The 144179-nt window shown below is 44.9% G+C and overlaps 1 pseudogene; it reads left to right on the forward strand.

The window, feature by feature from the left end:
• Positions 1-13479: 13479 nt before the first annotated feature.
• On the forward strand, positions 13480-72021 carry LOC144485935 (small ribosomal subunit protein uS17-like; annotated as a pseudogene).
• The last annotated feature ends 72158 nt before the right edge of the window (positions 72022-144179 follow it).

Consider the following 144179-nt stretch of genomic DNA (forward strand, 5'->3'; position numbering starts at 1 on the left):
CCCCATGGCGTTTTTTGCGGTGATGGCCAACCATTGGCTGGTGGTGAGGATCTCCCAGTCCCGTTACTGTCAATGGGGTTTCTGGTTGTTCGCACCCTCTGGCGCGGAGAACCCGTGGCAGGTGTGGGGGGAGGGGTGGGCAGTCACCATTGGCAGGATAGAAACATAGAAAAACTACAGCACAAACAGGCCCTTCGGCCCACAAGTTGTGCCGAACATGTCCCTACCTTCTAGACCTACCTGTAACCCTCCATCCTATTAAGCTCCATGTACTCATCTAGGAGTCTCTTAAAAGACCCTATTGAGTTCGCCTCCACCACCACTGACGGCAGCCGATTCCACTCGCCCACCACCCTCTGTGTGAAAAACTTACCCCTAACATCTCCCCTGTACCTACCCCCCAGCACCTTAAACCTGTGTCCTCTCGTAGCAGACATTTCCACCTTGGGAAAAAGCCTCTGAGAGTCCACCCAATCTATGCCTCTCAACATCTTATATACCTCTATTAGGTCTCCTCTCATCCTTCGTCTCTCCAAGGAGAAAAGACCGAGCTCCCTCAGCCTATCCTCATAAGGCATGCCACTCAATCCTTCCTATAGTGAGGCGACCAGAACTGAGCACAGTACTCCAAGTGGGGTCTGACGAGGGTCTTATATAGCTGCATCATTATCCCCGGACTCCTAAACTCAATCCCTCAATTGATAAAGGCCAGCACACCATACGCCTTCTTAACCACCTCCTCCACCTGCGGGGCCGATTTTAGAGTCCTATGGACCCGGACCCCAAGGTCCTTCTGATCCTCTACAGTACTGAGTCTCAGAACAAAGAACAAAGAACAAAGAACAGTACAGCACAGGAAACAGGCCCTTCGGCCCTCCAAGCCTGTGCCGCTCCTTGGTCCAACTAGACCAATCGTTTGTATCCCTCCATTCCCAGGCTGCTCATGTGACTATCCAGGTAAGTCTTAAACGATGTCAGCGTGCCTGCCTCCACCACCCTACTTGGCAGCGCATTCCAGGCCCCCACCACCCTCTGTGTAAAAAACGTCCCTCTGATGTCTGAGTTATACTTCGCCCCTCTCAGCTTGAGCCCGTGACCCCTCGTGATCGTCACCTCCGACCTGGGAAAAAGCTTCCCACTGTTCACCCTATCTATACCCTTCATAATCTTGTATACCTCTATTAGATCTCCCCTCATTCTCCGTCTTTCCAAGGAGAACAACCCCAGTCTACCCAATCTCTCCTCATAGCTAAGACCCTCCATACCAGGCAACATCCTGGTAAACCTTCTCTGCACTCTCTCCAATGCCTCCACGTCCTTCTGGTAGTGCGGCGACCAGAACTGGACGCAGTACTCCAAATGCGGCCTAACCAGCGTTCTATACAGCTGCATCATCAGACTCCAGCTTTTATACTCTATACCCCGTCCTATAAAGGCAAGCATACCATATGCCTTCTTCACCACTTTCTCCACCTGTGTTGCCACCTTCAAGGATTTGTGGACTTGCACACCTAGGTCCCTCTGTGTTTCTATACTCCTGATGACTCTGCCATTTATTGTATAACTCCTCCCCACATTATTTCTTCCAAAATGCATCACTTCGCATTTATCCGGATTAAATTCCATCTGCCACCTCTCCGCCCAATTTTCCAGCCTATCTATATCCTGCTGTATTGCCCGACAATGCTCTTCGCTATCCGCAATTCCAGCCATCTTTGTGTCATCCGCAAACTTGCTGATTACACCAGTTACACCTTCTTCCAAATCATTTATATATATCACAAATATCAGAGGTCCCAGTACAGAGCCCTGCGGAACACCACTGGTCACAGACCTCCAGCCGGAAAAAGACCCTTCGACCACTACCCTCTGTCTCCTATGGCCAAGCCAGTTCTCCACCCATCGAGCCACTTCTCCTTGTATCCCATGAGCCTTAACCTTCTTAACCAACCTGCCATGTGGGACTTTGTCAAATGCCTTACTGAAATCCATATAGACGACATCCACGGCCCTTCCTTCATCAACCGTTTTTGTCACTTCCTCAAAAAACTCCACCAAATTTGTAAGGCACGACCTCCCTCTTACAAAACCATGCTGTCTGTCACTAATGAGATTGTTCCGTTCTAAATGCACATACATCCTGTCTCTAAGAATCCTCTCCAACAACTTCCCTACCACGGACGTCAAGCTCACCGGCCTATAATTTCCTGGGTTATCCCTGCTACCCTTCTTAAACAACGGGACCACATCCCAGCTGTTGCCTTTAACCACATCGCTAATCTGCTCTGACACTTTGACCTTTCTTTTTGGGTTTCTAAGTCTCCCTTCACCCCAATCTTCCAACCAACCAATACCCCTAACCCCCATGTTAGTTTAAAGTCCTTTCCACTGCTGTTGAATCGACTGTAAGTCCGCTGACTGTTGACGTTTTTACACAAAATTACCTGTAAGCAGCTCCACACCCTCATATTTCTGTTGCTTTTTTGTCCTTGCCTCAAAGGTGATTCAGCTGAGATTGTCAATTTGCATAAATTGAAACATCCGTGGAATTTTTTTAAAGTTTGTGTTTCACTCAAGGCAAAGGATTTTGCTTTATAGCGTTAGTTGAGATGTCTGATCCAACTGGCCTTTATAATCCAGGGTTTGGATCATTGCCAGATATGCCTAAAGAGTAACGCCATCAATTTTTAAGATTATATTTAAATTTTCCAAAAGGAATGTGGCTTTGAAAGTGAATAAGAGTAACCTTTGGCACCCTCGCTTACAACTTAGAGTGCTGCCTTTTGCAATCTGTACCTTAATGCATCACAATAAATGACCAGTAATCCTGAAATTTAAAGATTCATTGGAATTCCTTTGTATGCCACATGGTCTTACCACAGAAATGTATAAGTGTGCAGTCCGAGTCCACAGCAGTGGTTTTCAGACTTTCCCCAATTGGACCCATTGTCCCCACTACTAAAGTTTTTTTTCCCCTTCTTAGGACATAGCAAGAAAAGTAGCTTGATAGTTGAAGCAAGTTCGGGGAGGCGGTGGCACAGTGGTATTCACAGAATCATACAGTGCAGAAGAGACCCTTCAGCCCATTGAGTCTGCACTGACAGGTGAGAAACACCTGACCTCTCACCTAACCCCACTTACCAGCACTTGGCCCATAGCCTTGAATATTATGTCATGCCAAGTGCTCATCCAGGTACCGTTTCAAGGTTGTGAGGCAACCCAGCTCTACCACCCTTCCAGGCAGTGCACTGTCACTGGACTAGTAATCCAGAGACTCAGTGTAATACCCAGCCTGGGTATGAATTCCACCACAGCAGGTGGTGAAATTTGGATTCAATAAAATCTGGAATAAAACGTCTGATGATGTCCATGAAACAACTGTCGAATGTTGTAAAACTCATCTGTTTCACGAATGTCCTTTGAGGAAAGGAATCCGCCGTCTTTATCTGGTCTGGCCTACTGTGACTCCAGATCCACAGCAATGTGGTTGGCTCTTAAACACCCTCTAGAAATGTCTCATTTTAAGGGCAATTAGGGAAGGGAGTGAACGCTGGCCCAGTCAGCGACACCCACATCCCATGAATAAGAAACAAAATGTGGCACAGTTGGTAGCACTCTCATCTTTGACCCAGAAGGTTCTGGGTTCACACAATTCTGAGACTTAAGCACTGACCCTCAGTGCTGCTCTGTTAGAGGGGGTGTCCTTTGGTTGAGATCTTAAACCAAGACCCTGCCTCCTCTCTATTGGCCGTTAAAGATCCTCTGGCAATTAGACTCAGAGACTTATCTCCAATACCCTGTTCAATTTTTATCCTTCCATTATTCTAAAAGATATTGGGGCTGATTCTCCCATCAGGCCGGGAGAGTCGAGTGGAGGCCATTTTGTGGGCTTCCTGCTGGGCACCAATGTCTCTGCGAGTCTCCGAGCACCGGATTTCCGGCACCGTCAGCCCCGCGCCACAAATTGGTGTGGAGCTGAATAATTTATGCTAGTGTTAATTTGAATACTATTTAAATCCCATTAGCGGGCCCAGGACTGAAGTCTCTGAGCCCGCTAGCCTCTCTGCCCCCTGCCAGGAGTGGTTCACTCCAGCGGGATTTAGTATAACTCCCTACTTGCGGGGAGCTGGTGGCCCGACCCTGCTGGAATGAAGGGGAGGCCATCAAGGCCCCTCAGAGGGTTGTGGGCTGGGGGGGGGGGGGGGGGGGGATCAGCCTGCTGGGGGGTTGGGACCGCAGGAGGGGGTGTTGGGACTGCGGGGGAGTGGGGGGGCAGTCGAGGCTGCTGGTGGAGGTGTGGGGACGGGGTGGGGGGGAGATATGTGCTGTGGGGGGGGGGAACATCGAGGCGGGCTAGAGGCGGAAGAGGGGCTTGAGGCTGGCCCAGACACGTCCAGGGGGCCAGTGATCGGGCTGTGGGGTTGTCGGAGGGGCAGCGATGAGGGTCATGGGACTGGTCAGTGATCGGGAGGGCAGCAGTGCGGGGCAACTGCACATGCGGTCGATCTCAGTGCTGACAGATCGGCGCATGTGCAGTGGCCCGCCCAGCGCTATGCTGCCGGCCTCTCCAGCAGGAATAGGCCCTGCCCACTGATTTTCAGCGTGATTCACGCTGAGGCACTCTGGAGTGCACAGAGTGTGGGAGATTCATTTTGAAACTCCAGCTGAAAAAAACTGCCGGATTTACCCCAGTGTTTACACACATTCAACACTTGGAATCTTTTTTGGGAGAATCGCCCGTATTATCTGGTCATTATCAAATTGCTGCTGGGAGCTCACTCTGCACAAATTGGTTGCCATGTATCATCTATTCCAACAGCGTCTACATTTCAAAAGTACTGTCTGGCCCTCTGGTCACTAAAGGAACTATATAAATGCAATCTTTATATTTTTACTTTTTGCAAGTTAAGAAGTACAGAAAAAAAATTTATGGAGCTTAAAATTCTTGTGATCACTTGTTCCCACAACCTGGTCCAAATCATTGAGAAACCTAATTCCTTTCCACACTTCCTTAGATCTCCTCGCAGACCCCCTGAGGGTGGAGATACCAGCTGATGAATCTCCAGCCTGGACTTACACACGCCCCTGTGTGAGAGTAAAAATCAAAAGATAAATATTTTAGCCCTGATCATTCATGGTCAGTAAGAGCTTCACAAATTACACAGTCCAGCGTGTTCAGAACATTAAATTGGTGTTCCATGGTCAGTTATCCACTGAATACCTTATACTTAGATAGACACACAGCTTCTATTGAAACATTTAATCCAAAAAATCAATTCCCAAAGTGCAATGGTTTACATTTCTTTCTGGAGCGTACTTGCCCAGAAAGGAGGTGTAGGGAAAGTAGATTTAGCAAAGCAGCACAAAGGCATTGGATTAAATTGCAAATCACATGGAATTAATAAGTGTGAAAGATCCATTTTTGGAAATGGGAGAGGCATTAATGCAAACCGAGCTTTCTTCCTCATTTACAAGGGAAGAAAAATAAATACAAATTGTAGTTATCATTAGTTGCGTCTGTTTTCTTTTACTTTAAAATGCAGTGTAAACAACTATTTTCAGTAAAAGTGTCATGTTCCAGCAATCAGTCAGGGTGTTCTTATACAGTAATTTTAGCTTCATCTCAGCATGTGGTAACAGAACATACAGTAGTTTTTCAGCCTTTGACAGGGCAGTCATTCCACGTACCGCTTATATCCGTCCCCCATTTATTTTTCATATATATGCAAAAGAACTGACATGGTACTCTTTACAGTTCTGCATTTTCTCCGTACATCTGCAAAGCATGTTGTGGGGGAACAGCGTGCACAAATGATGGACTTTATCTAGCAGGCTACGTCTTGTCAAATTTTCCACCCTTTGAAAATGTGGTTTCTTTACTGGTTGAAGGGACTAATGTACCATGCACCAGAGTAGAATTATTTTATGCAACATTGGAAGAGTCAATTAATTTGCATAATTCTATGTGTAATACCATGACTTTAAGGTAGGACAGTCTGCGACATTCTCGCTATCCCAATATGTTATGTCACTTTGATAAGTTAATCGTGCTCATGTGTAATTAATTACACTTTAATGGCAAAATGAACTTTGTACCTATGCATTACAGCTTGCTTTTTTAAGAATCTGATATACGTGCTTTTGGAAGTGGTCCTTCACTGAGCATTTTAACAGTTTAAATACACTGAGATAGAACAGCATTAATGTTGTGTTTCATTTGGAGTCCTTGATGGAATGAAACGGGGGAAGGAATGGGCAGCACACATTAACACAGATGGTGTTTACGGCTGCTATATGCCATGGGGCAGCACTGTGGCACAGTGGTTAGCACTGCCACCTCACAGTGCCAGGAACCCGGGTTCAATTCCCGGGTTGCGTCACTGTCTAAGCGGAGTCTGCACGTTCTCGCCGTGTCTGCGTGGGTTTCCTCCGGGTGCTCTGGTTTCTTCCCACAGTCCGAAAGACGTGCTGGTTAGGTGCATTGGCCATGCTAAATTCTCCCTCAGTGTACCCAAACAGGCACTGGAGTGTGGCGACTAGGGGATTTTCACAGAAATTTTATTGCAGTGTTAATGTCAGCCTACTTTTGACACTAATAAATGAACTCTATGATTTGGGCTGTTAATGTATATCAGGAAGAGTTCCAACACTTGACCACTGGAAAACTTCACCACAGACTTTCCTCCAACATGAAAAACATCCATTAACCACCCGCTCTGTCTCCTGTCATTCAGCCAATTTCATCTCTGTGTTGCTACTTTCCCTTGGCCAGAATTTCATGCCCCCCTCCAAGAGGGTTTTTAGGCAAGATTGGGGGAGGAGTGTGAAATTGCACGGACAGGGTTCGCTCCGGGCTCCCACTTGCCCCAATCTCACAGCAATTTTACACTGGGGTAGGCAAGGTTTCAGATAGGTCTTGCCCCAATTGAAGCCTTAAATGGCTAATTAATGGCCACTCAAGAGTATTTCCCACCCAGCCTCAATTTTTAAGCTGACAGGATGATTCAAGATCCATGGGGGAAGGCTGGAAATAATCCAAGTTAAATCCGGGACAGGAAGTGGGAGAAGCGCCTTTATCAGAAGACCTCTTCTGACTGGGCGTACCACCCCCTGAAGGCCTGGTTACCCCTGGAAATCCCTCCCCACCGAGTCTCCCCCCTGCCTCCCCTGGAACACCGTTCACACCCCCTTTACATCCCCCCAGGCCTTCCCACCCTCCCCGCCCTGGGAGGCCTGACACCTTTGCCTCAGATTCCTGAGTTGGTCTCAGGTCTCCAGTTCTACAGTTCTTCATCCAGTCACTGCAGCGCTGTTGCTGCGGGGATTAGAGAACTTCTGACCAATCTGATTGGCGGGCAGCTCTTCAAATTATGCCTTCCTCCCAAGAATGGTGCATCAGTGGACAGGGTGGTGAAGGAGGTTTTTGACACACTTGCCTTCATCAGTCAGAGCATTGAATACAGGATTTGAGACTAAATTCTCCCTCAGTGTACCGAACAGGTCCCAGAGTATGGTGACAAGGAGATTTTCACAGTAACTTCATTGCAGTATTAATGTAAGCCTACTTGAGACACTAATAAGTAAACTTTAAACTTTACCATTGACTAATATGTACCCTTCCAATCTCAACCACCTCTCACTTACCCACCTTCCTGGTTTATCCCTTTTATAAACTTAATAAAGAGCAGCAGTTAGTGTCCTCCTCCTCTCAGGTGAGCTGTCTGAGGGTGTGTGTTAGATATCTGCTGTTCATGAGATTAATGATAATGAGTCTTGCAAAAGTGCTGGAATTCCAAAGACTGGCAACCAAGGGAATAAACAATACTTTATTCACTCGCTATACACTGCTTGTACACTGGGCACACTCTGAGGAGAACACCCATGCTCCCATAACGAGACTTCTTGCGTCATCATGTTATCATGTGACCAATCGGTCTTCCCTGTGTAAGTTGGGGCAATCGGTGGTACTGAGATGTAACAATGTATGTGTGAACATTAATTGTTTTCTGATCACATCCTAACATATGGGTTGAACAGGCTAACAATATGTAACTATTTACCGGTGAGCCAGTAAGATCGCGCCCCAAAAGTTTGAACAAAATACTGTTCAGGAGAATTCAATGGAAAAGCAGACAAAGTGCACTGAGTTAAGGAGGCAGCGATGGTAAACAGATTTAAAGTGGGAGAGCAGACTTCCAATATAAATCAAAAGTTCGGTGCCATCCTACTGCTGCCTGGGAATCAATAGTGAAAGCAATTGTGAAGAGTTTGTGTTACAGTCAAGGGAAAAAGGGAGAGGTGTAAAGCCTGGAAGTGGATCTTTGATGGAAGCAGCTGAGGAAAAGCATTTTTTAAAAGAAGATTTCAAAGTGTGTCTTTTTGAAAGCGGAATTTGAAATCAAGCTAGAGTTGAAGTGAGATAAGGAGGCTCACCGTAAAAGAATCGCCTGGGAGGGATGTTGAGAAAACCACAGATATTCACTTAGATTCAGAGTGGAGTGTGTCTGACCACAGCAAGTCTGTGTGTTTAGAGAGACTCTGTGTTACTGAGAGCATTATAGCCTAAGATATACTTTGTAACCCATGTTAACCTTAAAATCTGTATATATTTTTGAAGATAATTGGAAGTAAAGGAATATTGTATTATCAACAAACTTTTCATGTTTAATCCTTTTTTTGTTAAAAACTAGTTTGCGGTCCTGTGCCTCTGTTCCTTTATGTTTTCTTAAAAAAATTTAAACATTGCGGTCTTTTGAGCCAGGGTTCCATTCTGGGATCTTCCCATCCAGTTACAACACCACCTGGGATCATCTGTTCGACTGTCTTCAGAGGGTGAAGGGGTCTGAACAGTCCTTTTGTTTAAGTACACTGGGCCAATGAACATCCTGACCCTCCCACTTACTTTACTGCAGCCACCATGCTGAAACCTCATTCTGTGGCCTTGCCTATAGGAGTTATGACACTCAGTGCTGTCATCCAATGCAGCTCATTGACTACTTTCTGCTTCACGGTTATTAGCACTCTTCTTGAAGTACAAACTCTTGGTGATACCGAGTCTTCCAGTTCATAAGTTCATAAGACTCAGGTGGTATGATATTAGTAGCTTATCAATGACGCCATAGTTGAAGAGGTATTTGTACTCTCTCATTTCTGGTCCGTGTGTCGCTGGAGCAAGTTGGATGACCCGCAGTTTGATGCTGACCAGAAGAACTAGCAGTGAGTGGCCTTATGTTCTGGTCGACTATATGAAACTTGAAACTTCCCTGTGTACATTAGAGTGTGGTCACACCTTCAGTGTGGATGGTTTGTCCGCTATTGGCCACAAGGTCCACCTGGGTATTGGGGTCTGGCGCTGTATATGGGTACAGTTCTTGTAGCTTTTGACTGGGTCGTATGTTACACTTTGTTTATCTTCCCCTTCAGTTCTGCACTGTTCATGTTCAGGGTGGTGAAAATCTCACCCTATTCTGTGACGGTGTGGACATTTCACAGTAGAGTGTTGCTGGAGTCTCAGTGGTTTGATTGCTCTGGCTAAGCTCAGGTACATTCACTTTTCTGCTGCTCCTAACCTTGGAGGACTGACTGGTGGCAATGTAACTCTTGTCAAAAGAAAGCTGCTGCGATTTCAATCTGCAGCATTTTGCAAAATAATTCCACTTTCCACATTTGTTGCAGCAGTTAGAATGTGTCAAAAATGCTGTTCTTTTCTGAAGGTGATGATCGCCGTACTTGGAGCAGGGCATGTCCTGTACTTCGAAAACTTTGTTTTCCGCCTAAACTCCTTGCTGCATCCTTCAGACGGTAAGAAGTCTCACAACACCAGGTTAAAGTCCAACAGGTTTATTTGGAATCACGAGCTTCCAGGGCACTGAGAAGGAGCAGTGCTCTGAAAGCTCGTGATTCCAAATAAACCTGTTGGACTTTAACCTGGTGTTTGGAGACTTCTTGCTGTGCCCACCCCAGTAGAACGCCGGCATCTCTGCATCATGTTTATCAGACTGTTTAGCATGCAGATGCTAATGGCTGTTTGTGGTGTTAAATCTTTCTCTCACAGCAGCTGCCGGCAGATGCGGTCACTGTGGACTCCACAAGCTATTCGATCCTTGATTAACCCAACAGTAAGAGTGCCAAATGTACATTTCTTTACCAAGAGTTTCAAAGCTGCCACGTATAGTTGTATCGATTCATCAGAATTTTGCTTTGCAGAGTTGAACACGTGCTTGTCGAGTATTATGCTCTTCATTGGCAGGCAAATGTTCTCAAGCATTTCTTGAATCATTTCGGGGGTTCTCTTTCTCCTGTTCCATTTGAAACACAAGTGACTCATACTTCTCAACAGCCTTGGGGCCCACTAAGTTTCATAGGATCATAGGCCGGAGTTTTACCGACACGCCCATCCCCGGAATTGGGGCGGGCGAGGTGCGCAGAACGGAATTCTCCATTGGCGTCGGGCAGGGTTTTATAAGCCTCGCCCAAGCGAGGTCGTAAAATGCCAGCAATAGAATCTGCAGTGCAGAAGGAGGCCATTTGGCCCATTGAGTCTGCACCGACAACAATCCCACCCAGGCCCTATCCCCCTAATGCCACATATTTACCCTCCTAATCCCCCTGACACTAAGGGGCAATTTATCATGGCCAATCAACCTAACCCACACATCTTTGGACTGTGGGAGGAAACCGGAGCACCCGGAGGAAACCCACGCAGACACGGGGAGAATGTGTAAACTCCGCACTGACAGTGATTCAAACCGGGAATTGAACCTGAGTTCCTGGCGCAATGAGGCAGCAGTGTTAACCACTGTGCCACGGTGCCGCCCTTTGTTGTAAGAATACTATAAACAGTGTACTTAAGAGAAGGGCTCCGCACTTATGCCTGATGCCATGTATGTTGTAGCTGTCACTCCACGTTGACATGCAGTGCTCAATGGCAATGGCAGCCCTACTGGCTCTCTCCATGTTATTCAGACCCTTATGCCACTACACTATGTGAGAGACCTGGCTGTGGGTCCACAGTGTGGACACACCCACAGAGATGAGTGGCAATAGGACAGGCAGATGGGTAATGATCACAGTGATGTTGTTCATTCATCCACTGTGTCTAGCCAGCTTCCTAAATTACTGCATCTTACCTGCATCAAGTAGTGATGGAAAGGCAATGCCACCTCCTTGGCTGTGCCTTGAGAATCCACTCAATGGCTTAATTCAACACACTTTTGATGAGGAAACTTTATTGACAATTCGCCTACTAGAACAGTCCACATCCATTCAAGGATAATCTAACAGCTGGATTACCTTTACAGCTTTGACACTCTCCTGACAACTCAATAATGTTTCCTCCAAGGCTTCAGATGTGTTGCATTCAGATATCAGCAGTCAGAGGAGCGACAACTCGGAGGAGCGTTCTTGTCTGTGCCCGAGAGGCTTGACCTTCACTGGGCCCAACTCAGACCCCTCACCATTTTCAGGGTTGCCTGCTCTGATTCTGATTCCTGCCACCACTCGTTCTCCTCCCCCACCCAACCCACCTCCCGCCCTCCCCACCCCCACCCTGATTAGGTGGCCATTTTTTATAGGTTGGATTTGCATTGGCTGGAATTCTAGAGATGGTGTTGCTGAGCAATGAAGTGCTTCTGGTCTCTGATTGGCTGCTGGGTTTCGGTGGGCAACACTTCCAACCCCGAGGTCCTTGGTCCTGGGGAAGGCCTGCGGCTGCCCAGTTATATACCTGATTTCCAGTTAACTTTGGCAGGCTTTCCCAAAAAGAAGTGATGTAAGGCTCAGGCAGCGTATCGCAGATCCTAATAACTAACTATAAGAAATGTTTTTCCTCATATCACAATTGCTTCTTTTGCCAGACACCTTAAAATGATGCCCTCGGATAGTCGATCCTTCCATGAATGGGAACAATTTCTCCCTATTTAGCCTGGCCAAACCCCTCATGATTTTGAGTACCTCCATCAAATCTCCTCTCAATCTCCTCTTCTCCAAGGGGAACAGCCCCAGTTTCTCTAATCTATCCACGTGGTGGAAGTTTCTCATTCCTCGATTCAGTCCTGTCAATCTTTTCTACAGCAAGTAAGAGCCCAGAGCACCATGATCCAAATGACCTATCTCAAGTGAGTCTATCATTCCCCCGAACCTTTGACATCTCCATCAGCTGACCCCATGTCCTTTGACCTACAGGATCTCCAGCGGATGAGGCCCTGCCATCTGGGGCCGCATCCTGCTGTGCTACCCCTTCGAACACCCTGGGCCATAGCCCCAGGGAGGACACAGACACACTGTCACGGTATTCACCAGTACCAAAGACCAGCGCAGAGACACTCACCTCAGGGGGAAATGTTAGTGGACAAGCTTCTGGGGCACTGTCTGGTGAGTGCCACACTGCTGCTATTGCACATCGGGTGGAGGCTGGAACATCCAAGGAAGCAGCCAGTCAGAGGCCTGATGGCTCCCCGAGAACTGCTGTCCCCAAGGCAGATGTCGGGCCTCTGGAAACATTCATCCCAGCAACGGTCACCATGCAAAAGCAGAACCCAGCTTTACAGGAGGGGGTATCAGCAACCTTCCAGCAAATGCAGGCACAACTAGAAGAATCAGGGAGCCCCCTCTCACATGAGATGGTGCCAGCATTGAGTGGTATCTAGGCCAGCACTGCCACAGTGGCATCCAATGTGCTCGGAAAGCCTGCACCAAGATGTCCGTACCACGACAAATGACTTCCAAGTCGTGGTCCACTCAGTGATGTCCATGGCTACAGCCCTAAGCACCAGGGCCCAGTCATACACGGACATGTCGCTGACGTTGAGAGAGATTGCCGATGCTCATCAGAGCTTGGCTCTGTCACAGCATTGCCCAATCGCTAAAGGCCATGGCTAAAGGCATTGGAATCATGGTGCAGACGATGGTGGGCCTCCGGTACTGGCAGTGCCAGATAACAGTGAGGCTTCTGGAGCTCACTTTAGCTGTCCCTCTGTCCCAAGAGGTGACCCGACGGCCAACGAGCATCCGAAGGGAGGAGGAAATATTGGAGCCCAGCCCAGGGCCTTCAACTGTGGAGACTCAAGCTGTTACCAGCCCTTCTGAATCCCCCCTTCTTGACACTGGCATTTTTCTTGGGCAGCCGGCAGAACAGGGTGACACAGTGTCACCTGTGACACCTGAAAGTTGGCCTGGCCTCTCTAGGTCCTGGCCCTTCAGAGGACGCCCACTTAGGGCATCATAGACCAGAGGGTGCGGTCATCAGCAGTCTGCCTCCAGCTCTGATTTGCAATCTGGGGACACATGTAGAAGGAGTGGGAGTGAATGAAAGGACAGGACCACTAAGTCGGCATGGGTGAAGTTTCAAACTTGTAGTTTGGGGGAAGGGAATAGGTGACATCCACCATGACCTCAGTAGATAGCCCTTGCCCCCCACTAGCTGGCTCCTTGGCTGAGGGTGACCCACAAACATACCTCTGACTGTCCCAGAATATAGGGATGGTGCACGCTCCCAGGATAGTGTGCACAGATGTGCATAATGTTCAGGAGGTGGTCGTACACCAGCTGGATGTTCATGGAGTGGTATCCCTTTCGGTTCATGAAAGGCACCCCATGTGGAGACGGAGCTTGACGGGCGACATGGGTGCCATCTATTGTCCCCTGGGCTTAGAGCAGCCCAGCAACAGTAGAGAATCCTTCAGCCCGGGCACACTGGTGGGCATGGTCTGGGTGAAAGTTAATGTAATCAGATGCCCAGGCATACATGGCATCCATCACTTCACGGATACGCCTGTGCTCAGAGGTTTGAGAAATTCCGCACAGGTCCCCGTTTGAGTCCTGGACCGATCCAGACGCAAAAGAATTCAAGGCAGCCGTGACCCTCATGGCCATTGGGAGCTGGTGTTCTCCTCCTCCTCTGGGTGCCAGCCATGCTGAAAACTGATCAGGGGTGGCAGCGTGGCCTGGGAGGTTCAGAACGGGTTCAGCGATCGACACGGAATCCGTTTTTCAGCCGGTGCCCGATTCTCTGGGCCATGGTGATACCGGCCTGGAGATGGTGGGCAAGGAGAATCCCCCCCACTGCAGCTCCACACGCTACAAGATGAACCTTATCTTATAAATAGGGCCCGTGCCATTTGCTCACCATGCAAGCTTGACACTGAAATAGGTCACAGCAAAAACTCTCCTGTGGCATGAAGGCTAACCTAATTGTGCATTCCATTGAGCCTTCTGAAGAATGGGCCTGAAGCTGTTGTTTTCAGATTGGAGAAGCACCCTGTCTACCTCAAATTACCCTGGAATGGAAAAGTATCAACAGGTCAAGCTAGCCATTTGACACTGCGACTGTACGATATCCACACGAGTGATATTTTCCACTAACAGGATGCTCCCCTCAAGCCAAAAACACCTTCTGGCTACCTACAGAAATGAATACTGTGTTGCATGAATTTCAGTGCTGATGCAATGCCAGGTACATAGGCTGTGCATCCCAGTGACTGGCAGATCGTAACAAACAGCATGTCCCTTTGGCTGTTTGCCACAGATAGGATACTGACCATACACAAACTGTCCGTGCTTACAAAACCCGAAACATAATGTTCGATGCTAAATGTGATTGCACGATTACAGGGCGTCGCAGTGGCACAAGGGCGGCACAGTGGTTAGCACTGCTGCCTCACAGCCCCAGGGACCTGGGTTCAATTCCCGGCTTGGGTCACTGTCTGTGTGGAGTTTGCACATTCTCCCCGTGTCTGCATAGGTTTTCTCGGGGTGCTCCGGTTTCCTCCCACACTCCAAAGATGTGTGGGTTAGGTGGATTGGCCATGCTAAATTGTCCCTTAGTGTCAGGGGGACTAGCTAGGGTAAATGCATGGGGTTATGGGGATAGGGTCTAGGTGCGATTGTGGTCAGTGCAGACTTGATGGGCCAAATGGCCTCCTTCTGTACTGTAGGATTCTATGATTCTATAATTCTATGATTGGGAACACTTGCTGAACAAACACAAGTGTGCTAGGAATTACACTAACAACCAGTTTAAGATTATCGGTTTAGCTGGCAATGTAGCTTGTTTACGTTTGCTGAAAGCTACATATATTCATATGCAGGTATATTCATATACCTGTCCACCGCAGACTAAAGGAATGTACCCAAACATCACACATGGTTTGAATAAACAAAAGCAAGGGGGACAGTGGCACCCTGGCCCATTTGCCATGGCAATATTTTGACCAATCTGAACCAACTTGCCAAACAATCAGCACTCATTTTCTCATGCAATATAAATTGCTGTTCCCTTTTGAAATTTGTCACTCTCGTATCTGACTTGATGAGTTCAAGATGAAAAACTTCGCCAGGCTGTCTCTTTTTTCAGAAACAGAAAGATTTAGGGAAACAATTTCAGAGTTTACCACAAGTATAAGGTGTACGATATTTTAATCATTGTTTAAAGTTTAGGTTTAGTAGGCTTACATTAACACTGCAATGAAGTTACTGTGAAAATCCCCTAGTCACCACACTCCACCGCCTGTTCAGGTACACTGAGGGAGAATTTAGCATGGCCAATGCACCTAACCAGCACATCTTTTGGACTGTGGGAAGAAACCGGAGCAACCAGAGGAAACCCATACAGATACGGGAAGAATGTGCAGACTCCGCACAGACAGTGACATAAGCTAGGAATCAAACCTAGACTTGATGAGTTTGAAATGAAAAACTTCGACAGCATGTCTCTTTTTTCAGAAACAGAAAGGCTTAGAGAAGGAAGTTAGCAGTAAGGTAGCAGTGCTAACCACCGTGCAACTGCTAGGTTATTTAAAAAATAGTCATACATTGCTGCCAAATCCAAAATTATTTCAGTGATTTTATCACAATCATTGTTCATTAATTTACAGTACTTCTTAGAAATCTCCTCGTTTTCACATGCAGCAGAAAATGCAAAGTAAGTTAGCATTTCAATATTTTATCTGAAGAAGGGAGGTGTTAAACTTTCCTTTAGATGTGTTTAGACGGGTGGTACGGTGGCACAGTGGTTAGCACTGCCGCCTCACAGTGCCAGGGACCCGGCTTCGATTCCTGACTTGGGTCACTGTCTGTGCGGAGTCTGCACGTTCGACCGTGTCTGGGTGAGTTTCCTCCGGGTGCTCCGGTTTTCTCCCACAGTCTGAAAGACGTACTGGTAAGGTGAAATGGCCTGTGCTAAATTCTCCCTCAGTGTACCCGAACAGGCGCTGGAGTGTGGCGACTGGGGGATTTTCACAGTAACTTCATTGCAGTGTTAATGTCAGCCTCCTTGTGACTCTAATAAATAAACTTTAAAAAACATTGGGCTTATAGTCACCATTGAAAGCAGTCTAATTCAAGCAAAAATCATTTCTGGGTATAATTTTGTCTATTCTACTCCTTAATTATTGCCTTAATTGCTGATTTTCTACTTGAACAGGAATGTTTCATGTCTGCAATTAACTCACATTGTAATGTACAACTGAGTAACAATAATGCCCAAAATTTGACCTCTTGCAAAAAAAAACTCCTGGGGTACTAACAATAGAAGAAGGGAGTGGTAGAAAAAAGGGTGATTCCATTACTCCTCATTTTGCATTATGTGGCATGGTATCATAGAAATTAATTGATTCCTTATACCAATGAAAGAAATAGAAACACTCTGTCGATTGAAACCTTCAGCTAAGTGCTCCATGACATGCTACACTTTGCTATTGTGATCCGTAGGAATTAACTCCCGGTTTGACCGGCATTTCCCCACAGGTGTATATTTATTAAGCTATTTTTATTCCCTCAATTCATACTTTTATTCTGACATTTTAAATGAAGTAATGATCAAATATAAGAAAGGGCTTGAAGTCCCAGGTAATAATTTTGGCACACCTATTGACATGTTCATGTACTTTTTATGCGCATAATTTTAACCAAAATCATATTCGTTCAATTCATTTGACAGTCTTCTTGCCACTAAATCAGGACATTCTGGGTTAATCCTCCATAAGTACTTTAAACTGTCACTTCCTACAGTACTGAGGGATTATTACTTGTTTGGAGTTGCTGCCCATCGGATAATATGTTACACCTGAAGCCTCAATTGATTTTAAAGATCCCATGAAAAGCTATACCTTCTCTCAGTGTTCTACTCAACACTGGCTATTCATCTCATGATATTTGTGGCTCGTCCATGTTTGCAAATGTATAAACGGTGAATCAATATTGAAATCACTTCTTTCATTATATCAAATTTATTTAAAATGAAATTATAGAAAGATGTACACATTTTGTTGACTAAGTAACACTTCTTTGTTTGTACATGAGCATTAATGTTGCCAGCTCTTCACTGAGGCCTCAACTTGAAACCCAATGCTGGCTGTCCAAACTCAATAAAGTTTCCTTTAGCACAATGGAAGTAGGTGATGACAGTTCAGTTTGACATACTGAACTAGAATCATAGAATCCTACAATGCGGAAAGAGGCCATTCAGCCCGTCGAACCTGCACTGGCCACCTTCCCACCCAGGCGTTATCCCCATAACCACATGCATTTACCCTAGCTGGTCCCCCTGACACTAAGGGGCAATTTAGCATGGCCACTCCACCTAGCCTTCACATCTTTAGACTGTGGGAGGAAACCAGAGCACCTGGAGGAAATCCATGCAGACATGGGGAGAATGTGCAAACTCCAGACAGACAATGATCCAAGCCGGGAATCGAACCCGGGGTCGCTGGCGCTATGAGGCAGTAGTGCTAACCACTGTGCCGCCCCTAAACTAGTTGTTAATTCATTTGGTGAACATTGCTACAATCACCGACATAACAACAGTAACTGAACCTAAAAAGTAATCAATCAAGGACATTATAAGGAGCCATATCAATATTGGTGTTGGTTCAAGGAGGAATGGTGGCCAAGACATAAGAAGAAACAACAGTTCTTCGTTGAATCATGCCATGAATTGCTTTATGTCCACTTGAGCAGGCAGTTAGGGCCTCAACTTAGCATCATCTGAAAGACGGCACTTCTGAGAATGCAGCACTCCCACGGTAATGCACTGAAGCATCCAGGTTCAGGCTCCATATTCAGGCTGAACCAGAGGAGACATTGCCTTCCCTACTATAACTGTACTTCAAAGCAATTACTTGCATGTGGACTGTTAGGAGGCATATTATGGAGTTATATAAATATTGTGGTCTATTTATGCTTGTAAATGCCATAATTGATTAAATTTGAAGTGCCAATTTAATGGCTTTTTGTGTTTATTTGTTCAAATTCAATTTATATTCCAAAAATAAAGCTTGTCACATTAAGTAATTCATCACATTTTGTTAAAACATTTATCATAGCAACAACATTCATACAGATTATCTCAAAATATTAACAATTACTTAATTGTTACACAATTTAATAAATATGTTAACACATCAGCAGCAATTAAGAGTATAGAGTCATTCGACAACTCACTTCATTGTATTTTAAAATCTGATTTGGGCAAAGGGATTTGAACAGTATGAAAGCTGTCATTTGTTTTTCTATTTATTCGTGGGACATGGGCATCGCTGGCTGGCCAGTATTTATTGTAAGAAGTCTCACAACACCAGGTTAAGGTCCCACAGGTTTATTTGGTAGCAAAAGCCACTAGCTTTCGGAGTGCTTGCTGCCCCTTCATCAGGTGGGTGGGAGTTCTGTTCACAAACAGGACACATAAAGACACAGACTCAATTTGCAAAATAATGATTGGAATGCGAGTCTTTACAGGTAATCAAGTCTTAAAGGTACAGAGAATGTGAGTGGAGAGAGTGTTAAGCACGGGTTAAAGAGATGTGTATTGTCTCCAGACAGGACAGTTAGTGGGATTTTGCAAGTCCAGGCAAGTCGTGGGGGTTACAGATACAGATAAACGAATTGTCTGGAGACAATACACATCTCTTTAACCTGTGCTTAACACTCTCTCCACTCACATTCTCTGTACCTTTAAGACTTGATTACCTGTAAAGACTCGCATTCCAATCATTATTTTGCAAATTGAGTTTGTGTCTTTATGTGTCCTGTCTGTGAATAGAACTCCCACTCACCTGACGAAGGGGCAGCGCTCTGAAAGCGAGTGGCTTTTGCTACCAAATAATCCTGTTGGACTTTAACCTGGTGTTGTGAGACTTCTTGCTGTGTTTACCCCAGTCCAACGCCGGCATCTCCACATCAGTATTTATTGCCCATCCCTAGTTGCCCTTGGAGGGCAGTTGAGGGTCCACATTGCTGTGGTTCTGTAGTCACATGTAAGCCAGATCAGGTAAGGATGGTAGATTTTCTTTGCTAAAGGACATAAGTGAACCAGATGGGTTTTTCTGACAATCAGCAATGGTTTCATGATCATCAGTAGATTCTTAATTCCAGATATATTTTAATGAATTCAAATTCCACGACCTGCCGTGGCTGGATTCGAATGCAGGTCCCCAGGACATTTGCTGAGTTTCTGGATTAATAGTCTCATGATTATACCACAAGACCATTACCTTCTCTCTTATTGCTCTCCTGATAATAATAGGCTATTAATATAAGTTTCTCAGATCAGGGTCTGCACAGTATCAAATGATCCAAACCAAGTCAGCAATGCACACTGTGAAGTGACCTACTATAATAATACACTGGAAGTTGCTGTTGTGTATGGGTCTTTTTGTATCAATGTCTAAGTGAGTGGGCGAGGGTCTGGCAGATGGAATATAATGTTGATAAACGTGAGGTCATCCATTTTGGTAGAAATAACAGCAAAATGGACTATTATTTAAATGGTAAAAAATTGCAGCATGCTGCTGTGCAGAGGGACCTGGGTGTCCTTGTGCATGAATCACAAAAAGTTGGTTTGCAGGTGCAGCAGGTAATTAAGAAGGCAACTGGGAATTTTGTCCTTCATTGCAAGAGGGATGGAGTTTAAAAACTGCGAGGTTATGTTGCAGCTGTATAAGATGCTGGTGAGGCCACACCTGGAGTACTGGGCACAGTTTTAGTCTCCTTACTTGAGAAAGGATATACTGGCACTGGAGGGGGTGCAGAGGAGATTCACTTGGTTGATTCCGGAGTTGAGAGGGTTGGCTTATGAGGAGAGACTGAGTAGACTTGGGCTATACTCATTGGAATTCAGAAGAATGAGGGGAAATCTTATAGAAACATATAAGATTATGAAGGGAATAGATTAGATAGAAGCAGGGAAGTTGTTTCCACTGGCGGGTGAAACTAGAACTAGGGGACATGGCCTCAGAGTAAGGGGAAGCAGATTTAGGACTGAGTTGAGGAGGAACTTCTTCACACAAAGGGTTGTGAATCTATGGAATTCCTTGCCCAGTGAAGCAGTTGAGGCTACCTCATTGAATGTTTTCAAGTCAAGGATAGATGAATTTTTGACCAGTAAAGGAATTAAGGGCCATGGTGAGCAGGCGGGTCAGTGGCGCTGAGTCCACGGAAAGATCAGCCATGATTGAATGGCAGAGCAGGCTCGAGGGGCCAGATGGCCTACTCCTGCTCCTGGTTCTTATGTTCCACCCTAACGTTTGCCGTGCAACAGTAGTTTATTTATTAATGTCTCAAGCTGGCTTACATTAACACTGCAATGAAGTTACTGTGAAAATCCCCTAGTCGCCACCCTCTGGCACCTGCTCGGGTACACTAAGGAAGAATTTAGCATGGTCAGTGCACCTAACCAGCACGTCTTTCAGACTTTGGGAGGAAACCGGAGAACCTGGAGGAAACCCAGGCAAGACACAGGGAGAGCGTTCAGACTCTGCACAGACAGTGACCAAAGCTGGGAATTGAACCCAGATCCCTGAGGCTGTGAGGCAGCAGTGCTGACCACTGTGCTACCGTGCCGCCCGCTAGGAGTTGGAGGTGGCACATTTTCCAGTCTTACAAAATGACTAGGCTAAATTTTCCGACAAACAATATTCGTCAGATTTCCATTGCAGAGTTAAAACTTCTTTCTGGCTACATTCTCCCATGCGGGTCTTCACATTGTTCACCAGAGTAGGATGAAAGATGACTAGTTTCTTCTACTAACCTTCAGTATATAAAAAGTGTGATCCAAGTATTTTTGCACATGTACTGACGGGTGCCACTAACCAGTAAACTTATAAGATATCATTATTATTTTACCCCCTTATCATTGTTCTTGCTGCATGTAATGCACAAAGGTCATACATTCAAAGGGGATGCCCATTAAATTGAAGAAAACTGAAATGAAAACCAGGTAAATTGTGTTTCCTGCAGCCTGTGAACTGACGGGAGTATCGAGATAAACAAGAGTCAAACTCCCAGAGGAACACTTACGTTTCAAGCTATGAGCACTACTGTTTAATGTACACTCATGCTCCAGCTACCTCCCATTTCCTTTATTTGAATCTCCTGACCTGTTTCACACACACACTTTTCAGCTCCATGCTGAGTTTCCTATTTATTGAATACATTTCTCCCTCTAACATTTTTCCACCTGAGCTGGCACTTGTGACTTTTATGGTCACATTGCATGCAGGTCTCTCAAGATTACAAACTAGGTATTTTCTCCTTTTTTTTTTTGTCGCCTGCTTGCATGGTTAGGTTCTTGGCTAAGCCAGAACTCGATGCACAAATTGAGAGTGTCATTTCTGACAAGCACCCGTTAACATTCTAGGCCACTGGCTTCTTATCAATTTGATTTAAAAAGTCTTAGTTGCTGGAAAATGTATTTTCCTGTCGATCATAAAAAAAAATGTGGAAAAAGACACCAAGCTGTGCTAAGGCATAAGCATATTCTCATACACGGCCGTACAATGTCAGGACTTGACTCCTGGCTAATAAATATTGGGGGTCATTTTTATTTTGCAAGATATCCAGCAATTCACTTTTCATTATCTACCTCCATTTTACTCATTTGGATTATTTTTCTCCATTCACCTTGCCGCTGAGTTCTTTTGCGTTTGGCTATCTGCTTGCTAATTAATGTTGTGTGCCAGAGAATAGCGCAACAGAAAATGCGGAGTAAAACCAAGCAATGTTGCCTAACCCTATCGAGCTCAGATCAATGTCATCTTACAAAGCATCAGAAACGCACTCTGCTGGAGACCATGCAGCCCTCGCAAACACACAAGGCACAGGATTGAGGCTGAATTACGTCAGTTTTGTGTAAATAATCAAGCGTTGACCTGTAAGGTTAAAACCTATAATTGCAGAGATACTTCAAAGCGATGACTACCTTTTGGAGCAGTTTGTGCTGTGACAGATAGCAACATCGCCCATTAAGTATTTCATTAGATGTAATACGGCAAAAGTAATATTTTCAACAGCTGCGGTTATGCCCAACCCAGCTAAATTAGGGGCTAAAGTGAAGCAGCAGAAAAACATCAAAGCACTCAAGTAATGCAGGAAATGATTGTTACAACCGTGTCTATTATTCCATGATAAATTATTCATTCCAATTCTCATGTTTGCATTTTCCTTCAACAAAGTCGCCATATTATCATATGGTTGTAAAACAACAATTATGTTTCTGTGCCCTTATAAAATATATACAATTACATACCTTCTGAAGAAACAGAGAGCTACAGTTTGCATATTAAAAGGGCTCGATGCCTGACTCATGCAAGAGCTCCAGCCGGCAGTGATGAAGACAGCATTCGCCACAGCGCTCACTCCCGCTCAGAGTATGGGATGGAAATCTCCCTCCCTCACCCTTCCCTGTTCCTCGTTTCTCACTTCCCGGGACGATACCAGTTAGAAGAAAGACGAAAATAAATTAAATAGATTTTCTTTGTATGAGAAAGTATTTTGAGTGTCCAAAACCAGGGTTCACAGTCTGAGGAGACGGGATAGGCCATTTAGGACGGTGATGAGGAGACATTTCTTCACCCAAAGAGTGGTGAGCCTGTGGAATTCATTACCACAGGAAGTAGTTGATGCCAAAACATTGAACATCAAGAGGCGGCTACGGGTAGCACTTGGGGCGAGTGGGATCAAAGGTTCTGGGGAGAAAGCAGGATTAGGCTATTGAGTTGGATGATCAGCCATGATCGTGATGAATGGTGGAGCAGGCTCGAAGGGTTGAATAGCCTCCTCCTGCTCCTATCTTCTATGTTTCTATGAGTGGGTGAATATGGAAAGACGATTCACTCTGTCTGGTGGGTGGGTGGGGGTTGTCAGTCACAAGGGATTATCAATTTAGAATTGACACAGAGTGAGGTGAGTGTTTTTTTAAATTTGACTCCTTTCTTAAGGTTACAAAACCATTGCACGGAGTGGATGGGGCAAACCATTAATCCATCTCCTTGCTTGCTCCAAAAACCAATTCAAATTCAACTGAACCCAAATCATGTTCCCCACAAGAGACACATACTAGATCCAAGCTGAAAGAAAAGACATTGCACCTGATCTCGGGCTTGATCTGACGCTTGACCTTAGCCAAAAGGCTGAGAGGCCAATTGTCACGGAGTGAGGTAAGTGGTGAGGAGACCTCTCTTTGTGCAGAAAGCTGTTTGATCATTGAATGCTTTGCTGCCTGGACTAGCTGAGTTAGACATCCATTACGTTTTAAGGTAAAAGTAGCACTTGGGGTAAATATTTAGAGTAATGATGCAAGTTCATTGAGAAAGAGCAGGCAGCAGAATTAGCGTTGTCTTCTTCATGTGGAGACCTGGCATGTAAATGGTGGACTGAATGATCTCACCTGTTCTGTAGACAAGATTCTTTGACTTGTAAGGGAATATCACTGACAGTAATGACCAATCTTGTATTCCTTAAATCACATTGTTATTAATATGGATATTTTTTCACCAAATCATGGAATCCCTACAATGCATAATGAGGCCATTCAGCCCATCGAGACTGCACTGACCACAATCCCACCCAGGCCCTATTCCTGTCACCCCACATATTTACCCTGCTAATCCCCTGACACTAGAGTCAATTTAGCATAGCCAATCAACCTCACCTGCACATCTTTGGACTGTGGGAGGAAACTGGAGCATCTGGAAGAAACCCACGCAGACATGGGAAAAACGTGCAGACTCCATGAATACAAACAATGAGTTAGTGGCATGAATTGGGCTCAAATTGTAATCTTCTCAAGCCGACTTTTATTCTTGTATTTACAGTACAATGTAGGTGAAAGAAAATTGGAAATAATGTTAGTGAATCATAGCTCTTTCAATTTAAACATAGTTACTGATGGTGGCACTCAAGTAATTTTAACTTAACCCACCTGAGGGGAGGTTGTGGAAGCTGACGATTGGGTCACTTGTCCATTTTACACCCAGCCTGGTTTTACTCTCAGATTGAGTTCAGAGGATAAAACCAAGTTGACTGGAAAGCAGTCAACCCACCTCAACCTGACAGATCCCCCACCATCCCACCTTCAAAATTACCACCCCCTCCCACCCCTTCAAACCATTTCTCATTCATGCTCCAATCTTTGAAGGCCAGAAATCCCGACTGAATATCAATCTGTTGTGTTATTAAATAAATCATTAGTGTGCAACGTAAGGGGTGAAACTGGCAGGGAGATGAGAAGGCAGTTGATGGAGTTAGGGCAGCCCGGTGGCACAGTGGTTAGCACTGCTGCCTCACAGCGCCAGAGACCAAGGTTCGATTCCCGGTTTGGGTCACTGTCTGTGCGGAGTTTGTACGTTGTCTGCGTGGGTTTCCTCCGGGTGCTCCGGTTTCCTCCACCAGCCCGAAAGACGTGCTGGTTAGATGCATTGGCCATGCTAAATTCTCCCTCCGAATTTAGCCTCCAAATAAATAAAGCCTCCGAACAGGAGCCGGAGTGTGGCGACTAGGGGATTTACATAGTAATTTCATTGCAGTGTCAATGTAAGCCTACTTGTGAGACCAATTAAAAAAACCCTCTAATTCTGACAGCATCTGTATTTTATTTTATTTTATTTTCTGTTTATTTGACCAAAACTATCCCTAGTTAAAGAATGCACTTCAGGTACAACGTCCATGGGAAGCGTATTATTGACACAGGGGGAGTGCAACGCAGTTTCACCAGACTTGTTCCTGGGATGGCAGGACTGTCCCATGAAGAGAGATTGGGAAAACTGGGCCCTGTATTCTTCAGTGAACCATAGAATCCCTACAGTACAGAAGCAGGCCATTCGGCCCATCGAGTCAGCATCGATTCACCGAAAGACCATCTTGCCCAGACCCTAACACTGTAACCACACCCGGGGCAACACAGTGGTTAGCACTGCTGCCTCACAGCACCAGGGACCTGGGTTTGATTCCCGGCTTGGGTCGTTGTCTGTGTGGAGTTTGCACATTCTCCCCGTGTCTGTGTGGGTTTCCTCCGGGTGCTCTGGTTTCCTCCCACAGTCCAAAGAAGTGTGGGTTAGATGGATTGGCCATGCTAAATTGCCCCTAAGTGTCAGGGGGACCAGGTAGGGTAAATGCATGGGGTTATAGGAATAGGGCCTGGGTAGGATCATGGTCAGTGCAGATGGGACGAATGACCTCCTTCTGCACTATAGGTTTCCATGATTCTGTGGTTTACCCCAATAATCCCACTAACCTACACACCTTGGGACACTAGGGGGCAATTTAGCATGGCCAATCAACCTAACCTACACATCTTTGGACAGTGGTAGGAAACCGGAGCACCCGGAGGAAACTCACGCAGGCACAGGGAAACGTGCAAACTCCACACAGTCACCCAAGGCTGGAACTGAATCCGGGTCCCTGATGCTGTGAGGCCGCAGTGCTAACCACTGTGCTGCGTTGTATTTGACAAATAAGAGGAGATCTCATTGAAACCTACAAAACACTTAAAGGGATGAACAGAGTATGATGCCGGTAAGATGTTGCCCCTGATTGGGGAAGTCTGGAACAATTTCAATCTAAGAGGGAAGCCCCTTTGGATCAAGATCAGGGAGAAATTGTTCCTGCTCATAAAAGGATTAAGAATGAGAAGCCACAGATTTAAAGTGATTTGCAAAATGTGATGTGCAAAATAACTTTTTCACATGAGTGGTTCGGGTCTGGAATGCACTGCTTGGAAGTGTGGTGGAGGCAGGTTTAATCGTGGCATAGAGAGAGCAACTAAAGAGAGCACTAGAAGGGTGCTTTGAATAGAAACAATGTTGCGGGGAATGGAGAAAAGGCATGGGAGTGGCACTAAGTCATGATGCTCGTTTGGAGAGCCAGTGCAGACATGATGGACCAAATGGCCTCCTCCAGCGACATAACAATTCTGTGATTCTGTGAAATGCATTTAGTCAGAGGGTTTTGAATCTTTGGAATTCTTTACCCCGGAGGATTGTGGAAGCTCAGTCATTGAGTGTGTTTAAAGCAGAGATTGACAGATTTCTAAACACCAATCGTGTAAAGGGATATGAGGAAAGTGTGGGAAAAAGGCATTGAAGTAGATGGTCAGCCATGATCATACTGAATAGCAGCACAAACTCGATGGACTAATGGCCTACTCCAGCTCCTGTGTTCCCATGTTCCCTGCAATCAAAGGATACTGAGCCACACAGACCAGAAATATCCTCAGGTGGGTAAAATAATACCCGTCAGGTCTGGCAGTATTTTGTGGAGAGCAGAAAAGGGTTAATGGGCTGGATTACAAACTAAAGTCAGGAATGCAATGCTTGGATAATTTCTGAGACCTGGCTTAATGTCACATCTGAGCAATGCCATATTCAAATGTAAATGCACGAATTGGGCTGGAGGAGAGCCCTGTGCCCAAGTAATAGCAGGAGCTGTCTGCAGAGCATAGTTGTCAGAGGTAGACGGCAGCCATTTTGGGAGCTGCCATCGTGTTGCAGAAGAGAGGAGGCAGACAGGGGGCCATCAGCAGCCTCACTGAGGAATGGCCAAATAGTGAACTGAAAGATCTCACACAAAAGCCCCAATTGGTTCAAATTTTTCATCATCAAAAATAATAACGTAAATGCTCCCCTGCATTGAACTTGTCAGCTTTGGACGAATGTACACCAGACAAGCCGGATTTGGTGAGATGATGTGCAATTTGAAAATTGCCCTCTATCCCTCCCTGGCTTATTGACAAGCTCCTTGGGCCCCATACCTAAGGAAGGATGTGCTGGCCTTGGAGAGGGTCCAGAGGAGGTTCACAAGAATGATCCCAGGAATTAAAGTTTTGTCATATGAGGAGCGGCTGAGGAGTCTGGATCTACACTCGATGGAGTTTAGAAGGATGAGGGGGGGATCTAATTGATTTAATTTGATTTGATTTGATTTATTATTGTTACATGTATTAACATACAGTGAAAAGTATTGCTTCTTGAGCAGGATACAAAGCATACCGTTCAGAGAGAAGGAAATGAGAGAGTGCAGAAAGTAGTGTTATCGTCATAGCTAGGGTGTAGAGAAAGATCAACTTAATGCAAGGTAGGTCCATTCAAAAGTCTGACAGCAGCAGGGAAGAAGCTGTTCTTGAGTCGGTTGGTACATGACCTCAGTCGTTTGTATCTTTTTCCCGACGGAAGAAGGTGGAAAAGAGAATGTCCGTGGTGTGTGGGGTCCTTAATTACGCTGGCTGCTTTGCTGAGGCAGTGAGAAGTGTGGACAGAGTCAATGGAATACTGAGAGGCCTCGATAGAATGGATGTGAAGAGGATGTTTCCACGAGTGGGAGACTCCGGAACTCGAGGGCACAACCTCAGAGGGAAGGGATGCTCCTTTAAAACCGAGATGAGGAGGAAGTTCTTCAGCCAGAGGGTGGTGAATCTGTGCAACTCATTGCCGCAGAGGTCATTGCGTGTCTTTAAGACAGAGATAGATAGGTTCTTGATCAATAAGGGGATCAAGGGTTACGGGGAATCATAGAAACCCTACAGTGCAGAAAGAGGCCATTTGGCCCATCGAGTCTGCAGCGACCACAATCTCACCCAGGCCCTACCCCCATACATTTACCCACTATCCCCTCTAAACTACGTATCTCAGTACACTAAGGGGAATTTTAGCATGGCCAATCAACCTAACCCGCACATCTTTGGACTGTGGGAGGAAACCGGAGCACCCGGAGGAAACCCATGCAGACACGAGGAGAATGTGCAAACTCCACACGGACAGTGACCCAAGCCGGGAATCGAACCCTGGTCCCTGGAGCTGTGAAGCAGCGATGCTAACCACTGTGCTACTGTGTGGGAGAAGGCAGGAGAATGGGGATAAGAATCATATCAGCCATGTGGCAGAGCAGACGTGATGGGCCGAATGGCCAAATTCTGCTCCTATATCTTATGGTCTTATGGTCTTACCAGGCAGTTAACTGGAAGTGGGCAGGTTTCCCACACCCTATCCTGCCCTGGCTTTGAAAATTCCAGCACATCCCGGAGTCACTGGAGCAATGACACATCATCTGGGCAATGCTGTATTCAAATGTAAATGCCCCAATTGGGGCATGGACAAAATGGAGCAGCTGTTTCCCTCAGCTGAAGGGTCAGTCACAAGACGACATAGGTTCAAGGTGAGGGGCAGGAGGTTTTGGGGGATGTAAGGAAAAAGGTGACAGTCTGGAATGCACTGCCTGGGAGGGTGGTAAAGGTGGGTTGCCTCACATCCTTTAGAAAGTAACCAGGATGGGCCCCTGGCACATCATAACATTCTCGGCTATGGGCCAAGTGCTGGTACATGGGATTAGGTGGGAATTCAGGTGTTTCTCTCATGTCAGTGCAAATTCGATGGGCTGAAAGGTCTCTTCTGCACTCTATGATTCTATATTCTATTCTATGATCATCAGGGAGCACTATTCTCAAAGCATTCCTGCCCCCACAGGGGATGGAAAATTCATGCCATGGTTTCAGGTCACCTTTCAGTAGAATGAGCTTCTTCCAGCTAAAGGTGCAGTCTGTGCATTACAAATAACCTCAGTGCCCTAGGATTATACGAAGGGAAAAAAATCAGCCCAGGTTCCTATCAAAATATAAGTAAGGAAAGCAAAAAAAAAAGTCGGTTTTGCGCAACAGTCTATTTCTCCAAAATACCATTTACAACATGCAATATTTATTAGGTGCAAGTGTATGTAATATTTATTGAAGAACTAAAGTTAGCAAGTTGGAGTTTGTATGTGTCTCCTTCTGTACTGTAGGGATTCATAGAATCATAGAATCCCTCCAGTTCAGAAAGAAGCCATTCGGCCCATCGAGCCTGCACCGACAACAATCCCACCCAGGTCCTACCCCCGTAATTCCACCTATTTACCCTGCTAATCTTCCTGACGCTAAGGGGCAATTTAGCATGGCCAATCCACCTAACCCGCACATCTTTGGACTGTGGGAGGAAACCGAATCACCAGGAGGAAACCCATGCAGACATGGGAAGAATGTGCAAACGCCGCACAGACAGTGACCCAAGCTGGAATTGAACCTGGGTCGCTGGCGCTGTGAGGCAGCAGTGATTCTGCGATTCTATGATTTGTAAGTGATAGCTAGGAACATGATCCAACTGTACATCATTTGCATAAGATTTTTAAGTAATTGTGAATTTGAATATGGCTACATTTATTGCATTTGTGCCACTCAATAGGTTCAAGTCGCATTTTCACACAATGGGGGTGAGTTTTCCTGTCCCGTCTGCCACGGGAATCGTGGCGGGCGAAGGGCGGAGCATGGAAAGGTCCGTTGACCTTGGGCGGGATTTTCCAGTTTCCGGGCAAGTGGAGCTGGAGAATTCCTGAAGTTTCAAACCTATGCCAGAAACTGAACACCTTTAGCCATGGTTCTAATGCTGTACTTGCCCAGTACTGTGTCCAGATGTTAGAATATTATGGAGGCATTACCAGCATCCACGTCTCTGAAGTTATCAACAGCATGAGGTGTTAACTCCCATGTGCATTATCCGTGCACAGCTCTCAGCTGTCAGTTTACTGTACAAACTCACAAGGGCTAAAAACTTGACACTTTACACACAATATGCAGCCTTTATCTTATCAGTGTTATTGACATGTGAAAGATATTCAATCCCAAGGGCACAAGAATGAATTTTCATAAAAGATATACGAGGGAACAGTTGCCTGACATAAAGTTTAGCTGAGCAACATTGTTGCTTCATGTACAGCCATAACAGAAAAATAGCAAGACTGAAAGACAAAAATTACCAGGAAATATTAAGAATCATAAAATAGCATAATTGTTCTGAAAACAAGAGAGCATGGATTGTGAAATAATTATACAGCACATCATTTCTGATTCTTCCACAAACATGCACAATAATCTCATAGAATCATAGATTCTTTACAGTGCAGAAGGAGGTCATTTGGCCCGTCAAGTCTGAACTGACTCTCCGACAGGGCATCTTACCCAGGCCCACCCCCCTCATCCCTGCCTCATCCCTGTAATCCCAGGCATTTACTCCGATAATCCACCTAACCAACACATCTTGGGACACTAACGCAGGAATTTTACCGTCCCGCCCACCACGGGAATCGAAGCGGGCGAGGGCCAGATAATGGGAAGGTCCCTTAACCTTGGGTGGGATTTTATGGTTTTGGGATGAGCAAGGCTGTAAAATCCCAGTGTAAGTGTCAATTTATCATGGCTAATCCACCTAACCTGCACATCTTTGGACTGTGGGAGGAAATCGGAGCAGCCAGAGGAAACCCACGCACACACGGGGCGAATATGCAAACTTCACACAGGCACCCAAGGCCAGAATTGAACCCAGGTCCCTGGTGCAGTGAGGCAGCAGTGCCAACCACTGTGCCACCATGTCACATATACCATTCAAATTCATGAGGGAGGCTAATAACCACCAAAGGAGATATAGTCCCTTTCCAACTGTTGACTTATCAATAGTTCTTTAAGTATGTTTCATCAATACTTCTCTAAAACAGTATTAAGTTCCAATGAAACCCTTCAGAGTATGCCCATTACATATATTTGGTACTGGGTAATGAACCAGGCCAGGTGTTAGATTTGGAGGTAGGTGAGCACTTTGGTGACAGTGACCACAATTCGATTACGTTTACCTTAGCAATGGAAAAGGATAGGTATATACCAAAGGGCAGGAGTTATCGCTGGGGGAAAGGAAATTATGATGCGATTAGGCGAGATTTAGCTGGCATAGGTTGGGGAAGGAAACTGCAAGGGATGGGCACAGTTGTAATGTGGAACTTGTTCAAGGAACAGCTACTACACGTTCTTGATAAATATGTACCTGTCAGGCAGGGAGGAAGCAGACGTGTGAGGGAACCGTGGTTTACTAAGGAGGTTGAATCTCTTGTGAAGAGGAAGAAGGAGACTTATGTTAAGATGAGACGTGAAGGCTCAGTTAGGGCACTTGAGAGTTACAAGTTAGCCAGGAAGGACCTAAAGAAAGAGTTAAGAAGAGCCAGGAGGGGACATGAGAAGTCTTTGGCAGGTAGGATCAAGGAAAACCCTAAAGCTTTCTATAGGTATGTCAGGAGTAAAAGAATGACTAGGGTAAGATTAGGGCCAGTCAAGGACAGTAGTGGGAAGTTGTGCGTGGAGTCTGAAGAGATAGAAGAGGCACTAAATGAATATTTTTTGTCAGTATTCACACTGGAGAGGAACAGTGTTGTCGAGGGGAGTACTGAGATGCAGGCTGTTGGACTGGATGGGATTGATGTTCATAAGGAGGAGGTGTTAACAATTCTGGAAAGGGTAAAAATAGATAAGTCCCCTGGGCCGGATGGGATTTATCCTAGGATTCTCTGGGAGGCTAGAGAGGAGATTGCAGAGCCTTTGGCTTTGATCTTTGTGTCATCATTGTCTGCAGGAACAGTGCCAGAAGACTGGAGGATAGCAAATGTTGTCCCCTTGTTCAAGAAGGGGAGTAGGGACAACCCTGGTAATTATAGACCAGTGAGCCTTACTTCTGTTGTGGGCAAAGTATTGGAAAGGATTATAAGAAATAGGATTTATAATCATCTAGAAAGGAATAATTTGATTAGGGATAGTCAGCATGGTTTTGTGAAGGGTAGGTTGTGCCTCACAAACCTTATTGAGTTCTTTGAGAAGGTGACCAAAGAGGTGGATGAGGGTAAAGCGGTTGATGTGGTGTATATGGATTTCAGCAAAGCATTTGATAAGGTTCCCCATGGTAAGCCTTTGCAGAAAATATGGACACATGGGATTGAGGGTGATTTAGTGGTTTGGATCAGAAATTGGCTAGCTTTAAGAAAGCAGATGGTGGTGGTTGATAGGAAATATTCATCCTGGAGTTCAGTTACTAGTGGTGTACCGCAAGGATCTGTTTTGGGGCCACTGCTGTTTGTCATTTTTATTAATGACCTGGATGAGGGCGTGGAAGGATGGATTAGTAAATTTGCGGATGACACTAAAGTCGGTGGAGTTGTAGACAGTGCGGAGGGAAGTGGCAGATTACAGAGGGACATAGATAAGCTGCAGAGCTAGGCTGAGAGGTGGCAAATGGAGTTTAATGCGGAAAAGTGTGAGGTGATTCACTTTGGAAGGAGTAACAGGAATACAGATACTTGGTAGTGGTGGATGAACAGAGGGATCCATGTGCATAGGTCCCTGAAAGTTGGCACCCAGGTTGATAGGGTTGTTAAGCAGGCGTATGGTGTGTTAGCTTTTATTGGTAGAGGGATTGAGTTTCGGAGCCAGGAGGTCATGCTGCAACTGTACAAAACTCTGGTGCGGCCGCATTTGGAGTATTGCGTACAGTTCTGGTCGTCGCATTATAGGAAAGATGTGGAAGTGTTGGAAAGGGTGCAGAGGAGATTTACCAGGACGTTGCCTGGTATGGTGGGAAAATCGCATGAGGAAAGGCTGAGGGGCTTGAGGTTGTTTTCATTAGAGAGAAGAAGGTTAAGAGGTGACTTAATAGAGGCATACAAGATGATCAGAGGATTAGATAGGGTGGATAGTGAGAGCCTTTTTCCTCGGATGGTGATGGCTAGCATGAGGGGACATAGCTTTAAATTGAGGAGTGAGAGATATAGGACAGGTGTCAGAGGTAGGTTCTTTACTCAGAGAGTAGTAAGGGCGTGGAATGCCCTGCCTGCAGCAGTCGTGGACTCGTCAACATTAAGGGCATTCAAATGGTTGTTGGATAAACATATGGATGATATTGGAATAGTGTAGATTAGAGGGGCTTTAGATTGGTTCCACTGGTCGGCGCAACATCGAGGGCCGAAGGGCCTGTACTGCGCTGTAATGTTCTATGTTCTATATATAGGGTAGAATTTTTAACTGATGCCAAAACAACAGGACTACTCATGAGTCGGACACCCATTGGCAACTTCAGTGGGATTTGTTGTGGTGTTTACCTGAGCTATGGCAAGAATATCCTGCCTCCTGCTTCCCACACCAATCACAGAGGATGAAATGATGGATATGTCAACAGAAGGATTTCTAACATTGGGAACTCCAACATGGGTCAAACACAGGTTTTGTTTAGGTTCCAGTAACCACAGCAATAGAAAGGAGAGCTGTGTAGGGTGATTCCCTAGTCTCATCCATTCAAGGTATGAAGACGAAGAAGGCAGACGTGGAGTAGCCACAGCCCTTGCAATTGCCCAGAATGTTTGGGGTTTGTATAGATGAGAGCAAGAGTTTTAGAGTGGGCGAGCAAATTGTCCATGGTTAAGGACCCTTTAGGCATGAGTGATCATAGAGTGATGGAATTTCCCATTCAATTTGAGGGTGTGAAACCTGGATCTAAAACTGGTGTCTTATACATAAATAAAGGCAGTTTCAAATGTATGAGGACAGAGAAGGAAAAACTTAAAGAAGAGGCTAACTAAGGAAGTTAAAGAGATTGAAAGAAGAAGCGTACAATTCTGCAAAGAGTATTGGTAGGTCAGAAGATTGGACCAAAATTAAAAACAGCAAAGAATTCCTAAAGGGTTCATAAGGTGCAAGAAATTAGAGTGTGAGAGAAAGCTAACTAGAAATATAAAAATAGGTAATAAGAGTTAATACATGTAATTAAAAATGAAAAGAGTAACTAAAGTGAGTCCTGAAATTAATAATGGGAAATAAGAAAATGGAAGAAACTTTGAACAGATATTTTGGCCTAATTTTTGCAATGACAGGGTTTCTCTCCTCACAGCCTACATGCCAACTTATGCCTCTAATGTTCTTTAGGGAATGAAATCTGTCACCCTTATCTAGTCTGGCCTGAATGTGACTCCAGATCCACAGTAATATGCTTGAGTCTTAAATGCCCCTCGGGCTGGGCAATAAATGCTGACCCAGCCAGTGATGCTCACATCCCCTAAATGAATTTAAAAAATGGGCCCTCATATATAGTAACCCTGTTACTCCAGGGTTCATTGGTTCTACATAATGTCAAGTGCAGAATTGCTTTAAAATGTCCATTCATTATTTTGTTTTTAAAACACTACTATTGCTATAACCCTGCAAAAGTGTCGATCAACCAGGTATTTAGAATATCAATAACAAAGCTATAAACACTTGGCACCTCTTTATCTTGTGCATATAAATAGTGACCTGGAAAAGTTTATAAATTTTTCTTCCAATTTCCACCCGTCTATCACCTTCACATGGTCCATCTCTGACACTTCTCTTTCTTTCCTTGATGTCTCTGTCTCAATTTCTGGTGATAAACTGTCCTCTCGTATTCCAGCATCCACAGTATTTTGCTTTTATCTTAAGTTCCAGGTCATTATCAGTTGCTACGTAAAGTTAGTTCTTCCCTGTATCTCTTGCCAAAACCTTAAACCTACAGCCCCTCGTTCTGATACAATCCGTGAATTGGAACAACTTTTCTTTTGCTTACCAAAAGAGAAAATGCTGGAAAATCTCAGCAGGTCTGGCAGCATCTGTAAGGAGAGAAAAGAGCTGATGTTTCGAATCCAGATGACCCTTTGTCAAAGCTAAAAGGCATAGAAAGTGGGAGATATTTATACTCAGGGTGAGGGAATGAAAGATGAGTCATAGCCACAGAAACCAGGGAAACCATTTAATAGCTGTCCACAGAGAGAATAAAGGGTGTGAATGGCCAAACAGCAAAGAAGCTAAAATTAAGATGCTGGGGATGGGGCGGCGGGGTGGGGGGCAGAGGCGGGGGGAGGAAAATGGATGGGACAGAGGTAAGATTTAGAAAAGAAGAAGCAAAGGGGGAGAAAAGGTAAGGGAAGGGTCATAAAGTAAGGGAAAAGAGTGGGAAGAAAAATGAAGAAAGACAATAAAGAAATAAAAGGTCGAGAACAGTAAAAAATTAATAAAATAGAATGAAAACAAAGGGGTCGAGGTGGGGTCGAGCAAATCATCTGAAATTGTTGAATTCGATGTTGAGACTGGAAGGCTGTAAAGTACCTAGCCGGAAGATGAGATGCTGTTCCTCCAGTTTGCGTTGAGCTGCAAGCCAAGGACAGACATGGGAGTAGGATTGTGTATTAAAATGGCAAGCAACTGGAAGGTCAGAGTCCTGATTGCGCACAGACTTTTGCTTACCTTATCTAAAACTGTCAATATCTTGTTTTCCTCTATCAAATCTGCTCTTAACTCTTTTGCTTCAAGGAAAACAAACCCAGCTTCTCCAACCTAACCATGAATAATTTGTAAACTGTTTAGCCATTTATCTGTTCTATCAGCCCACTGTTCCTAAAAGTACTTTCAGCAAATGTTCGTATAAGTTTTGTGACAAAATACACCACTGCTGTTAACTTACGTCTCACTTTTGAATTATCATTTTTAAATTTCACACATACAAAAACATTTATCCTGTGAGTAGTGAAACTCTCAACCACACTTCCTAAAATAAAAAAAGCTTTACTTATAGCTCATAAATTATGAAGCAATATACATATATAACTCTGGAATGTAGCATCTGTTCGAAGTGTAGAGAGATTATCAACTGCCACCCCAAAGATAAAAAAAACGTTTTAGCTTTGGCTTATCAATTTTTTTCATTCTTTCATAGAGTGTGAGTGTTGATGACAAGACCAAAATCAATTGCCCATTTTCTAATTGCCCTTGAGCGGGGTTAGTGAGCCACCTTCTTAAGCCACTTCAGTTCATCTGCTGCAGGTATGGGAGTTCCAGGGTTTCCACTCAGCGACGCTGAAGAAACGGCGATGTAGTTTCAAGAGAGGATGGCGTGTGGCTTGGAGGGAAACTTGCAGGTGGTGGCAATCCCAATCATGGGAAGGGGAGGCATGGTAGCACAGTGGTTAGCACTGCTGTTTCACAGTGCAAGAGACACAGGTTTGATTCCCGGCTTGGGTCACTGTGTGGAGTTTGCACATTCTCCCCGTGTCTGCGTGGGTTTCCTCTGAGTCCTCCGGTTTCCTCCCACATTCTGAAAGATGTGCTGGTTAGGCGCATTGACCTGAACAGGCGTCGGACTGTGGGGACTAAGGGAGTTTCACAGTAACTTCATTGCAGTGTTAATGTAAGCCTTACTTGTGGGGAATAAATAAAATTTAAACTTTAATAGAATGTCTCGTCACTTGTTGATGATGGCCATTATCTGGCACTTGTTTTGGTACAATTATTACTTATCACTGATCAGCTCAAATTGGCGAGTTGCCCGGTCTTTCTGCTTGCGGGCATGGATTGCTTTAGTTCCTGACGATTCTGATTCAACATTATAGCCCCTATAGGAAGTGATCAAAAAGTAGATTTTTGAGATGTTTTTTAAAGCAAGAGACACAAGTGGATTTTAAAGGAAAGGATGTTGAGGAGGGTTTTCCAGAGTGTTAGCTCAATGTAGCAAAAGTCTGTGCTACCAATCGTGAGGAAAACAAAGAGTGAGAAACTAAGACCAGTGAAGTACAAAAACAATGGGCAAGATTTTCTGGTCCCTTCAGCTAGTGGGATCTTCCAGTCCTGCCGAAGTCAACCCCTTGCGGCAGATTCCCTGGTGACAGGGCAGGTGAGTCCCACAGACTTCAACAGGATCAGAAGACCCAGCCCACTGCCAATGGCTCTCCGTATCCGACGTGGAAAATCCACTGTGTGGTGGGGTACAGAAAGCCCCAGCCAAACAACAGGATAAGGCCAGTTGGTTCCTTGAACCTGTCGCTAGCAAGTGTGGTCTGATCTACTGATCTACACACAGCAGGAGCCACATCCCTCTACCTCCCACTCTCCCCCGCTAAACCCCTCCACCCTCACCAGCACCAACCAGACACCCGGTTGCCTGGTTCCAGGAGACCAAAGTGACACTATCACCAATATTCACCAACCCTTCAGATCATACTGTATTACTTTAAGAACCTGAAACAAATAAGCTCATAAGATATGGGAGCAGAATTAGGCCATTTGGCCCATCGAGTCCACTCCGCCACTCAATCATAGCTGATGTGCTCCTCATTCCCATTTTCCTGTCTTCACCCCATACCCCTTCAACTCATTTAACCAATGAAAAATCTGTCTAACTCCTCCTTAAATTTTCTCACTGTCCCAGCATCCATTGCACTTTGGGGTAGCGAATTCCACAGATTTACAGCCCTTTGGGTGAAGTAGTTTCTCCTCAACTCTGTTTTCAGTTTGCTACCCCTTATTCTAAGGCTATGGCCTCTTGTCCTAGAATGCCCCACAAGAGGAAGCATCCACTCCACGTCTACTTTATCCAAACCTTTTATCATCTTGTATACCTCAATTTGATCTCCTCGATATCAATCTCTAAATCAATGGCCCCGCCACAGTGTGTCTCTTCTGCTCCCCTCTCCTATCCCCCGGGTGGACATATTGGGCCATTTAAACTTCCATTTACTTCAATGGGACTGTAATATCCCGCCAGGTGGGAGGGGCCATAAAATCCTGGCCAATATTTTTCGAGCTTAAGAAGGCTCCGCCTTTAACTCTTTGGAGGCTGATCTTGCACTGTCCAACCTCTGGGCTGTCTATCCCATTGACAGTGACTTCAGCAACAGTCTTTAAAGGTTGGCCCACAGGAGACTACTGGAGATAGGCCAAGAAAGCAACATTGAAAGTGGCTATACCCTGTGGAATCGGAAGGAGCAAGGGCCCTCCCCTGCTGAGACTTCATGATACTTGCATGCAAAGCTCCGCAGAGAAACCAGATAAAGGCCCCGGTTGGTATGAATGTGTTCTTATTCCCCGACGAGCATTTGATACCTCCTCGATGGACCAAAAACCCCTTGAGTGACAGTGAACAATGGAAGACAGGGTATAAATATCGTATTGTATGTTCATTCAGAACAGGTGTTGACACCCCTTCAAAAGGACATAAAATGTGACTTCTGAGTCTGGAAGATAATCAGAACTCCTTTGATCGTATAGATCAAAGGGGTCCTTTTGTGGTCTAATTGTCGTTTTAATGACAAACTAAGTCTTGTTTTTGTGTAGTGTGCTGCATTAACATGCTAATTTATTACAGCATACTGTGCTCAACATTTTCCCGATTTAAAATGCCATCATAAATTACCGACTTTATGGAATGTTTACCTTTCATGAAAGAAACGGCTAGAATAAAGTGAATTGTGCTAAAGAGATATTTTTGAAGAGCAGTAAGAAGATCATATGCGTCCGTGTAAATAAATTTGTATTACTTAATACATCACCATGTGAAAATTCAATATCTGTTGCAAGACAATTCCAACATTAGTATGATGTTTAACAAATCTACTGAAACAAGCCCACTTAATTTTCTTCAACCAGTTTTGTAATTGACATTTAGAATATATCTTCGTCATTACTCCTGCTGTATCATCACCATCTGAGCTGTAACCAGCTGGACCAGGTTGCCTACCCATTGTAGAAACCCACCTGATTTTGTTTCACCAGCTAAATGTAATAAAAATTGGGTGGGTGTTATACTTGGCGAGAAATACTTCCTGCAAGGTTATTATTCAAGTGTAATCACTTTAATCCTTCATACTTCTTTGATTTGATTTGATTTATCATTGTCCCATGTATTAGCATGCAGTGAAAAGTATCGTTTCTTGTGTGCTGTACAGACAAAACATACCGTTCATAGAGAAGGAAAGGAGAGTGTGGAGAATGTAGTGTTACAGTCACAATTAGGATGCAGAGAAAGAACAACTTAATGTAAGGTAGGTCCATTTGAAAGTACTTCTGTAAATTCTCTCTTGCCACACCTTTATTTGAACCATTTTCATAGAATCACAATATCCCTATAGTGCAGAAGGAGGCCATTCAGCCCATCGAGCCTGCACCAACTACAATCCCACCCAGGCCCTAACCCCGTAACCCCATGTAATTACCTTTGCTAATTCCGCTGATATTAAGGGGCAATTTAGCATGGCCCACCGACCTAACCCACACATCTTTGGAGTGTGGAAGGAAACCGGAGCACCGGGACCGGGAGGAAACCCACGCAAACACAGGGAGAACGTGCAGACTCCACACGGACAGTGACCTGAGGCCGGAATCGAATCCAGGTCCCTGGCACTGTGGGGCAGCAGTGTTAACCACTGCGCCACTCTGCCACCACAAAGACAAATGGTCTTTCATCATGGGGTTTGGAAATTTGCACTGAACTGGGTTCACATGGCAATTGTGAGTGAATGCCTGGTACTTTTGTGTGATGATATCCACAGTTTTATATTTGCCCATGCTCGTAAATGCCTAGTTACCAATGTTTTCCACCCCAGGTTTTAAAAGAAGGTGAGGACATTGCAGCTGCTTTAGTAATAACCTTCCAAAGCTGCCTCAATTTTGGAATTGTTCTTTAGATTGGGAAATTATTTCAGATAGGTGAGAGAGTGAGAGAAAAACCAGCAAATTGGAGATCAACTACACTGACTTGGACAGGTTAGGAGAGTGGGCAAAGAAGTGGCAGATGGAATACAGTGTGGGAAAGTGTGAGGTTATGCACTTTGGTAGGAAGAATTGGGGTGTGGACTATTTTCTAAATGGGTAAAGGCTTCGGAAACCTGAAGCACAAAGGGACTTGGGAGTTCTGGTTCAGGACTCTCTTAAGGTTCACATGCAGGTTCAGTCAGCAGTTAGGAAGGCAAATTCAATGTTAGCATTCATTTCGAGAGGACTAGAATACAAGAGCAGGGGATGTACTCCTGAGGCTGTATAAGCCTCTGGTCAGATGCCATTTGGAATATTGTGAGCAGTTTTGGGCCCCATACCTAAGGAAGGATGTGCTGGCCTTGGAGGGAGAGCAGAGGAGGTTCACAAGAATGATCCCAGGAATGAAGGGTTTGTCATATGAGGAGTGGTTGAGGAGTCTGGGCCTATACTCGAAGAAGTTTAGAAGGGTGAGGGGTGATCTAATTGAAACTTACAGAATACTGAGAAACTGAGATAGAGTGGATGTGGAGAGGATGTGTCCACTCATGGGAGAGGCTGGAACTCGAGGACACAACCTCAGAGTGAAGGGACGCTGCTTTAAAACTGAGGTGAGGAGGAATTTCTTCAGTCAGAGGGTGGTGAATCTATGGAACTCATTGCCGCAGAAGGCTGTGGAGGCCAGGTTATTGAGTGTCTTTAAGACAGAGATAGATAAGTTCTTGATCAATAAGGGGATCAAGGGTTACGGGGAGAAGGCAGAAGAATGGGGATGAGAATCATATCAGCCATGATTGAATGACGGAGCAGACTCGATGAGCCAAATGGCCTAATTCTGTTCCTATGTCTTATGGTCTAAGAGCATAAGAAATAGAAGCAGGAGTAGCCACCGGGTCCTTCAAGCCTGCGTGCCACTCAGTATGATCATGGCTGATCCATGACGGCTAACATTAGTCTAACATCTGTTGTGGACAGGTTATTGGAACAGGGTGCTCAGAGAGATTTGAGCTGATTACGGAGTGACAAGAAAGAGTAGGTCATGTCTAACAAACCTAAGCATCTAAAGTGGTAGATAATGGATTGTCTATAGAGTTGTGTGGACTTCCAGAAGGCATTCAGTAAGATTCCACATCAGAGATGGTAAAAGTAAAGCTGATGGAATTAAAGGTAAATGATTGATCTGGTTTGGAAATTGCCTAGCTGGCAGAAGGCAGAGATTAGGGATAACCAGTATGTACCCGAATTTGAAAGGAAAAATTACTAGTGATGACCCACAAGAATCTGTGCTAAGATCTCAACTGTTCGCTACATTTGACTAGATAATACAATCGGGAATCATGTATCCAAGTTTACAGATGATGCAAAGATTTGTGGCATAGTAAATAGTTCGGGTGAAATTGCAAAGGGACTGTATTAAATGCATTTCAACACAGTGAAGGGGAGATCATTCATTTTGGACTAGAAAAGGATTTTGCGGCCCCAGTCAGTTGTATTTTGTGGAGGGGGATTGGTTAAAATATCTATCACCTTTCCACCTACCACCAGAATATGGGGAACGGACGGGTAGGTGGTCAGCAAACCTGGTAGCCCGCCCACCGTATTCAAATAAGTAATCAGACATCAATTAGGCTTGTTCTGAAGCCAGTTGACTCTGCTAATACGCTGTCCATGCCATAAAATTGTTGGTATGGGCAGTTGGATGGGAGTGGGCAGCCTGATTCTTCATAGGGCAGGAAGGAAGTGGAGGGGGCATCGCTCTTCGGGGGTTGCCTTTGCCGACCGCATGCCCCACCCCCTCCCCCTGCCCCACTTGTTGAACATGCACTAGCCAGCGTCCAGCATTTCCTTGGGGGGGGGGGGTGGGGGGACAGGGTGGGAGTGGAATACCAGACCCCGTCTATCTGCCCACAATCTTAAGCTCACAGCCCAGAGAGGGGCGGAAGTCCCAATGGCCCTTGATTAGCTGCCTCGCAGCATCTTATGGCATGCACAACAAATTATCAATGAAGCTGATAAAACCTTAGGTCTTTACAACTAAGGGCCATAAATGGGAGCAAAGAATTAGGTCAGAATTCTCCGGCTGTTCACACCAGTGGGATTTTCTGGTCCCACTGGTGTGAACAGAGATTTGGCTGAGTGCCAAATTTTCCATCCTTGTGTGCAGCGGCAGCGGGACGCAAAATAGAATTCCAGAGAATTCCGTCCTTGGTTAGATCATGTCCCGGGGTACCGTATATCATTCCGGAGAGCACACTTTGGGCTTGGAAACAGTTCAGAACAGATTCACCAGAATGCTGCCGAGGCCTGAAGATTTTTTAATTCGCTCATGGGATATGAGCAATAGTCCATCTTTAATTGGCCTTGAGAAGGTGGGGAGGAGCCAACTTCTTAAACTGCTACAGTCAAACTGACATAGGTACAACCACCGTACTGTTAGCAAGGGAGCTGCAGGTTTTTGACTTGATGATAGTGAAGGGGAAGTGATTTAGTTCCAAATCAGGATGCTGTGTGGCTTGGAGAGGAACCTGCAGGTGGTGGTGTTTCTGCTGCCCTGCCCTTCTGGGTGTTAGAGATCAGGGATTTCAAGGTGCTGTTGAAGGAGCCTTTATGAATTGTTGTAGTAATCCCACCCTAAGATGATACCCTGTGATGCACTATCAATTACGGCGCGAAGACTTCTGAGAGCGAGGGAAACTAATAGGCTTTAATTCACAGAGAACAGGAGCACACCCTTGTAGCTGACCTGGTCTAGACTGAGGCAAGGAGGAGGGACCATCACCTTTATACTCCACTCTGGGTGGAAAGGGAGGGGTCTCAGGTGGAAAGGGAGGAGTCTCGGGCCAGGTGCAGCATGGGTGTGTCCAGGCACATACATGTAGTAACAGTGGTTCACCACACCCTGTTTTTGTTCCCTCCTGCCTGACTTCCAAAACCCACTCCCAATCCTCTTCCCTCCACCTCCCTAGATTCCCAGATCCTTCAACTTCTCTCCAATGGCCAAGTCCTCGTCATTTTTCGGCTTACTTGCAGTTCCAGCAACGCCCACTGATGAGTGCTGGTGCTGCAGGGACTGCTAGAGCTGCCAGCCAATCATCTTGGTTGGCACATTTGAGGGCAGACTTCCTTCCATTGAGGGGTGGAAGCCCTACTCCCCACTCTCACCTCGCTCATGCCCACCGGCTACAGACCTTTGCCATGTGGCGGACTTGTTTAACACGCACCAGCTGGCGTCCGATGGTGGTAGTGGGTGGGGGCGGGTGAGGTGGGGTGGGGGGGAACAGAATGAGAGAGGAGTACCAGACCCCACCTGAACCCCCCTCCCCCCCCCCGCCCCACCCAGGAATAAAATTCAGCCGAGTATGTCTGGAAATATCTGTGGAGAGAGAAACAATCAATGGTCCCAATTTTAACTCTGTGCAAGTGAATGGGTTTTGAGTGAGATGAAGCCCCAAATTTTCAGATCCGTGACCCTTCATTAGAATTACGAGCACTTAAAGATGTGACAGTTTTAAAGCCATTCAGGCAAAGAGGAGCGAGGAGAATGGAACAACCAGGAAGCTCTGAGATAGGGGTCAAAGGCAGTGGAGATTAAATGTCAAATTGTAAGATATATGACCTTCAATACACGATACTTTCCAGAGGGCGGCACGGTGACACAGTGGTTAGCAGTGCTGCGTCACAGCTCCAGCGACCTGGGTTCGATTCCCGGCTTGGGTCACTGTCTGTGTGAAGTTTACACGTTCTCCCTGTGTCTGCATGGGTTTCCTTCGGGTGCTCTGGTTTCCTCCCACGGTCCAAAGATGTGCAGGCTAGGTTGATTACCCAAGCTAAATTGTCCCTTAGTGTCAAGGGAAGTGTAGATTAGAGGGATTAGCAGGTAAATGTACGGTGTTACATGGTCGAGCCTGGGTGGGATTGTTGTCGGTGCAGAATCGATGGGCTGAATGGCCTCCTTCTGCACTGTAAGGTTTCTATGATTCAAAGTGCAGAATTCTATTATTATTCTTATGCAATTGGCAGGCACCTAGGCAGAGAAACTGTTTCCTTTCTCTGGAAAAACACAAACAGTCCCTGGAAAAGTCGAGGTTTCCTGATTCAGGTTTCCATGTTGTCATTCCTAAGTCGTGAGCACGGCATCCTGTACCCTCTTATCTATACAAGTGCCTGATAAAGGTGAACAAATGATCCTCAGCATGAAGTAAACTAAACGGTGACCTCAGGCTAAAGTGATGGGCAAGGGTCACATGACCACCCTGACACACTTGAGTACTGTGTGGCGGTCATTGGCCAGAGTTGTTTGAACAAATGAATGACATAAGGGTAAACAACCAGCCCATAGAAATAGAGTATATCAATGGGTGCTCGGGGATAGGGGGCAGTCCTCATCAGAAAGCTGGATTCTTTAGATGGTGGAAGGCCAAGGAAGGATTGAGAAAACTGGGTGAAGAGCTTCCTGACTCTTCAGCTAGAGAGTAGGATGTTGCTGCCACACGCTACGGAGATTGACTCACTCTGCATCATCCTTCAGAGTGGCGCAATGGTTAGCACTGTTGCCTCACAGCGCCAGGGACTTGGTTCAATTCCCGGCTTGGGTCATTGTCTGTGTGGAGTTTGCACATTCTCCCCGTGTCTGCGTGAGCTTCCTTCAGGTGCTCCGGTTTCCTCCCACAGTCTGAAAGACATGCTGGTTAGGTGCATTGGCCATGCCAAATTCTCCCTTAGTGTACCTGAACAGGTGCCGGAGTGTGGAGGCGACTGGGGGATTTTCACAGTGACTTCAGTGCAATGTTACTGTAAGCCTCCTTGTGGCACTAAAAAATGAACTTGAAACTTTGGGCCTGATTTTACCATTTTGAATCTAAGTGCTGAATCTGGGCGTCAAATAGATCCGCGCCTGGAATCCTCTTTCCAGCGCGCCCATACGCGTTTTGCCGGCTCCAGTCCGATTCGCGCTGTGGGCGGGGCTTAGTGCTGGCGGACCGATCGGAGCTCTGAACTGCGCATGCGCAGTTCGAAAAAAATCTGTCAGCGCGCCCGGGCGCGAAAGAAAAAAAAAGCAGAAAGCGGAGAGAGTGGCTCTCTGACGGTCATCCTCTGGTCGGGGCGGCGGAAGGGGGGGGGGTGGGACCCAGATCATCCTCTGGTCGGGGGGTTGGGACCCAGATCATCCTCTGGTCGGGGGGGGGGGAGGTTCCGCTGCCACTCTGCGGCCGATCGGTGGGGAGGGAGGGGGCAGGGGGGTCCGCCGCCACTCTGCGGGCGATCCCTCCTCCCCACCGGAGGAACGAATCCCTCCTGCCGGAGTGGACGTGCGGCCATGCCATCCCACAAAACCTTCAGGATGAACCTATTCCTCGCTATGACGGTGAAGCAAAACCGGCCGATTCCACAGTGGATCCACATGAAAACCGGCTACAAGATCAGTACAAGTCCAAGAGGAGACACTGGAGAAGGACCAAGCTGGGCCTGTAAAGGGATACACCATCACTGGTACACGACCAGCCACAGATGACTCTTCCCTGCAGGGGCAAGAGAGCGGGAGAGATGACCCCCCCCCCCCAGACCAGATTATGACCAGAGGATGATCCGACCAGAGGAAGACAATAAAATGGGATTTGGCGGTAGGGTTGGGCACGCGGTTCATTAAGACGATTTAAATGCATGCAAATGCAGGCCGGACCCGCGCCTGAATCGGGTGTCGGTAAAGCCGCGATCTGCTCGGAATCGGGTGCAGATCACGGTATAGGCCCGACACCCAACTTTACCGTGATTTCACGCCCGAAAACGGGCGCAAAGTTTTGGTAAAATCGGGCCCTTTGTCGATCACAGGTTATGTGCTTTTCCTATTGATTTAGATGTTGCTTCCAAATAACCTTAGTAAACAATAACCTGGGTAAACTAGCTTAAAATCATTTACAAGTTCCCTATTCTGGGCAATCTGTGACTCCCAAACTTAAAACCGGCAGAGTGAGTAAAGAAACAAGATTGGCCAGGATTTTACATTGCTCATGCAGGTGTGCGCCCACCTCAGAAATGCCTGAAATCGCGGGAGCAGACATTGGGTATACATCCTGATGTTATCGTGCACCTGTGCAATATTTCAGTCGATGGGCTCATGCCAGAGAGGGAGGCACACCCTACGACGGGCAATCTTACCCATTAAGTGGCCAATTGAATGTAATTTTACGTGTCCTGTCTGTCTGGTTGGCGATGGGCCAATTAGTCAGGCGGCCTTCACATTGTGGATGGCAAGGTGGCACAATGGTAGCACTGCTGCCTCACAGCACCAGGTACCCAGGTTCAATTCCAGCCTCGGGTCACTGTCTGCGTGGAGTTTGCACATTCTTCCCGTGTCTGCGTGAGTTTCCTCTGGGTACTCTGGTTTCCTCCCACAGTCCAAAGATGTACAGGTTAGGTTGATTGGCCATGCTAAATTGCCCCTTAGTGTCAGGGAGATCAGCAGGGTAAATGCATGGGGTTGCGGGGATAGGGCCTGGGTGGGATTGTGGTCGGTGCAGACTTGATGGGCTGAATGGCCTGCTTCTGCATTGTCGGATTCTATGATTCTATGATTTTAACCTTGATCCAGGGTGGCACTGCTGCCTCACAGCGCCAGGGACCCAGGTTTGATTCCCGGCTTGGGTCACTGTCTGTGTGGAGTTTGCATGTTCTCCCCGTGTCTGCGTGGGTTTCCTCCGGATGCTCAGGTTTCCTCCCACAGTCCAAAAGTTGTGTTGGTTAGGTGGATTGACCTGAACATGTGCTGGAATATGGCGACTTGGGGAATTTCACAGTAACTTCATTGCAGCGTTAATGTAAGCCTTACTTGTGACGAATAAATAAACTTTTTTTAAAAACTTTAAACTTTAAAAAAACTGTCAGGGCTGAAGTAAAGTGAACAAATGTGTCTGGGGATTGACATCTGTGCATGATTGTGCTGCCTAGACATAGTTTTAACAGGGTATTTATTTTTCACAGCTCTGTGGTGGCTCTCCCCACCGAGGGAGCACATTAGCATCCCCTCAATGGCGCCTCCCTGCCCTCTACGGCAACATTCAGCCTTTCCCAGAGAACATTTGTTCTGCTCAATGGCCAATCAGCGGGAAATTGTGCTCCGGGGCCGACTGAGGCCAGGAACGTTTTCTGCATCCGCTTCCAGGCCCACCGAGTGTGTGCGCCTGATGGCCAGGAAATTCAGGTGCACGTCGTTGGGAGTTGTATACAAGAAAGCAGGATCTTTACCTACAGGCCCAGTCCAAAGAATCGAGGTTGATATTATGATCTGAAATTGTTGAACTCTATTGAATTGCAGTTGTTATTGGGGGAAAAAAACAGACATTTTTCAACCTAAAATGTGGCTCCAGAATCATAGAATCCCTATAGTCCAGAAGGATCCATTCGGCCCATCAGGTCTACACTGACTGTCTGATAGAGCACCTTACCCAGGCCTGTCCCTTCCCCCTATCCCCATAACGCCACACAGTTATCCCACTAATCCCGCTCACCTACACATCTTGAGACACCTAAGGGGCAATTTAGCGTGGCCAATCCACCTAACCAGCACATCTTTAGACTGTGGGAGGAAAGCGGATTCAGGAACAATGCAAAGTGCCCCATCAAAAGGAACTGCATCTGTGTTCCCCATGACTCAAAACAAGTTTATTTGCTCAGAGGCCATTCAAATCCACCCTTTTACAAATGTCCTGCACCACTCCCTTCTGACTGGAAGAACCTGTGTGAGATCCTTCAACAACACTGGAGACTTGTACATCCACTAACACTGCAGCAGCAAAAGAAAAGTCAAACCTGAAAATTGCATGGTGATCCCCCCACAATATCCGATTAATCTATGCCTGTTTAAGAGAGTGTGTTAACAGGACCGGTGAGACAGGTCAGCTGACTGCCATCATCCTTGACACGCACATGGGACATCTTTCCGAACACAGCAATGGGTACATGGTGTACCAGAAGTCAACAGGCTGGAGGACAGCTTTCTTCATCTCCAGGCTATTGTTGCACGAAAATCAGTTACAGATCCTAATGTTGTGGCCTGTCGGTATTGGAAAACCACATAAATAGGAACTGCCTCCGACTCCTGGACTTTGTACCGAGAATTTCTGAGTTTCTGACTAGTCTGCATCACTTCGTTGCAGAAAGGAAATTGAAATTAGTGCGTAAGACATTTCAGAAGGTGACTGATCACCTCACAGCTACTGAAACCTCAAAAGGAGAAGGAGTGGGTGAACACCAGGTAGACTAAGAAGACCAAGAATGCTCTGCAAGTGTGGCACTCACAAACTGGTATTCATACCAGTGAAGGTGGCAAGACCTTGGGGAAGTGCAGTCAGAAACAAAGGAATGGCGCTCAACTGCAGGGGTTGAACAAGAAAAGGTCAAATTGTATTTGTTACGGGGGATAAACAGGCATTTTCCAACCTAAAATGTGGCTCCAGAATGATAGAATCCCTACAGTGCAGAAGGAGGCCATTCAGTCCATCAAGTCTGCACTGACTCTCCAACAAAGCATCCTATCCAGGCCCACCTCACCCCACCTGCCCTATCCCCGTAACCCCACACATTTATCCCACTAATCCCCCTCACCTACACATATTGGGTCACTAAGGGACATTTAATATGGCCAATCCACCTAACCTGCATGTCTTTGGAGTGTGGGAGGAAACCAGAGCACCCGGAGGAAGCCCACACAGACACGGGGAGAATGTGCAAACTTCACACAGATAGTCACCTGGTAACTACTGGCCAATCAGTCTAATTCAATGCTAAGAAACCTATCAGAGATAGTGATTAAAATTAATATTCAATTGGTGAACCAAGGGTCAATGAGGGATAGCTGGCAAAGATTTGTCAAAGGCAAATCATTTCTGATGGAAATGAGTTGAAGGGTCAGTGAAGGTAGTGAAGTACATGTTGTATGTATTAAATTTCAAAGGATGTTTGATAAAGTATGACATAACAGACCTGTGAGGAAAATGCATGGGTGTAAAAGTTTATTTATTAGTGTCACAAGTCGGCTTACATTAACACTGCAATGAAGTCACTGTGAAAATCCCCCAGTTGCCACACTCCGGCGCCTGTTCTGGTACACTGAGGGAGAACCAGCACGTCTCTCAGACTGTGGGAGGAAACTGGAGCACCTGGAGGAAACCCACGCAGACACGGGGAGAACGTGCAAACTCTGCACAGTGACCCAAGCTGGGAATCAAACTTGGCTCCCTGGCATATGAGGCAACAGTGCCAATCACTGTGCCACCTTGCTGCCCATAAGATTAAAGAAATGGGTAGTGACCCGTGTACAAAATGGACTAAAGGCTAGGAAACACAAATGATAAACAAACGTTTTTTCTGACGACAGAGTTGTTCCCGCAGGGATTCGGAGCTTTGATTTTCTGATTGTACATAAATGATCTGAACATGAATATAAGTTTGAAGTTGACAAAATTGCCAACGTAGTAAATAGATAGAAGAATTTAGGAGGCCATAAACTGGTGAAAAGGGCAGATTGATGACAAATGCGATTTAATGAGTGGAATTTTACCATTTTGAGTCAAAGTGCTGGATGTGGGCGTCAAATAGATCCGCGCCTGGAATCCAGTGATGGTGCCAGGAGGGATCGGCCGCAGACACGCAGCGGAACCCCCCCCGACCAGAGGAAGAGACGTCACACCCCCTCTCCACGCTACCCCCCTCCCTCCCCGACCCGGCCCAGAGGATGAGACGTCACCCCCCCTCTCCTCCCACCCCCCCCCCCCCCCCCACTGCACCGCCCCCCCACCCCCCCGAGGGGATGATATGTCACACCCCGTCTCCTCCTCCCACCCCCCCTCCCACCCCGACCAGAGGATGACCTGGGTCAGAGAGCCGTTGCAGTCTCTGACCCCGCTCTTCGCCGGCTGCAGCGGCGACTTCAGACTTTTATTTTGCAGGTCGGTAACAGCGCGGACGCGGATCGGTCCAGAAGACGGTAATGTGGGATTTGGCGGTAGAGTTGGGCGCGCGGTTCATTAAGTCGATTTAAATTGTCGGGCCACCCGATTCGGGCACGCGCCAGACCCGTGCCCGAATCGGGTGTCGGTAAAGTTGCGATCTGCTCGGCATCAGGTGCAGATCGCGGCATAGGCCCGACGCCCAACTTTACCGCGAATTCGCGCCCGAAAACGGGTGCGAAGTTTTTGTAAAATCAGGCCCAATGTGGGAAAATGTGAAGTGATGCCCTTTGGGAGAAACAACACGGAGTGGTAATACAATCTCAGTTGTACGTTTTGAGCATAATGCAAGGGGAGAAGGACCAAGTGGTGCATATTTATTAATCTTGGGAGATGTCAGAGTAAACTGATAAGGTGATGAAGAAAACTAATGAGATATTTGGCTTTGTAAATAGGGGCATTGTGTAGAAGATTAATAATTGATCCCTTATTCAAAGATATAGGAAACTCTTAAGGACCTGAAAATTTGATTTGATTTGATTTGTTATTGTCACATATTAGTAGACCGTGAAAAGTATTGTTTCTTGTGCACTATAAGACAAAGTATACGGTTCATAGAGCACATAGGGGAAGGGGAAAAGAGAGGGTGCAGAATATAGTGTTACAGCCATACCTCGGGTGTGGAGAAATATCAGCTTAATATAAGGTAGGTCCATTCAAAAGTCTGATGGCAGCAGGGAAGAAGTGTATTCATAATTGTGAGGGGTTTGTACAAAACAGGGGGGTAGAAACTGGCTGCAATTTTACCGACCCACCCGCCACAGGAATTGAGTGGGCAACGGGCAGAGCATGGGAATGTCCATTGACCTTGGGCGGGAGTTTACAGTTTTGGGACAAGCGTGGCCATAAAAGCCAGCCCACTGTTTCCACTGGCACATGGCTCTGGTCAGGCCCCATTTGGAATATGGTGAGCAGTTTTGGGCCCCATACCTAAGGAAGGATGTGCTGGTCTTGGAGGGGGTCCAGAGGAGGTTCACAAGAATGATCCCAGGAATGAAGGGTTTGTCACATGAGGAGTGATTGAGGAGCCTGGGTCGATACTTGATGGAGTTTAGAAGGATGAGGGGGGATTTAATTGAAACTTACAGAATACTGAGAGGCCTGGATAGAGTGGACATGGAGAGGATGTTTCTACTAGTGGGAGAGACTAGAACTCGAGGGCACAACCTCAGAGTGAAGGGACGTTCCTTTAGAACTGAGATGAGGAGGAATTTTTTCAGCCAGAAAGTGGCGAATCTGTGGAACTCATTGCCACAGAGGGCTGTGGAGGCCAGGTCATTGAGTGTCTTTAAGACAGAAATAGATAGGTTCTTGATCAATAAGGGGATCAAAGGTTACGGGGAGAAGGTAGGAGAATGGGATGAGAATCATATCAGCCATGGCTGAGCAGACTCGATGGGCTGAATGGCCTAATTCTGCTCCTATATCTTGTGGTCTTGTGGTTCAGTACGCAGAAGTCAACATTGACCGAAAAAGTAGAGGGTAAATGAGGAGAAACCTTTTTGCATAGACTTCTCGAAAACGCTACTTGAAAGGATGGTGGAAGAAAACTGCATGGGAAATATCAAAAGGCTTGCACATGAAAAGTACTAATTTGCAGGGATATGGGGAGAAACCTGAGGTGTGCAATTAAATTGGACAGTGCTTTCAAAGACACAAGGCTGGCTGAAGGACCTCCTCCTATCCTGCATGATTCTATGAATAAAACATCTCCCACTGTTACAAAGTAGTTGGCTAATTTTCACCTTGCTGCCCAGCTATACAAGTGGCATTATGGATTGGCTGCCCATCAAAGAAACCATTCCAATTTGCACTTTGGTTTCTCAACGTCAGTTGAAATCCAGGAGACAAGTTGATAGTCAATCTCAGTAAGTCCTTTGAACAATGCCATTGCAGATCTACAATTATGTCATTAAAAATCTTCTGTGGGGTCTCGACTTCCATCCAAAATCTTACATCTTGTTTTCACTGTTTTTTGATCACATTTACCCATCAACATTCAATACTTTGAACAACAGTGAGAAGCTTTCCCATTCAGTAATGATATGTCAACTGGCAAGCTGTAGGTTTAACCAGATGCATCTGAGAGAAGGTAGATCAATCCGTGAGTCCAAAGCTGTGCGAGTTAGGTTGATTGGCCATGCTGAATTGCCCCTTAGTGTCCCGGGATGCGTAGGTTAGAGAGATTAGCGGGGTAAATATGTGGAGTTATGGAGACAGGGCCTGGGTGGGATTGTTATCAGTGCAGATTCGATGGGCCGAATCATTGTGTGGATTCTATGATTCCATGCTGATAGTGTGAGATGAAGGTGGCTGGGAGGTTGCTTATGTGAAATACAAACACAGCACAGACTATTTGCATTGAAGGTCCTGTTTCTAGCCTTCACATTCTATCTAATGTTCTTTTACAATGAGTGAATAACTTGAGCTTTTCTCTCGTGGATTATGAAAGAGGACCTGAAGTAGGCCATTCAGCCCCTCAAATCTGCTCCGCTATTCAGTAAGGTCAAGGCTGATCTGTGTGTGTTTCAAGTTCTACATTCCCCCAATAGCCCTTGCTTCAAAGACTTTTTTGAATAGTTAACAAAGCTATACTTAAAAAGTACCACCTGTGCATATGTGCAGGGTCGAATTGGCTGTTATACCTATGGAAGATGTTAGAACCATAGAATCATAACATTGCAAAAGGAGGCCATTCAGCCCAAGTAATTCTGGTTATATTGCTCCTTTTGCTTGTGCAATTTGAATATTTCAAGCAGTCATGCCTGGTTTATTGCAAATCTGTTCAAGAGTTTGCAAAGCAGCAGCTTTTCCTACAGTGTTACATTAAATTATTGCTAACCTCCTCCAGATGTATAATTTCTATCAGCGTCTTAAGCAGGATCAAACTTAAAGGGCAGGATTTTCCAGTCGCATTTGCCCCAAGGTTGGAAATTCCCGCCCGAGGCTAATGGACCTTTGCTTGGCCCATCCCCTCCCGCTACAATTCATGGAAAATTCCACCCAAAGTGTATTTTAATTCCTTGAGTACATGCATTGTTTATCTAAAAATAAGCTAACACATTTATGTATTTTTAAAATATTCTTCACAACCAGAATTATACAACCGGCATAAACCTGACTAACTATTGGAAACTAGTTTTCCATGTGGCAAGACCAGATCAAAAGAAAAACTAAATTAAATGCGTCGTAAGACATTACATGAATTACGCAACAGTATATGCAAAGTGTTTTATTATTTATTTAATCACTCCCCATTTCATTCCAGGCCTACTCATTTTAACCTGAAGTCCAGTTGATAGCTCAGTGTACAGTGGGCTGTTGGTTCATGTATCAGATTATTTAATTGAGGAGTTATATCATATTGGATCCTGGTACGAGGCTGTACAGTCAAGCCAAAGCAGTTAGTCAGTTCATGGAACACGGAAACATTCCATTCAGCTCATTCAAGCTGATCACTCGAGGAGATTGATGTAAATTATTTTACTCTTTTGCCCCAATACCAACACCAGCCACAGTGGGTTTCCTTATCTGTCTTCTGGAAGAACAGAACGACCTACAGATCAGATCCATAGGAGAACTTGGGCGCATTTGAATCATAGAATCCCTACCATACAAAAGGAGGCCATTCAGCCCATCGAGTCTATTCCGACCACAATCCCACCCAGGCCCTATCCCCGTAACCCCACACACTTACCCTGCTAACCCCCGTGACACTAGGGTCAATGTAGCATGGCCAATCAACCGAACACGCACATTTTTGAACTGTGGGTGGAATTCAGAGCACCCGGAGGAAACCCACACCGAAACCATGAGACCATAAGATATAGGAACAGAATTAGGCCACTTGGCCCATTTAGTCTGCTTCACCATTCAATCATAGCTGACATTTTTCTCATCCCCATTCTCCTGCCTTTTCCCCATAATTCCTGATCCCCTTATTAATCAAGAACCTATCTATCTCTGTCTGCAAGACACTCAATGACCTGGCCTCCACAGCCTTCTGCAGCAAAGAGTTCCACAGATTCACCACTCTCTGGCTGAAGAAATTCCTCGTCGTCTCTGTTTTAAAGGATTGTCCCTTTGGCCTGAGGTTGTGCCCGCTGGTTCTAGTTTTTCCAACTAGTGGAACCATCCTCTCCACGTCCACTCTATCAGGTCTCGCAGTATCCTGTAAGTTTTAATAAGATCCCCCCTCATCCTTCTAAACTCCAACGAGTACAGACCCAGAGTCCTCAACCGCTTCTCATATGACAAGCTCTTCATTCCAGGGATCATTCTTGTGAACCTCCTCTGGACCCTTTCCAAGGCCAGCACATCCTTCCTGAGGTATGGGGCCCAGAACGGCTCAGAATACTCCAAATGGGGTCTGACCAGAGTCTTAGACAGCCTCAGCAGTACATTGCTGCTCTTGTATTCTAGCCCTCTCGACATGTGTGTTAACATTGGATTTGCCTTCCTAAGTGCCGACTGAACCTGCACGTTAACCTTAAGAGAATCTTGAACAAGGACTCCCAAGTCCCTTTGTGCTTCTGATTTCCTAAGCATTTTCCCATTTAGAAAAGTCTATGCCTCCATTCTCCCTTCCAAAGTGCATAACCTCAAACTTCTCCACATTGTATTCCATCTGCCACTTCTTTTCCCACTCTCCTAACCTATCCAAGTCCTTCTGCAGCCCTCCTGCTTCCTCAATACTACCTGTTGTAGCGGGATCCCCTTTTTAACTCCAAGCAATGGGCTCACTTTGGGCTTGGCACACCGATTGTCCAAACCCCACCACTGCCCGGGTGATCCTCTCCCTCTTACCGGTGGACTCACAGCCACCTTGCGCCTACTCCACTAGAGAGAGAGAGAGAGAGAGGAAAGGAAAGCCTCTGCCCACCTTTACCTGGCAGCCTTTCCTGAGTGGGCGGTTTCGAAGCGCCCAGAGTACCCTCAGTTCTAGACTCCGGAATTATGGTAAGGGATATTTAATATTGTGACTTGGTCAGAGATCGTTGGTGAGAAATTGAAAAGATGAAAACGGACTCCAATGGAAGCCAAAGATATATATATATTTGTTAAAACATCAAGGTCAAGATCACAAAACACCAGGAAAACAACACACAATGCCTTATGCTCTATAAGACTATAGCTATGGAAGGAATACTAAAATGGGCACAATGGGAATGCTTACTTTACACAAGTTTACCAGTGTCTTAAACTATGAAAGGTGCATGCAAAAGCCGCCCCCTTTCCCCAAAGCCTCATCCACTATGATGATCTCAGGAACTTCGCGAATTACCAGAGGATACTCACAATCCTAATTTAAATTGCTCAGTGGACTTCGGGCTGCGTGCTGGAGACGAACGAGAGGCAGGCAGAAACAGGAGAAAAGAGAGGACAGAGAGAAGCCAGAGCTTGCTTGAGCCTTTTTAAAACCTGAACCAGTCATTCTCTCACCCAAAACAGTTTCTGATCATTGGTAGTTTCGATTGACTGGAACAAAAAGGGCCGGAACTGTCGGGACCGCCCTTAATCGATATTTTAATGTCCTTTAAATGTTCTCTGAGTCAGCCTGATTGGAATCCTATCAGCGAGATGAGTCTTGATGTTGTCCGTGGATGGAATGATCTCTGTTCTCATTGTCTTGCTGCTGGGCTATTTACTCTTCGTCTGCTGGCCATGGTTTCTCCTTTGTTTCCTGTTGATTAGATCATCCCTGTCTCGACCTTCTCGTTATTCCCAGCCTCTTGCATATTCATGTGGTTGTAAAGTTCCTGACAGCCAACCGGCCATTTTCCTTATCCCTGGGTTCTTTAATCATGGAGGATTTGCCCTAAAACTTACACTGTCCCTCTACATATCTTTGTATCGTCTGCAAACTTAGCAACAGTGCCTTCAGTTCCTTCTTCCAAATCGTTAACGTATATTGTGAAAAGTTGTGGTCCCAGCTCCGATCCCTGAGACACACCACTAGTCACTGACTGCCATCCTGAAAAAGATCCCTTTATCCCCACTCTCTGCCTTCTGCTAGTCAGCCAATCCTCTATCCATGCCAGGATCTTACCATTAACACCATGGGCTCTTAACTTATTTAACAGTCTCCTATGCGGCACCTTGTCAAAGGCCTTCTGGAAATCTAAATAAATCACGTCCACTGGTTCTCCTTTATTTAACTTCCTTGTTACCTCTTCAAAGAACTCTAACAGATTTGTCAGACATGACCTCCCCTTCACGAAGCCGTGCTGACTTGTCCTGCTTTATCATGCACTTCCAAGTACTCTGCGATCTCATCTTTAATAATGGACTCTAAAATCTTGCCAATGACTGAAGTCAGGCTAACCAGCCTATAATTTCCCGTCTGCTGCCTCCCTCCCTTCTTAAACAGCGGTGTTACATTTGCTACTATCCAGTCCTCTGGGACCCTCCCGCGCCTCCAGTGATTCCTGAAAGATCACCACCAATGCCTCCACAATTTCCTCAGCTATCTCTTTTAGAACCCTGGGGTGTAGCCCATCCGGTCCAGGTGATTTATCCATCTTCAGCCTTTCAGTTTCTCCAGAACCTCCTCCTTAGTGATGGCCACTACACTCACCTGTGCCCCCTGATTCTCCTGGAGCTCTCGCATCCCACTGGTGTTTTCCACCGTGAAGACTGATGCAAAGTAACTATTCAGTTCCTCTGCCATTGCTTTGATTCCTATTATTACTCCTCCAGCCTCATTTTCCAGTGGTCCAATGGCTATTTTTGCCTCTCTCTTACCTTTCATATGTTGAAAAAACTCTTCCTATCTTCTTTTATATCACTAGCTGGCTTACACTCACATTTCATCTTCTCCCCCCTTATTGCTTTTTTGTTGTCCTATGTCTGCCTTTAAAGGCTTCCCAATCCTCTGGCTTCCCACTAATCCTTGCCACTTTGTATGCTTTTTCTTTTGCTTTTATGCTGTCCTTGACTTCCCTCATCAGCCATGGATGTCTCATTCTCCCCTGAGCATGTTTCCTCCTCCTTGGGATGAATTTCTGTTGTGCCTCCTGAATAACCCTAAAAACTCCTGCTAATGCTGTTCCACTGTCTTCCCTGCTAGACTCCCTTTCCAATCAACTCTGGCCAGCTCCTCCCTCATGTCTTTGTAGTTACCTTTATTTAATTTTAATACTGGGGAGAAAGTGCAAACTCCGCATAGATCGTGACCAAGGCCGGAATCGACCTGGGTTCCTGGTGCTGTGAGGCAGAAACGCTAACCACTTCACTGCACTTGCGCCCATATGTGGGGGGTCCAGGGGAAGGGTTTGGGAGCTTTTTTTTGGTGGACCGTGACTGTTCTTCCTCTAAATTTTTTCAAATAAAATCTCTGTAAATGTATCACCTGGAAAAAGAGGAATGGCTAGTTCGAGACATGTCAGTATTTGTGCAGGGTACAATAGCAAAATAGCTTGGTCTATTCCATTGAATATGATGAATTTGCACGCTCTGGTAGACTGTATACTATTGCTGCATTTTACAGATAGGAATGGGCACCATGAGATAACGTAAACCTGGCTGAACCAATTAGCAGCCGATTTTCATTCTACATATGATTTGTATTAATGGGGAGTGGAGGGAGAGTCAATTTTGTGCTCTTAAGTATAGCACAGGTGCAAAACATGTGAGCCACCAACGTAAAGGGGCCAAAATTTTACTGAATGTGCCTTTGGTTTATTTCCAGGGGTTATTTTTGTTGGACGGCTTGCGTGTGTGTCCCTCGCTACACTGCCATTTTTAAGGTGGAGATGCTGGCATTGGACTCAGTAAGTCCAAATAAATCTGTTGGGCTTAAACCTGGTGTTGTGAGATTTATAAGTCAGTTGTGTTCGCCCTGCAATGTGTCCTGATCCAGCAGTCACAACGCAACTGATTACTTCCATATTAACACATTAACCAGATTGCAAAGATTGTGAGAGTGTGAAGGGCGGGGGAGACCGTGAGGGGATGAGGGTGGGCGGGGAGGGGGTTGTGGGGGGGGGGGGGGGGGCCGAGGAAGGAGAATGTGTGAGGGAGGATTAGCCAGGGTTGCAGACTTGCAGAGGAGGAGAGTGTGTGAGCGCGAGGTTCCATTTTGGAGGGAGGTAGAGTTTGTGAGGGGGTTTGGGTTGGGGGCTCATGGAGAGGGAGAGCTTGTGAGTTTGTGGGGGCAGAATGGACAGAAGAAGAGTAGCGTGAGTGTTGCTTGAAATCCGCAATCACAGCTTCTTTGATTTGATTTGATTTATTATGATCACATGGATTGGTATACAGTGAAAAGTATTGTTTCTTGTGCACTATGCAGACAAAACATACCATTCATAGAGAAGGAAACAAGAGAATGCAGAATGTAGTGCTACAGTCATAGCTAGGGTGTAGAGAAAGATCAACTTAATGCAAGGTAAGTCTATTCAAAAGTCTGACAGCAGCAGGGAAGAAACTGTACTTGAGTCGGTTGGTACGTGACCTCAGACTTCTGTACCTTTTTCCCGATGGAAGAAGGTGGAAGAGAGAATGCAGAGCTTTTAGCTTCATAGCTAAAAGATGAATCCAATTTTTGAAAAGCTTGAATTGAAGTTGATATAAATGTGCGGTTGACTGTGCAAATGCCTGCTCTTTCAGACACTTCATTAAAATCAATTTCTTTAGCAACATAAAGTGACATTATTACTATGGCAGTCAAAATGGCAGAAAATTGAAGGCAAGGTGAGAGGACTAACCTGGGCAGAAAGATAGTGGGCAGGATTTTTCTGCCCTGCTGCACTGGTCGAGCAGCGTACCAGGGCGGAAAATATGAATGAGAGGCAGAAAATTGCCCGATTTCTCACCTCTTGGCATATCGATGGCCCCGTTTTGCCAGCGAAATGAGCCTCGCACCCGGGAAGGTCTATGGGAGTCCTTATGCACCTTTCCTCACACCGCTAGCGAGATTCAGATTACAGTCTCTGCATTGCACAGAGTGCCATAAATTACCATCACTTATCTTGCTGAAAAAATAGGAGAGAAAACCTCAGACTTCAGGTGTCTCTCATGTGTCGCTGCAGACACGATGGGCTGAAGGGCCTCGTCTGCACTGTATAATTCTGTGATTCTATGATTTTAGAATTTTTCTGAGGAAATTCCGCACAGAATCTCATTTTATCTTAAAATTTTGAAGAATTAAAACAGTGCACAAACGTATTTTTACAAGTTAAAAAGGAGTAATCAATTTGTGTATGTTTGTGGTTTCTGCCTTTAGGTTCTGTGGGACAAGGGTGGGCAGGGTCCGGAAGGGCATGAGGCTGGGGAAGGGTGGGAGACCAGAAATGAAGGTGAGAACATGGCCCCACGTTCTGTAAATCCGCCTCTGTCCCCGTCAAAGTTGAATTTCACCCACATGTTGCCGAAGGAGTTAAAAACCTGCCCCTTGATTATAAGGTTTTATTTATTAGTCACAAGTAGGCTTACATTAACATTGCAATGAAGTTATGGTGAAAATCCCCCAGTCGCCATGCTCCGGCACCTGTTTGGGTACACGGAGAGAGAATTTAGCATGACCAATCCACCTAACCAGCACGTCTTTCAGACAGTGGGAGGAAACCAGAGCACCCGGAGAAAACCCACACAGACACGGGGAGAACGTGCGGTCTCTGCACAGACAGTGCGTCAGCATTGGCATTAGACTAGATCAAGCATTGGACAATTCAATCCCCACAGCATGATATTTTTAACCAACCGGTTAGCAAGTTTGTGTCAAATTCCTGCATGAGCTACTTCAGGAAGCGTGTTAATTTTAGATGGGTTAAGGAGCCTGTCAGTGTTTAATCTGAATTTATTAAATGGGTGTGTTCCAGGAATAGAAACACAGTGGAATTTTAAGTCACTTGTGCTTGCTTAGTTCATCATGTACTTTGAAAAAAATGTGTGTGACTAGATCTAATTAAACTGTTCTAATTGATCCACATGGTGTGGTTGTGCAATCCTATTGCCAAAGTTCATGTGAGAACTATTAACCAGCAGTTATGCACTGATTTTATGTGGGTGTTAAACATTTATAATTAAATATTCACACGTGGCCAGTTCAACCCTGTGGACCTTGGTGAAAACCTGCCTCATTTGAAAAAGAATGCTGAGAGAAGTGATGTTGCTGAAACTTCGACAGATCATGGCCATTTTTTTTTAATGAATATTTTTATCTTCTGTGACAGAATAAGCTTTCCCTGCAAACAAATCTGACAGTTCTGAGGAGTTTTCTGTTGCAATTTCAAAGTTTAATTCCACACTGTTGGAATCAATGTCAAGCACTTTAAGTGCTGGGTTCCATACGTAGCTTCACATAGCAACAGAGAAAAAAAAACTGCATAGCAACAGCTTCAACTCTGCTAACACTGCACCAAAGATATTTTCCATTTGTAGTGTTTAGCAACCTTGAAATTTGGATGGGAGAGAGGGAGAAAATTATGATTGTATTCTGAATATACAGTTTGCCAATTGTGATGGTCTCCATATTTCAAATCAATAGTGACTGGGGTTGAAAACTCAGAACAAATATGAAATTATCGATCAGCATCACAATGGGTTTTATTTTACATTGCAGGCTTAATAGAACTGGTATGATTTAATTTTAGAATCTATAACCTCTTTAGTGCTGGCTCCAGGAATTAGACAATAACCTGCCATTTATCTGGTTCCCTGTAAGGGTTTGCACCAACAGAAAGCAAATCGTTCACCACCCAGAAATGGGCATGTATGAAAAGTCATGTTATTTCAGTGACAGTGCCAAATAGAGTGTTTTGGAATGTTCTACATGCCTGCTACTTGTAAAATGGATTTTCCAATGACATGAAGTATCCTTGAGTGCCATCTTTCTTTTTAAACCCATCAATGGGCGCGATCTTACCTGCCATTCATGCCACGCTCCCGCTTCAGCGAAGTTGGAGAATTTGGCGGTCAGCCAAATCTCTGTTCACTGCAGCGGGATGGGAAAATCCTGCCAGTGCGAATGCTGGTAAGATTCCAGCCATCCTTCCAATCTTCTCCTTTTTGAAAAAATTGTTCAATGTTTTGCCCCTCAACATTGCCAAATAAAGTTTAGTTTATTTATTAGTGTCACAAGTAGGCTCACATTAACACTGCAATGAAGTTACTGTGAAAATCCCCTAGTCACCTCACTCCGGCACCTATTCGGGTATTTTGCATTTTTAGCATGGCCAATCTACCTAACCAACGCGTCTTTCAGACTGTGGGAGGAAACCGGAGCACCTGGAAGAAACCCACACAGACTCCGCACAGACAGTGACCCAAGCCGAGAATTGAACCCGGCTCCCTGGCGCTGTGAGGCAGCAGTGCTAATCACCGTGCCAATGAATAAATAAAGTCCCAGTCAATAAATTAGCTGATAGGAAGAGAGGATCATCACTGATGACAGAGAGCACACTGTTTTACAGACGTATGACCCTTCTGTGCATGCCATTGCTCACCAATGAACCATTGAAAGAAGACATCAAGACAGTGGATCCAGAAATGTGCAGGGTAAGGCAGTTCATTAAAGTGTTGAGATATACCCACTCCGTGACCTCTGCCATTTATCCTGCCAATGTTTATGACGTCAGGGGGTGGATTATACATTGGCAGACAACATCCTACTGGGAGCAGAATGCAACACCAGCCTTTGGAAAACATTGGCAGAGAGGAGTGCTGAGCTGAGTTACTTGGTATTTTACCCCCTCACTGAGGATATTAAATGGGTGCTCTCCATGGCTCTCTGCAATGGAGGCTGGAGGTGTGCTTTAACATTGGAAAATATGATATATGGCCAAACTTTCAGAGAAAGAATTATAGAGTCCCTACAGTGCAGAAGGAGGCCATTTAGCCCATCGAGTCTGCACTGACCCTCCAAGGCCCACCCCCCCATAACCCATCCACATAACCCAGCACATCCATCATAGCGAATCCACCTAACCTACACACTAAGGATCAATTTAGCATGGCCAATCCACCCAGCCTGCATATCTTTGGGCTGTGGGAGGAAACTGGAGCGCCCGGAGAAAACCCACACAGACACGGGGAGAATGTGCAGACTCTGCACAGACAGTCACCCAAGGTCAGATTCGAACCGCGATCCCTGGTGCTGTGAGGCAGCAGTGCTAACCACTGTGCCACTGTGCCGCCCTGATCCCAACTGGGTCTCACCTCCTGATCTCAACTGGCTCCACAATTGCCAATGGTTTCAAGTATGTCTGCTGAGCTGTAGCTACATTTACCAAATGCTGTATTTCTCTGAAGGTCTGATTAGAGGAAGTCATTATCCATTACTCCCTCATCTCTCTCTCTCCTCCCTACCAATGACAGTGAGTGTTGGGTGAGTAACGGCTATGTCCTTACAGAGCAGCAATTTTCTGCAAGTTGGGACCCAGTGTTCCAACTTAATTACAGACCAAAGCTGTGGCAGGTGAATCATAGAATCATAGAAACCCTACAGTACAGAAAGAGGCCATTTGGCCCACCGAGTCTGCACCGACCACAATCCCACCCAGGCCCTACCCCCACATATTTTACCCGCTAATCCCTCTAATCTACGCATCCCCAGGACACTAAGGGACAATTTTAGCATGGCCAATCAACCTAACCCGCACATCTTTGGACGGTGGGAGGAAACCGGAGCACCCGCAGGAAACCCACGCAGACATGAGGAGAATGTGCAAACTCCAAACAGACAGTGACCCAAGCTGGGAATCGAACCCAGGTCCCTGGAGCTGTGAAGCAGCAGTGCTAACCACTGTGCTACCATGCCGCCGGGAAATGCTGGGAAAACTGCAGATTGCCACGACCTTTGTAAATATACAACACCTTATCACAGACCATTTACATTAGTTTGCTGTGTGTTTTTTTAATAAGACTAGTTCTGTACCATGTTGGGACGAGTCACCCTCCTGCTATTTTTGTAGCATTGGCCAATTAGTGGCCAAAGGAAGTCCTTTCCAGCACTGAAGGAGTTGTAGTGTATGATTGCAAGTAAGGAAGAGAGACGGCACCTCCAGCTTGAGGCGCAGGCTTAATTTTCATGGAGTGATTCTATAAATATTTTAAAATGGCAGGTGAGACCTAGATGCAAAGCCCTGCCCCCATTTCCAGCAGATTCTATTTTTGCTGGAAGGGGAAAGATGGCAGAGAATGATTCACAAATCCCAAATTCAGCAGGGCCCTACAATCTTATTGCTAAATTTAAATGGACCCTATTTTGGTCATTGTAAAGGGCCTAAGCCCACAGTGGGGGAGTTGCAAATACATGGAGTAGATATAAACACTCTTGAAGGATGGATCAGATATGCTTAACTGTTATGATCTGAACTTTTTTAAAATCCGCACTCTTTAAACTAATAAACAATTGGCTGCAACTGTCAGTGATTGTAAAAAAAACACGGTGGGATTGATTTGATTAATAGGCCAGTTGATATAGAATCTGTTTCAGTAGAGTTCTTTGGTGACATTTCCCTGAGGCCCATTTGCGATGAATGCCTGACTGAGTTTCAAAAGTTACAATTATCTCAGCAGGCAGTTCTGAGGTCACAATTTAATTGACAGCTTAAAGAGGCTATTGAAGAATTAGGGGGTATGAGTTGGGGTTTATTTCTATGGGAGGTTAAACAATCAAGAATTGATGCTTTTATGAATGGGAGTTTTTTCACTATATAGGTCTATATAGTGAGAGCTGTATTAGATTTTTAGAAGCTCTTTTTTCATTTTCATACAGTTCATGAGGTCTACCCATGGTGGATACTGGGTGAGTGTCTATGTAGGTGGCATGGGGATTTGAGGGGGCGTGTGGGACATGAGGACATGGGTGTGGGTGGGAGCCATGAGTTGGCATGGAGGGGTTATAGAGTGGTTGGGAGTGAGGGGTGATAAATAGAGGGCCTAAAACCTCCTAAAACAACTGGGGCAAAATCCTAGAGAACTAAAACAGGCCATCTAACTGATCCCACCTTGGTACTTGCCCACCCCTCCGGCCACCTAGGATATGCTTCCTGAGTGATAGGCCCCACTCCATCCTGCTCCATCCTCTCCAGAATGAAAATTAGCTCCAACAGGGACCTTTAATCGGAGGCAAGTCTGTCAAGTTGGGAATTTTCCTGACTCAAGCAACCTGCTTTGGTGGTGAAAATCAGCCCTGAGTTTCCAAGGGATGATGCAAAGGCCACCTGATGGTGAAATCAATCAGTCCAATACAGGCTGATGATCAAATTTGGGAGATTCTGGGCTGTAGGGGAAAATGGCAAATTGGCCCAAATGTTGAGCTGGGAGGAAGTTCTGAGCACTAAAATATTCAATACTAATTTCTTTTGGAAAATACCTTCTAATGTGAGCACTGGCCGCAAATGGTTTTGGTTGATTTCAAACCGATTTGTAAGCTACATGCCAGAATTCTACCACTCCACCTGCCATGGGAATTGGAGCGGGTGAGGGGTGGATAATGAGAAGGTCCGTTGACCTGGGGAGAGATTTTCTGGTCTCGGGTCAAGCGAGGCCGTAGAATCCCGCCATAGTGCCCTTTAGTGCTTGTACATTGTTGTGACTGAAATGTTTTCAAACCATCTTTTGGAACCTTATTTGTACTACTGTGATCACTGGGCTATGTCCACTCACAATGTCAGCATCCCAGGACCATGTTAGTAATTAATTTGTGAAGTTGCTACAATTTGAGTCCCATGGTAAATTTATAGATGTAGGTTCGAGTATTCATTTAAATAAAAGCAAAATACTGTGGATGCTGGAGATCTGAAATAAAAACAGAAAGAGCTGGAAAAGTTCAGCATGTCTGGCAGCTTCTGAGGAGAGAAAAAAATAGACTTAACATTTCGAGTGCAAAAGTTCCAAAGAAGAGTTCAAGAAGGGCGGCATGGTGGCACAGTGGTTAGCTCCGCTGCCTGACAGCGCCAGGGACCTGTGTTCGATTCCCAGCCTGGGTCACTCTCTGTGTGGAGTTTGCATGTTCTCCCCCCGTGTCTGCATGGGTTTCCTCCGGGTGCTCCGGTTTCCTCCCACAGTCCAAAGATGTGCGGGTTAGGTTGAATGGCCGTGCTAAATTGCCCCATAGTATCTGGGGAATTAGCAGGGTAAATACACGGGGTTACGGGGATAGGGCCTGGGTGGGATTGTTGTCGGTGCAGGCTCGATGGGCTGAATGGCCTCCTTCTGCACTGTCGGGATTCTATGAAGATGTGCAGGTTAGGTGGATTGGCCATGCTAAATTGCCCCATTGTGTCCCAAGTTGTATAGGTTAGATAGATTAACCATTTTAAATGTGTGGGTTACAGGGATGTGGCGGGGAGAGGGCCTGGGTAAGATAATCTGCCAGAGACCATGCAGGCCAGATGGGCCAAATGGCCTCTTCTGCACTGTAAGAATTCTATGGTTCTATGATTCTAAGAGTACTACTATACTATACTATAAAGATGGGAGCTGCTGTAACAGTATTCATGCTTCATGCTGTTGTTTCTGTGGATGGTCTTATTCATTTATATTGACGGGTCCCAGAATTTTGCTGTTATTACAGATTTCCCTTCACAATAGCATCGCCCATAACAGTAATAGTGTCCTGCTCAGGAATGTTGTCTGATGTCGTCCAGATCTTCTTCTGAATCAGTGATTGACAGAACACAAAGCAATACCCAAGTAAGACTGAAAGGCCTCGCTTGGAAACGTACTGTTCGTTACTTGATGACCCCCAAGTGACAATTTCTCCGACTCTTTATCTCTTGCTGGCCCCAGTAACTTCTTCACTTTTGATTCCTGTGAATAAAGTGCCAGCTGTCCTATTACTGCGGTGTCGTAGCCATTGTCCGTCCATCTGGCTTCTTCGAAAAGAGCTGCAGATACCTTGAATGCCTCTGTAATTGCACCGTGATGAGAAATTAGCAATATTATGTCAATTGATGAGCCAGTGGGATTTCTTTGCCGGCTTCCGTTAGGAATGCACCTTCCTAGTTCAGGCTTTGAACCTGTGCCATCACTTGATGTGGCTTGCATTTTCCCAGAAGCAATGACGACACTGGGACATGCACTCTCTCTCAATTTCTTTTTCTTCTGTTTGCTCCATGCTGTTTTTTTTCAGTCAAATCAGTGCGACGGGGCCCCTCGTCACCCCTCTACTTCTTTGAAATTTCCACACCATCTTACAAAATATCAGCCGATGAGTTTCAGTTTAAACAAAAATTCAGAATGCATTTATTGAAATGCTGAACTTGATCGAGGAGTTATTTCCAGCAACCAAAAATTGCAATGCTGTAAGGATGAAAAGTTTAAGTCAATTTATTTTTAATATTCTTAACTTTGATCAACTTGTGTTCTTCTTTTTTCTTTTAACGACTCAGTTTGGGGTGACACGGTGGCACAGTGGTTAGCACTGCTGCCTCAAAGCACCAGGGAGTCGGGTTTGATTCCCGGCTTGGGTCATTGTCTGTGTGGAGTTTGCACGTTCTCCCCGTGTCTGCGTGGGTTTCCTCCGGGTGCTCCGGTTTCCTCCCACAGTCCGAAAGGCGTGCTGGTGAGTTGCATTGGCCATGCTAAATTCTTCCTCAGTGTACCCTAACAGGTGCTGAAGTGTGGCGACTCAGGGGATTTTCACAGTAACTTTATTGCAGTGTTACTGTAGGCCTACTTGTGACACTAATAAATAAACTTAAAAACTTAAACTTAAATTGTTAAAGGCTGGGCAGCGCTGAAAAGGAGCCATTGGATTCATTGTGGAGAAAGAGCTTTAAATTAACAGGCAAGAAATTGAAACATGAGGACACTCCATCCAAGAATGCTGAAATAATGGCACAAGTGACTCATAACTGATATGTGTTATGTTCAGAAGGAGAATGCTGATAAGCCGAGGCTTGGATTTTCAACGATTATGCTTTGCAATTTGCACACAATTGAATCAGAAATTGCTGACTTTTTGTAGGAATATCGATTTGCATAAAAATTACAGGAAACATTCCCTTTTACAAATCACTAGGAGCTTTGTGAACAGGGTATTTGTGTCACTGCAATTGAAATACAGTACTTACTGTACCAAGCGCGATTTAAAAAAAACTCTCTCCTCTTACTATTATACTGCTTAATACAGCAAATGGAAATCTGTTTAAAATTCATATCACAAGAGGGTCAACCACATCTGCTCCATACTTACAGTATATTCATCACACACATCTTTTGGTTTTAAGACAATGCACACTTTTGGATTCGCAGAGGTATTTCAGTCATAGCACACAATCTTAGGTTCCTACAGAACGACGATTTGGCAGAGCGTAATGGGAATTCTCCTCCTGTGCTACATTTCATTGCATTGTTTCAGTGATATCTCAATGTGAAATGAACTTTGTCATGCTGTGATTCTGAGTGGAAAAAACTACAATTCTAAATGGTGAAATATTCTGGCAAAATACGGCAACATGTGAAATGACAAAGATGTTCATTTCTTTAGAATATTAAATGGTGCTTTTTAATATTCCTTTTAGCTTTAAAGCAATTTCTGTGTGTGTGTGTGTGTGTGTGGGGTGGGAGGGGGTAGTGGGGGGGGAGGGGGGGTGGGTGGCTGTGGGGAAAGCTCAGGAGAGAAATATTGTTGTACTGTCAGCTTTCCATTGTTGTCTTTCAACCATATAAGGCAGAAGGCTATAGATGGACACAGACAGGGGAGACATGAAGGAACCGTTCCCCTTAGTGGAAGGGTCAATGATAAGGAGGCATAGATTTAAGGTAAGGGACAGGAAATTTAGAGGGGATTTGAGGAAAAACCTTTTTGCTCAGAAGGCGGTGGGAATCTGGAACTCATTGCCTGAAAGTGTAGTCGAGAGGGGAGCACTCACATTTAAGAAGCATTTAGATGAACATTTGAAATGCCATAGCATACAATGCTACGGACCAAGTGTCGGAAAATGGGATTGGAATAGATTGGTGCTTCATGGTCGGCACTGACACAATAGAGTCATAGAGGTTTACAGCATGGAAACAGGCCCTTCGGCCCAACTTGTCACCCTTTTTTTTAAACCACTAAGCTAGTCCCAATTTCCCATGTTTGGCCCATATCCCTCCATACCCATCTTACCCATGTAACTGTCTAAATGTTTTTTAAAAGACAAAATTGTACCCGCCTCTACTATTACCTCTGGCAGCTTGTTCCATACACTCATCACTGTCTGTAAACAAATTGTCCCTCTGGACCCTTTTGTATCTCTCCCCTCTCACCTTAAACCTATACCCTCTAGTTTTAGACTCCCCTATCTTTGGGAAAAGATGTTGACTATCTAGCTGATCTATGCCCCTCATTATTTTATAGACCTCTATATGATCACTCCTAAGCCTCTGACGCTCCAGGGAAAAAAGTCCCAGTCTGTCCATATAACTCAAACCATCAAGTCCTGGTCGCATCTTAGTAAATCTTTTCTGCACTCTTTCTCGTTTAATAATATCCTTTCTATAATAAGGTGAATGAAACCAAGCATGCCAAATGCCTTCTTCACCACTCTATTCACATGTGACTCCACTTTCATGAAGCTATGAACATGTACCCCTCGATCTCTTTGTTCTGTAACTCTCCCCAACATCCTACCATTAACTGAATAAATCCTGCCCTGGTTTGATCTATCAAAATGCATCACCTCGCATTTAGCTCAATTAAACTCCACCTGCCATTTGTCAGCCAACTGGCCCAATTGATCAAGATCCCATTGCAATCCTACTAACCTTCTTCACTGTCCACTATGCCACCAATCTTTGTGTCATCTGCAAACTTGCTAACCATGCCTCCTAAATTTTCATCCAAATCATTAATGTAAATGACAAATAACAGTGGACTCAGCACTGACCCCTGAGGCACACCGCTGGTCACAGGGTGTGGTCACCAAGGGCCGAAGGGCCTCCTTTCGTGCTGCAAAACTCTATGGCCGGAATCTTATCACCATTCATGCCAGCGGGATTTTCCCATCCCGCTGCAGTGAACGGAGATTTGGCTGGCCGCCAAATTCTTCGATCTTGCTGCAGTGGGAGCGTGGCATGAACGGCAGGGAAGATCGTGTCCTATGGCTCTATTGCCAAAATCTTGCTGCTCTCCAAACCGGCGGGACCATACAGTCCCACTGACGGTGCGTCCCTGCCGCGGGTTTCCAGCAACAAGGAGCGTGTTCAACGGGAAACCCTGTTAACAACGGCGGGACCATAAAATCCCATCACTAGCGAGCAGTGCGTCGCCTCCTGCCGTCAGCAAACATGCCATGGCGAGGAAGAAAAATCCCATCCTGTGACTCTAGATTCCAGGATTTGAGCATGCAAATGAAGGTAACATTTCTGTGCAGCACTGAAGGGCAGCTACATTATTAAATTTGCTGTCCTTTTAATGAGATGCAAAATGGAGATCCTATTTGCTTGTGCTACTGTGAGTACTGGAGGGAATGCTGTACTGTTGGAGGTGCCGTCTTTCAGATGGAATGTCAAACTGAGGGCTGTTCCCACTCTCAGGTGGATGTAATTTTTGTGACACAATTTTGAAGGGCGGGGCAGTTTTCCCTTGTGTCCAAGTCAAAGTTCATTCCTCAACTAACTTGACTAAAAAAAACCAGATGATCTGGTCATTTTCATATGGCCTGATGTGGGACCTTGTCATGCACAAATTTGCTGTCGTGTTTCCTACATTACACAGCGACTATACTTCAAAAACTATTTTATTTGCTCGAATGGGGCAGCACAGTGGTTAGCACTGCTGCCTCACAGTGCCGAAGACCTGGGTTGAGTTCCGACCTCAGGTCACTGGAGTTTGCACATTCCCCCCATGTCTGCATGCGTTTCCTCTGGGTGCTCCGGTTTCCTCCCACAGTCTGAAAATGTGCGGATTAGGTGGATTAGACAAGCTAAGTTGCCCCTTAGTCATAGAAACCCTACAGTGCAGAAGGAGGCCATTCGGCCCATCGAGTCTGCACCGACCACAATCCCACCCAGGCCCTACCCCCACATATTTACCCGCTAATCCCACGCATCTCAGGGGCAATTTTTTTTTTAACCTGGCCAATCAACCTAACCCGCACATCTTTGGACTGTGGGAGGAAACCGGAGCACCCGGAGGAAACCCACGCAGACACGAGGAGAATGTGCAAACTCCACAGACAGTGTCCAAAGATGTTTAGGTTAGGGGAATTAGAAGGGTAAATGTGCAGGGTTACGGGGATAGGACTGGGGTGGTGGGGGGTGGGGGGGTTGGGGGGGGGAGCTGGTGAGCCTTGGTAAGATGCTCTGTCATAGAGTTGGTGCAGACTCAATGGCCGGAACTCTACCACCTTGCCTGCCATGAAATCGGCGCGAGCGAGGGTCCGACAATGGAAATCTTCATTGATCTCAAAGGGAATTTCCAGTCTCGCCCAAGCGAGGCTGAAAAATCCCGCCCAGTGGGTCAAAGAGCCTCCTTCTGCACTTGAGGGATTCTATTCTATTTGATGATAAAATGCTTTGGACCACCTGGAGGTCAAGAAGGTCATTATACAGATGCAAGTCTTCCATAGTCACTGCAATTCAATGTATGTGAAGAAACTTCCGATATGTGTGAACATTTGGATTAAAGGGGAAGGAAAATTGACGAGATACTTCTTAAAAAATTGATGACAGTGTGCTCAATAGAACTGTCTAGCAAAGAACAACTGATCAGTTTCCTTTTATTATCCCATAATTATAATGGATTATTCAATCATTTCATGCATGCTTGGCAGAAACTAATGAAAGATTAACTTTAAATGATTAGTTTCACTTCTTTAATTGAGGTTTAAATAGAGCTATGTCATTAAGCACACACTCTCTGGTATCTAATTATTGCTGTCACTGTTAAAGCTGTTGTATCCTCATCAACTATTAATGACAAAGTTTAACTAGCTTTAGTTGTGTAACTTGTCTTAGGTCTCCCCTGTTTCATTATTTGCATTCATTATTATCCTTCAAAGTCCTGATTCAGCAGCCCTTTGCTGGAGATACCTCTCTAGCTACAACCTCTGTCTCACCCAATTAGCTTGAGCAGGAAGTGAAGAGGGAGATGGAGGAAGAGAACTTACTCTCAATTGAAGTCTTGATTGTCCTAATTCCAAAAAAAGCAAGGGTATCCCAGTATGAACTGTGATACTTTAACTTGAAGGATTGAATTGTCTGCACTATGTTACTGCATCATTACATGGAATCATGACCATTTGGAGAGAGACCGCAAGAGATGTTTGACACATCATGCTAGTATCTGAATAGACGGGTGCAGCTGAAGAGCTGTCACCATTAGTAATATTGAGGCTAGCATGTCCTCAAAATATGAATGATACCTCAGTTGGTTAGAGCATGGTGCTAATAACTCCAAGGTAGGGGGTTCGATCCCCATACTGGCCAGTTGCAAATACCTGTGCTTATACAATCCTGGCTCCTGTTGGGCTCAGCACTAATCCCTTTGTCGGCACATTGAAGGCTGTTTCAAGTAACTCTCCTCAGTTGCATTGCAGCCACGTTTTTTCTCTCCCCAGGCTTGAGACACAAGTTGGTAGACAACCAGACTGGGAGAGCTCACCAAAAGCTGCCCACCACCTTACAGAATAAGAAGGAGGCATTTGTGGATGAAGGCAGCAAGGAAAAGCTTCCCCGCTACTATCATAACGTAGGCCTGGGTTTCAAGGGGGGCCATTGATGGAATTTACATTGGCAAGAAGAGTCCATTCACTGGCAATGTGTCCATTCGGGGGCTGGATCACAACAGGTATTGTGACTAAGATGAAAATGCAGTGGGCCATTGTTATTCACAGAAACTATTTGCATCACATCAGGAAGTACAGCTGTTTTGAGAAAAAAAACATATGAACACGTCTGTTAACCTAATAAAATCAAAAGAGAAAATGCTGGAAAATCTCAGCAGGTCTGGCAGCATCTGGAAGGAGAGAAAAGAGCTGACATTTCGAGTCCAGATGACCCTTTGTCAAAGCAATAGGTTAATGCCTGTTTACCTATCACCCTGCTTCAGGGGTGTACAAAAAGTTTAAAGTTTATCACTGTCACAAGTAGGCTTACATTAACACTGCAATGAAATTACTGGGAAAATCCCCTAGTTGCCACACTCCGGCACCAGTTCAGGTACACTGAGAAGAATTTAGCATCGCCATTGTATCTAACCAGCACGACGTCTTTTGACTGCAGGAGTAAACTGGAGGACTCACAGGAAACCCACACAGACACGGGGCCAATGTGCACAAACAGTGACCCAAGCAGGGAATCGAACCTGGGTCCCTGGTGCTATGAGGCAGCAGTGCTAACCACCGTGTGACTGTGGGGAAATCCCTGGCTCTCTGTCAGACTGTGCGTTTCAATGTCCTCAAGGTCACGAAAGCCGCAGGAGTCAAGAAACAGATCCAGAAATTTTGAATATGATTGTGAAGTAAATCAACCACAAAAAAGCTTTTGTGAACAGGGAAAAAATATGTATGAAAATCAGCTTTAGGCATTCAGTATGAGGTAGCATCTCTTCTCTTTTTGTTCTCTCTCTCTTGCTATTTTTTAATTAAATACATTTTCGAATTTGACTGTGGAATGGATGTATAGCAAGTTGTTTGTTTTTTGGCAGGAATAGGATCGAGTGAAATCCTGGCCTGAATTGGGCCTTGTGCGAGAAACGTGTCAACCATGGCTGCATTATATCCGGCACATCGGCAGCCACTGAAAAGCCACAGATAGAAATTAAAGAGCGGCAGACACTTGAGGGAAAAATGTGGCATAGCTCAGAATTCTGATCATCTTTCCAAGATGCTTGTAGATAGAGCCATAGAGGTTTACAAGATGGAAACAGACCCTTCGGCTCAACTTATCCATGCCGCCTAGTTTTTACCACTAAGCTAGTCCCATTTGCCTGCGTTTGGCCCATATCCCTCTATACCCATCGTACCCATGTAACTGTCTAAATGCTTTGTAAAAGACAAAATTGTACCCGCCTCTACTACGACCTCTGGCAGCTTGTTCCAGACATTCACCACCCTCTGTGTGAAAAAATTGCCCCTCTGGACCCTTTTGTATCTCTCCACTCTCACCTTAAACCTATGCCCTTTAGTTTTAGACCTCCCTACCTTAAGGGGAAAGACTCCCCGATGTTTGGCGTCATTAAAAATGCTGAACAAACAAATTTGATATGAATACACAAACCATTTGTATGATATTGAACAGCATCATTTCAGGTTAAATTTACCAGGTGTGTAAAGATTATTGAAGAAAATTCAGGAAATGAAATTGAGCAATTAATTTGCCGCATTGTCATGTAAAAGTCGTTTACTATAAATAGATCTTTAAAATACTGAGTCTACAATATTAGATCCTGCAAATAGTTTTAGCGTAATTTACACCCCAACATTGTTCCAACTACAGACAACTGCTAGATCTTTCGCACATTATAACTTTTCCACATGGTCAAATCTGCTGCTATCCTGTTGTACCTTTAGGGCACTTTTAGTTATAAGGAGAGGCTGGATATTTGGGACATGTTCCCCTGGAGTATAGGAGGCTTAGAAATGATCTTATAGAGGTCTATAAAATAATGAGGGGCATAGATCAGCTAGATAGTCAACATCTTTTCCCAAAGGTAGGGGAGTCTAAAAGGAGAGGGCAAGTTGGGCCAAAGGGCCTGTTTTCATGCTGTAAACCTCTATGACTCTATGACCAGATGTAACGGGTGGAATTTTCTGCTCTGCAGACAAAGTGCATTGGTGGGCAGGGAATTCAGCATGATTTTCACTGGGCAGTGGAACGGATGAGCACACTTGATCTTCTGCTTTTCAGTTCATTAATTATACATCAGCAAGGAGCTCAGCAAATTTTCTGGCAGGGTGGACAGGAAGTTGCCCAACCCACTGTTACCTCATGGGGTCCAACGTCCTAGCGTAACATTTAACGTGCACCCAGATATACACTCACCCATTGCAGGCCGGGAGCTCTGCATTACTCCTCCAGAGTCCTTGCATCCACAGCTCATACTGAAGAAACTCTTATGTGAGCAACCACATCCTGGGACATCACTAGACAAGTGCACTGCCAGCAATGCACCCATGGTCAAGCCAATGGTCACAGTTGCAATGGTCCATGTTTGCTAATCTCTTGAGTTGATAAAAGCTCCGCTGCCCCTTACTACTCAGGCCCATATTCCTCATGGCCCCATGCCAACTGGCAAGGGGTCCTATTGTGACTCATCTGAATGAGAGCCATTACCAAGGTATAGTTGCCTGCATCATTGACATCTCAATGGCTGGTGAATGAACTGAAGTGATAAATTTAGCATGCATGTCCCTTATAGAACATAGAACATTACAGCGCAGTACAGGGCCCTTCGGCCCTCGATGTTGCGCCGACCAGTGAAACCAATCTAAAGCCCCTCTAATCTACACTATTCCAATATCATCCATATGTTTATCCAATAACCATTTGAATGCTCTTAATGTTGATGAGTCCACTACTGCTGCAGGCAGGGCATTCCACGTCCTTACTACTCTTTCCTTCCATTCCTTTCTTTCCTTCCATTGCAAAACCATCAGGTCAGTGCTAAGCCTTTAACCTGGTCTCTATCTAGACATGGTATCCCCAACCCATCCCTTCCAAGTAAAGGATATCTTGCAGGACCGGAGTTGGGTGTTTCTTCCACTCATATGTGCATGCGTTTGTAGGCATTGCTCTTTGACCAGGTGATGAGAGCCATGTGCAAGAAGCATCAGGCTGACACCTTTCTGCTTGCCTCCTCTATCCCTGAGTCTCTATGGAGAGACCTTTGTCGAGACATCATCGAAAGACTAACCGCAGGATTCCTTGTCAGCCATGACCGTTCAGCTGGGCGGATGAAGGTTTGGAGTCGTGAGTTAACTGCTCTCCACCAGCTCTGGAGGCATCCACCTCCCTCCATCCCTCCCTTCATCCCTGCCTCTGACTGCTGCCAATGGCAAATGGCCCAGAATGAATGGCAGCTCAGTGGGAAACTCGACCTGCCTTTAACCTGCCAACAAAGCTGGAGGACAAAATTCCAAACTAATTTTCTGCTATCAGAAAACTGACTTATTCCATTACTCCAAATTTAAAGCCTGCACCCCCCCCTCCCCCCCCCCCCCCCACGCTTCCCACTGCTGGTGGGAGTGGAAACTTTCGCCTAACATTTTTGTGGTTTGCCAATGAAGAAAACAAAGGTAATAATTATTATCATCATCATCATAATAATATATTATTTATGAAACATGCGCACACCCCAAATTGCAGTGTGACTTACATCAAAAAAATTAAGATATGGACTAAGTAATCAGATTGAAAACATGTGGCAATCATGTTGTAACAAAAATAGACAAACAAATTCAGCTGTTAACAGAGCAATGGTGGATGGGATTGTCAAAGAAGAAAAGAGAGTCTGAGCTAAATTAAACTGGAAAACTGTAAGTAATGTCAGAGGCGCTAATTATTGTTTTGAGGCATCCTTCAATATTCTGTAAAACTATGAAGTTGGATGTTTATCTGTTCCGTAATTGGGAACACATCTTCCTATTTTCACTTTAAATGGTGTTAATGTCCCACCTGATGTTACGAGACTCCACCCAACTGAACTTCTGTTGTTTTATCATCAAATCCCCCAAAGTGCTTGTCGCACTGACTGTGAGCCAACTCGTCTACTGGGACTCTGTCTTCCATACAAGTGTTTCCAAACTCCACTCTTGCAAAGTCACACCTTGGAATCTTCTCCCAAAGATGCTTCCTTTCAGGTGTCTTCAACATGGATCCATTTCCAGGATTTCAATCTCTCCTCTCACGTGCATTCAAGCTCCGCCTAATCTCTCAGTTGGCCAGCCACAACAGCAGAATGCTATTGCTTCACAGGCTGCAGTAAGGTCACCAGTCTCAGGATTACTTCTGATCCCTGGTTTCCTGCTGGCCAACATCACCAAGTCTGCAGCTTTCAGCTCTGACTTTAACCGGGAGCCTCTCTCTGTCCTTTTATTTAACTTCAGTGAATGGTATCTTGAGTCGCTGATCTAGTTACTGGGCCATTTTATAATATTTAAATTTCCAACGAACAGAAATTATATTCATTTGTTCACATTCATATAGAGGGGTAACATGGTGTAATGATGCAAAGCCAGATTACCCCAAGGGGTCACTGTTTCCCCGTATCAGTTTGGGCTGGCCTAAGTATTTTTCAGCGGAACCCAATCTCTGTCAATCCAATGCTACCGGCTCTACCAGGGCCTACCCTGAAGCATGACAGCAAAAACCACCTTCAGATTTTGTGTGCACACAGAGTATCATAGTATCTGAAGGTAAAACTCGGCTGTGCAACAGGAGAGCTACATGCCAGATTTCCCACCTGTGCACAGAGTGTAAAATTCCATCCTTGAGCTTTTATTTTCATCATAATTTGGCACATTTGCCAATTCAGCAAACAAGGGAATGCAGCCCCTTCCCCACTTAAAGGCCACACCATTCCTTATTGAGAATTTTAAATCTAATCATAAGTCACACCTTGACTTCTCTAGATAGGACAGATTGGCCATTGTAGATGTGAAGACAATTTAGCCAAGAGCTGTCAAAAGTTTAAGACTTAGAATCCCAACAGTGCAGAAGGGGACCATTCGGCCCATCGAGCCTGCACCAACAACAATCCCACCCAGGCCCTATCCCAACAACCCAACGTATTTACCCTACTAATCCCCCTAACACTAAGGGGCAATTTAGCATGGTCAATCCACCTAACCAGCACGTCTTTGGAGTGTGGGAGGAAACTGGAGCACCTGGAGGAAACCAACGCAGACACGGGGAGAATGTGCAAACTCTGCACAGTCATCCAAGCCGGGAATCGAACCCAGATCCCTGATGCTGTGAAGTTGCAGTACTAACTACTGTGCCACCGACTTACAGCAGGAAGTAATAAAGACCATTATGGCAATTAGAAAATGAGTAATCTATCAAAATGCATCACCTCGCATTTAGCTAAATTAAATGTGATGCAAAATAATAATAGAGAAAAAATCTTTTTTTTAATTTCAGGGCTCGAATATGAGACCAGGTTGTTGTAATCTTTTAAATATTCTCCAATCTTACATCTTGAGAGCTGGTCAGAAACATCTGTGTACTCTCCAATTTTCAGAAGTGTCAATAAAATGGCGATAGTTTTTTTTATAACTAGCAATCAGAGAGTAAGATCTTTCATTTATATCACAATTTTGACTTTTCTTTTATTCATTCATGGGACATGGGCGTTGCTGGTTGGCCAGCATTTATTGCCCATCCCTAGTAGCCTATGGGGTGCATTTAGGAGTCAACCACATTGCTGTGGCTCTGAAGTCACATGTAGGCTGGACCAGGTAAGGACGGCAGATTTCCTTCCGTAAAGGGCATTAGTGATCCAGATGGGTTTTCCCAACAATCGGCAATGGTTTCATGGTCATCAGTAGATTCCCAATTCCAGATTTTTTGATTGAATTCAAATTGCACCATCTTCCATGGCGGGATTCAAACCTGGGTCCTCAGAACATAAGCTGAGTTTCTGGATTGATAGTCCAGCGATAATACCACTTGGCCATGGCCTCCTCATATATAATAAACTTTCAAATGTATTTTATAGAGTGGAAGAATTGTGTTTATGGGAGGCTGGTCAAAGAGGTAAACTTTGAGGAGGTTTTCAAATATAAAAACAAAGTTAACAAGGAGGGATGTGATAGCATTGGAAAGGGTGCAGAGGAGAATTACCAGGATGTTGCCTGGGCTGGAGAGTTTCAGTTATAAAGCGAGATTGGATAGACTGGGCTTGTTTTTCCTTCGAGCAGAGGGGGGAACATGATAGGGATGTACAAAATTATGAGGGGCATTGACAGAGTAGACAGGAAGAAACTTTTCCCCTTGGTGGAGGGATCAATGACCGGGGGCACAGATTTACAGTAAGAGGCAGAAGGTTCAGAGGGAATGTGAGGAAAAACTTTTTCACCCAAAGAGTGGTAGGAGTCTAGAACTCGCTGCCTGAAAGGATGTTGGAGGTAGAGACTCTCATAACATTTAAGAAGTATTTATTTTTAAGTTTAAAAAAAGTTTATTATTGTCACAAGTAGGCTTACATTAACACTGCAATGAGGTTACTGTGAAGATCCCCGAGTTGCCACACTCCGGTGCCTGTTGGGGTACACTGAGGGAGAATTTAGCATGGCCAATGCACCTAACCAGCACGTCATTCGGACTGTGGGAGGAAACTGGAAAACCCAGAGGAAACCCACGCAGACATGGGGAGAACGTGCAGACTCCTCACAGACAGTGACCCAAGCCAGGAATAAAACCTGGGTCCCTGGCGCTGTGAGGCAGCAGTGCTAACCACCGTGCCACCGTGCCCTTGTGCACTTGCAATGCCATGGAATATAAGGCTATGGGCTAAGTGCTGGAAAATGGGAATAGAATAGCGAGGTGGTTTGTCTCTGACCAATGCAGGCATGATGAGACAAAGGGCCTTTTTCTGTGCAGTATATCTCTATGATTCTATGGGCAGGATTTTCTGGCAGTGCTCGCGCAAGACCAGAAAATCCTGCCATGGCCAACAGACCTTTGTATGGTCCGTGTCCCGCCCGCTACGATTTCCGTAGTGGACGGGATGGGAAAATTCCACCCTATGACTCTATTTGGCAAAGAGGAAAATGTCAGTCTGTCGAGCCACAAAGGCTAAAAGAGCTTTGCTCTTACCAAATGGATTGCTTGAGGGGATCTACATATATTCAATGTGTTTTATGAATGAGAGTTTTATTCAGTAGGAAGTGTGTTTGAGTGAGAACCCAATTAGCTTGTTTGAAGTTGATTTTTTCAAGACATGGCTTCCGAGGTCTGCTCTTAATAATACTGGGTGGATCGCTATGCAGGATACATGAGGGGCATGGAAGGGGCTTGGTGAATAGAGAAGGGCATGGAGGGGCCAGGGAGTAAGAAGAGCAAGAGAGGCATGGGAAATATGAGGGGGCATAGGATCAGAGAGTATTGGAACATGTGGGGTGGCTGAGGGCGTACCTGAGGGCGCATCCAGTGGTTCTGACATCCATCATTATAAAGTTCTTCGAAAGGCTAGTCAGGGCTTGAATCAATTCCAGCCTCCCGGACTACCGCCGCAACAGGTTCTCCCTGGCCCTGCACTCAACCCTGGAACACCTAGATAACAAAGACACCTGTATCAGACTCCTATTTATTGACTACAGCTCAGCCTTCAACACCATTATTCTTATGAAACTCATCTCCAAACTCTGTGGCCTGGGGCTCGGCTCCTCCCACTGTGACTGGATCCTGAACTTCCTAACCCACAGACTGCAATCAGTAAGGAGAGGCGACCCTGCCTCCTCCACAATCATCCTCAACACTAGTGCCCCACAAGGCTGTGTTCTCAGCCCCCTACTATATTCCCTATACACCTATGACTGTGTGGTCAAATTCCCCTCCAATTCGATTTTCAAGTTTGCTGACGACACCACCGTAGTGGGTCGGATCTCAAACAATGACGAGACAGGGTACAGGAATGAGATAGAGAATCTGGTGAACTGGTGCGGCAACAATAATCTCTCCCTCAATATCAACAAAATGAAGGAGATTGTCATCGACGTCAGGAAGCGTAGAGGAGAACATGCCCCTATCTACATCAACAGGGATGAAATAGAAAGCGTTGAGAGCTTCACATTTTTCAATGTCCAGATCACCAACAACCTGTCCTGGTCCTCCATGCCGATACTATAGTAAAGAAAGCCTACCATCACCTCTATTTTCTTTTGATTTGATTTAGCTTGGTTAGATTTATTACATACAGTGAAAAATATTGTTTCTTGCGCACTATACAGACAAAGCATACCGTTCATAGAGAAGGAAATGAGAGAGTGCAGAATGTAGTGTTACAGTCATAGCTAGGGTGTAGAGAAAGATCAACTTAATGCAAAGTAGGTCCATTCAAAAGCCTGATGGCAGCAGGGAAGAAGCTGTTCTTGAGTTGGTTGGTACATGACCTCAGAATTTTGTATGTTTTTCCAGACGGAAGAAGGTGGAAGAGAGAATGTCGGGTGTGCGTGGGGTCCTTAATTATGCTGGCTGCTTTGCCAAGGCAGCAGGAAGTATAGACAGAGTCAATGGATGGGAGGCTGGTTTGCGTGATGGATTGGGCTACATTCACAACCTTTTGTAGTTTCTTGCAGTCTTGGGCAGAACAGGAGCCACACCAAACTGTGATATAACCAGAAAGAATGCTTTCCATGGTGCATCTGTAAATGTTGGTGAGAGTCGTAGCTGACATGCCAAACTTGCTTAGTCTTTTGAGAAAGTAGAGGCGTTGGTGAACTTTCTGAACTATAGTGTCGGCGTGGGGGTACGAGGCCAGGTTGTTGGTGATCTGGACATCTAAAAATTTGAAGCTCTCGACCCTTTCTACTTCGTCCCCATTGATGTAGACAGGGGCATGTTCTCCTTTATGCTTCTTTAAGTCGATGACAATCATTGACATTGAAGGAGAGATTATTGTTGCCGCACCAGTTCACCAGATTCTCTATCTGTTTCATGTACTCTGCATCATCATTGTTTGAGATGTGACCCACTGCGGTGGTGTCATCAGCAAACTTGAAAATCGAATTGGAGGGGAATTTGGCCACACAGTCATCGGTGTGTAAGGAGTATAGTAGAGGGCTGAGAACACAGTCTTCTCAGAAGACTAAGGAAATTTGGCATGTCAGCTACGACTCCCACCAACTTTTACAGATGCACCAGAGCAAGCATTCTTTCTGATTACATCACAGCTTGGGATGGCTTCTGTATTTTCTGTTTTTTGGACTGAGTAATTTTGCAATAATTATCCAAAATATGTTGATTGGGGCAAAAAGCAAAAACAATGCACACAGAAGCTCAATTTTCTGTGAAAAGAATTCTCTCCAAGTTGTCTAGATCCTCTTTTTCTCTGAATCTATGTCTCATATGGGAACAGTTCTTGTATGTAATCAGATTTTCTTTGATGAATTAAAGAAAAGTGCTTTTGAATGAAGTTTTTAAATGTATTTAAATCATTCAAATCTACTCATCAATATTTCTTATTGAAGGGTGAAGGAGCTCTCCCTTGAACATTGCTGAAAAGAGAGCCACATGTTGCTGAAACCTTTCATCTTGCACTCATCAGGACAAAGGCAAGAATGCCAAATTTCAAACCTTCACAACAATTTGTACTGCAGGAGAAAAGGGTGACTGATTGGTTTGCATTTTGGCTCTGATTGGCTGATGGATTAGTAATAGGGTACGATAGGCTCCCCAAGTTCTTGGTTAATTCAAAAGAGGTGCTCGGCTTGAATGTATTCCTTTTGTTTTGTCTCTGTGTATGAATCTATGTTGCATCTAGCATTCGTAAATCAGCCAGATTATGATCCTGATCTTAAATTGGTTGCTGGTATAGTTTTTAGTGCAATCAGGATTGTTCAGAAAGTGCTGCCCAATTGTGGAATCACATCCAACAGTAGATGTTTTGCTGTGGGTTGGTTGAGTATGCTGCCTGTTACAAATAGCCAGAGCAACATGGAGTTTGGTTTGAGCTGCCAATCATTGGGATATACGACCTACCTGTTTGGCAGTATAAATTGTTGTGATCGTTTGAAACCGAGCATTCTTGCATTTGTCCTGTTGGGTGCAAAGTATAAAGCTTCAGCAGCATGTCTCTTATTTCCTCAGTGTTCAAATTTTGTGCTACCAAGTGACTGAGACCTCTGTCTTCTTTCCTTAAAAAGTCAATGTTTGCAAAGAACTAAAGAGAGATTAGGAAACACTCATGTGCTGTGATGCTGTCCCATGGGCTACATGTGCAGAAATTGACAGGGCAATGGGCTGCTTTCAAATGATTGCCCATAGTGCGAGGATTGTCATTTGAAAGTGCAAAATGGCTCTATCCTTGGTGAATAATGTGTGGGCGATTTTGACCCCGTACTCTCCGTCTGCAAGATGGCAGCACATGCTCAAAATCCAGAAAGCACGATTCGCGCCAGTGAGTTCCTGAGATCCGATCTTCGCGGCCCCTCACCAGTGGAGTGGTGTGAAGCATCTATGGGACTGCAGAAAGCTCATTTTAATACATTGGTGTGTGTGTCATTAGCGAGCACTTTCTCCGGAATCGCCTCCCCCCTTCCCCACCTCACCGGATATTCAGCAGGCCCTGCCGTGACGTCACACCGGCACCATTTACAACAGCCCTACAGAAGTGTGAACCTGGTGCTCGCACCTCCAAGGAGAATGGGAGGGATAAAGCTCCACTGTACAGGGATGAGGCAGTGGTTCCACTAAGCTTGGTGGCATGGACAGGGTGGAGGCTCTGTGGGTGAATGAACTGAAGTTAAATTGAAATTTATTGCCAAACATTGAAAACATTAGTGCCTATATTCATCCATGCCCACTAAATGCCTACAGTTTCTGAATGTTCCTGACCCTCCCAACTATGTCTAGGTGTATCCCCAAGATCCACAGCTGAGGTTGAGGTGGCCTACTGACCTCTATGCCCTCTTGTCTGAGATGACCCTGGCAGGCATCCTCTTGTGTCTATATGTGTATGTGTGGTGGGAATTAATTTCTTTCCCCACCTATCCATCTCCTGTGATTTGTAGTTTTATAATCAAATTTTGAACCTTTCTTATGTTGAGATTTTACGATAGATATTTCAATTCTTTTAATTCCTATTTCATATTTTGTAGTTGAGACGGTGATTGAAGCAAGAACAAAGTACAGAATGGGGTATACAAGGTTGGAACATCTATGTGATGATGACGATACAGTGAAAAGGATGCAAAATATCGCCGTCCTTGTTTTAAAAATGTGAGTGTGTTTGTGTCCTTCACTTTGAACTGTGAGCAGTTATTTATGATGTGAATGTATCACCTTAGGCAAGTAGAAGGTATCCCTGCTCGAATGAAAGGAGGGTAAAATGATTCCTGGTTCCTGGCTTTCATAATTGTAATGTAGTTTAATTGAGAAGGAAGAGGGGTTTTCCTCTGATAGTTTGGGTGACATCTGGACATGTGCATGATATGATTATTTACCATGGACAACACTTTATATCTGCTAACTGTATTATCATATGAAGAACACAATTCTGGAGCCTACCTGGAGGTTTAAAATGGCTTATGTTTTACTAGACAATGGTTTGAGATATCACCAACTTCGTCTGAAGTCAAATGTACACACAATCATGAGAGGATTGTTTCGGAATAGGGAATTAAAAATAATCTTTGACAAAATGACCAAGGATCAACTGATATCAACGTAAAGTGTCTTTTTCACTGAGTCTGTTCAGGGATCCTGGCAAGCTTGGACACTACTACTTCAGGATGAAGGAGGAGAGGAGAGGTTAAACAGTTTGGGCTGACACTGACTGGAGTTTAGAAGGTTGAGACAGGATCTGGTCGAGGCATGTTAAATAGTAAAAGGATTGATAAAGTTAATGTTTTCCCTTGTGGGACAATCTCAAACAAGGGGTCACAGGTAGAGGTTGAGAGGCGGTAGATTTAAAACTGAGATGAGGAGGAACTACTTCTCGCAGAGGGTGGTAAACTTGTCGAACTCGCTGTCCCATAGCGCGGTGGAGTCGGAATCATTAAATGGTTTCAAAAAAGAGATAAATATATTTCTGATTTTAAAAAAGAGTTGAAGGGATATGGGGAACAGGTGGGGAGGTGGATTTTAGACCAGGAAGAAATCAGCCGTGATCTGATTGAATGGCGGAGCAGGTTCGAAGGGTTGTGTTGCCTACATCTGCTCTTTATTCCTATGTTCCTATGTTCATGACCCTGATGCTGCTCTTGTTTAAGAGTCATGAGAAGTATATTTGTATCACCCCATAAGAATTTCCCAAAAATATAGTGCCGATTTAACCTTTGGTCCCTGACCCCTCACCCATGTCCTTTAACCTTTGGTCCCTGTTCCTTCACCGATGTCCTTTAACCTTTGGTCCCTGACCCCTCACCCATGTCCTTTAACCTTTGGTCCCTGTTCCTTCACCGATGTCCTTCAAATTTAAACACATTAGTATATTAAGCAGAAATAAAGATGAGAATAGCAAGTGCACATAGTGATGGTATCATCGTGAACCACCAGCCAAACTACATTATTGAAGACAATTCATAAGAAAGCACCACGGGTTCGAGGAATTAAAACAGAAATACTGTTTAATGTAAGAGATGGCTAGTCAAGCATGAGTCATAGTTTCACATGACCATGCTCAAGCGATGCACTTCCAAATTTTACACCCCTACGTGCAAATAATTTTGAGCAATTTGCTGCTTGGATTACAAAAGTAATGCACAAAAAAAAAGCACAATTTACATCAGACAGCAAATTAAAATGTTCAGTTATGCTTAATTTTTGGTGATTGTGTCGTTATCTTATTGGTGAAGTGGCCCTCCTGCAGTGTATGATTTCTAGGCACAGCTGTTCTCCTGAAACACAAACTCTACACGTTTTAAGGATGAGAATTAATGTTGCCTGCCTGCCTGCTGGAGAGTTAGATTGGTCGCCCCGCCACTTCTGGCCGGCGTCTTTCAGGACCGATTTGATACTTCTCATCTGCGGGCGGGTTAATGGTCGTTACCGGTCGGGCAACTAGAATCTGGAAGTTGTGCGAGTCTCGCGCTGCGCCTTTCGCCATTATCTATCCACACGGGTTCCGTAAAGTTTCACACACGTTTAATTTAATGCTTTGCTTATTCAGCTGTCCCCCGAGGATCGACAGCACACATCAAATCATCTGGATTAAAATGTACGCCTTACTTTAAGTTACGCCCGTGCTTTCAAAATCTATGGAAATAAAAGGAAAGCAGTCTTGTTTCGCGTCTTGGGGGCGGTGGGGGACGGGGGGGGGGGGACGGTGGGGGCAGGGGGGTTGGGGGGAGGCGGCGGCTGTTCGGTGGGGGGGGGGGGGGGGGGGGGGGGTGTAATATGTATCAAAAAAGATTAGCCGAGATAAATATGATCAGACCGGCCTGAAAAGCCGGTCTCTTGTACTTGGCTATTTAGCAAAATTAAGATGTTCTTTGTTATTAACATCTGTTCATCAGGGGCACAGCTCCTCTAATCACCAATCGCACCTTCTGTTTCTATCATGAGAAGGGAGGCAATCAAGGGCTTAATTTGGCAGCTGGTTTGAGCCACTAATGTGTTTCTTCCTCCCGCCAAGACCAAGCGATGATTTTTCTAGCACTTTTTCATTAGTCATGAAAAATTGCGGGACATTTTTTTGCCCTCTTCAATATCACAGACAATGAGATTCATACAGCGTATTTTGGTATTGTGATATATTGTCTTTCACACCTGTTTTATTCATGTTAACCTGAGAAGCTGTTTTTGTTATTAAGTTTAATGTTTTATATTTGAATGTGAGGACAGGGCACATTGCAGTGCAGTGTGATAGATGCGCAACCTGGTGATAATCGAGTCAATTTGAATCCGGGCCTTTTTTTTTACCCCGATGAAAAGAGGGGTGAACTGATTGCGGGCTTTATGTTCATGAAAGGGTTTGATAGGGCAGAAATAGAGAAAATGGAGGTGCACTCTGAAAACGTGGAGGAAAGATGTGATTTACAAATGGCTACATTTGTGGTGGCACAGTGGTTAGCACTGCTGCCTCAAAGTGCCAGGGATCCGGGTTCGATTCCCGGCTTGGGTCACTGTCTGAATCAAAGGTTGGTGGGAAGAATTGAGAGCTGAATTATGGGCTACCTTCAAAAGATAGATAGATTAGACATAGTCAAAATATATTCCCTCGAAAAGGAAAGGTAGGACAAACAATGCCAGAACCTCCTGGATGACAAATGAGATTGAAATTAAGATGAAGAAGAAAAAGTGTGCTTGTGACAAGATGTCAGATAGAAAACATCATCAAGAACCAGGCTGAATATAAAAGATCCGAAGTAAAGACGGAGTGTGAAAAGAGGCTGGCAGCCAACATAAAAGGGAATCCCAAAATCCGTAGGCAAATAAATGGTCAAAGGGTGGTAAAAGGAGGAATAGGCAAATTAAGGATCAAAGGTGATTTGCGCAGGGGGATGGTTAAGGTAGCAAATTAATACTTTGCATCTGCCTTTATGATGCGGCACAGTGGCACACTGGTTAGCATTGCTGCCTCACAGCACGAGGGACCCGGGTTCGATTCCCAGCTTGGGTCACTGTCTGTGCGGAGTCTGCACGTTCTCCCCGTGTCTGCGTGGGTTTCCTCCGGGTGTTCCAGTTTCCTCCCACAGTCCAAAAGACATGCTGGTTAGGTGCATTGGCCATGCTAAATTCTCCCTCAGTGTACCCGAACAGGTGCCGGAGTGTGGCGACGAAGGGATTTTCACAGTAACTTCATTGCAGTGTTAATGTAAGCCTACTTGTGACACTAATAAATAAACTTTAAACTTTACAGAAGACAGTCCTTGCTCGAGGAGAGGTAACCCATGAACCCCATGGCCAACAACCACAGCTGGAACATAATGGGCATGCAGAGTGTGGGGTGGGGGGAGTTTGTCCCTCGTTGGATGAATTGCTCCTCCCTCTCTACCCTTGTCTCACACTTGGAGGCTGCCTTCTCTCACTAATCGTGTTTCGGCCTCAATGTGGAACCCGCCTACTGGAAAATTCCAGATGGTGTAACAAAAAGGTCTTCATAGGCACTCAGTTATCTCAACATGCAAATTGTAGTTGGTTATGAACCCACCAGAGGTCCAGGGGTTGCGGGAAGCATGGGAAGGTCCGTTTATCTTGGGCAGGATTTGGGGGTTTTGGGACAAGCAAGGCCGTAAAACCCCACCCCTGTTTCAAGAAGCTGTCAGCACTCGGGGCAGAGGGGATTATGGGGGGAAGGTGGGATCAGGATATTGAGTTGGATTGTATTTGTTATTCATTCGTGGGACGTGGGCATCACTGGCTGGCCAATATTTATTGCCCATCCATAGTTGCCCTTAAACTGAGTGGCTTGCTAGGCCATTTCAGAGGGCAGGTGAGAGTCAACCACATTGCTGTGGCTCTGGAGTCACACGTAGGCCAGACCGGGTAAGGACGGCAGATTTCCTTCCCTAAAGAACATTAGTGAACCAGATGGGCTTTTCCGTCAATCGATAATGTTTTCATGATCATCAGTAGATTCTTAATTCCAGATTTATTTTTTAATGAATTCAAATTACACCATCCACCATGGCGGGATTCGAACCTGGGTCCCCAGAACATTAGCTGAGTTTCTGGATTAACGATAATACCACCAGGCTATCACTTTCCCCCATGATCATAATGAATGGCGGAGTAGTCTTAAAGGGTTGAATAGCCTCCTATTTTCTATGTTAGCCTAGCTGCTTGGACATGGCCAGAGCTGTACAGGTAGCATTGGATAATTATTTAAAAGAGTTGACTGGAGAAACTTGGGGACAGCCAATTTACTATGCCGTTCGATAGTTTAAGTAGGCAAATATGGTTTGGCTGAAAATCTGACCCTTTATGGCAGTCTGGCACCAAGCTGCTAGTGCAAACACAGCATTAGTGACTCCAATACAAAGCACAAAGACACATGTAGAAATAAGTACTTTACAATGAAAGAATTTACTCCCTTATAACTTCTTCTTTAATCTTACGAACGCTGGACTAATATTGTGCCGATTATTTTGAAATCACTTTACTGCAGTTCTGCTTCAACAATAACATTGATTTGAACACTGCTTTGTGAGACCTCAGAATAAATGCTTTACTGCAATAACTAGAAAGGCATTTTGTAATGCAAATACCTTAAGAAGATATTGCCGTCCCCAGCTGAGACTATCACATCTTTGGGCAGGGATGGAAGTGGGAAGTTGTTGATGTTGCTCTTCCAGTTTGTCAGCTTGCTATTTCTGTTGGGATAAGAACGATGGACAGAATTTCACGGTCACTCTCGCTGACGGGATTATTCACTCCCGCCTAAATCAATGGACTTTTGAATGGCTCGCCGCATCTTACATTCCTATCCTTGCCGCCACCGCCCCCCCACACCCTCCTGCCATGATGGGACTGTAAATCTGAAAATTCCACCCTCCTTTAATCTGTGATGCATATAATATTTACAGGATCTTATTTTCCCCCCCATGATGTGCAATAAGATCAAACCTAATACTGCTTATATTTTTATATCTATGACATTGAAATTCAGGTCCGATGATTCAATTGCTGTTAGTTGAACCCTGTTACCATCCAAAAACATCGATTAAAACCAACACTGCATGGTGGCACGGTGGTTAGCACTGTTGCCTCACAGCGCCAGGGACCCAGGTTCGTATTCCCAGCATGGGTCACTGTCTGTGTGGAGCTTGCACGTTCTCCTCGTGTCTGCGTGGGTTTCCTCTGCTGCTCTGGTTTCCTTCCACAGTCTGAAAGGCGTGCTGGTTAGGCGCATTGACTGTGCTAAATTCTCCCTCGGTGTGCCTGAACAGGCGCTGGGGTGTGGTGACTCGGGGATTTTCACAGTAACTTCATTGCAGTGTTAATGTCAGCCTACTTGTGACATTAATAAATAAATTTAAATAAATGCTGGAAAATCTCTGTATGTTTCAAAGATTAATGCAGGCTGCAATTATTTGCTGAGGTAGTGGGACTCTCCACCCTGGCTGGGAAGCCATGTTTTGATTTTGTGACTGTCAGCCTGTTAAGTGGCGAAGGTCGTGGCTTTCACTGCCATCTGGGAAGATGTCCCACCTCCGAGAACTGTGGTCAATCGGATTGTTGGCAGCTGTCAAGTCGCAGCAGCACCACTGGGAGTGGTGGCCATTGCTGGGACTGCAGCCAGTCCACCACGAGAAGCAACATGGAGCCACATTCAAACGTAATGGGATGGCTTTACTGGGGCCTGTCAAGCGAGTCCTAGCAAGGGTCTTTGAGACCATGGTGGAGTGGGGGGAAATGATCGGGAAGTAGGTGGCGTGAGAGCAAGGTGGGGGGGGGGGGGGGGGGGAGTCAGTAATAACCATTTGGATGGGGGGCTCAGTTGAGCACAGTGTCCTTGAATAGCAGGGAGCCCTCGCAGTGCTGGCTTTGCCACATGGTGTGGGTATCCCACACCGCTATGAAAATGCCAATGGTGGTAAGAAGAGAATCTCAAGATACCATTAATTGACCACTTAAGGGCCTCAATTGGCACAAGCAGGTTGGGTGGTTGCTATCCCAATACCTGCCCCACATGGTAAAATACCACCAGAAGCAGGTAGGCAGTAAGTGCAATGCCCCCTGTCATACACCCGATTTTATGCCGCTAACCATCCTCTCCACTCCCAATCCACCCCACCCCCACCATGTGCCAGCGCACTCAGTGACCGCAGGATAGCAATGGGTACTTTCATAGCTCAGTCAGTGACGTTATCTCAACCATTGGCTTCAGCATATGTTTTATTTGCTGCAATTGTACAGGGCGTTGGTGAGGCCACACCTGGAGTATTGTTTGCAGTTTTGGTGTCCTTATCTGAGGAAGGATGTCCTTGCTCCAGAGGGAGCACAACAAAGTACCTGGGAGTACCAGGCTGATTCCTGGGATGGCGGGTCTGTCAAATGAGGAGAGACTAAGTCGGTTAGGATTATATTCACTCGAGTTTAGAAGAGTGAGAGGGGTTCTCATAGAAACTTATAAAATTCTAACAGGCTTAGACAGGGTAGATTCAGAAAGAATGTTCCCGATGGTGGGGGAGTCCAGAACTAGTTTGAAGATAAGGGGTAAACCTTTTAGAACTGAGGTGAGGAGAAATTTCTTCACCCAGAGGGAGGTGAATGTGTGGAATTCACTACCACTGAATGTAGTTGAAGCCAAAATGTTGTCTGATTTCAAGCAGAAATTAGATATAGCTCTTGGGGCTAAAGGATCAAGGCATATGGGAGGAAGGGGGGATCAGGATATTGAATTTGATGATCAGCCACGATCAAAATGAATGACGAAGCAGGCTCAAAGGGCCGAATGGCCGACTCCTGCCTCTATGTTTCTATGTGTATTCTATTGTGAGTAATCGGATAGGTCGCGATTATCAGTACATTATGATGTAAGACTTGTCTATTTAAACATGGACAAGTGCATGATTAGGCAATGCCTCTTATATTTCTGTTTGCATTATATAAAATGTATCATGCACGTACAGCAAGCAATCAGGAAGGCAATTTGAGTGCAGGAATGAAGAAATCTTGCCACAAATTTTCAGGGCTTTGGTGAGACCACTCCTGGAATACTATTGGGGTTGGGTGGGGTGGGGGGAGGAGGGGGGGGGGGGGGCGGGGAATGACAAGCAAACCAATGCAGGTTGCGTGCAGGTTTCCGGGGGAATTCCTTGCTCAAAGGCACTTGCTGCCTGATCGAGGGACGTAGCATCGGGGAGCCAATTTCTCCTACTGACACCCCCACCTACAATCTCGAACCTGCGACTCCATTCCTGTGACCTGAATTCATGATGATCCTGGCCTCGGGGGGGTGAAGGGGGCGGTGGGGGAAGGGGGGGGGTGCGCGTGGGGGGTGGCGGGTTGGGGGGGGGTGGGGGAGAATGTCGAACCAGCAGTAGCCACTGCATCCCAGGGTCCTTCATGCTGTGGAAGGCCTGCCACTCTCCAGCTAAATGACTGAGTGGCACATGATGCACACCAGACCTTGCTTAAAATAAGTGAAATAAGGCTTTGGCCAGCTCTGCTGACAGGGGACGAGAACCCTCCCCTACCACTTCTATTAAATCCAGCCCAATGCATTTCAGTTGCAAATATAGAGAAAAAACCCCCCACAATAACCATGTTTGTCCTCAGGTAGACAGATAGCCTTTTGTGAATCCTTTCAAATGTGACTCCCTCGACATGTTGCTAAGGGAAGAACAAGATCTTTCTAGATCATCACTCACAAACACTGTCTCAATATAAATGATAACTGTGAGCAGGACCCCAGAAATGAGAGATTTCCATTTAAAACATCTGTAACTAATCTTTCTGAGCTCCATTGTCACATTTTCTATCTCAAGACCGTCCAGGCCATCTAGTTTCACAAGCACCACCAAAATAAGTCAACAGGAATTGTGGTGAACCATTGTTGGTTCCCACCAGGTAGTACTGAGCCAGGGTCTGGCCAGTACTATGAGTCTGTATATATGTTGCTGTTGGGGTTAGGGTTGGGTTGTTCTACATGTTACTGTTGGGGTTAGGGTTGAGCTGTTCTACCTGTATTATAGTTATTATGGTACATCCCAGTCGGGCTCCGCCTCCTGGGAGAGGTATAAAGGTCACTGCTCTGTCTGGGACCCCTCAGTCTGGGATCGTGTATTATATATGGTAGCTCTATTGTAGTAGTTAATAAAAGCCTTTATTTCCTCGAGCATCTCTAGCCTCGTGAGTTATATCGCGCATCAGGAATGAATTGCACATTTGAGTACAAGTGAAAGAGCACCAGCAGCGAAATTGTGCCCCAACACATTAAACCCTAAAACACCCTCTGAATGAGCAACTTGAATAATTCCATTATTTCTAGTTAAAATACAAATCCACTAGACATGCATTTACAAAATAAAGCAAAAACCTCAATCATAGAAGATTAAATAAATTCCTAACCCTGCCTATGTATGTGCATATAACCAGGGTATTTTATACTTGCTTATTTCATAGAATCATAGAATCCCTACAGTGCAGAAGGAGGCCATTCGGCCCATCGAGTCGGCACTGACCACAATCCCACCCAGGCCCTACCCCCACACATTTACCCGCTAATCCCTCTAACCTACGCATCTCAGGACTCTAAGGGACAATTTTTAACCTGGCCAATCAACCTAACCCGCACATCTTTGGACTGTGGGAGGAGACCGGAGCACCCAGAGGAAACCCACGCAGACACAAGGAGAATGTGCAAACTCCACACAGACAGTGACCCGAGCCAGGAATCGAACCCGGGACCCTGGAGCTGTGAAGCAGCAATGCTAACCACTGTGCTACCGTGCCGCGCAAAAATTATTTTTTTTAAATGAGAAGATTCTGATCTTCCTTAAGTTTCTATTCCATTTAAATTACTCTTGGACAAAACAGCCCAGCTCACCACACTTTTCCAAATGGACAAGTGTCTCCCACAGTGGTTTCTACTTCCATTTTAATCAAAGGCAGACTCTTGATAAAATGTGGCACTAGAAAATGCCTTCTGTGAGTCATCTGGTTACACCATGGATAGTCCCGGTTTTGAATTCTGTTTATACGAGAAGCCATTATGGGAGTTTGTGTCTTTATAAGCCCTGTTTGTGAACAGAACTCCCACTCACCTTATTTGTTAGCATTTAGTTCTGATGGATGGGATGTAGCTAATACCTTAAGTTCTCCTTCTCCTTGCAGGTGTGGCATGGTGGCACAGTGGTTAGCACTGCTGCCTCTCAGCTCCGGGGACCGGGGTTCAATTCTGACATTGGGTGACTGTCTGTGTCAAGTTTTGCATGTTTTCCCCTCTGTGGCTGTGTGGGTTTCCTCCTGCAACCCAAAGATGTGCAGGTTAGGTGGATTGGCCATGCTAAATTGCCCCTTGGTGTCCCAAGGTGTGTCGGTTAGATGGGATTAGCTATGGTGAATGTGTGGGATTATAGGGCAGGAGAAGGGGCCTGGGTAAAATACTCTGTCAGAGAGTCGTTGCAGACTCCATGGGCTGAATGGCCTCTTCCACACTGTAAAGATTCTCTGATTTGTGGTGTGTTCTGTTCTAATTTTAGAATTCCAGTGTTTGTTACTGTTTTTTTTCGGTACAACAAAAGAGACAAACAGCAAAGAGACAAACAGAAATTTCAATCTCAGTAACGATTTTAAAGTGCTCATTTGCAAATTTCCACCTCAAAAATGATTTTTTTTTTAATGATAAGATTCTGATCTTCCTTAAGTTTCTATTCCATTTAAATTACTCTTGGACAAAACACCCCAGCTCACCACACTTTTCCAAATGGACAAGTGCCTCCCACAGTGGTTTCTACTTCCATTTTAATCAAAGGCAGACTCTTGATAAAATGTGGCACTAGAAAATGCCTTCTGTGAGTCATCTGGTTACACCATGGATAGTCCCGGTTTTGACTTCTGTTTATACTAGAAGCCATTATGGAAGTTTGTGTCTTTATAAGCCCTGTTTGTGAACAGAACTCCCACTCACCTGATGAAGGGTCAGCGCTCCGAAAGCTTGTGGCTTGTGGCTTGTGCTACCAAATAAACCTGTTGGACTTTAACCTGGTGTTGTGACACTTCTTACTGTGCTTACGCTAGTCCAACGCCAGCATTTCCACATCATGTCTACCATCGACACTGCAAACTGCCGGCTCCAAGTGGAGAGGATCGCCAAGAAGATCGCACATATCGACACAAGCATCAAGTTTCTACAAAGATGCAAGAAAGCAGACAAGATACCAAAAGGACTACAGATCACAAACCCGCTCAGATCAACCTTGCATTCCAACCATTATTTTGTAAATTGAGTTTGTGTCTTTATACGCCCTGTTTGTGAACAGAACTCCCACTCACCTGATGAAGGGGCAGCACTCCGAAAGCTTGTGGCTTGTGGCTTGTGCTACCAAATAAACCTGTTGGACTTTAACCTGGTGTTGTGAGACTTCTTACTACACTAGAAGCCTCATGTGCATGCAATCTACATGGGAAGTAACCCAGCTTGTGTGCAATAAAACATATAGCTACAAATTGTAATAACAGCAGAATCTAAGGCTAAATTGCACCAAGGTGTCAATGCCATACACCAACATGTCAACTCATATCCGCTACACCAAAGATATACGTTTATAGATACTACATTATGAAAGGTAACTTTTGTGTACTGTCCATGCTGCAATACAGTAAATTGTCCAGACACACACACGAACTGAAATACATAAGGTGCATGTTGCACACAATGCTGAAGTTTCTCTGCATGCTTTGTTCGTGGTAAAGTGCTGAGTAAGACACATACTCATATTATACATGGCTCCAATAGTTTATAAGGCATGTTCACTGTACTGATTACAATCTAAATGCAGCAAGCTAAGTAACTGAATATGTCAGTATTCTGAACATAATATATATATATATGTTTGTTGTAATTCTAGTGATTGTCCCTTTAAGGGCAACACAGCAGGAGAGGGTCATCTGGCTTGAGGGATCAGTTAGGACTGGGAGTGGGTAATCACCCCACGGGGTGGAGCTCTCTCGGGCAGAAAGCATCTCGAAGACAAATGGGAGACATGTAGGGAATGGGGCAGCTGGTGGGTTGCTCTTGGGCAACTGGCGGGTAGGGTGCTAACCTCTGTACAGATTTTCCTTGTTAACAAATACCCTTTGTGTTCCTGGTGAAGACTGTGAGCGTGCGTTATTACACTGGCAATGAGGATGGGATGGATTATGAGAACACTGCCTGTGGCCTGGCACCTGTGAGTATCCTGTTTTAATCGATGTCTGAAGGAAAATAATACTCACCCGGATGAGAAAATGCTGGAAAATCTCAGCAGGTCTGGCAGCATCTGTAAGGAGAGAAAAGAGCTGACATTTCGAGTCCAGGTGACCCTTTGTCAAAGCTTTGTCAAAGGGTCGTCTGGACTCGAAACATCAGCTCTTTTCTCTCCTTACAGATGTTGCCAGACTTGCTGAGATTTTCCAGCATTTTCTCTTTTGGTTTCACATTCCAGCATCTGTAGTAATTTGCTTTGACTCACCTGAATGCCAGTCTTTGGACAAAAAGACCAAGTGAGATGTTGAGATATTGCCAGACCATGAGGTGTGGATGTGGAATGAACGTGGATTGGCTGGTACAATCAAGAGTTTAGAAATATATAGAATAAAAATGAAGAGGAAATAGCTCTCAGAAGCAAGGGCTGTGATTTTGTGTTTGAGGGAAAATGGAACTTAAGAAAGAAGAGGCAGTTGCTGCAGATTTTTTTTTAAGAGAGAAAGCAAAGGGAACACAGAGCAGCGTTATGGCTGAAAAGGGAACAATGCCCCAAGGAGCTGTAGGACCTGTCCCAGAAGTATGGGTGAATGAAAAGGCTGAGATTGCTGGGCTTCCGATCTGAGCTGAGCCTGCCCGAGGGAGGGGGGATGTCTAGGTAGCAGTCCCTGCACTGAAGGATTGCAGACTATGAGGTTCTGAAGTTTTATAAAGGGGAGAAGGCCTTCAGCTGTTTAAAAGAAAAGTAAGAAAGTTTTCAAAAATAGCTTCTTGGATCCGGTCTCCAGTGAAATCGACAAAAATGGGCACATCAAAAAACAGGGGGAAAATGGACTCTCCAAATGGCCAGAAGAAGAAAAAAGAAATTGCAGGGATTGCTGAGAGGTTTCCATTAGTAAAACGAAGTGAAGTTTTAAAAGTTTTAAAATGGTTCAAGAGAAGAGCAGCAGGTTCATACCCAAAACTTCAAAAGCATGGGAAACTCAGAGAGAGAACCGACAGATAACAGGTAAGTTTTTAAAAAGTTACAATCTTAAGGCAGGAATGTGTTTAAAGAGTTGATATATTTCAGTAGTTGTCTGATTTCTTTAAGAGCCATTCACATGATTTGATTGTGATGTTATTAGGGTGTTGCACAGACTGATGCTTTTAGTTTCAGTCTGTCCTCCTTCAATAGATTTCATAGAAATGAAATAGATCTGTTGTTAGTCTGGATCTACGTGTGCAAATCAAGTCTTTTCATTTAGTTTAAAACCCACAACCCCTAACACAGTTAGGACATTACAAAGAGGTAATGCATTTCGAGTGGTAATACATTTAAACCAGCAACAAGAAGGTAAAAACAGCAATGGACAGGGAATTTGGAGAAGTCCCAAAGAGAGCAACTCTCACAAAAGATCCATAAGCAATAAAGACCTGAAGAAAGAGGCATCAAAGACCTCAGGGGAGGCAATGAAACATCCCAGAAGGAGAGCACTAAAAGACCCAAGAAAGGAAGTGAAAGACCCCGAAGAAGACACTGAAAGAGGGTACTGGAAGACCCCAGAAAGAGGGCACTGAAAGATCCCAGAAGAAGAGCACAAAAATACACTAAATGACCAAGTGAAGGGCAATGAAAGAATTGCAGAATAGAAATAAATCAACACTTCATCAGAGACAGACTCAACCGACAGTGAAGCTAAAAAGGGTTTATCTGTAAATGGCACAACCCACAAAGTGAAGTATGCAGTCACATGGTCAGAGAATAGTCTAGGACAGAACTTGGCAAGCAACAAGCCTGTGTGGAAGAGTTCCATTCAAGACCATGTTTGGAACTGTGCACAGTTAAAGCCGACCAGTAAAAGTGTTTATGTTTGGATACACAAGCTTCAAAGCCTTATTCAATGAGTCATCATCACTGCAACAATAAAAAACCTATATTAAGTACATATTATGACATGGTGCCATAATATGAAGCTTCGCCGGTGGATCAAGTTAGATCCCTGGATTTATTGTCTCTGTGACTGGACTCCCGTCATGCCCAGTACACATGGAGGAATGGATTGTTCATAAATATATGGATCACTTGAGGAATAGAGAGAGACACTCCAGCAGTCAGTGTTGCCCTCAAGAAATGTTTTCAAACCTGTGAGCAGTGAAGTACCTGATCGACCTCTCCTAGACCTAACTGATGTCTTTGTGAAAGCAAGTAGTAATGAACTGCCTGTCCCAGAAGAGGTATCCATTATTGCAGTTCCCGTTAATGTTGAACCAGTGGAAGCATCTCAGACTACAGAGTTGCATCGCTCAACAAGAAACAGAAAAACCCCTCAAAGAATCAATTTCTAATTGTCCAGCTCATATGTATAAAGTTTAGTTTGAGTTTGGAACTGAGTAACTTATAGGGTTAGTATAAAGGAATTAAAGGGGGAGGGTTGTGCTGATTGTCCCTTTCAGGGAAGCACAGCAGAAGAGGGTCATGCGGCTTGAGGGTCACGTGGGACCAAGAGTGGGTAATCACCCCAGGGGTGGAGTCCTCTCTTGGACAGAAGGCATCTAGAAGACGTGTAGAAGACCTGTAAGGACTGGGGCCAGCTGCTCTAGGACAGATGGGAGTGCTACTGGCCTCTGTACAGTTTTTCCTGATTAAGAAGTACCCTTTGTGTTTCTGACAAAGTCCGTAAGCGTGCATCATTACAATACTGCAAAGAGCAAATCACTTGTACCAATCGTTTGAATTGCGTTATCAGAATTGCTCAGTGAAGTTAAATAACTGCCTTATAAAATGATCACTTTCAGATAAGTATTTTAAACGAAAAGCAAAACTCAAAGCTTTCCCTGCCCCATTCCCTCATGTACAAGGACGTCACAACACAAAAACATTCAGGGGGTGAAATCTCACTTTGTATTACGCTGTTTAGTGGCACTACACAGACGATGTAAAATTACCCAGAGGGCAGGGAGGGCTATGGGCCTTTACCCATGTGCCATTTGTCGATGGCATCAATGAGGAAACTCGGGTGAACCACACAGCTAACAACCCGTGATGCTATCTGCCCGAACTAAACCGCATCATGCTGCCTAAAGCATTGCTACGTGAACACATTATTCACTCTCAGGGTTTTAATTTCCCCCCCTGGAGCAAAAAGAATTGGGTTCTAATCCCCAAACTTCTAGCCTCCTAGAACTCAGGCATTCACAGGCTCAGACATAGACTGCAAAACACTACTGTCGGGAACACATTATCACTATTAATATGAATCAAACTGATTTAATAGACATGGTGTAAAGTAATTCCTGATACAACAGAATGTGAGCATAGTAAATTTTGATTGCATTTTGTTCTTTTACATATTGTAAACATTCCCCACTTCCCATAATAAAACAAGACACTTATAACCCTGGCTGAGGCTAAATTTAGTGAAGTCATGGAGCAGAAACAAACATCCTGGTTGTCCAGGCACAGTGCCAAGTTGTACAGACTGTACAGCGCAAGAATGATCTGCCAATCAAAGAGCTATTCCCTTTTCTACCAATTAATGAGGCTGAAGATGTTCAAATCTGTAATTAAGGAATCAAGTGCAGAATGAAATGTTCTTTGTGTGCGTGGCCAGCCCATTTGGAGTTACATTGGCATTCACAGGGCAGCCTGCGTGGCATTGGATGGGTTTGCCCAGCGCGCTACACCATATCATGGCAGAACATGGGTTCTTGACTCTGTGGTTGTCCAGACAATGGATTCTCTGTCTCAGTTTGATCATCATGGAGGCATGTCATTGTCTGATGGGTGGGGTGTTGGGGGCAGGGAGGGGGAACTGGGGGACAACATGTTGTGTCACATTGGTGACTCTGGAAAGAGAGGGCTGAGGAGTGGCATCAGAGAAGCCCGGTTGTTATCCGTGCATCTTTTAATTGTGGGTTAGGAGAGGAGGATAATGCTTCATTGCCAGAAGATGGAAGAAATTTAAGAAACAGTGTTTTCTTTCAATCCGCTTGTCACTAAGTGTACTTTATGAAAGCTTTGATTCGTCTGGCCTTGAATCGTGTGAGTGACAAGATATTCTTGCTGTTAAGATGCTCGCTAGGAAGGATAGAGGCATCACTTCCAGCAATCATGCTGACACTATTACATTGCCAGTTACTTTAGAGGCTTCAGTCTTCCAATTTATTTTCCATCAGCTTAGATTGTGAAGCAGGGCTGTAATAGTTTTGTCCTGTCAAAGGACAGCTGGCTAGTGCGCAGATTTTAAAACATGTATATCTTTCCCTCTGAATCTGCATTTTCTTCAACAATAATGCATTGAAATCAGTCATAAAATAATGCACTTCCTTTTTTTTCCCTGACACCCGATTAGTACAGTTCAAAACAATGAACGAAATACATTCAGGAAACACCATTTTATAAATATAAATAATGCCAAAGAGAATCTGTAATATGCTTTTCTGTATTTGGGGGCGGGGGGAGGAGGGGGGGGGCGTAGGGATACAGACAGTATCACCATCAGCTGACAGAGCAAATGTGGTTTAATATATAAAAACAGATCTCAACCCCGGGTCCAGGTGGATTAGTCTTGACAGAAACCTGAGCTTTCAGTAAAATGTCATGTCCTTTGATGCATATTTCTGCCACGGATGTTCGGATACGATTGTCCACCAGACATGATTTACGTGAGAGGAGAAAGTGACAGACTACTGCCAGAAGAATGATAAAAGGGCAATAGCCATATGGCCACTCACATTGGCAGTGGGAATGTTGGAATTTTGCCTGATTGAGAAGGATAAATTACAAAATGCACCCAGCAGAAGTAGAAATTAAGCATTATGATTAATTTATTGTCCAAAACATGGGCAGCTCGATTATTCAATCTTACTTGAACGAATTCACAGATTAAAACAAACAATGTCATTTTTTAATTTTTGAAACTTGTCTTCACGGCTGTTTAATGCTTCTGGAAGGAAGTTATGAAATATGGAAATATATATTTGCACACTGCCTTTCTGTAGACCTTTACTTGAAATGTGCTCCTCTGGGACTTCACAGGTTTGTGAAAAAGAGAATAATGAGAGGTTGACTATCTGAAGGTTCTTGCTGATATTCTGCACTCTTGACCAAGGTATTTTGGACAGGGACAATCCTATGGCACTATTCAGTGAAGAACAGTGGCGTTCCTCTGGTGCTCCGGCCAATATTTACCCTTCAGTCAACATCAGAAAAATAGATCAAAAGCAAAACACTGCTGATGTACAAAGATACAGAAAACAGTCGGCACGTCAGGCAGCATCTGCGGAGATAGAAATGTTTTGAGTTTGTAAGCAATTACTGAACCTGGGAAAGTGGGAGGGGGATGGTAGGGGAGAAGAAAAGAGAGAAAGGGACCATGTACAAAGTGGCAGTGAATAAAATGATGGAACCAGAGTTGGTGTAAATGGCAATGGCAGAACCTTTGTCAGTGCCTGCTGTATGTGAAAATAGTGACTGTAATCTGACGTTGTCGATCTCAAAGTTCAGGCCAGTTGCTTCTTCTAAATTCAAAGATGAGCTGCTGTTTCTCGAGCTTGCACTGAGCTTCATTGGAACTGTGTGGAGAATGGAAAGTCAGCATGAGACTGGGGTGGAGAATTAAAATAACAAAGGGCAGGAAATCGGGGGTCACACTTACAGACTGAATGGAGGTGTGCAGCAAATCTGTGTTTGGTCTCCAAAGTGTAGAGCAGACTGCATGGTGATGATAAATATAGTGTATCACTTGAATGAGTTGCAGGTAAATTGCTGCATGATCCGAAAAAAGAGTATCTGGGCCTGTGGACAGTGGGAAGAGAACATATGGCAAATGTTGCATTTCCTGTGCTTCCATGGGAAGGTGTTCAGGAAGAGGAGTCAGCATTAGTGGTGATGGCAACTCTGCTACTCACTCTCAAATGCTGCCTGACCAGTGGGTGGACTGTTACCAAAATTAACTGCCAAAAAACATAAATCATCTGGTCATTTATTTTATAGAATCTCTGCAGTGCAGAAGGAGGCCATTTGGACCATCTTACCGCATGCCCACCTTCCCCCTCTCCCTGTAACCCTGCCCATTTACCATGGTTCATATACCTAATCTACACATCTTTGAACACTAAGGGGAAACTTTGCATGGCCAATCATCTAACCTACATATCTTTGGACTGTGGGAGGAAACTGGAGCACCCAGAGGAAATCCACGCAGACACAGGGTGAACGTATAAATTCTACACAGACAGTCACCCGAGGCTGGAATCAAGCCCAAGTCCCTGTCCTTTTCATTGTTGGTGAGGTCTTCCGGTCTAGATATTGATTACCATACGTCCAGATATTACAACAATTATTATTACACTGGATGTGACGTGCTCAGGACATTGTAAGATTTTGAATGGCATTAATATGCATTCTTGTTTAGAATACTAACATTTCTGAATACTTACACCTGAACTGCAGCATCAGTTTGACACCAGGGAGGAAGAATTGTGCTGTTCACAGCGTGTAGCAATGTTATAAACTTAGTCATTATGAACTCTTCTGATTTGCACTCATAGCAAAACCACAAAGATGATTCACAAGATGTTTGTGGTTTCACCATCAATATGAGGATGATATTTCCATATGTACTATTCTACACTTACTTCAGAACATTTTTTTTGGTCTTCTGGCACACCTAGTATGCACCCAAAGAATTTTTGTTGAAAAATGTTGCCATTGTGTAATACAAAAGACACCCAAATTCTAGATTGTGAAGCAATGTCGAAAGGAGGGAAGATAATGTCCCGTTGTTACTTATTTACACTTTCCATTGTTTCTACCATCGATGCATCAAAGGTCAGTTGCACACCTTAAATATCGTATGTGTGAAGTGATGCAATGCTCATTTTTGGCATGTCAGCTATGACTCTCACCAACTTTTACAGATGCACCATAGAAAACATTCTTTCTGGTTGTATCACAGCTTGGTATGGCTCCTGCTCTGTCCAAGACGGCAAGGAACTACAAAAGGTCGTGAATGTAGCCCAATCCATCACGCAAACCAGCCTCCCATCCATCGACTCTGTCTACACTTCCCGCTGCCTTGGCAAAGCAGGCAGCATAATTAAGGACCCCACGCAACCCGGACATTCTCTCTTCCACCTTCTTCCATCGGGAAAAAGATACAAAAGCACGTACCAACCGACTCAAGAACAGCCTCTTCCCTGCTGCCATCAGACTTTTGAATGTACCTACCTTGCATTAAGTTGATCTTTCTCTACATCCGAGCTATGACTGTAACACTACATTCTGCACTCTCTCATTTCCTTCTCTATGAATGGTATGCTTTGTATAGCATGCAAAAAACAATACTTTTCACTGTATGCTAATATATGTGATAATAATAAATCAAACAATCAAATCAAATCAAATTTTTTGGCAAAATTTCCAAAGCTGATTTTGCTTCATATACAGTGGAACTGCAGGAACTGCAATAATAGCAATTTAATGTCAGTTATTGGTGTTAGAAAATCTGACCCAAATGGGAAGTGTTGGCTGAGTCTAGGGGGGAAGGAGGCTCACTCTGCTTTGTTCTGCAGTCAAGGCAGACGCTGTGTTCACAGTGGACAGGGTTAGTCCTGCAGTAAAGCAAATCTGCTGTGCACTAATGATGTCTGGTGATGTAACTGCACCTAAAGACACAACAGACATGATAAAGGTTCTCACAGCTTGGGGAATCTTTGCCTGCACAAAACCATATGTATGTGTGTGTTGTGAATGTGATCTAAAAGATATGCATTGCGGAGAGGGACCAGGATGAGGTTCCTATTGTGACTCAATCACATAAGGAGACATTAAATTCAGTTTTGTTCTTACCCTTGCTGTTAATACTGATCAAAATTGTTGTGAATGCTTTGATTGGCACAGTGTTTAATGATATTTTAATCGGTTTTTAAAAATTATAAAAAGAGGGAATGACAATTCAACATAACTCCCTTGCACTTGTACTCGATGCCACCATTAATACACTTTAGATTACTGTATGCATTATTAGCCACACGCAACCTGTCCTGCCACCTTCAATGACTTACATAAACGCCCAGGCCATAGAAATATAGAAATATAGAAAGTAGTAGCAGGAGTGGGCCATTTGGCCCTTCAAAACTACTCCACCATTCCATATGATCATGTCTGATCATCCAACTCAATAGCTTGATCCCACCTTTCCCCCACCCTGTCCTTTTGATCCCTTTTGCCACAACAGGTGGACAGAGTGGTGAAGAAGGCATTTGGCATGCTTGGTTTCAGAACATTGAATACAGGAGTTGGAATGTCTTGTTGAAGTTGTACACGACATTGGTAAGGCCACACTTGGAATACTGTGTGCAATTCTGGACACCCTATTATAGAAAGGATATTATTAAACTAGAAAGAGTGCAGAAAAGATTTACTAGGATGCCACCAGGGGTTGAGGGATTGAGTTTATAAAAAGACGTTGGATAGACTGGGACTTTTTTCTCTGGAGCGTACGAGGCTGAGAGGTGATCTTGTAGAGGTCTATAAAATAATGAGGGGCATAGATCAGATAGACAGTCATTATCTTTTCCCAAAGGTAGGGGAGTCTAAAACTAGAGGGCATAGGTTTAAGGTGAGACGGGAGAGATACAAAAGTGTCCAGAGGGGCAATTTTTTCACACAGAGGGTGGTGAGTGTCTGGAGCAAACAGCCAGAGATAGTAGTAGAGACGGGTACAATTTTGTCTTTTAAAAAGCATTTAGATAGTTACATGGGTACGATGGGTATAGAGGGATATGGGCAAAATGCGGGCAATTGGGATTAGCTTAGGAGTTTAAAAAATAAGGGCGGCATGGACAAGTTGGGCCGAAGGGTCTGTTTCCATGCTGTAAACCTCTATGACTCTATGACAGCTATATCCAATTCCTTCATTTGGCCTCAACTGCTTTCAGTGGTAGTGAATTCCAGAGGCTTACCACTCTCTGGGTGAAGACATTTCTCCTAATCTCAGTCCTGAAAGGTTTACCCCTTATCCTTAGACTATGACCCCTAGTCTGGAATCCACTGTCACTGGGAATATCCTTCCTGCATCTACCATGTCTTGTGCTCATAGAATTTTATAGATTTCTAAGCAACTTCTCTCATTCTTCTGAATTCCAGCTAATATAATCCTCACCGACACAATCTCTCCTCATACGTCAGTCCCACCATCGCGGGAATCAGTCTGGTAAACCTTCTCTGCTGTCCCTCCATAGTAGGAAAATCCTTCCTCAGATAAGGAGACCAAAATTGCCACACACTATTCCAGGTGTGGCCTCACCAAGGCCCTTATAATTACAGTAAGACATCCCTGCTCCTGTACTCGAATCCTCTCGCTGTGAAGGCCAACGTACCATTTGCCTTCATTACTGCCTGCTGCACCTGCGCTCCCTTCGGAGTTGTATGCTTTATTTGATATTGTCTCTCTATTTTCTTCCCACCAAAATTAATCACTTCACATTTCTCCACATTGAATTTTATCTATCACTTGTCCGACTATTCCACCAACTTGTCTGTGCCCTTTTCTATTCCTACACTATCACAATATTTCAAGTTTTGTATCATCCACAAATTTTGAAATTGTGCCCCGCACACCATGATCTAGGCAATTTACATAGATCAGGAAGAGTCCCAACACTGATGCCTGGGAAACTTCACCACAGACTTTCCCCCAGCCAAAAAAGGATTCACTAACCATCAATCCTGTCTCCTGTCATTCAACCAATTTCATCTCTGTGTTGCTACTTTCCCTTGGCCAGAATTTCATGCCCCCCTCCAAGAGAGTTTTTACGCAAGGTGGAGGGAGGAGTGAGAAATTGCACAGACAGGGTTCGCTCCGGGCTCCCACTGGCCCCAATCTCACAACAATTTTACACTGGGGTAGGCAAGGCTTCAGATAGGTCTTGCCCCAATTGAAGCCCTAAATGGTCAATAAATGGCACCTTAAGGCCTATTTCCCACCCAGCCTCAATTTTTAAGCTGGCAGGATGACTCAAGATCCATGGGGAAAGGCTGGAAATAATCCAAGTTAAATCCGGGGGAGGAAGGGGGAGAAGCGCCTTTATCAGTAGACCCCTTCTGACTGGGGGCACCAACCCCTGAAGGCCTGGTTACCTCTAGATATTCCCTTCTCCCCAAGCCTTCCCCGGAACACCGTTCACACCCTCCTTACAACCTCCCCAGGTCTTCCCCACCATCCCCGCTCTGGGAGACCTGACACCTTTTCCTCTTGTTTCCGGACTTGGGGTGGAATTTTCCCGTGGCGGGCGGGACACAGACCATGCGAAGGTCCGTGCACCTCAGGCGAGATTTTCCGGCTTTGGGGTGAGTGCGACCGGAAAATGCTGCTCGTGGTCTCAGGTCTCCTGGTAAAGTTCTTCATCCGGACACTGCAGCACTGTTACTGTGATTGGCGGGCATCTCTCCAAGGCATGTCTTCCTCCCGAGAATGGTGCAGAACTCCCACCGACTGCCAAGGGTAAAGTGGCAGTGGATCCTTCCGAGTCGGTGAAGATATGTTCCCTGCCGACTCTTCAGATGAGTTTCCGCCATCCTAAAAAATTTTCCCCTTGTATTCCAAAAGCTAAACCCACTGCATAAGAGATCTCTTTTGGTTCCTAATTGGCCCTACTGCTCAATCAAATTAGATAGTTCGGAAATGTGATGTTTATGATTTGCTGACATCATTAGCATGTGTCAATAAGGTGCTTGACCTGATCAATTGCCACATCTTGCTTATCTCACAGTCCAGATTCATTCAGTAGTAAGTGACTTGTAGGGCCTTCCCAACTCAAGAGAACAAAGGGTAAGGATTGGTAACAGCCTGTCAGGCTATGGAGAGATAAAAAGCAGTGGACCACAGGGTGCTGGGCATTGCTGCCATTTTAAAGCAAAATGATTAATGACTTTAAATTACGACATTGGACCCTGAGGAGTGGAAACAATGCAACAGTTTGTGAATACCACCTCAGCCCTTGCACTCTCAGCATACATGGACCGTACTGTGAAGTACTCTGTTGCAAAAGAGGTGTTGATTATTCCTACAAAAGTTAGAGTTAACACTGACATTTAAAAACAAATCAATAAAATGCAAATTGTTAGGAGTCAGGAAAGAAAAAAAAAACAGGAAATTTCCAAATGCAAAGTTGTTTGAAGCCACTTGCTTCATGTCATCTAAACTGGACAGCCAAGTAACAGAAACAGAAAGCAAGGGACACAAGTGGTATAATGGAATAAGTCTAATAGCCATATATAATTCAAGGACAGAAGGCAAGATCCATGCCCTGCTAAACGCATCCTTAAACACAGCAGCCTCAGGATAAGGCATCACACATGGAGGGGTGGCATGGTGGCACAGTGGTTAGCACTGCTGCCTCACAGTGCTAAGGACCTAGGTTCGATTCCTGGCTTGGGTCACTGTCTGTGCAGAGTCTGCACGTTCTCCCCGTGTCTGCGTGGGGTTCCTCTGGTGCTCCGGTTTCCTCCCACAGTCAGAAAGACGTGCTGGTTAGGTGCTTCGGCCATGCTAAATTCCTCCCTCAGCGTACCCGAACTTTTCTTAGAACTGTCGATGTTGTGATTGAATTAAAAATTAATTGTATGGTGGGTGTTTATTTATATAATTTAGAATTTTTGTGGTAAGATCACCCCCAATATATATTCGAAGTGCCGAACAAGTGCGAAAACGGGAGAGAATTGTACTATATTTTTGGATGAGTTAAAAATCGAACTTTACCTCACTTAGAGGTAAAGCCAGCAGGGGGTGGGGGTGGGGCCTAAGCTCACTGAAAGCCAGCAGATTGCAGCAGAGGGTACCATTGCGCATGCTCAAATCTCTCTGTCCTGTACAACAGCACAGAACACAGAAATCTGTCAGGTATCTTCTCCCAGCTGCCACTGGACTTTGCGGCTAATAGTCTTCGCCCTTGCACCACTATTGCGTGGCTCCGTGGCCAATCCCCCCTACCGTCAGATGGCTCTCCCCCGATTAATTGCACACCCCTTCCCCCCCCCCCCCCCCCCCCAACGGATCGATCGATCGCCCATCCACCCCACCCCCGCATGTTTAAGATGGCGGGTGGGGTGCCAGTCAAGCAGGGCTGCTTTCTCCTGAATGGTGTGGAGCTTCTAGAGTGTTGTTGGAGCTGCACTCATCCGGACAAGTGGAGAATATTCAATCACACTCCTGACTTGTGTCTTGCGGATGGTGGACCGGCTTTGGGGAATTAGTGAGTGAGTTACTCACCACAGTATACCCAGCTTCTGATCTGTTCCCGTAGCCACAGTATTTATCTAAATGGTCCAGTTAATTTTCTGATCACTCTAACCTTGAGGACGTTGGGTGTGATGGATTCATTAATGATAATGCCATTGAATGTCATGTCCCATTGCCCTCGATATTCCCATAATGTAAGTTGGGTCGTGCATACTTTGTATATCCCAAAACTGACTTCGATTGAATTGGACAATTTGTGCATTCAACTAATTAACATGTGTGACTCAGTACCGGGGCAGGGTTGGAAGGGGTGGTCGTGTGAAAGGAGGGACCATCCACTTATATCTAAAGACTTCTAACTACTTTGCCCTATCCTTTCAGAACCAAAGAAAGCTCCAGGTGTCCGGCATCATTCAGGATAAATAGCCATTCGCATTGAAGGATTCTCATAGGCGGAATGCCAGCAAATAAAATGCGCTGACAGAGAGTGAAATAAAGATTGGGACATGCACATTACATTCAATGTCATAAGCAAAATTTAAATAAATAATTTTACTTTAAAAAGCTATAAATTTTTTATCATCAAAGGAAAAAAATTGACATTGCACAAATTAATTTTCCAAACCGGAGAGGTTGTGCAGCAGTAGTTACGATTCATAGAACATAGAACATAGAACAATACAGCGCAGAACAGGCCCTTCGGCCCACGATGTTGCACCGACCAGTTAAAAAAAAAAAAAAACTGTGACCCTCCAACCTAAACCAATTTCTTTTCGTCCATGAACCTATCTACGGATCTCTTAAACGCCCCCAAACTAGGCGCATTTACTACTGATGCTGGCAGGGCATTCCAATCCCTCACCACCCTCTGGGTAAAGAACCTACCCCTGACATCGGTTCTATAACTACCCCCCCTCAATTTAAAGCCATGCCCCCTCGTGCTGGATTTCTCCATCAGAGGAAAAAGGCTATCACTATCCACTCTATCTAAACCTCTAATCATCTTATATGTTTCAATAAGATCCCCTCTTAGCCGCCGCCTTTCCAGCGAAAACAATCCCAAATCCCTCAGCCTCTCCTCATAGGATCTCCCCTCCATACCAGGCAACATCCTGGTAAACCTCCTCTGCACCCTCTCCAAAGCCTCCACATCCTTCCTGTAATGTGGGGACCAGAACTGCACACAGTACTCCAAGTGCGGCCGCACCAGAGTTGTGTACAGTTGCAACATAACGCTACGACTCCTAAATTCAATCCCCCTACCAATAAACGCCAAGACACCATATGCCTTCTTAACAACCTTATCTACTTGATTCCCAACTTTCAGGGATCTATGCACACATACACCTAGATCCCTCTGCTCCTCCACACTATTCAAAGTCCTCCCGTTAGCCCTATACTCAGCACATCTGTTATTCCTACCAAAGTGAATTACCTCACACTTCTCCGCATTAAACTCCATCCGCCACCTCTCGGCCCAACTTTGCAACCTGTCTAAGTCTTCCTGCAGACTACGACACCCTTCCTCACTGTCTACCACACCACCGACTTTGGTGTCATCAGCAAATTTGCTAATCCACCCAACTATACCCTCATCCAGATCATTAATAAATATTACAAACAGCAGTGGCCCCAAAACAGATCCCTGAGGTACACCACTTGTAACCGCACTCCATGATGAATATTTACTATCAACCACCACCCTCTGTTTCCTATCCGCTAGCCAATTCCTGATCCAATTTCCTAGATCACCCCCAATCCCATACATCTGCATTTTCTGCAGAAGCCTACCATGGTGAACCTTATCAAACGCCTTACTAAAATCCATATATACCACGTCCACTGCCTTGCCCCCATCCACCTCCTTGGTCACTTTCTCAAAAAACTCAATAAGGTTAGTAAGGCACGACCTACCTGCCACAAAACCATGCTGACTATCACCTATCAATTCATTACTCTCCAAATAACTATAAATCCTATCCCTTATAATTTTTTCCAACATCTTGCCGACAACAGAAGTGAGACTCACCGGTCTATAATTCCCGGGGAAGTCTCTGTTCCCCTTCTTAAACAATGGGACAACATTCGCTAACCTCCAATCTTCTGGTACTATACCAGAGGCCAACGACGACCTGAAGATCAGAGCCAGAGGCTCTGCAATCACTTCTCTTGCCTCCCAGAGAATCCTTGGATAAATCCCATCCGGACCAGGGGATTTATCTATTTTCAGACCCTCCAGAATATCCTGCACATCCTCCTTATCAACTGTAATACTGTCTATTCTACTCCCTTGCAACCCAGTGTCCTCCTCAGCTATATTCATGTCCCCTTGCGTGAACACCGAAGAGAAATATTGGTTCAATGCTTCACCAATCTCCTCCGGTTCCACACATAACTTCCCTCTGCCATCTATAACTGGCCCTAAACTTGCCCTAACCAACCTTCTGTTCTTGACATACCTATAGAACGCCTTAGGATTCTCTTTAACCCTATGGTTTGTTTCAGTTTGTCATTGAGACCTAGTTGAACCTCATTAACAAGGCATAACTGCACTGGTCAGGGTGGGAGTTTAACAGCAATATCATAGCATGAAAAGGGAACTTTTCAGCACCTCGGTGAATTCTAAAGGTTAGGGCTGGAACTTCCTGGCTGTTTACACCGGCAGGAATTCTGGTCCTGCCGATAACACACTCCCCACGCCCCTTCCTATCAGTACAGGGTGGATTCAATGGGAAATAGCAGAAGATCCTGCCATCAGGCAACGATGGACCCCTCTCTCTCCGAGAAACACGCCACACGGAGGTTTATTCAATTTAATTCAATTCAATTCAACTTTATTGTCATTGTATAGTGCACAAATACAAATACAACGAAAAGTGAGCTTGCAGCTCCCAAGATGCAAAGAAAAAAAGCCAATGCAAGTAGTCATTATAAAATAGTGCCAACAGTCATTAAGTGTATACATGCATATTGCACAATACCCATCGCCTGGGGATGTGTTAAAGGACGGAGTTCAGCTGGGTAACAGCTCTGGGGAAGAAGCTGTTCCTGAACCTGCAGTCTGGGCTCACATGCATCTGTAGCACCTCCCAGGTGGCAGGGGGGCAAACAACCCGTGGCTGGGATGGGTGGGATCTCTAGTAATGCTGAGAGATCTCCGCAGATAGCGTTTGTGATAAATGATCTGGATGGCTGGTACAAAGAGCAAAAGAACAAAGAAAATTACAGCGAAGCAACAGGCCCTTTGGCCCTCCAAGCCTGCACTGACCATGCTGCCTGACTGAACTAAAACCCCCTACCCTTCCGGGACCATATCCCTCTATTCCCATCCTATTCATGTATTTGTCAAGATGCCCCTTAAAAGTCACTGTTGTATCTGCTTCTACTATCTCCCCCGGCAACGCGTTCCAGGCACCCACTACTCTCTGTGTAAAACATTTGCCTCGTACAACTCCTTTAAACCTTGTCCCTCGCACCTTAAACCTGTGCTCCATAGTAATTGACTCTTCCACCCTGGGAAAAAGCTTCTGACTATCCACTCTGTCCATGACTCTCATAATCTTGTAGATTTCTATCAGGTCACCCCTCAACCTCCATCGTTCCAGTGAGAACAAATCAAGTTTCTCCAATCTCTCCTCATAGCTAATGCCCTCCATACCAGGCAACATCCTGGTAAATCGTTTCTGTACCCTCTCCAAAGCCTCCACATCCTTCTGGTAGTGTGGTGACCAGAATTGAACACTATATTCCAAGTGCGGCCTAACTAAGGTTCTATAAAGCTGCAACGTGACTTGCCAATTTGTAAACTCAATGCCCCGGCCAATGAAGGCAAGCATGCCGTATGCTTTTTTGACTACCTTCTCCACCTGCATTGCCACTTTCAGTGACCTGTTTACCTGTACACCCAGATCCCTTTGCCTATTAATACTCTTAAGGGTTCTGCCATTTACTGTATATTTCCTATCTGTATTCGACCTTCCAAAATGCGTTACCTCACATTTGTTCGGATTAAACTCCATCTGCCATCTCTCCGCCCAAGTCTCCAACCGATCTATATCCTGCTGTATCCTCTGATGTTCCTCATCGCTATCCGCAAATCCACCAACCTTTGTGTCGTCCGCAAACTCACTTATCAAACCAGTTACATTTTCCTCCAAATCATTTATATAGCTGGGTAGCTGGGTGCTGATGATGTACTGGGCAGTTTTGACTACCCACTGCAGAGCTTTCTGGTCAGAAATGGAGCAACTGCCATACCATACCATAATGCAGTTCGACAAGAGAGAATAGAGCCAATGTTTTGAGTCTAGATGACCCTTCATCAGAACTTCGCCAGTTCTGATGAATGGTCATCTAGACTCGAAACGTTGGCTCTATTCTCTCCCCACAGAAGCTGTCAGACCTGCTGAGATTTTCCAGCATTTTCTGTTTTTGTTTCAGATTCCAGCATCCACAGTATTTTGCTTTTATCTTAGTTTTAATTAAATTAATTTATTTATTAGTATCACAAGTAGGCTTACATTAACACTGCAATGAAGTTACTATGAAAATCTCCTAGTCACCACACTCCGGCACCATTCAGATACACTGGGGGAGAATTTAGCATGGCCAATGTACCTAATCTGCATGCCTTTCGGACTGTGAAAGGAAACCAGAGCACCCGGAGGAAATCGACATAATCTCGGACTAGGGTCGGAATTGTTCAACCTTGCTCATGGCTGGAATTATCCAGTCTTGCTGCTGTGAAAGCTGAATGGCAAATTCTCTGTTCTCACTGGCAGCGATAGAGGGGCGTGCGCGACCAGAGAATTCCGGTCTAGATCTGTGAGGGTTTCAGTGACGCACCCTGCAGAGGGGAAGGGAATCGCTTGTAGTAACTTCTGGATTTCCACGTTTAGCTGTGCTTGTACAGATGCCAGAAGGTGCTGTCAGCATCACAGAGTAATGTTGGCAAATGGTAACAGTTTCGTCATCATTACAACAGCAAAATCAAAGCTATTATCTTGTCATAAAACTGAGAGTTCCATTAGCATTTCCACAGCCGTATCAACCCGAAAAGCCATCTTTAATATCCTAAAAACCTATACTCTGAAATCCCTCTACTCCTCTAAACATTGAATCTATTTCTATTCTGAATAATTACCGCTCGATGTTTTTCATCAAAATGTAGCACCTCACACATACTGGTATTGAGTTCCATCTGCTATTTATTTTTAGTTCATCTCTAATTTGTTAATATCTTTTTTTGCAACTTTCAGTGGTCTTCTAAAGAATTAACAATATCTCCTATTTTGATATCACCAAATTCTGACAGTTCTCCATCTAGACCCTAATTCAAACCTTAGATGTGCAGAGTGATTGGAAGTGGCCTCAGAACTGAACCTTGTGGGACACCACTGCCCTCTTCCAACCACTCAGATACACTACCCTTAACTCCTACACTGTGTTCTCTCCACACATACCAATCTTCAATACATTTTATCATCCTCACCTTCATTCTACACCTCTTAATCATTCCTAATAATCTTCTGAGCATGTTTTTCCAAAGCCTTTCCTGACACGGGCGGCACGGTGACACAATGGTTAGCACTGCTGCCTCACAGCTCCAGGGACCCAGGTTCAATTCCCGGCTTGGGTCACTGTCTGTGTGGAGTTTGAACGTTCTCCCCGTGTCTGCGTGGGTTTCCTCCGGGTGCTCCGGTTTCCCTCCCACAGTCCAAAGATGTGTGGGTCAGGTGCATTGGCCATGCTAAATTGCCACTTAGTGTCTTGAGATGAGTAGGTTAGAGGGATTAGCGGGGTAAATATGTGGGGTTACGGGGTTAGGGACTGGGTGGGATTGTTGTCGGTGCAGACTCGAATGGCCTCCTTCTGCACTGTAGGGATTGTATGAACATCCATGTACACAACATCTATTGCATTCCTGCCAAGTCTGTTACTCCCTTAGGGAATTCTAACATTTGCCAAGTGTGACCATCCCTTGTCAAACTCATGATGACTACTTTTAACGATTTGCCCTTGATCTCTTTATGTGGATATTTCATATTTTATTCTAACTTTCATATTTTTCCTGATACAGATATTAAGCACCTGGACTATATTTTTCAAAGGAACACATCTGAACTCAATATAAAACTAAAATATCATTTCTCTGCAATTTTCTCTGTTACCTCATTCCAGATTGTAAGATGCATCCCATCAGATCCTGGAAATTTGTCTTACATTAACACAACTAACGTCAACATTTTTTCCTTCCATTCTTCATAAAATTGCTCCTCATGTTCTGAAGCATGCTCACTTCTTCAGGAGTAACCTCCTTTCTGACATCCTAGAATCATAAAGTGCGGATAGTGGCTTTTCAAATCATTATGCCTGTGCTGACTCTTAAGAGCTACAATTAACCCAATGCTCTGCTCTATCTCCATAACTATCCAATATTTTTATTGTCAAACCTGCCATCCAAGTCCCTCTGAAGATGTTACTGAAACTGCTTCCAAGAAATGCATTCCAGATCATAACAGCTCACTGCTTATACACTTCTCTTCAGCTCTCCTCTGGTTCTATGGACTGCTGGTACCATGATATATTCTGCTGTTGTTACTCTTGAAGGATACTGCTTGGACACCATGAAAGACTCTTGTATAAGTTGCAAGGAAGCCTTTACAAACAATACTCAGCTATGTGCATATTTAGTTTAAAATTTATTTAATGGTGTCACAAGTAGGCTTACATTAACACTGCAATGAAGTTACTGTGAAAATCCCCTAGTTGCCACACTCTGGCGCCTGTTCGGGTGCATGGGTGAATTTAGCATGGCCAATGCATCTAACCAGCTCATCTTTTGGACTGTGGGAGGAAACTGGAGCACCCGGAGTAAACCCACGCAGACAGAGGGAGAACGTGCAGACTCCACACAGAGAGTGACCCAAGCCAGGAATCAAACCGGGATCCCTGGCGCTGTGGGGCGGCAGGCCTAAGCAGTGTGCCATCGTGCTGCCCATATAGTAGATATGGGGGGGACACCTCACCTTACACATTGCTACTCATCTCTAGACTGGTCCCCGCTCTCGGTCATGTGTCTTCTTACAACATCCTGCAGGCAATACTATACTTAGGCTCATGTTAACCCTTTAGGTACCAGATACTTCAAAATCCGCTTAAATATGGTTATTGATCCTCCTATTTACTTTATCAAAATCCTTCAAGACGATGAACACCTTAATCTTCTGCCCTGAGGAGAACAATCTCATCTTCTCCAATCTTGCCTCTGAACTAGAATGCTATGGGTTCAAATCCCATTTGAGCACAACAATGTATTGATAATGCTGAAGCAATAATGCATTGTTAGAAGTGCATTCTTTCAAATGATATGTTAAACTGAGGTGCCTCCAGCAGGTGAATGTAAGAGATCCCATGGCACTATTTTTGAAGAAGGGCAGGGGAGTTACTCTGGGTGAGCTGGTCAATATTTATCCCACCATCAAAGTGATAAAAAAAACAGATTACCTGGTCATTCTCCTTGTTTTGATTTGATTTATTATTGTCACATGTATTGGTGTACAGTGAACAATATTGTTTCTTGTGCGCTATACAGACAAAGCATACCATTCATAGAGTACACAGGCGAGAAGGAAATGCGAGAGCGTAGAATGTAATTTTGCAGTCATTGCTCGAGTGTCGAGAAAGATCAACTTATTATATGGTAGGCCCATTCAAAAATCTGATGGTAGCAGGGAAGAAGCTGTTCTTGTGTCTGTTGGTATGTGATCTCAGACTTGTGTATCTTTTTCCCCGTGGTAAAAGGTGGAAGAGAGAATGTCTGGAGTGTGTAGGATCTTTTATTTTGCTGGCTGCTTTTCCAACACAGTGGGAAGTGCAGATGGAGTCAATGGATGGGAGGCTGGTTTGCATGATGCACTGGTCTTTGTTCACAACCCTTTGTAGTTTCCTACATTACAACTGTGACATCACTTCAAAAGTACTTCATTGGCTTTGAAGTGCTTTGGGACATTCTGATGTCATGAAAGGTGCTATATAAATGCACATCTTACTTTCTATAACTGAGTTCCCTCCTCAGCCCCTGTACAATTCGAGTAAATATTCTTTAAAATTTTTCCTGCATCTCAACGGGTTTGCAAATATACTGTTCCATAATTTCAACCATGGGCTCTGAAGCAAGTTAAGTGTGGGTTTTTTTGTATTCTTTGAAAAGACTTTTCATTGGAGAATGTGGATTACTGGAATATTGGTGGGCAGTTTACCTTGGTCGGAGTCCTTCGTATATTTTTGGCCATGTTTAATTAAATGCTGCTTACCTCATTGAAAATAAGAGATTTATTTTGGAACTGTAACTAAACAAAAATGATCTGCCAAATTCCAGATCTCTGGAGAAAGGCAGATTAAGCTACTAATTAATAAGCAAATGTGTGTGTGTTGCTCAAAATAGCAACACTGTCCTGGTAGAATGTTTCTTGATAACTTCTGGCAGAGATCTGACTCCTTATTCACATCACTGGTGAGAACATTCCACTAGCCATCTGGCTCATTGCTGCTCCGAAATCAAATGTCCCAAAGAATGGCCCCAAATTCAAACAAGAAGCTATTTATATTATCAAATAGGCTGCATTTTTACAGATATATCAGTGCCAGGAGACACTTTGTGCTGGTAAGTAAAATAGATCAGGAATATTGAGAGCAAGGTGCGAGGTTAAGATGAAGTGGACACATTATTGAACCTCTTAAAATCAGAAAGAAGATTTGTCATTAATTGTTCGAATTGAAGTGCTGAGTTATTAACACTTCGAATTGAAGTGTTGAGTTATTATTCATAAAATAAATGAATTATTGGAACCCTTCGACAGCACAGTGGTTAGCACTGCTGCCTCACAACGCCAGGGACCCGGGTTCAATTCCTGCCCCAGGTGACTGTGCGGATGTTTTCCCCGTGTCTGCGTGGGTTTCCTCCGGGTGCCCCGGTTTCCTCCGACAGTTCACAGATGCGCTGGTTAGGTTCAGTGGCCATGCTAAATTGTCCTTAAAGTCAGGAGAATTAGCAGGGTAAATACATGGGGTTACGGGGATAGGACGGGGGGGGATTGTTGTCGGTGCAGACTCAATGGGCCAAATGGCAATGCAGGGATTATGTTTTTCTATGAAGGTAGCTTAATTCACAAATCAACAAGATTGTAATGGCTATATACTGCAGATGTTGCAAATCTGAAATAAGAACAGAAAGTGCTGATCTAACAACAACTGGCAGCAGAAAAACAGTTTCACCAGTTCCGATGAGAGGCCACTGTTCTGAAAGGTTGGGAAGAATCTTACCACCTTAGTCCCTGCTGGTACAGCAGCACCATTTTTGGCTTTGGACCATAGAATCATAGAATCCCTACAGTACATGAAACCGGAGCACCCGGACGAAACCCACGCGGACACGGGGAGAATGTGCAAGCTCCACACAGACAGTGACCCAAGCCTGGGACCCTGGCGTTGTGAGGCAGCAGTGCTAACCACTGTGCCACCATGCCGCCCGGATCCAGACTCTCTCAACACCATTAGGGGAAGCGATGGCCAAGTGGTATTATCGTTAGACTATTAATCCAGAAACTCAGTTAATGTTCTAGGGACCCAGGTTCTAATCCCGCCACAGCAGATGGTGGAATTTGAATTCAATTAACAATATCTGGAATTAAGAATCTACTGGTGACCATGAAACCATTGCTGATTTTCAGAAAAACCCATTTGGTTCGCTAATGTCCTTTAGGGAAGGAAATTACTTGGTCTGGCCTACATGTGACTCCAGAGCCACAGCAATGTGGTTGACTCGCAATTGCTCTCGGGCAACTAGGGATGGGCAATAAACGTTGGCCAGCCAGCGACGCCCATGTCCCACAAATTAATTTTTTTTTAAATCCTTACGAAAGCAAACCAATTATCATCTGGGCTCCCTGACCAATTAGGAAGAAAGTGCAGGATCAAATATCCATCAGTCAAAGGAAAGAATTCTGACTAAAGGAACCAGGGAAATTTTCAGACAGCTCACCAGTGCTTGGACCTTTCAGGCTCCAAAGGCCACAGGAGTGGATACCTGGGAAGGTGGCTCCTCAGGTCTTTCACTTTTACTTGGAGGTAATGTCCTTGCAGGATCTGAGGGGCTGCAGTTAGGAAATCACGTCCAAGAACAGGGGAAAGGGTCAACCTTTCTAACCAAACAGGCATGGTTGAACATGGCAGAGGAAGTCAGCAGCAGGAATGTTCTCCCTCCAACCTGGAGACAGAGCAACAAGATGATCGACAACTTCAGGAGAGGTGAGTGGTACAACATTTCCTGTATCATACCCCACACTCCAACTTCCCTTGCACAACATGACTTAGGTCAACACGCCTTGTAGCTCCACTTGTTTCTCTGCATGGAGGAACCTTACATCTCCAGCAGAACAGCCAACACTCACACTGGCCCTCAGCACATTGCTCTTGTCCACTCACGCCACATAGTTACTCTTCACAAATGCAATCTTAAAACTTTACAGCACAGAAGGTGGCCATTCAGCCCATAGTGTCTGCACCAGCTCACGAAAGAGCTACCCAGCTAGTCCCATTCTCCAGCCCTTTCTCCGTGGCTCTCTAAATTCATCACTTTCAGATATGTATCCAGCTCTCTTTTGAAACATCCGATGGAATTTGCCTTCACCTCTCTCCCGGGTAGCACATTCCAAACCACAATAACTCTCTGACTAAAGAAGTTTCTCCTCATTTCACTCCCAGCTCTCTTGTGACCACCTTGAAATGGTGACCCCTAATGAAATGTGAATAAAGCCTGCAAGTGACCCCACGACCCAAAATGGTGATTCTCGGACCCGCATTCTCAGCCCAAGTCAAACATATATTTTCTTCTCGAGTCCTCTTCATTGCCCCTGGACAATGTACACTGCAGAAAGTGCTGGTTGTTAGAGAGCTAACTCCAAAATCCCCCCTGACGTGAAGAAGACCAGTTCACGTCAGCTGAACCTGTTGTAAATGGCGCTGGCGCAATGCCACGTTGGCATCCACTGAATATCCGGGGGCGGGGGGGGGGAGGAGGAATGTCCCGGAGACAGTGCTTGCTAATGTCATGCTAATGTATTCAAATGAGCTTTCGGTGGCCCCACAGCGTGTTTCACACTAGTCCACTGGTGAGGAGCCGGTAAGATCGGAACTCGGAAACTCACCGGTGCAAATCGCACTCGTCTGACTTTGAGTGCAAGCTGCCATTCCTGCAGACAGAGAGTGCGGGCTCAAAATCACCCCCATTGTTCGAAGATCCAAAGTGGACCTTCTGTGAGCTGCTCAAATGCACATTCCAAAAACTGAAACAAGGGTAGCATCAACAAAGTCTGCACTGTGAACTTTTACCTCATCCAGAATTCAGCTGCCTATATCCCAACTCACAACAAGTCTCGTTTAACCATCACCCCTGTTCAGAGGCAAAGATAAGTTTGACTCGGGGTTGGGAATGCAGGTCCGAGAATCACCATTTTGGGTCGTGGGATTAGCGGGGGGTCACTTGCTGACCTTACTTTCACTTCATTAGGGTGTCACCATTTCAAGGTGATCAGCAAGGGAGCTGGGAGTGAAATGAGGGGAAACTTCTTTACTCAGAGAGTTGTTGGCATCCGGAATGCGCCACCCTGGAGGAGAGGTGGAGGCAAATTCCATCGAAGATTTCAGAAGAGAGCTGGATACATATCTGAAAGTGATTAATTCAGAGGGCTACGGAGAAAGGGCTGGAGAATGGGATGAGCTGGGAAGCTCTTTTGGGAGCCGGTGCAGACACAATGCGCCGAATGGCCTCCTTCTGTGCTGTAAAAGCCACACACTGACTCCCCAGCCTAAAAACACCTAATTCCCATCCTCCTTCTCAAATCTCTATCACCTTGAACCATCAGAGCAGTTTAATTAAAGACAGCAAGAAAAAAGTGAAGCGCATTGAAAAAAAGATTATTGTAATTATAATTTTAAAATGATGCTATTTAATATATTTAGTTACTTTAAAGCATCAAGAAACAGGCATTCAATTTACTTTATACAATTGCAGATTTAAGAAAAATGAAAATCAACCAGTATAGTGTGTTTAATGTATCAAATCAGTATAGTCTGTGATAATCTATAATCTTGATTTCTGTTAATCATACATATGGATCGTTCAGATTTCATAGATCTAATTAACGACTGTATCACACCTTGGGTATAAGGTGTAAACTCCTCAGAGGTAAGGCTGCTACAAATTAGGACACACTTACAGGCTCCGAGCCTACAGTTCTAATGAGATGTCAGGTCAGGAAGGTCGGTGCTACCTTGACAGGTGAGGACCCTTAACAAAACAAGTCTGTAATGTCTGGTAATTGTGTTCAGTGAAAGAGGGAATAGCCGATACAAGGCTAATTCCCCAAAAAATATACTGTCATTTTACTGTTACCAAGAATCTCTTGAAAGACTTTGCTGTTGATTGTTAAATTTATGATGAGAGTATCAAAAAATGGCAAAGTATGATGGAGAACCCAAGGGTGGGAGAAAGGAGTGTGGCATTGCTGTGTGAAGCCTCTTACTTATGTGATTTAAGAAGCCAAGTTAAAATTCACTTTACAAAGTGGATTCTAAAGAGATTGCTATTAAATTAAAAGATTATACAAAAAATGATGATCTTTGAACAACTGGATCCAAAATTTCTCTCAAAGACCATCTTGTAAATGTTTCGAGTGGTGAATCTTTCACAATATGCCTTTAATTTTTCTTGCTAATTTAAAAAAAATTAATTCCTTTAAAATTAATTCCTTGAATATCAGCTGACTGAATTCAGGATGTTCTTTATGCATTAGGCATACAAAAACCCTTGAAAACATTTGTAGGGATTGAGTTTAGAATTTAGCTACACCAAGCACGCAGAGGAAGTACTCATCCCTGTTTGAGTATCAAATGCTCATGTGAAGCACCATGGGCCATTTTCCTACATTAAAGAGGCAAGTTATTGATGTTGCAGACTGTCGGTCAGTTGGCTTAGGGTATGAATTCCAACAGGATTTACTGAGCCCTTTGTACTTCTGAGGTGGGGAGAATGAGTACCAGGTCATACATGGAGGAAGAGCAAGAAGCTGCAGGGACTGTTCACAGTGTTTTCCACACTGTCACACATACCGTCTTTGAACACATGGCTGTCGGCAGTGGAATTGGAGATCTACATCACCCGTATGCTACCATCTGTCAGCAACACTATAAACCTCACCATTTTTCCTTATTCTACACTATAAGTCTATACATTATGAAGTGCTCCATCTTTCCTTATTCTACACTCAGTACTATAAACCTACACAATATAAACCTCTCAATTTCTCCCTATTCTACACGATAAATCTACACATTGTGAACATCTTTCCTTATTCTGCACTAGAAATCTATACATTATGACCTGCTGCATCTTTCTTCATCCTACAGAGTATTATAAACCTATACAATAGAAACCTCTCAATTTTTCTTCATTCTACACTTAAAATCTACACATTGTGAACAGCTCCTTCTTTCCTTCTTCTACACTATGCACTATAAGCCTTTCCAGCTTTCCTTCCTCTACACTCTACACTATTAACCTTCCCATCTTTCCTTATTCTGCATTATACACTAAAAATATAGACACAATAGAACATAGAACATAGAACAGTACAGCACAGAACAGGCCCTTCGGCCCACGATGTTGTGCCGAGCTTTATCTGAAACCAAGATCAAGCTATCCCACTCCCTATCATCCTGGTGTGCTCCATGTGCCTATCCAATAACCGCTTAAATGTTTCTAAAGTGTCTGACTCCACTATCACTGCAGGCAGTCCATTCCACACCCCAACCACTCTCTGCGTAAAGAACCTACCTCTGATATCCGTCCTGTATCTCCCACCACGAACCCTATGGTTATGCCCCCTTGGAATAGCTCCATCCACCCGAGGAAATAGTCTTTGAACGTTCACTCTATCTATCCCCTTCATCATTTTATACACCTCTATTAAGTCTCCCCTCAGCCTCCTCCGCTCCAGAGAGAACAGCCCTAGCTCCCTCAACCTTTCCTCATATGACCTACCCTCCAAACCAGGCAGCATCCTGGTAAATCTCCTCTGCACTCTTTCCAGCGCTTCCACATCCTTCTTATAGTGAGGTGACCAGAACTGCACACAATATTCCAAATGTGGTCTCACCAAGGTCCTGTACATTTGCAGCATAACCCCACGGCTCTTAAACTCCAACCCCCTGTTAATAAAAGCTAACACACTATAGGCCTTCTTCACAGCTCTATCCACTTGACTGGCAACCTTTAGAGATCTGTGGATATGGACCCCAAGATCTCTCTGTTCCTCCACAGTCTTCAGAACCCTACCTTTGACCCTGTAATCCACATTTAAATTTGTCCTACCAAAATGAATCACCTCACATTTATCAGGGTTAAACTCCATTTGCCATTTTTCAGCCCAGCTTTGCATCCTATCTATGTCTCTTTGCAGCCTACAACAGTATATACATAAACATATACACCTGTGCTTGATAAACTTATAATGTATCAACCTAAACACTAGAAATCTCTCCCTACTTCCTTATTCTGCACTGTACACTATAAACCTCTGCACAATATTCCTATACAATATGAACATTCACTCTATAAACCTCTCCATTTTTCCTTATTCGACACTCACAATTTATACATTATGAAGTGTTCCATTTACAATATAAATCTCTCCATCTTTTCTCATCCTACACTATATACTATAAACTATACACAATAAATTCTCAATTTTTCATTATTCTACTGTATAAGTTTATACATTATGAACTGCTCTGTCTTTCTTTATTCTACACATTGCACTATAAACCTATACAATATAAACATCTTCATCTTTCCCTATTCTTTTAGTATCAAGGCGTGAACGGTGATGTCATGACTCGTCAGTTCATTACCAAGTATTATTTTAGAGACTATCAATTTTCCAAATGATCTTTTACCACAATGCGTTTTTTGCAATGAGCATTGGAACATAAGTCTTTAAAGACCAATGTTGACTAGTTGGGCAGAATGGCCAGTTCGGTGCTACATATTCTATTCCATAATTAGTATGAAGAATGGAAGTGTTACGAGAGGGCAAAAGTCATAAATAGCCATTGGAGTGATTTTGAGCCTACACTCTCCTTTCCACTGAACACAATTACCACACAATACAGATTTCTCCTGTTAAGGGTCCTTATCTGTCAAGGTGGCACTGACCTTTATGACCTGACATCTCATTAGAACAATAGGTTCGGAGCCTGTAAATGTGTCCTAATTTGTAACAGCCTTATCACCGAGGGGAATCTTTTATACTCGAGGTGTGATACAGCAATTAATCAGATCTACAAAGTCTTAAAGATCCATATCTTAAGCGGCACGGTGGCACAGTGGTTAACATTGCTACCTCACAGCACCAGGGGTCCTGGTTCAATTCCAGCGATGGGTGACTGTGTAGAGTTTACACGTTCTCCTCGTGTCTGCGTGGGTTTCTTCTGGGTGCTCTGGTTTCCTCCCATAGTCCAAAGATGTGCAAGTTAGGTTGATTGGCCATGCTAAATTGCCCCTTAATGTCAGGGGGATTAGCTAGGGTAACTACATGGGATTACGAGGATAGGGTCTGGGTGGGATTGTGGTCAGGGCAGACTCGGTGGGCTAAATGGGCCACAGTGGCACAGTGGTTAGCACTCTGCCTCACAGTGCCAGGGATACGGGTTCAATTCCCGACTTGGGCCACTGTCTGTATGGAGTCTGCATGTTATCCCCGTGTCTGCATGGGTTTCCTCCGGGTGCTCCAGTTTCCTACCACAGTCTGAAAGACATGCTGGTTAGATGCATTGGCCATGCTAAATTCTCCCTCAGTGTACCCAAACAGGCACCGGAGTGTGACGACTGGGGGATTTTCACAGTAACTTCATTGCAGTGTTAATGTAAGCCTACTTGTGACACTAATAAATAAACTCTAAACTTAAATGGCCTCCTTCTGCACTGTAGGATTCTATGGTTCTATATGCAAAAATGAACAGAAATCAAGATTATAGATCATCACAGACTGTACTGATTTGATATATTAAACACACTATACTGGTTGATTTTCATTTTTTAAAAATTTGCAATTATATAAAGTAAATTGAATGCCTATCTTTCTGATATTTTAAAATAACTAAATACATTAAACACCCTCATTTTAAAATTATAATTACAACAATCTTCTTTTGAAGGCGCTTCACTTTTTTTCTTGCTGTCTTTCCATTAAAATGCTCTGACGGGTGAAGGTGATAGAGAGATTTGAGAAGGAGGATGGGAGTGAGGTGTTGTTAGGCTGAGAGTCACTGTGTGTCACCCTGCACAGGGGTGATGGTTGAACGGGACTTGGTGTGGGTTGGGAAAGAGTTAGCTGAGTTCTGGATGAGGTAAAAGTTCACGGTGCAGACATTGTTGATGCTACCCCCGTTTCAGTTTTTTGGAAAGTGCATCTGAGCAGCTCACAGAAGATCCACTTTGGATCTTCTAACAACGGGAGCGATTTTCAACATCTAGGAGGTGCAATTCACGCCAGTGAGTTTCCGAGTTCCGATCTTACCGGCCCGCGCCAGTGGAGCAGCGTGAAATACGTCGCGAGACCACAGAAAGCTTGTTTTAATACATTAGCATGTCATTAACGAGCACTCTATGCAGGACCTCCCCCCCGCCAACTTCAGCGCCATTTTCAACAGCTCACTTGGGAGTGAAAATGGCGCCTTCACCTCAGAGAGGAATTTTGGAGGTCAGCACTCAGACAACCAGCACCCTCCATGGTGTTCACTGCTCAGGGGGTACTGGGGAGGACACAGATAAGTTCAACATGGGCCTGAGAGTGGGGCTTCCAGAATCGCCAATTAAGGGAATGGGATCCAGAGGTGTCAATTGCAGACCTAACCTTCCTTTGTGTTGGGGCGCCCTATACTTTAAAGGGTTTGTGAAGGCTGGCATGTAGGCAGCGTTTCCCGTGTCCCCCTTCCTGGGTTTCTATCCGAATCACAGCTGAGGGAATGTCCTTCCTTAGTGGCGGCTAGCCAGAGGGTAGCAGGGACATGGCACTGCCATTCTCACACCCACAGGGATGAAGTGCCAGGTGAGCGCAGTTGTTACCCCAAGCTTGGTGCCATGAACAGGCAGGGTGGAGTCTCTGTGGGTGACAAAGTGAAATTTATAACCAAACATTCAAAACAAAATTGTGACCTACCTACACTAGTGTGTATCTTCACCCATGCCCACTAAGCACTGATGGTTTCTTAATTTTTCTGATGCTCCCACTACATCTAGGTGTGTCCCCAGAAACCACAGCTGAGCTTGAGGTGACCTGCTGACTGCCACACCCTGTTATCTGAGATGACATTTGCAGGCGTCCCTTGGGGGATGGACTACAAAGAGAGCTGTTGTTATCCCTTCCTGATACTCATGACTCTGCCTTTGCTGCTCCAGCAGCTGTGGGACGACCAAGCCCAGGGTTCCGTCATTGGCAAGGGGCTCAGCAGAGTCCTGGGCTCCGGCATCCCTCCGAGTGCTGGTTCCCTGGGAGGTTCCTGCCTTTGCCTGCTGTGGATCTTCAGCTGTGAGGTGCTCACCAGTGAGTAAGCCAGAAGCCTGCCTACTTATTGTACCCACTGAGGTGTGGCTATCCGCACTGGTGCTGGGTACAGGTGACAGCTGTGATGCCTCTTAAATGGTGGGGTTGAAAAAGTCCCCCTCTGACCTGCTTGAGCCCGGTGGGTCCAGGGGTACGAGGATAGTCTGGGCTGTTCCGATGGTCAGTCTGCAAGAGAAAGGATATGGCATCAGTTAGGCGCTTCATAGAATCATAGAATCCTACAGTGCAGAAGAAGGCCATTCGGCCCATCAAGTCTGCACCAAACATAATCCCACCCATGCCCGATCCCCATAACCCCATGCATTTACCCTAGCTAGTCCCCCTGACACTAAGGGGAAAGTTATCACGGCCAATCCACCTAACCCGCACATCTTTGGACATCTTCAGAGGATATCGATTCCTGCGTAGTTGTTAGTGAACCTCAGATGTCTATCTTTCATGTTGAGTGCAACCTCTTAAGTTTTTGATTGTGTTTGGACCTTATCCATAGTTGTCTCAACCGGTGTCAATGTAGGGTTCGGAGGTTTGTTCTGTGTTAAAGTGTCCTCAGCTGGGATACTGACTTTGCCATTTGTTTCCGATATTGTCAGGATCTCAGTAATGGCCACATCGTCACTTGGCACAGTTTGTTGCACACTCTTGGTTGACTCTGGCCGGAATTTTCCGACTGTTCACAATGGCGGGATCTTCCGGTCCCACCAACAGCAGTCCCTCGCCGCGGGTTTCTTGGCAGCATGAGGAGCAGTCAAAGGGAAATCCCACTGACAGCGGCGGGACTAGAAGACCTGCCCCCTGTCAATGGCGTGGCACCTCCCACAGCAAGAAACATACCCCGGGGGAGCTATAAAACCCCCTCCTCTTGCCTCTGTCAAAGTTGTTCTAGTTGCTAAAAGTTAATCAGCATGTCTTCCGCATACTACATCATCCCGAGATAGAATGGTGTAGGAGACCGGTCCTGTCCGCGCTAATACAATGGCAGGTATCCACTTCTCACTGATGGTATAGTTCCACACTAATACTTCTTTACAATGTTACTTTCTCTGAGATTTTGTTTGAATTTCGATTCCTTCGATGGCTGCTACCGATATTTGGCATCCCTCCATCGCCAGCTTTGGTGTAGTGATGTTTTTATCTTCTCAATCCCTTTCAGATGTCTGCAGCATGGATTGACAATTTCACTGTACTTTTTTTATTTCTCTGGGAATCTGCCAGCATGATTCCGACCTCGTCGCCAGTTTACTTTGTGGTATTTTTAAAAGATAGATTTGCAGACCATGAAGGTACAAACAACAGCCTTATTAGAAAGGTGTTTACTCTACTGGCTATGAGGATAGACTGTGAAAACAGCCAATGACATCATCAATTTGTCACGTGCTTGGACTCTGAAAGTGACCTTGTTCCAACATGAACAAATGTGAATACACAACCATAATTTCCTAATTGTATGGAAGCTGAGTATGGCAAATGAGTTGAATAGATGTCCAGCAAATACTAAAATCAGATGACCACCAAACCTGAAGATAGCAGCTGAGAACAGGCGCCGAAGTGGAGGATTTTTGCCATAACTTCATTGCTGTGTTAATGTAAGCTGACTTGTGACCAATAAATAAACTTAACTTAACTTACTTAAAAGAGAATGGCCAAGAGCAAGGACTCGCATCTAGTTGGAGTCAAAACGTTAGGAATTCTTTCGTATGAACCCTTTTTACTGAGTCTTATTGAAATGTACTGGTTCTTTGTAACAAGACACATGTTGCATCGGGCAGGTTCCGCACTGATGTCCCTAGTTTGAATAGTTGACTGGGTGGACCGCAGTAGATGCATTGCTCAAACACAAAAAAACACAAGGATTACTACTTTCTTTACAAAACAAGCCCAGTAATACAGCTAATGCCAAACATATAGGCTTAATCTAAGTGGCTTTGGCAAACAGGATTTGATTCTTGTATCCACATGATCACTAATAGTGGTAATCAGCACAATCGGATTCCACAGTAATGGGTGTTCTGTAGGGAGAGATATTTACTTATGTTATGCTTTATTTTAAGCCGAATATCAAGTGATGCTACAGTTAGTATAATGTATGTTTGGTTGTTTGTATGAAGTTTAATTTATTTTCTCTATTTTCTTTACATCACAGTTTGTGATCTGGAATGCACAATCTGGAAGGGCATTTAAGCTTTAAGTTTAAGTTTATTTATTAGTGCCACAAGTAGGCTTATATTAACACTGCAACGAAGTTACTGTAAAAATCCCCTAGTCGCCACATTCAGACGCCTGTTCAGGGTACACTGAGGGAGAATTTAGTATGGCCAATGCACCTAACCAGCATGCCTTTCAGACTGTGTGGTGGAAGCAGATTCAATAATAAGTTTCACAAAGGAATCGGATTACTGCTTGAATGGAAAGAATTGGTTGGGGAATGCAGAAGGGCTGGAGCGGTGACTTGTGGGGTAGCTCTACCGAAATGACTGTACAGGGGCAATGGGCTGAGTGAACTCTTTTATCACTGGTTCAATGGTTCCTGGCATTTTGAGATTCCTCCCTAGGCTACACCGCATGTGGGTGTGTGATCTGTTCCCATGTGTTTCTTAAAGTCACTTCCTGCTTTGCCACTAAAGGCATCCCACTTCCCATCTTGGAATAAGCACAGTTTTCCGCAACAGTTGGTCAACCCACTGAAGTAACAGAATGGCCAGAATTCTCCGACCTTGCCCGTGGCTGTGATTCTCCAGTCCTGCTGCAGTGAATGGAGATTTGGCTGAGTGCTCTTGCTGTGTTATGGTTCAGGTAAGGATCTCCACAGTGTTTTATGAAGCCTACCTGGATCATAAGTTTTACATCTTGAATTTGGCTAGGATAACCTTGATATGGTTCACTTCAGGTATGATTCAAATGACCCACTAGGGAGCTTTTCTCAAACAAAGTTTATTTAAGGATATACTTAACACATATGGAAAGAAAATTAGCAATAACTTTTTATCAATTACAAACAAAAAAAAACATCATGATATAGTATAACCCTTAATGAAGATAGGAACTGCCCCAATCAAACCAGTCCCATAAATAAACCCTTTTCACAAGTTTAAAACAGCAAACACTAATGCTCACGTGATACAGGAACTGAGTCCTTTGGATGAATTCTGCAGTTCCCTTGAAACACTCAGAACAGTTTGAAGTCAGAACAGCTTCGCAGAACACGAGGGAGACTCTCCCATCAAGCCACCGACAGCAGACTTTCTAGTCCAGGAAGGCTTTCAGCTGAACAGTAGAGTTTCCCAAAACCAAGGAGAGAGGGATTGTTTTCAGTCTGATGTCCACTCCCTTCTAAACTAAAACCTGCAGCTCAGAACTGAAACTGAAAGAATTCCTGTCACCTGACCTGCAAACATTCTTCCTCCTGACAATGCAGGGTCTTGAAACTAATTCCCAAAGTAAAAATAAGCAAACCCCATTCAAAACACCGAAGGAGCAATAAAAGGGCTCCAAGTGGACAACCCAGTGCCACAATGAAAGCTGAGAGCTACAGAGAACATGATTTAAAAACAAACTCTTAAAGGTACACTCATGTCACACGCTGGCAGCCATAGCGGAGCAAACGAGATTGGAGAATCCTGCCCATCAAATGCTGTTCCTTGTTTGGAGCACACAACTAGTCGCCACACTCCGGCGCCCGTTCAGGTACACTGAGGGAGAATTTAACATGACCAATGCGTCGAAACAGCACTTCATCTTCTACTACAAGAAGGTACAACATAGAAGAAGGCCATTTGGCCCACCTTGTCCCTGCCAGCCCAAAGACACCCAATGCCCGTTCAAATCCCATCTTCCCGCACCCAGTCCATTGCCCTGCAGCTTACAGCACTTACAGTGCTTCCTGAATTGTACAGATTTTTCCATCAACTTTGAAAGGCTTCTCTATATTTCCATTTGATGTATAAAAAGAAAGTGGTTCTCTGGCGGCTTCAGACAAGAGATCCCTTTGAAGGGGCCCAAGTATTCTCTTGATGCTGTGGCCAGGTATTTCAATGTCGCAGTTGCAATAATCCAAACCTGTTCTTTGAAAGAGCAGCACCAATCATTTCTCATTTATTTAACAGATTCTTTTCAGATTTTCTAATTCACATGTGCAGCACGGTGGCACTGCTGCCTCACAGCGCCAGGGACCCGGGTTCGATTCCTGACCTTGGGTCACTGTCTGTGCGGAGTCTACATGTTCTCCCCGTGTCTGTGCGGGTTTCCTTCGGGTGCTCCGGTTTCCTCCCACAGTCCAAAAGACATGCTGGGTAGGTGCACTGGCCATGCTAAATCCTCCCTTAGTGTTCCCAAATGGGTGCCGGAGTGTGCCGACTGGAGGATTTTCACAGTAACTTCATTGCAGTGTTAATGCAAGCCTCCTTGTGACACTAATAAATAAACTTTAAAACTTCAAACTTCATGGTCAGGGGAATGCAATTTGTTGAAAGTCATTGTGTCACCTTGAGGAAGAGCTTGTCATTAACCCTGGGGATATGACTGACACTGGCAAACTTATCATTTACTGTTCTTTTTATTAATTCATGGAAGCTGGGCATCGACCCTAATTGTCATTGAGATAGTGGTGGTGAACCGTCCCATAAACTGCTGCAGTCCATATGGTGTTGATGATACACCCATAGTGATATTAGGGAGGAACTTCAGCATTTTGACCCAGCTACACTGAAGGCACATCAATATAGTTCCAAGTCAGGATGGTGTGTGAGGTGGACTGCCATTGCAGGCATCTGAGCTGAAGTGACTTCTGGAGAGAATTCCAAGACTAGATCTTCAAAGGTGAAGACTGGAGTCCCTTATGGTAGAGACAGGGCATGATTTTTCAGCCCCTCCCACTGGCTGGATCCTCTGGTTCCACCAAAGACCCCTCACCCATAGATCGGAAGATCCCGTCAGCAGCCATTGGCTTGACACATCCACCACGAGAAAACCCGTCGTGGGAGGGAAATCCCGGTCACTGTTTACTGAATCTGGGTGGGTTGTTGATAAATACATGGAAACTGTCTTGGTCACTGTTATGGTTCAGGTCAGAAACTCCACAGTGCTTTGTGAAGCCCGCCTGGATCAGAGATTTTGCAGCTTGAATTTGGCTAGGAATAAGCACGATATGGTTCACCTCAGGTATGATTCAAATGACCCACAAGGGAGCTTTTATCAAACAAAGTTTACTTAAGAACATAGTTAACATGTATGGAAGGAAAATTAGAATTAACTTTTATCAATTACAAACAAAAACAAAACAACTACAATAATGTATAACCCTTAACAAATATATCTAAGATGTTCCAATTGAACAACAACTTCCTTTAGACAAAACCCTTCCACAACTTTAACACAGCAGAGACTAATGCTCACGTGATACTGGAACAGAGTCCTTTGGATGAATGCTGCAGTACTCCTGATACACGTAGAACAGTTCAAAGTCAGAACAGCTTCCCAGAATACCAGAGAGTGACTCTCATCAAGCCACCAACTGCAGATTTTCCACTCCAGGAAGGCTTTCAGCTAACCGGTAGAATCTCCCAAAACTAGGGAGAGAGAGAGAGAGAGACACTTCTTTCCAGTTTGATGTCCCTTCTAAAACCCAAACCCTGCAGCTCAGAACTGATAGTCAAAGAGTTCCTGTCACCTGGTCTACAAACATTCTGCCCCCTGACAATGCAGGGTCATAAAACTAATTCCCAAAGTAAAAATAAACAACCCCCATTTAAACTACTGAAAGAGGGATAAAAAGACTCCTCGTAGGCAGCTCGGCAACAATTACATCAGGTAAGGATGTGAGCAACAGAGAACATGATTTAGAAAAATTCTTAAAGGTACACTTACGTCACAGTCACATTTATTGTGTAGTGTGGTGTGTCCAGCCACAGTGGGCCCGATTTTATCATCGCGTTGCGCCCATTTTCGGGCACAAAAACTTGGTAAAGTCGGGTGTGAGGCGAGTAGCGTGATCCATGCCAGTTCCCCCTTTACCAAGGCCCGAAAATGGCCGCGATCGGGACCGCACCTGAAATGGGCGCAACGGCCATTTAAGTGCATTTGCATGCATTTAAATTGACCTCATGGGCTGCACACTCAACCTTACCGACATGTCCCCCTTTACCACTGCGATCACCCATCCAGAATCGGCGCGAAACAGACATGCTCCATAGCAGTCCGATTTGGACGCTTCAGTTAGTGAGAAGGTAAGTGTCGAGCGTCCGATGGCTCTCTGCTTGAGATCAGTCGGGGGTGGGGAAGGTGGGTCTGCTGCCACTCCACCTGAGATCAGTGAAGGGGAATGGGGGGAGGGGCCCGTGATCGGTCTGGGTGGCGGGGGGGGGGGGGGGGTGGGGGGATAAGGGGGTCAGTAATGTTGTGGGGTTGGGGAAATCTCTGTGGGGGCCAGGGGGAGGCTTTATCCGGCCCGGGAGGGATATGGACGCAGAGCAGCCTTCCCTCATTTTTCTTTCTGCGCATACGCATTTGGAGGCGCCAATCGGAGCTGCAGGATTTCAGGCGCCTTAAGCCCCTCCCACAAGCTTGTGCAGCGTGATTCGGGCTCGCTGATATTTTTTGAGGCAGAGTGCGTATGGGGGCACCTCAGAATGGGTCTAAACGTCGGATCCGAAACACTCCCAGATTCAAGTCTGTCAAGCACTTAGAATCAAAATGGGAAAATAGGGTCCAGTGTGTCTGTTACTTAACATGTACCTCATATTACCCTCAACATTCGAGTTAGATGTTCTAAATTGTTTTATCTTTCTGACCTTCTGTAGCAAAGTTTATTTTTGTTTCTTCAAAACGCATGTAATCTTGTGGATTTATAATCTTACCAATGTCTGGAATCTCAAACTTTAAACAACACATAATTGGTCCCTAATCGTATCGTAGCAAGAGGTTGGGGATCCAGTCCATGATCATCGGTGACTCCTTTCCATCACTTTACTGATGATCAAGAGTAGACTGATGGGGGTGGTAATTGGCTGGGTTGGATTTGTCCTGTTTTATTGTGGATGGGAGATACCGACCACACATGACACAAAGCAACAGTGACGATGTTACAGAATTGTGAAAGACTCGACGCAAGTTTGTTTCTTCTTACTTTCATTCGGGTCGAAATCAACTTTGCTTGTTGTTGAAGTTGGACAAGTCGGCAGTTAAAACTCTCCCGGAGTGTGAACTATCTTTCAACGCCCCACATTCTTCCCTCAACTTTAGAAATGCAAACATGCAAATTTGGAAAAGGAGCAGACCATTCGGCTCCTCGAGCCTACTCTGCCATTCAGTAAGATCATGACTGATCTGATTGTGGCCTCAAATCCACTTCCCTGCCTGTCCATTATACCCTTTGACTCTCTTGTCAATCAAGAATCTAACTCGCCTTAAAAATATTCAATGACCCTGCTTCCACTTCTCTCTGGGGAAGAACATTTTAAAGACTCAAAACCCTCTGGGAGTACAAAATGTCTCCTCTTCTCCATCTTAAATTGGAGACTCTTCATTCGTAAGCCGTGTCCCCTACTTCTAGTCTCTCCCACAAGGAGAAACATCCCACCCAGGATCTTATACTTTTCAATAAGTTTGCCTCTCATTTTTCTAAACTCCAATGAATACAGGCCCAACCTGTTGAATCTTTCCTCAGAGGATAACCCTCTCATCTCACGAATCAATCATGTGAACTGTTTTGATTTTGATCAGCTTTTCAGAGCAGGTCCTTAGGACGCAGGCTGGGAAAGCTCAATAATCCTCCCTTTCCTCTCAGACTGTTTAACCTGAACACTCACTTGTGGCGGAATTCTCCCATGCCCCTGCAGGTTGGCTCAATGGTGGGATGGGGAGGGGTGGGAGATTTCGGTGGTAGGCCCAAAACCAGTTGTTCGCTGGTGTGAAATTCCTGCTGGATCTTCAGCTGGTTACCGTCATGACAGATTGGGAAACCCATTGGAGGCTAGTGTGAAATTGATTTGCATCCCACTAATGGGATGCACAGGAAGGTCTGACCAGAACCTCCCACCCATGCCCGATTCTCCACCTCGCCAACGGGAAAACACGCTGGTCCAGAACACATCTGGAACTATGTGGCGCGGCTATCTCCAGAGTTCAGGATGAAGGCCACCAGCAGCCCTGGGTCCCGGAACACCATAACAGTGGAAAGGTGGGGTGGCATCTACAGGTGATTCAGCGTTCTGGAGGAGGTCCATCTTCCAGCCTCAGAATGTTCCTGGAGATCAATCTTCTTTCTCAGAAGGTCCACCTTCTTTCTTCAATAGTGGGTCAGTGATGTTGGGCACCTTTTCAATATGGTATCCAGATCGGACAGCAGACGAGGCGCCATCAGGCTTGCTGCCAAGGAATGTGGCGCAAAAGACCCAGTTGGCTAATTAATGAGGCTGGGAGATTTGTCATCTTTTCCCACTAGCCTCTGCAGCGAGAAATGATCCCCATTCCCACCTCTGACATGGACCTAGTCTCAGGTGGGAGAATTCCACCCTTGGTGTTTGCAATGCACTGATTGACATACATGATCTCCTTGCAGAGATGAGGAAAAATCTATTGGATATATTTTCCACAATGTGCCCAAGAACCAAAACAAATGAAGTCAACGCTCTCAACATGCAGTTTAAAAGTTGCCTGTTTCAAAGTTATATAAAAGTTATAGATGTCATTATGTAGGAGGTACCTAATGCTGAGCCTCAGTCCCTGGGGTTCAGGTGACTTCAGAGAGCAAGTTTTGCCATTTATAATTTGATCTGAAACTCCTGATTGAATTGCAGTTTTATCATTCTCAGGAATCTGTTGTTCAATAACTATTATATTCAAATTAGAATTTTTAAATTTTACTTTATTGCATAATCACAGGAATAATAACATTTATGCAAGGAAGTCATTTCTTTTAATGAACACAAAGGGGGAGGACAATTACTCTTTTTGTTAGAGCTGAGAGATGCACTAAATCTACATTAAAGTAATTTGGTGCATTAGTATTAATGGTACATTAATGCATTTCTGCCGATGATCTTCAAATTCCTCCTGGGATTAAATTTGATTTACGTATGTTAACTTAAAAACCCAGCTTATAAAATACCAATTAAAGACAAACATTCAAACTTAGTCATGCTTGCCTTCTTGCCCACATCATGTTATTGATGCTTGTTGTACTAGTGGCAAAAAGGTATTGGAGAGAGTAGACAGAGATCCAACAAGAAGTAGGACAGAGATAAAGGAAACTCACGCCACAGAGTTAACTCACCTTCTGACTCCCCCAAAGCCTGTCCACATTCTACAAGGCACAAGTCAGGAGTGTGATGGAATATTCTTCATTTGACTGGATGAGTGCTGCTCCAACAGCACTCAAGAAGCTCAAAACTATCCAGTACAAAGTAGCTCATTTGATTCACACCCCATCTGCCACCTTCAACATTCACTCCCTCCATCACCAATGTGCAGTGGCAGAAGTGTGCACTGTCTATAAGAAGCACTGCAGTAACTCACCAAGGCTCCTTTGACATGTCCTTCCAAACCTTTTTCTTATTCCTTCGTGGGACACGGGTGTCGCATTTATTGCCCATCCTTAATTGCCCTTTGTGGTGAACCACTGTTACTACATGTATGTGCCTGGACACACCCATGCTGCACCTGGCCCGAGACTCCACCCTTTCCACCTGAGACCCCTCCCTTTCCACCCAGAGTGTGGTATAAAGGTGATGGTCCCTCCTCCTTGCCTCAGTCTAGACCAGGTCAGTTACAAGGGTGTGCTCCTGTTCTCTGTGAATAAATGATAGTGCATCACCTTTGGAGGACAGCTGAGAGTTAGCCACATTGCTGTGGCTTTGGAGTCACATGTAGGCCAGACCAGAAAAGGATGGCAGATTTCCTTCCCCAAAAACATTAGTGAACCAGGTGGGTTTTCCTGACAATCGACAATTGTTTCATGGTCATCAATAGATTCTTAATTCCAGGTATTTTTTATTGAATTCAAATTCCACCAGCTGCTGTGATTTGAATGCGGGTCCCTAAAAAATTGACTGAGTTTTCGGATTAATAGTCAAGCAATAATATCACTAAGCCATCACCTCTCCATGAGGCCCCACTTCCAACTTCTACCACCAAGATGGCCAAAGGCAGCAGGTGCATGGGAACACCAGCACCTCAGGTTCTCCTCCTAACCACACACTATCCTGACTTGGAACTTTCTTGCTGTTCTTTCACTGTTGCTGTGTCAAAGTCCTGGAGCTCCATCCCTAACAGCATTGTGGGTGTACCTACAGCACATGAACTGCAGCAGTTTAAGAAGGCAGCTCATCATCACCTTCTCAAGGGCAATTAGGACTGGGTAATTAATGCTGGCCTAGTAGCAATGCTCACATCCTGTGAACAAATAGAAAAAAGTGGACGGAGAGCCAGGTGAAGCCTCGTGGCCTCTCAGCGGGTTCCTCTCCTTAAAGAAAGCTTCATGGTCCTACAGCTAGATTGCCACCACTGGAGCATACCTGTCATGATCTTCCCAATCCCACCATCAATCACTGTGGACTCCCTTCCTGGCCTCAGCTTTGTGAAAGAAACTTACCTGGGCTGTGATAACCTCCCCAGGTCCATGGGGAATCACTGATTGATCTCCCTGTAAGACTCATTGAGATTGAGTTCCCCTGGTAACAGGCAGTGACCTGCCCAGCTGGAACTCATTACCTGAGCCTTTTATAAGGCAGGCTCAGGACTGGGCCTGCTGAATGGTAGTCCCAGGCTGGGACTGTGTGCACCATGGTAGTGGTTTTACTTTGCATTCTGTAATAAACTATGTTCTTTTCCAGTTGAGCTTCCTGAGTCATTACATTGGCACTTGAGGGTGGTTCATCATAGAGACACTCCCTCTTTCATCTTGCTGCCTCTGTCCTGGCCATTGCTAGTGGTGGCACTGTTGAGGCTATCCAGCTGTGGGACCTTTGGTTGAGTTGGAAGCTGCAGGACATTGTTTGCCATTCTCAATGGAGCCCCGGTGAAGGGTTGTTAATCCATCACCAGTGACAAGATGCCACCCCGCGGTCCTGTTCCCAAAGGCTCAGGGTTGGCACTCGCTTATGGTCCCAGCTGTAGCTCTCTTCAATCTCTGTCAAAATTCCACCCAACACCTCTGACAATGCTACATTTGATGTCTGTGTCGATATGCGCGATCTTCTTGGAGTTGCTAATTACAATGCTACATTTCTCAGGGTTGCAATGAAGAGCCAACTTAGATTATGTGGTCAAGTCTTCCTGGACTTAAACCAGCACTTTCCTGAATCAGAGAAAAATTAGAATCACTGAGGCAAGGCTGACGTCTTGAATGCCCATCAATTATATGGGGAACTGATTATAAAGTTGAGAGGTTCTTGACATAAACCACAAAGCCAAATGTTGAACATTGAATTGCAAATTGCAGTGCTGACATTTCTCCAGGTTATCAGTTCAATTTGTATTGTGTTTTCTACCAAATTCAACAACAATGGGCCATAACCTCTGAGCTCCCAGTGTCGGATATGGGGGGTATTCCAAAGATACACTCGGGAACACCTCTCAGAACTTTACAAGTAAGGGTTTTCATGGCAATTGTCCAGACGTGCAAACTTCCTCTTGGCAATTGCCCTGTGCTGGGAACCATTGAAAATGCAATGTAAACTGCAAACTTCAGATGGTTTCAATAGGTTTACACTCAGAGTTACTCAGGAAATGTTAGTAGAATTAAGTTCCAACTTTTGGATAGCTATTGTAAAGGCCCAGACCATACACCTTGAACCCGCGCACCCCCCCCAACCTCCCCATCCCCACACGCCTCTCCTCACGCATCTCCAGACTAATTACTTCCCCACTGTAGCCACTAACATTCCAACCTCGATGGAAATGCCCCACACCTGCCCAAGGCCCTACCTCCCCCATGCCCCAACCTGCCCCTCCACCCATCCCAACCCACACTGATCCCTCCACTGACTCGACCCAACCTTACACAATCAGCAAAATTCCTGATCTGAGCTGACACTGACCACCTCCCCCACACTTGACCTGAACCAACCTGACCGCCCCTGCCCCCAACAACAAGCCCACAAGGTCCTCCCACCCACCAAGCTCACCGCTGGACCTACAATCCCTCCCATCCCCAATCCCTTAATCCTATCCACTTATCTCACACACTTAACTTCTCCTTGCCTTGAACTTACCCAACTTACCCAACTTGAGTTGGAAGTTCAGGCCTGAAGCCATTGGAAGCGGATTGGAAGTAATTGGACAGCAGTGGCAATCCAATGCTAATGTTGGCCCAGTGTATAAACTTTATTTCAAAATCTCAATTCATTCATTCTTTATCAACATTATGCAAGTGTTTTTTTTTATATAAATGCAAATGCACCACACCTATTTTAAGCCTTGGCAGACAGCTGGAAATTTATACTATAAATTATAATTAAACTGTGCCTTTCCCCTTCTTCTGTTGTCCTTTGCAAACTAATTAAAACAATGTCAGGGCTGAGATTTATTTTAGTTTCTATAGTTCTTTCCTCGGTTTGGCAAAAATTTATATTTTTGATGACAATCAATAAATCAGATATTTTGCTGCATAAAGGATTTTTAAAAATTCTTTCACTGCATGTGGGTGTCTCTCACAAGGCCGGCATTTGTTGCCCATCCTTAATTCCCCTTGAACTGAGTGGCATTAAGAGTCAGCCACATTGATGTGGGTCTGAAGTCAATGTAGGCCAGACCAGGTAAGGACGGTAGGTTTCCTTCCCGATAGGACGTTAATGAAACAAATAGGCTTTCTGCAACAATCGACAATGGTTTCTAGCTCGGGTTCAACTGGCATCTCATGCGTCCAACTCGTATAAATGAGAGAAAAAGGACAGAGGATATGTTCCCTTATTTGTTGAGATAACTTCCCTTTTTTATAAGCTGGTACATGATCCAAAAATGTGTGGGTTGGGTTAGGTTGGTTGGCCATGCTAAATTGACCCTGAGTGTTGGGGAGTTAGTAGGATAAATATGTAAGGTAACGGGGTTAGGGGCTGGATGGGATTGTTGTTGGTGCAGGCTCGATGGGCCACATGGCCTCCTTCTGAACTGTAGGGATTCTATGATGCAACCACACAGGAAGTGTTAAGATTCGAATGTTGGACCCTTGGAGGACGAGAGGGGGGATTTAATCGTGGGAAATGAGGAAATGGCTGAAACTTTAAATACGTTTTTTGTGTCGGTCTTCATGGTGGAAGACACGAATAGTTTACCGAATATTAACGATAGAGGGTTGGTAGGAGGAGAGGTACTCAATACAATTAATGTTACCAGGGAGGCAGTGCTTGGTAGACTAACGGGACTGAAGGTGGACAAGTCATCGGGCCCGGATGGAATGCATCCCAGGGTACTGAAAGAAATGTCAGAGGTAATAGCGGATGCGTTAGTGGTTATTTATCAAAATTCGTTGGATTCTGGGGTAGTGCTGGCGGATTGGAAAACGGCTAATGTTACGCCGCTGTTTAAAAGAGGAAATAGACAAAAGGTGGGTAACTACAGGCCGGTTAGCTTAACGTCTGTAGTTGGGAAAATGCTGAAATCCATCATTAAAGAAGAAATAGCAGGCCATCTGGATAAGAATGGTTCAATTAAGCAGACGCAGCATGGATTCATGAGGGGAAAGTCGTGCTTGACGAACTTGTTGGATTTTTATGAAGATGTGACTAATGCGGTTGACGGAGGGGAACCGGTGGATGCGGTGTTTTTGGATTTCCAAAAGGCGTTTGATAAGGTGCCTCACAAAAGGTTGCTGAAGAAGATTGGGTCACACGGAGTTGGGGGTAGGGTGTTAGCGTGGATTGGGGATTGGCTATCCGACAGGAAGCAGAGAGTCGGAATAAATGGGTGCTTTTCTGGTTGGCGGATGGTAACTAGTGGCGTGCTGCAGGGATCGGTACTGGGGCCTGAACTATTTACCATTTATATAGACGATCTGGAGGAGGGGACTGAGTGTAGGGTAACAAAGTTTGCAGACGACACAAAGATAAGTGGAAAAGTGAATCATGTGGAGGGCGTAGAAAGTCTGCAGAGAGATTTGGACATGCTGAGTGAGTGGGCGAGGAACTGGCAGATGGAGTATAATGTTAACAAATGTGAGGTTATTCACTTTGGAAGAAATAATAGCAAATTGGATTATTATCTAAATGGAAAGAAATTACAACATGCTGCTGTGCAGAGGGACCTGGGGGTCCTTGTGCATGAGACGCAAAAACCCAGTCTGCAGGTGCAACAGGTGATCAAGAAGGCAAATGGGATGTTGGCCTACATCGCAAGGGAGATAGAATGTAAAAGCAGAGATGTCTTGCTGCATCTGTACAGGGCATTGGTGAGGCCGCAGCTGGAATACTGTGTGCAGAATTGGTCCCCTTATTTGCGGAAGGATATATTGGCCTTGGAGGGAGTGCAGAGAAGGTTCACCAGGTTGATACCAGAGATGAGGAGTGTTGATTATGAGGAGAGACTGAGCAGATTGGGTTTGTATTCGTTGGAATTTAGAAGGCTAAGGGGGGATCTTATAGAGACCTATAAGATAATGAAGGGGCTGGATAGGGTAGAGATGGAGAGATTCTTTCCACTTAGAAAGGAAACTAGAACTAGAGGGCACAGCCTCAAAATAAAGGGGGGTCAGTTTAGGACAGAGTTGAGGAGGAACTTCTTCTCTCAGAGGGTGGTGAATCTCTGGAATTCTCTGCCCACTGAAGTGGTGGAGACTACCTTGTTGAATATGTTTAAATCACGGATAGATGGATTCCTGATCGGTAAGGGAATTAGGGGTTATAGGGATCAGGCGGGTAAGTGGAACTGATCCACTTCAGATCAGCCATGACCTTATTGAATGACGGGACAGGCTCGAGGGGCTAGATGGCCTACTCCTGCTCCTATTTCTTATGTTCTTATGTTCTTATTCCAGATAATATCCAAAATGAGCGGAACACTGTGAAACTCTAGATCCACATGAAATTCTGCCATTACTGTACTGTCAGAAGACTTACCACTCCATTCTCCCAGCCCAAGGAATTTTACAGCCATAATCTTTAATAACATTTGGACTATGGGACAAAGCCCAGATGTTTTGATTAGTACATCAGCTAGGATGCCAAGGATGATATTCTCAAGGACGATCTGACTGCAAGTTGTCAATGCATTAATTGGGTATGGGAAGTCTTGTCCAGGTGTGAACCACTGCTCATTAAATGGTGCCATGTTCCAGATTCTTTATGAAATTGATCTGGTTTCATTGACAGGACTATAATTAGCTGTCGCTGAGTCGGGGATGAATTCAGCAGGTTATCCAGACATTCAGTTCACTCAAGTCAAATATATTTTCACATCAGAGTAATGATGCAAATGCCATGGGTACAATGACAGGCATTTACATAAACCATCATAAACTGAACTGAGGTCACCATAGAAATACTGTGGCCACAATAACAGGTCAATCCTGTGGTAAGTAACTTACCTCCTGACTCCCCCAAAGTCATCTACCATATACAAGGCACAAGTCAGGAGTATTCTCCACTTGCCTGGATGAGTGCTCCAACAACACTCAGGAAGCTCGACATCATCCAGGACAGAGCAGCTGACTTGATTGCTACCCCTTCCATAAACATTCAATCCCTCCACCACCACTGAACAGTGACAGCCATGTGTACCATCTACAAGATGCACTGCAGGGACCACCAACGCTCCGTAGACAGTACCTTCCAAACCCATGACCACTACCATCTTGAAGGACAAGTGCAGCTGGTATTGGGGAACATCACCCTGGGGAGATTTCCCTCCAAGCCACTCACCCTCATGACTTGGAAATATATCACTGTTTCTTCACAGTTGCTGGATCAAAATGCTTAAACTCCCTCCCTAACAGCAGTCTTCTGCGATTACAATGGTTCGAGAAGACAACTCACCACCACCTTCTGAAGGGCATTTAAGGATGGACAATAAATGTTGACCGAGCCAGCGAAGCCCATATCCCAAAATGAATTTTTAAGTATCCTTGAAAATTAAGTCCTTTTAGAAACAGCTTTGGTGAAAGTTAAGAAATTATTACAGTTTAATTTGCATCTGTATAATTATTATTACCATTAATAAATAGCAAATGTTAGTTTAGTCTGAACTTGATGGTGTATTTGTTGAGAATGCTGCAGGTAAGAACTTCCTTGCACTCTGAATGCTTCCCCCATCTCATGCTCATCCTTGCCAGTGTGGTGCAGCAGTCTAACTGCCCCCCCCCCCCCCCCAGCCGAAGCTCAGCATTGCCAGTGTAGTGCAGCAGTCTAACTGCTCCCCCATCCCATGTTTAGCATTGCCATTGTAGTGCAGCAGTTTAACTGCTCCCTTTCCTCCATGTGTAAGTTGTAAAATTCACTAATGGGTTCTCTACTATTGTCTACCGCAAGCCTACCTTTACTGGTAAAATGGGCGGGACAATGGCACAGTGGTTAGCACTGCTGCCTCACAGCACCAGGGATCCGGGTTTGATTCCGGCTTTGGGTCACTGTCTGTGTGGAGTTTGCACCTTCTCCCCGTGTCTGCATGGACCTTCTCTGGGTGTCCCGGTTTCCTTCCACAGTTCAAAGATGTGCAGGTTGGGTGGATTGGCCATGCTAAATTGCCCCCTTAGGGGGCGATTCTCCCATTCCGAACTGCTAATTTTTTGATGGGGAGATTCAGGGGTGCGCCGATTCGTGCGTTTTTGTGCACTTGCTGAAGCGATGACTGGTGCTATTATCAATAGACAATTAATCCAGAAACTCAGCTAATGTTCTGGGGACCCGGGTTCGAATCACGGCATGGCAGATGGTGGAATTTGAATTCAATTAAAAAATATCTGGAATTAAGAATCTACTGATGACCATGAAACCACTGTCGATTGCTGGAAAAACCTATCTGGTTCACTAATGCCCTTGAGAGAAGGAAATCTGCCATCCTCACCTGGTGTGGCCTACATGTGGACTCCAGAGCAATGTAGTTGACTCTCACCAGCCCTCTGAACAAGGGCAACAAGGGATGGGCAAAAAATGCTGGCCAGCCAGTGATGCCCATATTCCACAAATAAATAGGAAAAAAAATGTGAGCCAGCGTGTGTTGTGACTTTGCTTAATTATATCCATGGATTACTGTATGTGCACGTATGTGTACATTTGGACAACTGATCTTGTGTACCTATGATTGTGTGCTGGTGTGTAGGGGCAGGGGATGTGTACACCTGTAATAATTTTTTGTGCAGTTAATAATTTGCAGTCAGAGGAATATTTATGTGTGCCTATCTCTGGGAGGGAGTAATATGTTCCTGTTTGGGGGGGGGTGGTTTTTGAGTTTGGGGGTATATGTGTCATTGAGTGCAATTAAATATGTGTACTTTAGATGTAATGAATTTCAAAGGATTATTCATTATAATTTTAAGAAGAAGCTCTATGCCAGAGGGATAATTAATTTTTATTAAGCAATCCGAATTCCCACCTCAGTGGGGAAGTATTAAATATTTAAATATTTAATTGAAGTGGAAAATAAGCTTCAGTTTTAAGGGAAATTGAAGTCTATTTTCGCCTGGTAAACAAAAATCTGTTTATCATAAATTATTAGTTTAATGAAAATATTTTAGATCTGACTTGACACTAATGTGCAGTTAACTATACAAATGACCACACACTATTAGGCAAATATCCAGTCAGGAAAGAAAGAATATTCCAATTACAGCAAGCCAGGGTTTAGCTTCATGTCAAAACATTCCGTAAACTACAACCACAGCTGAGTTGCCATGAGTGTTATTATCATAATTTTACAAAATTGTTTCTTAAACCTCCCTCCACCTTTTTCATGTAAGTTCCAAAGTTAATTCATGCAAATCCCATCTAGAGAAAAAAAAACTTCTTACAATAATACAGTGCAGAAGGCTCTTCTGTCTCCTTCTGTAATCCAGTCTTGTGATGTAGAATGAAAACAGAAACAAAAAAGAAATGCTGGAAACGGCATGGTGGCACATTGGTTAGCACTGCTGCCTCACAGTGCCAGGGACCCGGGTTCGATTCCTGGCTTGGGTCACTGTCTGTGTGGAGTCTGCATGTTCTCCCCGTGTCCGCGTGGGTTTCCTCCGGGTGCTCTGGTTTCCTCCCACAGTCCGAAAGATGTGCTGGTTCGGCAGATTGACCCAAACAGGTGCTGGAGTGTGGCAATGAGGGGTATTTCACAGTAACTTCATTGCAGTGTTAATGTAAACCTACTTGTGACTAATAAATAAACTTTAAATGCTCAGGTAGTATCAATGGATAGAGGAAAAAGAATTACTATTTTCTACATTTCTACTTCTCTGAACCCCACAAGGAACGTTTAAAAAGCTCTGTATTTTGAGACAAATCTGATCCCATTCATTCTTCTCACTATTGACTTGGAGGGAAACCAGCTTCTGCTGGTGAGGCCACCAAATAAATATTGTCATTGAGCCCCAGTGGCATTTACTACTGAAGATTTGGCAACATCTGTTCCATCAACTCCCACAAACTTCTTCAGTTTCACATTAAGCATTTTCTCTCTGATGCATCACAGCCAGCATCTAACTCCATTACAACCAGTCCCTCACTCACACACCATGCTACCTTACCTCCCCAGTCCTTAACCACAAAACCCTGCGAGTAGATTCTCCATTTATCCTTTGATTTCAAGCAGATTTTCATTGCGTAACCAGCAGCACTCCCACCCCTCAATTTACCTCGGCTGGAGGCCAACACCAGTACATACTGCCTTTGCCAGAACCAGCGGCTGGGTTACTATAATTTCCAAGTTGGCTGACGACACAAAGCTAGGTGGGATTGTGAGTGGTGAGGTGTAAGTGAAGAGGCTTCAAGGCAATTTAGGCAAGTTGATTGAATGGATAAATACGTGGCAGATGCAGTATAACATGGATAATTGTGAAGTTATCCACTTCAGTAGGAAAAACAGAAAGGCAGAGTATCATTTAATAGATTGGGAATTGTTGATGTGCAAAAGGACCTGGACATCCTGGTACACCAGTCATTGAAAGCAAGCATGCAGGTACAGCAAGCAGTTAAGAAGGTAAATGGTATGTTGGCCTTCATTGTAAGCGAATTTGAGTAAGGGAGCAAGGATGTCCTACTGCAGTTGTGCAGAGCCTTGGTGGCATGACACCTGGAGTATTGTGTACAATTTTCATAGAATCATAGAATCCCTACAGTGCAGAAGGAGGCCCTTCGGCCTGCACTGCACATTGAGCCTGCACTGACAACAATCCCACTCAGGCTGTATCCCTGTAACCCCATGTATTTACCCTGCAAATCCCCCTGATACAAAGGGGCAATTTAGCATGGCCAATCAACCTGCACTCTTTGGAGCATGGGAGGAAGCCAGAGCACCCAGAGGAAACCTACACAGACATTCACCCAAGGCCTGGAATTGAACCTGGATCCCTGGCGCTGTGAGTAAGCAGTGCTAACCACTGTGCCACCATGCCGCCCAAGGTTTGGTTTCCTGACCAATGAAGTTATGTACTTGCCATAGAGGGAGTGCAGAAAAGGTTCACCAGACTGATTCCTGGGACAGCAGGGTTATATGAGGAGACATTGAGTGGATGAGGCCTGTATTCGCTGGAGTTTAGAAGAGTGGGAGAGGATCTCATTGAAACATAAAGAAGTCTGACAGGGTGGGATAAATTGGATGCAGGGATGATGTTTCCCACGGCTCAGGATCTAGAACAAGGGGTCACAGGTTATGGGGTAGGCCATTTCGGACCGAGGTGAGAAGAAATTTCTTCACTCAAAGCGTGGTGAACCTTCAGAATCCTCTACCATATAAAGATGTGGAGGTCAAATCACTGAATGTTTTTAAGAAAGAAATTTCTAGACATCAGAGGCGTCACGGGTTTTTGGGAGAGAGAATGAGAGCATGGCATTGAGATAGAGGGTCAGTCATAACCACATTGAATGGAAAGCAGGCTCAGTGGGCCGAATGGCCTACTCCTGCTCCTATTTTCTATGTTTCTAATTGCATGCATGGCTCAAGTGGAAACACTGTGGCACAGTGCTTAGCACTGCTGCCTCACAGCACCAGTGACCCGGGTTCAATTCCCAGCTTGGGTTACTGACTGTGCGGAGTCTACATGTTCTCTGCGTGCATTTCCCCCATTTCCTCTCACACTCTGAAAGACATGCTGGCTAGGTGCATTGGCCATGCTAA

The sequence above is a fragment of the Mustelus asterias genome, chromosome 3 (assembly GCF_964213995.1).
Source record: "Mustelus asterias chromosome 3, sMusAst1.hap1.1, whole genome shotgun sequence".
Taxonomy (NCBI): domain Eukaryota; kingdom Metazoa; phylum Chordata; class Chondrichthyes; order Carcharhiniformes; family Triakidae; genus Mustelus; species Mustelus asterias.